General features: G+C 40.9%; 1 protein-coding gene across 2 annotated transcripts; it reads right to left on the reverse strand.

Moving 5' to 3' along the window:
- Nucleotides 1-34108: 34108 nt before the first annotated feature.
- Nucleotides 34109-87348, reverse strand: nsmfb (NMDA receptor synaptonuclear signaling and neuronal migration factor b). Of its 2 annotated transcripts, XM_068703799.1 has the most exons (14): nt 87131-87348; nt 71091-71152; nt 69667-70437; nt 69385-69457; nt 57350-57402; nt 55719-55808; nt 54548-54675; nt 54353-54436; nt 52034-52067; nt 51655-51725; nt 49849-49928; nt 49436-49538; nt 43759-43834; nt 34109-40598 (listed from the first exon to the last, which is right to left on the reverse strand). In XM_068703799.1, the coding sequence occupies exons 1-14, from the start codon at nt 87199-87201 to the stop codon at nt 40501-40503; spliced, it is 1794 nt and encodes a 597-aa protein (XP_068559900.1). In that variant the 5' UTR covers nt 87202-87348; the 3' UTR covers nt 34109-40500. The 2 variants fall into 2 exon arrangements, with proteins under 2 accessions (XP_068559900.1, XP_068559901.1); XM_068703800.1 differs by lacking the exon at nt 55719-55808.
- Nucleotides 87349-124150: the final 36802 nt, after the last annotated feature.

The following is a 124150-nucleotide window of genomic DNA, read 5'->3' on the forward strand; positions in this document are numbered from 1 at the left end:
AAAATGGCGTAGTAAAGATTTATAGTTTGACACAAAATATGTCAAAGTATGTTGTGAAGACATCTTTATAGCATGCAATACTTTGCCTTTTTAAAAAAAAAAACTATACTATGATTTCTTGATAACTTTTCACGGCATACTGTACTACAACTTTTTAATATCAAATATATTATGACTTTTTATGATCTACTTTATTAACGTATTTGAATGGAGTGCTAAACGATGCCTTTTTCAACATACTGTACTATGACCTTGTCTTAGACATACTATAATACAACTTTTTTATTGCATACTATACTATGACTATTTATGAACAAATTGCTTAGTTGCCTAAACATAGTAATAAAACAAAGCTGTTGTTTTAAGTTTTTGTTTTATTTAAATTTACAACATTAACTGATCAAATTGGAGACTGTAATCCAGGAGAAAATATGATTACCTTAAAACGTGATTGAGAATGCAGTTTAGTTGCGTCGATAGCAATATTCTGTAGGACACAGGGTTGGTTTTGTCACATGACACATGGCCATGTGTGTTAGATGCATCGCACACGCAAAGATGACAGGAGGCTGTTGGCCATGTTAATTACGTGTCTTTGAAGCAAAGCTTTTTTAGCATAATCAGTGTGGAAATATAAAGGAAACATTTCCAATGAATACACCAAAGTGAGGCGTCCCTTTGAGCCTTTATGAAACACCTAGATGTTCAGGTTTTCTCCTCCCTCCCTCATCGTGTCTGATCAAAAGATCATGAAAGATTCAGGAGCTCCTTTCAGGCTTTTTCACAACACGCTCCTTAATCTCTTCTCGTCTCCAACAACGGTCGAATACAAAGAATAGGCTTGATGAGGATGAATTATGCAGACGCCGATCTGTTCTTTGTGGTTGTGTTTGGTCCGATGGGCAGGATGATAGGCTGTGTCAGGTCAGACAGGGCAAGAAGAATGGAAGGTTTCAAAAGAGCCATTAGTCTCTGATGGGCTGCTCTTTATTTACAGTCCAATGAGCAACTTTTGATGTGAGATTGGAGTTCGAGTTTCACAAGTAGCCAGGTTACAAGCTAATTCAGAACTAATAAAAAGGACAATCATCGTCAGACGATACAGCTGGTGGGTTCCCGAGATTTAATTTTGTCCAATGGGTTCTACCTCTTTTGCTATCCACACAATGTTTACCTGCAATCAACCAAAGCCTGCTTTAACGGGATTGGTCAATACGACTACGAACGGAACCAGAAGGCTTCCCATACCAAATTATTGACCCGCTTTCTACAGATTCTGCATGTGAATGTAGAATTACAATCTAATTGCTTTCATTGATTTATTCAGAATTAGGGGCCAATTTTACTGTCAACTGAAAGTTGGCCTCAATAGCTTTAAAAACCAGGTGATGGTAAATGGATTGTACAATGCTGTTCTAGTCTTCTAGGTCCTTCTGCACTGCACATGATGCAAAGCGTTCTATTGATCTGAGCTTTTGTAGCGGGCCTTGTGAGAACCTGTGACCTGTGAGGAAACCTCACAGGAGCAGTAGAGAGGGGAGATGGGCCCTTCAGGGCCTTATTTTCCTCCCCGCTGACCGCCTTCAGACAGCAGTGATGCAGTGGAGCTCGTTGATTTACAGAGGATGTGGTGACTGTGGTGCACACACCAAAGGTTAAAGCATTTGACAAAATCCTTCATTCTCTCATCCATGTAATTCTCTACGTTTGTGTTGGGTTGCATTTGTGAAAGTAGAAATAGATTACAACATCTCTTTAGAGTAGTTTTTTACAATAAGTGCCTCTAGTGGATACAGAAGTTTACAAGAGAAATTTAAATTTCCATAATTACAAAACCCACAATGTTACAATCCAACTTTTCAAAATACAACAATTTGGTCCAAAAGGTCCCGTCTCCCTCTTTTGAATCCACGTCCCTGAATCGACCCTTTGACAAAGATTGTTGAGCTGTGCTTCACAACCTCCCACCTGGGGAAAACAGTGATGCCACCAGCTCACAGGTGTCACTCTAAATGGTTTCTGATTTTGTATTAGAATGATGTGCCAAGAAATGCAGTCCATATTACTAAACTCCGGCAGTCCTCACAGAATATAGTCCATTTGCCTCCTTCTGGTTGGAGGTTTACCTCCCCAGAGGTCTCCTGGCACCTTCTTTTCTTAAAACAGCTTATATTAACTGTGTGTGGTCTTCATGTCTTGTTTATTAGGTTTGTACATTACTCTGCTGCTCTGGGATGTTACCTCTTAAAGCCATCTCTACTATCAATACAGAATACACAGAACCGTCAGAGTGTGTGAAATGAAAATGAGTTTAACAACCATTAAGCTTCCAAAGGGGAAAAAGAAGAGGAGGTTAAATTCTACTCACATACTGTCCTCTCAGACACCGAGACGTTACACTGTCTGTCCACAGTGTGGAAGTGTTTGCTCAACCAACAATATGCCTCGTTGTGGCTGCTGGGACAGAAACGTCAGCGCAATGATAGTGTCAGCAGTACACAATCTCAATGATGACAACACATACTGGAAAGGGGGATTTTAATGGTTCCCTAATGCAGATTCAAATCACTGTCAAACTGTGGTAACAAATAAAAACACGGTCTAGATATCAGATAGTGCTTCTGAGCAGTGAAGGCCCCTGTTGCTGTCATTAAAGCCACATGTCCCATGTATCCAGAGGCTCTGAATATATCTGACCAGTTTTGGTCTGATGAGAAAGACATTTTGTAAGAGCACCTTACCTTTCTTGGAGCACGGTTTGTCTTTCTGCCCCGTGGCAGGACATCAGGTTTCCCACCAAAACCCAACCAAGTCCCACAATTCAAAACTCCCAGAGTGCCAAGCTTCCTGCTTGTTTGTGGTAACCAGACAAAGGTCTCCAAATGAGTGTAGCGGTATTGTTTTGGAGACACAAAAGACTCCAAAACTGAAAGAGTAGTTGGGGAAAGCTGCTAAATGTGTTCTGATACAGAATAAATAAAAGACATTAAATTACATCATACAACACTAAACTCAAACATTAAAGCAAAGGTTGGCACTGTTGAGAAACTAGCAGGAATATGCTAGTTTAAAAATAGTATCCAACCTAAAAACCCAGCCCAGTGTGCCCCAACAATTTTCTAGTGAAAGTAGCGAGCAGCATTAGCTCCAAAAGCTGCTAAATCTAGCAAGAAAGTCACAGATTCAGCAGCACTGACAGCCCACCCCTTTTAGGCCTCCTTCCAAAGCCACTCTCCCAAATTGACCATGACAAACATAAACAACGAACATGACTATTATTGGTACTCACAGCTGTTAAGCTAGCATCTTGTGGGTGCCTTGCAATGAGTGTGTGCAGGTAGACAGGCAGGTAGCCCGCCCAATCATTATATTAGGGCCGAATGAAATGATTTGTCTTGTTACAGTCCTGCAACAGCCACTATATTTTTTTCTTTTGCTCGAGCATGTGATTCACTAACTGCTGTAAGGATGTGAAGAGAATTTCAACAAAAATAACAAGAATGTTTTTGAAGAAGAAGCATTAAAGCTGCACTTACAACTAATCAACTTCCCCATATCAATTAAAGAATATTTTTCTGACGTTTTTATGTGTTCATCAATGATTCCTTTTAAAAAGTGAAATATTAAAACCCTTCAGTTGCCTTCACTTCACATTTGCTGTTTCTCAATACCAACCTTTTGCAAAGTCAAAAACTGTCTATGTTTAGCATGTGTGCGTGTGTGTCTGTGTGTGTGTGTGGGGGGGGGGGGGGGCCTCTAGAGCCCTCCACCACACAGTGAGAATCAGTATTCCTTGTTTATTGTTTGGTTTATATACTAAATAAAAATAAAAATTCTTCTTTACAGAATTATAATAAAAAAATGTATATAGCTAGTGTTCCATTACCAAAATGTAATTATTAAATGATGTGCAAATCATGTATTTTGGTCTTAAAAATTTAAGATTTTATTCATTGAATTTATCTCTGTTTTTAAATTCTGGGTGCATCTTCATTAAATTGGGAAGATGTCCATCTCTCAGGGTCTGGTATTTGGGGCATGAGGTGAGGAGATGCAGTTCTGTCTCTGAATGTAGAGTCTCTCCTTCTCTGGCAGCCAGCTGGTCTCTGCCAACCCTTCTCTACAGTACGTAGTCTCTTTTATGGAGACAGAGCAGTAATCAAACAATCACAGCCAGCATGTTTCCAGCTGGCGGTCTGAGTTACATCACAACCAGAAGCTTTCAACAAAGCACTTTTATTTTCTGTCAAAGCACTGTGTTTTTAAACTCGGCTATGAAGTTTATTAGAAATACAAATTTGAAGAATGTGTTTTATAAAATAAATAGATTATTCAAGATGACTCATAACATTATGAGTAAAACGTACGATGAGCACACAAGTTGCTTGCATTTCGTCTGAATCACGTTTTCACTCCGTGTTGCAGCTTCTCATTCAATTTAAATGTTTTAATTATGGATTCACAAACGTTCTTTGTTCCTCTGATCAAAGATGGATCATTGTTGGCACAGAAGCTAAAAAAACAGTCTCATTAACAATCACTGCAAAAAATGTTTCCTTATACACGATTTACACTTTAGTCTCCACTTACACCTCTATCTTTTAATATATCAGCTAGCTGACAGACAGATCCTGTGATGGATGAACAGCCTGGAAATGTTAGACCCCTGGAATGGAAAAAAGCAGACCAGAAGGATGCAGCGGAATCAGGTGCGGCTTCAGATCACTTGCCCACAGATTCACAATGAATAGCTAGCCCGCATGATTCGGTCAGATAGGGGTGCATGTGAAATAAAGCATGAAAGTGTGCTGAGAGAAAGTGTTTTCGATCAATAGTTGGAGGTAAAGAAAATATATTTATAATATATATTTTTGTCGTATGATCAATAAGCCAGTGGCTGATAAGAATGTCTTGTGATGTTGGTTTGGATGGCTACTTTGTGTTTATGTCCTTTTTCTGTACTTAAGCTTTTCATAAGCGTGTAAGTAAAAAAAAATTAAAGCTGCAAGCAGCGATGAACAGGCCCTCGCATCCTCCCCCATTTTTTTTTCGCTTTTTTTAATTTGCATTTAATTGAGTGAATCAGTGCTAACGTTAGCTACCTATTTGCCGCGGGCGTGCCGGTCTGTGAGCTTGTGACCTATGTTGTCACGTCACTAACCTAGCTAACAAAGAAAGCACAATTAAATACATTTTTCTTTATTTTTATATCAACTCTGGAAACACAGACCATGCGAGGCCCCCCCGCAGTGCGGGGGCTGCGGATGTAATCTCTACGGGTCTGCTTGTATAGCGACTACAAATGTGCACAAATCTATAAAAAAATTACACAAAAATCAAAATGGCCAACTCCCGGTATGGTTTAGAGCAGGTGTATTCAATTAAAATTCCAAAAGGTCCAGATTGAGAAAATCTCCTCGTGCAAAGGTCCGGAACATTATAATAATATCTAACTTGCACCATTTAGTGCCATATAGTAGCCTAGTAGTAGTAACAACGTCTCTGTGTAGTCAACAACTGTCAAATTTAAATAAAGACATCACACACATCAATTATATTTTAACAATTATTATTCTGTTTTCAAATTGAACTGGATGGATTATAAATAATACATAGAAATACATAAATAAATGTTCTTCTCTCATTTCAAGTAAAATAAAGGCTCCATCTAAAAATAAAATACACAAAAAATAACTTTTGAAAAACTTACATCTTATTAAAAAAAAGTGCTTGATTTTAGAAAAATGAATGAAAATTAAAGAGTGTGGCTGGAGTTAACTTTTTTTCTTCTCTTTTTGTTAACATCATAATGATCTGTCAACTTTATAATAAACAATCTCTTAACAATTGAACAGCTTTAACACCTCCTTTTCTCTTTCTTTCCCTCTTACATCCCACTCCATCTCTTTTTCTTGTTTAGTGAGAGAAGTGAGTTGTAGCTTGTCCTGCCAGGATTTTAAATCTGGGCTGGAATCGTGTCAGGGCTAGTCTCATGCACATATGAAGGTGCTCATTGGATATCCTGGAACGATATTTGTTTTTAATAATGTTCATAGTGGAAAAAGCTGCCTCGGTCGAAAGATTTGTGTTTGGTCTCATAGTGGCGTTTCACATTGGCGCTTAATGGCCACGGTCTCTGAACATATGAGACAGAGTGGTTTTGTAGTACCAGCAGGAAGAATGAACAAATACAAGTCCGTCCATTCTTTATTAAAAGCTCGGTTTTCGAGGTCCACTTTTCTCTTTTTACAGCACGCCATGTTAACTTGCTTCTCCGACTTACTTCTCCCACTGCTCTCTCTCACTGCTCTCCGTCTCTCTCACTGTTCTCCGTCTCTCTCACTGCTCTCCGTCTCTCTCACTGTTCTCCGTCTCTCTCACTGCTCTCCGTCTCTCCGTCTCTCTCACTGTTCATCGTCTCTCTCACTGTTCTCCGTCTCTCTCACTGCTCTCCGTCTCTCCGTCTCTCTCACTGTTCTCCGTCTCTCTCACTGCTCTCCGTCTCTCCGTCTCTCTCAATGCTCTCCGCCTCTCTCAATGGTGTCCGTCTCTCGCCTGTCTGCGTAATTTCATTCGACTCACGATGCATTTTGGAATAAACATTCGATTGGCTGAGTAGCGTCACGTGAGATTAAATTAATGCACGCAATTGGTCAGTGTGTTTCCTGAACTGCTGAATGAGTGCCGTAAAGGCCAAAAAAGATGCGCAGGTTAAAACATTAGCGCCCGCCAAAATGTATGATTCTCAATTATATGTCCGGGTCCGGATAGGACAGCGTCTGGGTCCGGATCCGGACCGCAGTCCGCCAATTACCGACCCCTGGTTTAGAGCATGGTCCCAAGAGACTTTATTTTAAGTCTTTATGTGTGCACCACATTTCATACATATAGGTACAACGTAGCGATGGGGCTGCTGTTTTGAACATTTTTAGGGGGCGCTATGGAGGCAATTCAAAACGGCTAAGCCAAAATCCCATATAAAATATGTCTTTCCATGACCCATGACACATGTACAAAGTTTCATGAGTTTTTGAGTGTCCCAAGCTACTGAACCATCAGCTTCTTTTTCATGGCGAATGATGCATTGCCTCGGCAACAGCGTTCAACTAAAACGATATTCACAATATGCATGATGAAGCATCTTCAAGGTCATAAGGCTTTCCTTACTACATTTGAGACTGATCTGGTCAACTGGCTAGGAGGAGTAAATAAAAATATAAAATCTGACATTTCCTTTTGCCAGTAGGTGGCTCTATGAGTTATTGAAAATGTTGGCATTGATATATGCTCAAACTTAAAGTAGCATCATACATATGTAATTTTTTGCAGATTGAATGATGTACCTTGGAGTTATAACAACTTTATTATTCATGCCGAATGAGGCAAAAATTGACAAAAATGACCGCCATGTCAAGGTTCTTCCATGAAAACTCACGAATTTGATACATTTTCATCACATTTGCATCACGACCAATTTTTTAGGTTGATCCCATTAATTCTGTAGGAGGAGTTTGTTAAAGTACAAAGGCTGAAAACTGCGAAAAGTGACAAAAAAACATAGTGGGTTTATTGTGGCACCCCCTTGTGGTTGAATGAAATGAAAATGGCAGGGTATGTTACAGGATACGATGTGCACATATGCTGCAAATTTGAAAATTTTAGGACAAACGGTTGAGAAGTTAGGAAAAAAGTTAGCAAAAATGTGTTTTTCACAAAATTCAAAATGGCGGAAATTCTAAGTAGGTGGAGTTTAGGGGTCTGAGAGTTTTTTGTAGAGCTAGGGGAGCTGGACATGTGTGTCGAATTTGAAGTAAATCGGACATACTGGCCGAGGGGTGTCGACGGTCCAACTTCTAGGGGGCGCTAGAAAGCAATTTAAACATAATATGCAACCTACATCAGATTGCTATATTCACCAGGCCTGACAAGTGTGCAAAATTTGGTGAGTTTTCGAGTATGGCAAGTCCCCCAAATATGCGCCTGATGTACTATGTGTATTCGAATTTCAATAGGGCCTTCGCGGCCCGACGTTGTCGGTTGTCGGGCCCTAATAAACACACAATAAACACAATAAACACACACCTTGCTCCCGTTCCAGCTAGGTGCTTAACCGTTAATTAGGAAACTCTTATTGCAGAAGAATTATATCTTATTACACCTTTCTTTTAGTCGGCACCGTCAATTATCATACTTTCCTAATGCAAAGTCAAGTTATAATACTCTGACAAGATTTGGATCTGCTTTCGGTTTTGCCAGAAGGACTTCAAAATAAAGGACCCAAAACATAGAAAGGCACTTACAAAATAAAAGCTAGCAAGAAGTGATTAACTTGGGTAACTAGCAAAGAAAACGTTTTGTAGGAAATGTTCACAGAACCTCCTTGCTCTCTGTAGCGCCATTTGTATCATATTTGCTACATGAGTTTCAGAGACCTCTATGTAATTAACATGAGCAATACTTTACTGAAAAACCTGTTGTATACAATCCTATACATGTCTGCTGCCATTTGGTGGATTTCCCATGCACTGCAGGCAGTAGCAGGCATTTAAATTCCAATTCCAAAATGGCAGCCGTCATGAGGTGACTCGTGAGGTGACTCGTTCGTTTTCAGCAGAGAAATCGTTGCTAATTTTGAAACAGTTACGGTAAGAATAAGATTTATAGTGTTACTAATATTTCAATATGAATATTTCTGTATTGAAGCAACCTATAATTAATTAATGTTTTGTTCCTTATTTTATAGTAAAATTGTGTTGAAAAAATAGGTACCAAATATGATACAGCAGGTTTATAAAGTAATAATTTACCTGTAAATCCTTGTATTGTATTTCATTATGCAATCTGGATTATTCCATATCACAATGCCAAATACACTGTTTTGATAATTTAATTAAACTAAAGGTTTAATAAAGGTAGAAATGTCATAGTATGATATATTGAGTGGAAATTAGTTTTTTATATATAATAACAAATCTTTGGCTATCATAATCTTTTGTTATATTGCTTAATTAAAAAAAAATTCAGAGTAAAAAATCAGTTGTTTTTTGTTTTTACTTTTAGATGACAAAAAGGTACAGTGTTGAAAATGTCATCAGCATGATTCTTGATGGCAATTCAAGTGACATGGAGCAGTTAGGGCAGGGGTCGGCAACCTTTACTATCCAAAAAGACATTTTGCCCTATTTACCACCAAATAAATTCCGTCTGGAGCCGCAAAAGCTATTTGATATTACAGCTTATAAAGTTTTAAATATAGTTATATTATACATAAAAACTATAGTTTGACAATTCTTTAATTTTTTTGCTATTTTACCTGTTATAACAATATCAAACTCTTATGAAGAGGAGAGTTTGCTGCAGCATTTGAGAAATCGCTATTTTTTGCTCATCTCCAGCGTGATACTTTTCAGCAAATGCGGTGTGCTTGTTCTGGAAGTGTCTTTCTACATTACATTCTTGCACATATAAAGCATACAGGTAAGCCGGCATCGTTGGCAGTGAAAGCAAATTAATACGTCCAAGCAGAATTAAACTCCCTATTTTCCTCGATGACTTTTCTTTTTTTGGATTTATCCATTGATAGTTTACCGAGGGGGGGGTCTGCAAATCTTTATTAGCCACCTTTAGGGAAAGGCGCTTGAAAGCGACGTAATAGGATGTCACATTTTAGTTGACAAAATATTAAAACATTTTTTATTTTCAGTGACACAGTAGACGTAGACACCCGCGTTCGCTACTTGATTGGTTCTTAGCAGTCACGAAGTGTCCTTCCCTGATTCGTCACACCCCTATCACGTGACCCTTACCCGGAATTTCACAAACAACAGCCTTGATTACCGATCGACTACCAAGTTAATTTAACATGGACAACTGATTACAGGCGTTGCTGACCTTGTTGTTTTTACCAGCAGCTGTTGTTCAGTTGAAGTCTGCATTTCTGCGGAGGAAACAGCTGTTATTGGAGCAATTAGTGAGCGGCGTGTCCAGCGGAGTTATCAGACCTATGGAGCGGCCGTCTGAATTCACGGTTAGCGGCTTTGAGCAACCAATCTACTTCCTGTTTAAACCGGCCCCACCCGCATACCCAGTGTACGTGAATAGTCACGTGATATTCGTTTTCAGGCGTTTTAGTGTGGATGGAGATTGTCTCGAAAACGATGCTGAAACGCTGTGTGGACGGAGATCGTTTTTGTTTGTTAAAACTTTTTTTTTTTTCATTAGTGTGGATGTAGACTCAGGAAGCCGCAACAGAGGGGCTGAAGAGCCGCATGTGGCTCTGGAGCCGCGGGTTGCTGACCCCTGAGTTAGGGGAAGATGATGATGATGATGAGGAAGAATGGACTCCTAATGCAGTGCTTACTGAGGGAAGCTCAGATAGTAGTGAGGAGGAAGACTTGCGAAATTAAAGTGTTGACCAGACAAGCGCAGAAGCAGAGGGCCCAGCTCTGCATAACGAAAGTGTCGAGCAAATGAGTACAGAGGCGAGCACAGAGAGGGCCCAACAACACAGGATACAACAACAAAACAGTCAGCAAAGGGTAAAGTGAAAAGGAAAGAATACAGGTGGAGAACAGTACAATATGAACCTCCAGCTGTTGAATTTGATGAATGTGTTGATGAAGCCACAGAAGACAGGTGTGCAAATTTCGTAGCAATCCGACTCAATGTGTAGGAGGAGTTTGCAAAAATGTGTTTTTCACAAAATTCAAAATGGCGGAAAATTCAAGTAGGCAGAGTTTAGGGGTCTGAGAGGCTTTTTGTAGAGCTAGCGGAGCTGGACATGTGTGTCGAATTTCAAGTAAATCGGACATACTGGCCGAGGGGCGTCGCCGGTCCAAATTCTAGGGGGCACTAGAGTGCATTTTATTTACACACAAATATGCAACCTACATCAGATTACTATATTCACCATGCCTGACAAGTGTGCACAATTTGGTGAGTTTTCGAGTATGGCAAGTGTCACAGCCCGGCTCATAGACTGAAACAAGAACAGGAAGACAACGAGCTGGCGGCCAAAAAGAAACAATTTATTTGTCTCGCCAAAAACAAGTAACTCAATGTTAACAGCACTTGACACAAAGACAGCCACAACTGTGGTAAGCCAGTCAACAAAGGTCTTCCTTCCGGAGAGAGCGGCTGCCAACTGGAGAGGGTATTTAAGGCAGAGGGTATCATCCTGCTGACGATCCTCCAATCAGCACCTGTAACAGATTAAACACAACCGGGCACCTAGTGTATGGTAGAAGGAGGGTCGTCACACAAGTCCCCCAAATATGCACCCGATGTACTATGTGCATTCAAATTTCAATAGGGCCTTCACGGCCCGACATTGTCGGTTGCTCGGGCCCTAAAAAGAAACAGGGGTTTTGTGGGTGTATGTGTGACTGAAGTAGACCAGGAGGAGACTCTGTGCTCTCCGGAGATGGGACCATCAAAGGTGACCTCATATCAAAGAATGAAGCACAAATTGAATTTGGAGGAGGGATTTCTTGGAAGGACATCTGTGTCGTGTCAGGTGATGAGGCGGCTCACTTGGCAGCACCGCACGCATTTCTGTGACCCTAAACCCAGCTGGACACGAAACCGGTTCGCCATGGGAGCCAACTCTCTATCCATTTAAATTGTGCCAAACACGGAGGCATGTTGTCCCACACCTCCAAACTCCTGTGCTTTTTTTTCCACAGGGATTTGAAATCTGATTGGAATCTATACCAACTGACTTCTAACAAGTATAAATTCCCAGAAATTCCTCCATTGGTTTTTAGAAACATCCTTTTTTTTATCTTCACCAATGACAAGCATTAACAATATCTATACAGAAATAGACAATCTTCCCGCTGATGGTCTTCTTTACTTAAGGCGGTCATATAGAGGCATCAGTATTAAACTGAGACTGTTTCATTACCAGTCAAAAGTTTGTCGTGGTAACTTTCAATAACTGCAATGTCATGTGACTTCTTTTCACAAAGACTGCTATTTAACACAAACAGCAGTCTCCTGGGTGAAAGTCCTGTGTTTTATCAAATGTTTTAAAGACTTTTAAAGCACACCTCCCCTGGATTTTTGAGAGCATAAGCTACAGAGAAAAGACATAAAAAAAAACAAAAAAATAAAACTCCACTAAAGAACACCTGCTATTTTGTGTTGTCTATGTTTGTCTGGGTGAGAAAGAGATGAGGGAAGCCACAAAGTGAGAAAAGCATTGACTGATAATGATCACAGCAGACGGTGTGTCTGTCATTACGAGTTTGATGCATTTGTAATGACGCAATTTCATAAACCGTCGAAGCAATATACAGTTGTGGTCAAAAGTTTACATACACTTGTAAAGAACATAATGTCATGGCTCTCTTGAGTTTCCAGTTATTTCTACAACTCTGATTTTTCTCTGATAGAGTGATTGGAACAGATACTTCTTTGTCACAAAAAACATTCATGAAGTTTGGTTCTTTCATGACTTTATTATGGGTTAACAGAAAAAGTGACAAAATCTGCTGGGTCAAAAATATACATACAGCAACATGAATTAGCAATTTTGGTGACTTAGAAAGTTGTGTCAATGAAATGAGCTTCATAGCATGGCCTCTTAACTTCTTGTGAGTGATTATGAGTGACTACAACTGGTGACTTCTCTGAGGCCATTTAAATAGGGCTCATTGGATACAAACGCCCACAAACGCTACAATGGGAAAGTCAAAGGAGCTCAGCATGGATCTGAAAAAGCCAATCATTGACTTGAACAAGTCAGGAAAGTCACTTGGAGCCATTTCAAAGCAGCTGCAGGTCCCAAGAGCAACAGTGCAAACAATTGTTTGCAAGTATAAAGTGCATGGCACTGTTTTGTCACTGCCACGATCAGGAAGAAAACGCAAGCTATCACCTGCTGCTGAGAGAAAATTGGTCAGGAGGGTGAAGAGTCAACCGAGAACCACCAAAAAGCAGATCTGCCAAGAATTAGAAGCTGCTGGAACACAGGTGTCAGTGTCCACAGTCAAGCGTGTTTTGCATCTCCACGGACTGTTGCCTTAAGGCTCAACTGAAGTTTGCTGCTGATCACATGGACAAAGATAAGACCTTCTGGAGGAAAGTTCTGTGGTCAGACGAAACAAAAATCGAGCTGTTTGGCCACAATGCCCAGCAATATGTTTGGAGGAGAAAAGGTGAGGCCTTTAACCCCAAGAACACCATGCCTACCGTCAAGCATGGTGGTGGTAGTATTATGCTGTGGGGCTGTTTTGCTGCCAATGGAACTGGTGCTTTACAGAGAGTAAATGGGATAATGAAGAAGGAGGATTACCTTCAAATTCTTCAAGATAACCTAAAATCATCAGCCCGAAGGTTGGGTCTTGGACGCAGTTGGGTGTTCCGACAGGACAATGACCCCAAACACACATCAAAAGTGGTAATGGAATGGCTAAATCAGGCTAGAATTAGGGTTTTAGAATGGCCTTCCCAAAGTCTTGACTTAAATCCCATTGAGAACATGTGGACAATGCTGAAGAAACAAGTCCATGTCAGAAAGCCATCAAATTTAACTGAACTGCACCAATTCTGTCAAGAGGAGTGGTCAAAGATTCAACGAGAAGCTTGCCAGAAGCTTGTGGATGGCTACCAAAAGCGCCTAATTGAAGTGAAAATGGCCAAGGGACATGTAACCAAATATTAGGACTGCTGTATGTATATCTTTGACCCAGCAGATTTGATCACTTTTTCTGTTAACCCATAATAAAGCCATGAAAGAACCAAACTTCATGAATGTTTTTTGTGACAAAGAAGTATCTGTTCCAATCACTCTATCAGAAAAAAATCAGAGTTGTAGAAATAACTGGAAACTCAAGAGAGCCATGACATTATGTTCTTTACAAGTGTATGTAAACTTCTGACCACAACTGTAGATACAATCCTCACAAGCCTTAAAAAAAACATAATGGTGTATGAGTGAATTGTAGTTGCAGCCCCACGATTGCTTACATATGTCCTAATTAGTTGGTTGGCAGATATTACATTTTGTTATAAAAGAGTACTGGTATCAGATCTGCACTCTGTATCTGCCAATACACCAACTTTGGGTCTTGGAATGTTGATCAGGAGAGAAAAAGTTGGATTAAAATCACATCAAAAAGTAATTCCAATTAACCAAATGCAGCCATCTGTAGAACTCATTTCAGCCACTCTGTAATCAGAAACTGTCCGCTTCTATTTATTTGCGTGAACTCCCTAAAGTATATGTTTGTCCAGGAACTGACCGACATGCTGGTGTTGAGCCCCTCAGCAGACCAGCTATTCAGCTAATGGCTCAGGAGCCTCGTGAGGGCCCGCGCATTTCATTTGTCTCCCCGGAAATGACTGACCCTCAGAGTGCTGAGCGAGCTAGAAGCCGAAGTGAACCAACTGAAGGCATGCCGTTAATGGAGATGTATAACAAAGTGCACAATAGGGCAAAGACGGAGTCCGGCCAATCCTGGAGGTTGTACAATACGGATGACACCCCCACCTCCCCCAACCCCTACCACAAGGGCTTTGTCTGTATTCTGGGAAAGCTCTCCTTCTGCTCTCAGTAGGCGTAAATGGGGTTTGTACATTACGGTTGTTTTCTGTAACTGAAGTGCGCCAGACTGAGGATTTACTGGCGCGCCAACAGCGGACGGCTGAAGATGGATCTGTGACAGAGCCATTTGTTACCCGCTGACCACTCGCCGAAGGTGGCTCGATTCCAGTGCGAGGACCTCAGCAGCGGAAATGTGAGCGAACAGTGATGAAGTGCAGGCGGGACAGATTTTAAAGAGGCTGCAGCAGGAAGAAGACGGTGGGGGGAATGAGAGCGATGGAGACGACCAAAAAGGTTGTTTGCAGGTTGTCAATCAGTTGTGGTTGGGGCTTGTGGATGCTCATAAAACTGCACATACAAACACCCGAAAATAGCACATAATGCTGCTGTCTTAAGGTGGTTTTATCTCTCTATACAATGAAGCATTTATCCTAATGATCTCTTTTAGGAAACAAATCGTCATCATCAAAATGTCCTCAACTTCAAAAAAAGATGTTCTTCAAATGCATAAAGTTGCCTGAAAACATCATCACTACCTCTGTACTGACCAATGAAGTGATTGCTGTCCAACAATTACATGTTACATTGTAATTAATAGTGAATACAGCTAATCTTGGTCTTTGCAGTGGGAAGAGAAGAAAATTGGATTAATTAATGCTACAGCTTTGAGAAAATGTGTCAAGTCGCCTCAAAGGAATGTCAGGGAGAGGATGTGGAAGAGAATTATTCTCCTGGGTGTACTCAGCACACCAATGGTGTGTGTTATGTTTCAGCATTAAAGTGGGTGATCTGGGCATCAATTTATGGTGGAAAAGTCTTCATTTATGCCTCATATCACACTTGCAGAAACATACAATGCCATGTGGTTAACATAAAGAAATATAATGCTGCCAAGTTTATGTTTTTGTCAACATATTAAGGAATGCAAATAAAACTAAATTGATCCATTTTTCATGTAAAAGTATGAGAGTTTCTTTTTTTAAACAAAACAAATTGTGGAATGTCAGTAAATTCTTGCAGTTCTCGACATGCCAGCATAATAAAAAACAGAAACAGAAACACTAATTAGATGAAGATTTATGTATTCCATGATATAAAGCATTTTACAATACAATCCTCATTGACCTAATTAGACATGTTCCTATAAGAACCCAGCAATAGTTACCTCACACAGTGCAGTGGAGACTCTGTGGTGGATCGATTGTTGGTGTGGTTAAAAGGTCAAATCGTCTACACATGAAATGATGCTACGTAACCTGCTTCTGAAATATCAATTGGGTCCTTGACTAAGCAAACACTTGACATATTATCTAACAGAGTATCCTATCCATGTGGTGCTTATATCCCTGGAACACTGACACCATCCATTCAAATGATTAGTTTTAATTAATAAAGAATGTCCTAGAACATGTATAACATACATGCACACCAATAACATGCACAGAATTTACTTTAAACAATATATGGCTTGCCTGGCTAACACTAAAAGCCTGTAAATAAAAGGAGCGGTGTAGCTACATTATAAACCACCTGTGTGTGGTACCAGCTTGTGGAGTTGAGGTCAAGTCTCAGCAAGAAATAATAAAAACCTGTCAAAAAAAACGCACCTCAATAGCCTGTTATGTAACCTTTCTGTCAAACGGCTCAGATACAGGTGAGTCGTTTCTTTGACAAATCTGCTCACACCTGGTGGCGCGGCAGTGGGAGAAGTCAGGGTAGGTCGTAGCAAATGATGATACAGTAGTGGGAAATAAAAAGATCCAAACAATAACCAATTAATAAAATGTAACACACTGCCTCGCCTCCAAGATGCATGACTGCCTCTCTGCCTGAGGAAAGAAGAGGAAATTCTAAAACTCTTGCAGGCTGATAGATTTTACATAATTACAATATAATTATACTATATATAAGAATTATATTATGTCCATGTTTAGTTGTGGTTACACAAGGTCTCCTGGGTGAACGTCCCATGTGGTCTGACCCGTTCATCACTGCTCCCATCTGCCCTCAGTGGACTTTCTCACTTGTTTTACTCGTCACTTTCAATAACAGTCCCTCCATTTGTCATTTGCTCTGACAGAATGCAAAAAACGTAGTCATTCAACGTATTCATGGTTTGCAGAAACGTACAATGCCAACTCCTCCTGGTGACAGGGCTTCATTATGATGACTGTATTTAGATGTGATTATAGAGCAGAAATAAGAGTCAGAGTGAGTCTTATGCCAAGGGTATGAGCAAGACCTGAGATGGAAATAATGTTGTCTAATGTGGTAAGTTCACCATGACAGTCTCTCGCAGTTATTATAAACTACAGAAGTACTTTAGAAAAAGATTTCAGACGGCACAGACTCTCTTAAACACTCCTATACTGATAATAATGACAGTGTAAAGTGTCAAAATACAAAAGTACACATTAATATTAAGATGAATATCATCCAACACAACATTGTCACAATAGTATATAATGTTGTGACAATATATAATTAGTATATAATAATGATACATACATGATATACAGTATTACAATTGAATTAAAACTAATAATTTGTGTGTGTGTGTGTGTGTGTGTGTGTGTGTGTGTGTGTGTGTGTGTGTGTGTGTGTGTGTGTGTGTGTGTTTTATGTGTCAAGATCATTCACCTCCCTTCAGGTTGTGGCATGTTAAAACATATTGCAGCATTGTGTCCTTCTCCAATGAGTATTTTTCATTTTGAGAGGTTGATAAACTCTTTGAAAACTGGGATTAGTTGAATTTGTCAAACTAAATGTTTCTTATTTTCATCATATTTTCATTTAGTGCATCTCTGTCTCAGCCTCAGTATAATGAATATATATATAATACAATATAATTGAATTCCATTTCTATTTGAAAAATATATCTCACATAAATGTCTTCCATTCATGGTGGGATTTATTCATACCAAAAAGGCCTTAAACTGATCTGATTTTACTTGCAACAGGATGTGTGGGAGTGAATGAGTGCTTTGTCTGAGGGCATGGAAAGCTTTCAGTCCTTTCTCCTGGCACTGTGAAAATCCCTGATCTCTCTGCTGCAGGGTGAACCGGGACCGGCCCCCAGGAGGACCTCCTCCCCCCTCCCCCCACACACACTGTGCATCCTCTCCCTGCCCTGCCGGCCGCCGTCACCTCCACCTCCCGTCACCTCCACCTCCCGCCAGCCTACCTGCCCCGCCGCAATAACAAGCAGCCTGATTAGACAAATGAGCAGTGCAATCAAGCGTGTGAATTAGCAACTGGACTCAGTTGGATGAGACACTGGAGAGGCTGCTTCTATTAAACCCCCTAAGGAGGACTTTATGCAGTCACTGAACACAGCTTGTAAGTCTAGGCTCTATATGCTTTAGGAGCAGTGGTGGCTCATTGATATTAATTTGGGAAATACAATTGTTTGACATTATAAACATCAATGTAACTGTACTAGTACATGACATCAACCTCAACATGGACACCAAGATCACCACAATCCTCAGTACAACCACCAAACTGGTCATCGGCATCAGGTCATCATTGTTATAATTACATAACAGTAACCACAAGAGGTACAGAGGACTTTCTGAGTCTCTCCAAAGAGTGCATTGTCATTGAATTTTGGATGATCTTCCTTTGCATAACACTCTTGAGTTTCCCACCCAATCTTTGTGTAAGTGCAGTTGTATTACCTAAAACACAATTATCCTAAATACGGGAGCTCTCACCTGTTTTGTTTCACCTACTGTATACTAATGAAATGCAAATTATGAATTCAACCTGCCAGTTATACCAATATGCTGATGATATGGTGCTGGTTGGTCTTACGCAGACATGGGACACAGTAAATCAGTCTAAGTAATTCCACTGTGAGCTTACCAAGTGGTGTGAAGCCCTTTTCATCAAAAAAAGTAAGAGAAAGGAGCTGGTGAGCCATCACAATGCCCGGCATTATTATCCACCTGTTTGACTAATGATCAGCCTGTTGAAGCAGTAGAGGAGTTGAAATAATGAGGAACCTTTTATGATCACACTTTAAGTTTTACAACCAATACAGAATACATTTTTGAACTAGAGACCATCTTTTGATGTGATCGCAACAGCCGCAATGCCAAATCTGGCCAGGCTCCTTCCCATAGACTGTATATAAGAAATGGATGTAGTCGATGTGACGTGACTCAGTGGTTTGTGTCGTTTTGAAACCCTGTGTTCGGCATTTTGACCATCGCCACATTGGATTACGGCCGTCGCCATCATTGCTTTTTGCAACCAGTGATAAAAAATGACCATATTTGGACTGCAGAGGAGTGACATAGAGAAACTCTGACTATTCTCTGCTTTATGGTCTATTTGACTCTAAATGGACAATAATTTACTAAATGCTGTATTGAAGAAGACTTGAAACTAGAGATTGAGACCATAAACTCATGTTTGAGAAGGAGAGTCATTTTCTCATAGACATACAACCTTACTTCTTTTTGCGACCAGAGGAGTCGCCCCCTGATGGTCATTAGAGAGAATGGAAGTTGAAGACAGTCGGGCAGTGGCTTCACTTTTCAGAAGCAAGTTTCCCCCTGCCCTTTCCCCACTTCCTATCCCCTTACTTCTGGCACCCTTGCTCCGACCACACCCGGCCTTTACTGATCTCAACGACACACATGGAAAGTTTTGTGATTGCATCTTACAGGATTGCGACACTATCATGAGAAAAAAGATGTCCACAGAAAGACAGACCTATAAATACCTGGCAAAGTACTCAAAACCTTTTTCTGTGGGAGTTCCCGCTACAGTAGGTGCCAGTAGGGCCACATTCTGCCATGATGACACAAACACAGACTCACAAGGTGGAAACAATCCTAGCCACTCTGTCACGGCCGGTAAAAAGCAATGCGGTTCTTGTACCTAATCAGGATATTAGATTAATATAATATAAGCAGTTTTAGAGAGTGTTCACTGAAGTTATGTTTTAACTTTTAACATGTGTACAAGTACGAGACCAGAAATAGACCATCCACAATTACAAACATGGCCAGTAAAAATGATTAAGAAAGAGCAGAAACAACTGGGTTGATATATAGAACTCAGGTGAAACAAAAAGCCAGACAAATTGCGTTTGATTGTGTTCATCCGCTTTTTAAATAAATCCTAAATCTGCCCCTACAGAGCAGCTAGAGAGCCACTGCAGCAACTAAATGAATGTTCTTAGTGTAAAGTGAATTTAAACACCATTCACACTGGAACAATGGTAATCACTGATGTCTCCTCTGTATATGTTGTGCTATTTATTGCATGTATTGTGATTGAATTTTATGTATTTTAACCAACCGGTGAAGCTGAATGCAGCTTTAAATGCTTAAAGTATAACTTGCTTCAGGGAGATGCTGAGGAGAATCAGGTTCTAAAGATTTAATTTATCACAGGAAAACCAAACACGCAAAAAATAAACCAATAAAAACGATGTACTCAGCAGAGAGGCGTAACAGACCAGCAGGTGTGCGAGTTCAGCTGATGTTTCTCTTCACACCATCTCCCTGTTTTCCCCTCTAGAGCCACGGACGCAGTGTTCTCAGCAGAGACAGTCCAGCAAAAAGAACAACAGTGTTGTTTTAAGCTGCAATGCAGTGCAAAAGACAGGAACGTCTAATGAGACAGCCTTATAGATGGTTTATAAATTGTAACCAATGTTTTTTAGCAACGGTTAATAAATGATTCACAACTAAATCAGGCCTTTACATTTAACATCCTTAAAGGTTTAGCAACTTTCTCGCTAGATTAAGTGAGAAATTGAACAACTTATTCAGACCATCAGGGAAAAAGTGAAAAATATATTAGGTATATTATATTGTAAATACTTCCCAAGCTTGCAGAGTGACGTGAGGAAAACATATAAAGATAATGATTGAAACGCATCAGAATGCATGATAACCAAATAAAACAAACATTAATGCTTGTGTTTTTTACTACTTATTTTTCCAGTCCAGGTGTTGTTTCCTTTTTCAGTTCAGGCTTTGTTGTCAATCCCGTATTTTATTTCTGGTGATAAATGTGACTGTTGTAGCTCCATACACACAGACAGCCAGCGAGAGAGAGGGAGAGTAGCTTCATAAGTAGCTGATTGCTAGAGGATTTATTTTGTAGGTGCTGAAATGTTTGTGACTGTCATTCACAATTTTGAGTTTGTGTGTTCGGCTGACGTTCTGTTCACTGACCAATAGACGGTTTGTCTGGTTAAATGCTACCTGTTAATTAGAGTAACTTAAAATTTTCCCATTTACGATCACTGTTTCCATTTTTTTCACATCAGTCCTTCCTGTGACATTAGGCTCATTGGAGATGAACTGCGCCGAGAGCAAGGGGTAGCAGCAGGGGGGCATTGACAAAAACCCGCGGTCAAGTCGGACAGTTTTCAGCCACCTTCAAAGAATAAACAGGAAGTCAAAGAAACGGGTACTTCCTGTTTGATCCGATCTGTAGCCTTAAGTATTACAATTACACAGAAAAATAGGATTTTCTACAAAACGTGGTGTTTGTTGTCAAATCTAGGAGCCAAACAGCTCTTTAATTTGGCAAAAGCCAGACGCTTCCCATCATGCCCTGGGTCATACAGTCGGGGGAGAGCAACTGTGAGGCCTGGCTCTAAAATTTGCGGCCACCTTGATCTCGTGAGGTTATTGTTGACCACGTGTTCATGACGTCAGTTCAAGTCAGACACAAATCTAACCAGCGTGCATTGTGCGCCGATCACCGATCATCAATTCTGCGCAGGACTGGCTCATCTCGAACAAGCTTATTGCAGTATGCAGTACATATCAGTTCCTTTCTAGGAAACTATTGGGGAACATTGGGACCCATAAAATAGAGTACATAGAATACCCTAAAATCTTAATAATAATTAGAAATTAGAATAATTATTTACTCACATACATAGAGACACATGGAACTGCATACTTTACATTTCTACCTGTACAGAAAGTTAAATACCAGCAGAGCAGGCCCACGGGACTGCAGTAATCCTTCATAGAAGCAGATCTAATTCAAAGCAGGATGCTGATACAGAGCTTATGAAAGCATCGCAACGTAAACTCACATTTATGGTGCTTTAATGACATCCTTGCAGACCACTCATGAAGACGCTGCAAAGAGAAACAGCCCAGGGGAAGTGGCATCTTGGTAAAAAATGCAATGTTCTTCCTTCACTTTGCAATCAAATAACCACAGAGCTCCTTTTTTGTGTTGCTCATCAGCATTAATCAGCATCCAGCACAGTGCAGCACCCACAGAGGGCACTTCTACTGGGTGGCCCTTGTTTCTATAACATTTTGACCAGGTGTTCTTCCTGGGCCTTCTACTCCAATTTACAGGCCTCATGTGGCACGATGGTCTTATTACCATCCAAATGATGAGTGCAGGCCTCATGTGGCATGATGGTCTTATTACCATCCTAATGATGAGTGCAATCCCCCCTCCAGCCCCCCCCCCCCCGTCACCACCTCGTCTAGTCCTGGCTAATCAAGATGGATGCCCGGCTGAGTTGCTGGGCGTGCCACTGAACACCCATCTTGGGGTGAGTAACCCTTACTTTTTGTTTGTGAAAATACTGAATACGTAATATATCACCAAACATTATGGGATATATGTTTATGTAAAATAGGTGACTTTTTTTCCAAAGAATCTTTGGGATCCTAACATGTTCATACAAATAGAGACTCGAATGTTTACATATCTCTGATGTATTTTTCAAATAGTTAGCCCTCTGTTTGCAACATCCTCACTCAGAAAAACTGTAATACACACACACACACACATCTCTGAACACATCATTCTCACAGCATAAGACATCCTTTTGCAATTGGTTACCAAAGATGTTCATTCGGCAGTTTTTAAGTTTACCAAACCACGAAAGCTGAGGGTCAGAAAAAACTTTGGATCACAGACTGTCTATAAGAAGTGAATGCAGTCACCATGACGTCGCCCATTAGTTTGTGAACTGCTGTTATGAAGCATCGAGTTCGGTGATTTCGGTGTTACCATCTTGGATTAAACAGAAGTTACCATATTTGGAATGCGGAGGAGTGATGTAGAGACGCCGTATACGGCTCTGGTAGCTGCAACAACCTGTCAATCACAAGATTGCCCCGCCCTAAAGCATACTGCAAGTTATGTTGTATTTTATTCTAAATGGAGCATAATTTACTAAATGAACATCATGCTGTATTTAAGAAGACTTGAAACTAGAGATTGAGACCATAAACTCATGTTTATAATGTTTACTGAGGTAATAAATCAAGAGAGAAGTAGAGTCATTTTCTCATAGACTTCTATACAACCAGACTTCAATCTACAATCATGGTGGATGATGGTGGAGTCAATATCAACCTCTCACAAAAACACTCTGGAACCCTGTCCACTCTCACTCACTCACTCACTCACTCACTCACTCACTCACTCACTCACTCACTCACTCACTCACTCACTCACTCACTCACTCACTCACTCACTCACACACACACACACACACGATGATGTAAAACCCCTCTGATTGATCTCAACTGTTTGATCTATATCTGGGGCTCAACCCAATTAACCTTCAAACTATGTCAAAGGTGGAGCTGAAGGAAAGCTACTGAGAGTAGATGGCTGACACGGTGAAGACCAGACAGCAGAAGCTCGGTGTGAGGACAACAAACAAGGCAAAGGTTAATCACACCGACAGCATTGATAGCTCTTCTCATTTTTCACACTCTCGACCTGCAGGGAAGTACTGCCCAGTTTGTGATTGGAACAGGGAGGCTCAGTTACACGTATTAATTACTGTATCTAAGGTATTGTGAGGAATTTAAAGTTTAAAAGCAATGTTAGTATGTTTAATAAGCACACCTAGTGGTGGATATAATGTTATAACATTATATTTGAAGAAGTGTTAACCCAAAGGTATAATTATTTTATAATACATCATAACATGTTTATTTGCAGAAGTGTTAAATCATAAAGGTATAATCATTATATGTATTAAACTAAAAGTATAGTTGCTGAATGTTTTGAGGGAAAGATAGGGACCTTTGAGACAGGCTTTTCAGATCCAAAAACGACTGTATGGTAATGAGATGACTTGGGAGAGGCCGGCTTCAGGAATGTGAGAAGGTGTGAACCTGCGGGGGATGGAAGCGTGCTGGCCGAAGGAAGATGACCTACCAGGACAAAGGTGTCAAAGGCCAGGAGGGGCTTATCGGATTACAGCCAATCATGGAGCTGATCGATAGGCTGAGAAATGTAACTTTGGGGGTACAAGAGAACTGTAAATCTGAGGAGAGAATCAGACCTTCTGCTGACCATGGAGTAGACATAGTGCCAGCTTTGGCCCTTTTCATTTTTGCCATATCTGGCCCAGATTTAGCTGTTACAGACACGGGCCTATTCTGGCTGAGACGTGGCAGCCCGGTTAATCGGCAGCCAGCACTGAAACAGGTTCTGGCCTGTTGATGGCCGCCAAATCTGGCATTTTAGACGCGGGCCTATTCTGGCTGAGATGTGGCAGCCGGGTTAATCGGCAGCCAGCACTGACACAGGTTCTGGCCCGTTGATGGGTACCAAATCAGGGCCCGATCTGGCATTATAGACGCGGGCCTATTCTGGCTGAGATGTGGCAGCCAGGTTTATTGGCAGCCAGCACTGAAACAGGTTCTGGCCCGTTGATGGCTGCCAAATCAGGGCCCAATCTGGCATTATAGACGCAGGCCTATTCTGGCTGAGATGTGGCAGTTTGGTTAATTTTGCAGCCAGCACTGAAACAGGTTGTGGCCTGTGGATGTGTAACGGGTGATGTATGGACCCAATTGCAGTAAAAAGGACTCAGAAGACAGAGGTAAAAAGTTCAACGTTTTACTTAGACTCCGACAGACAGGCAAACGGTTTAGAAACCGGCAAACAGGAATTAGGAGAGGAGAGGCAAAGTTCTTGGTCAGGGACGGAAGGCTAGGTCGAATAACCAGGAGGCAGATGAAGCAGGGAATCAGGGACAGGCGAGGTCGGTACCGGGAAGACAGGCAGGAGAACGCTGGAAAGACTCGCATGGCAAAGAACAATCTGGCAAAGGAGTGAGTGTGGAGCTGGTGACTATATGTTGGGCTGATTGCATGTGATGAGAGGCAGCTGTGTGCACAGGTGAGTGGAGTGAACTGACGAGGTGGGCGTGGCTGACAGGTTGAGTGGGGCAGAGGCAGGATCAATGGAAAATTGCTGATGGCTGGATGACTAAACTGTGACAGGATGGCTGCCAAATCTGGGTCCAATCTGGCATTATTGAAATGGGCCTTAATTGGCTGATTGATAAATTATTGTAATGTAGCCAAACAATCATTACATTACATTACAGTCATTTAGCAGACGCTTTTATCCAAAGCGACTTACAATATGTGCATTCAACATTAGTAATCAAAAGAACTACTCGTCACCAGAAGTCATAAGTACATTTCCTTTTCCAACCAAGCATCTAAGAGCATGAAGCAGAGCATAACTCAGAGCCAAAGTACAGTACAGGAACAAGAAAAGCAGTTAGTGCTATAAGTAATACGAATACAATAAGTGCAACAAGCTAGTATGAATACAATAAGTGCTAAGTGGAAGGCTCAGGGTAGCACTTCCTGAAGAGGTGGGTTTTCAGCCTGCACCGAAAGATGGGCAGCGACTCCGCTGTCCTGACGTCAGTGGGAAGTTCATTCCACCACTGTGGGGCCAGGACAGAAAACAGCCGTGACCGGGTCAATCGGCCGCCAGGACATCTGAGCGACGGGGCAACGAATCGCCCCGAGGCAGCAGAGCAAAGTAGTCGGGCGGGGGTGTAGGGCTTGACCATGGCCTGGAGATACGAAGGAGCTGTTCCTTTCACTGCCCTGTAGGCTAGCACCGGAGTCTTAAACTGGATGCAAGCTCTTACAGGTAGCCAGTGTAGAGAACGGAGAAAGGAAGTTGTGTGGGAGAACTTGGGGCGATTGAACACCAGGCGAGCTGCGGCTTTCTGGACAAGCTCCAGAGGTCTGATGGCGAGTAGAGAGTTATGTCCTCAAGTGTCTTCAAAGATTCCACTACATACGCCCCCCCAGAATTTACCAAGACTAGAGAAAACATAAAAAAATAACAAGAATCAATGTCTCAGGGCCCGAATCAATCGACCAGGAGCAGGAGCCAGGGTGGCCGTCAGAGGAAGCTTCCGGGCCTTGTAGCGGTGTGCTTGAAGGGTAGGAGGATGCATTTCATGTTATTTTATCCGTGTGTCTGTTTGAGCGAATTTCAACTTAAAATATTTAGATAACTTAGACGGCTAAAAACGCGTCGCCTGCAAAGCCATTGCATTCCTTTCATACGTCGTGCGCTCTAGGGGTGGGAATCACCAGAGGTCCCGTGATATGATATTATCACGATACTTAGGTCATGATACAATATTATCACGATACTGCAATATGCTGAGTATTGCGATAACATATATTGCGATATATGACCTTTTTTCTTAACCTTGAGTTATATAACTCGGTATAACTTGCGATGCGTGGACGTCAAGGGCAGAGAGCCAGTTATGCGCCGCTCTCTCCCCATGAGCCTGGCTACTGTTGGCAGATTTAACGCCCGTTGTGAGGCCAGATTGAGCGTGTGAGTGAACACTCACATCATCGTTTCCAAACGTATCCGTTTACGACCATCCACACGAATACGCAACCCTGAGTTTTCAAACATATCCGTCCTCAGGAGCATTTTCAAACTCCTCTGTTTTTGGTGCTCGGAAACGCCGGCGTAGTGTGGACGCTCAGTGTAAACGTAGCAAAACACAGGTCAAAGAATATTCCTTAATCCCTGGTCTTCATCCACTCAAATGAATTTCATTTCTTATTTGCTATTGCTTTTTTGTTTTTTTTCAGGGATCTGCTATTCATTTTGCACTGTGGAGATGATGGACTGAATAGTGATGGACTCACTAAGAGGCAAGGAGCCACAGACCACGTTGCTCAGTGAAGTCACATCAGTTCGTCCATGGAACAGGGTGAGCTCTCTTTGTATGTAAAGGGGAAACAGTATTATTAAGATGTTACTGTCATTGTTATAATTTTGAAATGGAACTGTACATATGCTTGGTCCAATTTCCATAAAATATACCAGTTGTTAAGTATGAACTGTACTGTATACTAATGTGTATAGTACATTGAGGTTTTCATGAAGATGTAATACTTTTTTGTGTGATATTTGTGTATTATATCTACCCAGAAGTAAATGCACAAAAGACTCAAAAGCTCTCAAAAAGAGATTTAATACTTAAAAGCTGCCTCTGTTTGAGAAATTTCTGAACATTACATATTAATATCCACCGTTTTGTGATTGCTAATATTGTAAATGTTTAGAGAGTACAGCTGCTTGTCAGTTATGCACATTTCAGAAGACATAGAAGATAATTGTCATTGGGTTATCAAAAGAAAACAAAATTCCTAGTGCATTATGTTTGTTGAAGCCATGGTATTACTCACAAGCACAGGAATAACGTTATCCTTGCTACTGTTCAACAACTAAGAATAAATTGATAAAAATGTATTGTTTGCTGTCTCCCCGCAGTTATTGTTGAAGCTTAAACGTGTGTATTTTAAAATACAGTGATTTTATTTTAACAGCAGAATACTGGTAATATGTAAATTACCAGCATGGCATTAAGATATTGTAACTGTAAAAATACAATATTCAATTTTATATTTTACAGCTAAAACAGTATTACCGTCAAAACAATTACACTACTTGGAGAGTAGTGTATTTGTGTTGAATTTCAAGTAAATCGGACATACTGGCTGAGGGGCGTTGCCGGTCCAAACTCTAGGGGCGCTAGAGAGCCATTTATTTACACACAATTATGCAACCTATATCAAATGGCTATATTCACCAGGCTTGACAAGTGTGCAAAATTTGGTGAGTTTTCGAGTATGGCAGGTCCCCCAAATATGTGCCCGATGTACTATGTGTCTTCAAATTTCAATAGGGCCTTCGCGGCCCGACATTGTCGGTTGCTCGAGCCCAAACAAAATATTTAAGCAAGGAATCTGTCTGTCTCCCTGTCTTTTTGTTCTTTGCACATCTCCAGAACCGCTCATCCGATCTGCTTCACACTTGGCGGGTGTATTGCTGGGGACCCCGTGGGGTGCTTTGTCGAATTTGGTGCAATTTGGACTCACGACATATTCAGTAACAGTAAACTTTGACTATTTAAGTCAAATTAAACAAGCACACGGTGCTCAGTGCAGCAGCGGGGGGCGGAGCTGGAAAACATTAAAACTGAATTTTTCTTCACTTCCCTGGAGTTAACGAGCATTGCAACTCAAATTGTGTAAGTTTTTGAAATACTAACTTTAAACGAAAAACATACCTTCACTCATTGAATCCATACTCTCTAACCGTGGCGGTTAAGTCAAAGCGAGCAACCAATACTCCAATTTGTAAAATTACCTCCAAGAAGTGCATTTCACCAATGTTTCTGTAACGCCAGTCTGTTTTTCAGGGGTGGCTTTAGTGATTTGGGGCCCCAGCCAAACATTGTCTCGGTTTACTTTAACCCTTTAACTGGAATGCTGGTATCGGCAGTGGTAGAAGAAGTACTCAAAAAGTTTCTAAAGTAAAACTATTGATTCTGCACAATAAAAGTGAAGAGTGAAAAAGAGGAATTATCAGCACAATGTACTTACATGTACTGAACGTCTGTTCAAGGTGGAGCTTTTAATTCTTGCTGTATCAATTGTTGTATTTTAGGTAACCAGTAATATTTCTCTGTTAGGTAGATCCTCTGAAGTAGAAGTACTCAGTAAGTAGTACACAGTTGAGTTGCATTCATTGTACTATATTTGGGGGCCATGTGTAAATTATTTTGGGTTACAATGAGTTAGAATGGTAACATCATTTTGTATTCTTTTGCAGGATGCCTACCTTACCCGTGAACCAGAGTATATTTCACAGGTTTTTGACTGTTAGTTGCCGTGACTTGGGTGTGTGACGCAACTATGTCATGCCAGGTGTAACACAGGTTTATATCAATTGACTTTGTATGTTTCTGTACATGACAGTTACATCTTTACATCTCTGTCTCCAGCATCTGTATAGGACACAACACAAATTTGTAAAACATTGTAAACTGTATGTTGTTATCAGTACCATATTTTACAGCCAAACATTCAAACCTACATAAATGTATATATAGAGAGGAATAGAGCATAAGAATCCTTTCACACCTGCCTGGCTGGGTCCAGACCTTAGGACTTTTCAGTTAGATCCAAATCAACATTACAGCCTTTATCTGAAACTATACCTGTGAAGCATTAATTGCATATTTGATTGTATTTATTAGAATTTGAGAAGCGGTGTAGGGCGAACAGCAGCAGGATTTAAAGCCTGTCATTGTAAATGCCTTTTCTGAACTCCATAAAATCCAGAGTTGTCAGTAAAGAGGAGGGGCTGACCTGGGGTTCGAAGGTCGGGGCTGCAGTTAATTTAAGTGTGTTGCACTTTGCATCAGTCCTTGACACCCTTCTGGAGCAGGGTGTCAACTCCTATAATCCATATCCTACTCATTTTCAATCCGAGATCTGCAGTCTTCGATACCAGAATCAGATTTATTGGCTTCATATATTTTGTCATTCGCTAGCTTAAGTCAATAAACACCCTCACTCTGAGAAATGGCTCGGCTACAAGGCCCCGTTAAGGGCTACAAGGCCCCATTAAGAACACCCATTGTGTGGTTGTCATATTCCAGAAAACAAGCTAGGTATATGTTTACGTGCTTGTTAGCAAACACTAAATCCCTATGGATATTTTAAAGTGTAAATTGATTTTAAAAACGCAACAATTTACAGTTGATGTACCAGACTTCCGTCACTCAGACAACTTAAGGATAATTAAATGTATTCAGAGAATGGATTTCACTAGCGATAGCTAATTACACATGGCTAGCTAGCTTACCTGAATCTGACAACCTACCAAAGACTGCTTATAAGAAGTGGACGTAGTCATCGTGACGTCACCCATTGGTTTGTGGACTGCTGTTTTGAAGCCTTGAGTTTGGCGATTTTGCCGTCACCATCTTGAATTAGGGCCGTCGCCATGTTGTTTTTTTGCAACCAATGAAAAGAAGTTACCATATTTAGAATGTGGAGGAGTGATGTAGAGACGCCGTATACATCTCTGATAGTGGCAGCGACCTTTCAATCAAAGTAAGGCCGCCCTAAAGCAATACTCCACTTTATGGTCTGTTTGAGTCTAAATGGACCATAATTTACTAAATGAACATCATGCTGTATTGAAGAAGACTTGAAACTAGAGATTGAGACCATAAACGCATGTTTACAATGTTTACTGAGGGAATAAATCAAGAGAGTAGAGTCATTTTCTCACATCCACACAATCAGACTTTTTTTTGCAACTGGAGGAGTCGCCCCCTGCTGGTCAGTAGAGAGAATGCAAGTTTTAAGACACTTTCGCATGGGCTTCACTGGGCAGAACTCGAGATTGCTGCCTGCAACCTACCGCAGTATCTGAGCCATTTCTCGGGGTGAAGGTGTTTGGTTTCCTGGCCATGAAATGATAAGAAGACATGCGTACTTGAATGGGTATTTCCAAGTTTAGCGCCTTCAATCATAGCCTCAAGTGCTCTTCATCTTTAGAAGGTGGATGCAGGTTGTAAAATGCACTTTGACCTCCTCACTTTATGTTTGTAACATTATAGTTGTAATAGTGCTCTCCTCTTTAATTATAACTGGACATATTTCAGCCTACATGATGCAGCAGCTTTTGTCTATGGGTAGCTAGCTTAAGTCTCACTTGCAATATTTTATTCCTATTGTGGCAAAGGCATGACCACCTTACTCTGCCTCTAATTGGCCCTATGCTGTCTCTGATTGGCTTACTCTGATATTCCTACCCTAACCCTAACCAATCTCACTCCTCATGCCTAAACTTAACCAATCCAACTAATGAAAGCCATCAGTACTAGCCAATCACAATCAGAGTAGGGCGGGTAATACCTTGGCCAGAGCAGGATTTGTTGTCCCTTTCTGCCGGAAGTGTGATGTCAAATCAAAAGCGATGGAGTCACCCCGAATGTCATGAAATATAAGGTGAATACTGGAATAAAACATCTTTCTACCAGGAAATTATTTGACTGTCAACCATCATCTCTGACTATGGAGATGACCCGCACCCTTATGCTGCCTACTCTACCTTGAAAGAACTTTTTTATCATTGAGCATTGTGTTTTATTACTGGGGGATTGATATCATGCCCAGTAGGCTGGTCCTCACTAGCAAAAAGAGCAAAACTACATTCTACCATTTATTTTTATAAAGGTAAATGGACTTGTACTTGTAGAGCGCTTTTCTAGTCTTCCGACCACTCAAAGCAATTTAGCACTACATGTCATTCACCCATTCATACACTGATGGCAGGGGCTACCATCAAGGTGCCACCTGCCCATAAGAACTAATTAACATTCACACCCATTCATAGACCGCAGGCACAGCCGACAATTTGGGGTTAAGTGTCTTGCCCAAGGGCACATCGACAAGGACAAGCGGAGCCGTGGATCAAACTTTTGAAATGGACTTGGCAGCAAATTAGGAATTATACAGCATTTTAAATCCAAGTAAATGTCATACTTATTAATAATATAGGGACCTACCACCATTAGTGTATGCTACCTGCGATTTTATAGAAGGCTTCTTTTACAGCAAATGTTGACAAATGGTCAAGGAATATTGAATCCCATAATTAACAAGGAACACCGATACCATTAACCCAGATTACTGACTTAGCTTTTTCCCCAGAGTCTTTGAGCTTTCTCGCCGCGTAGGTTTTTATGGATCATGGTTATATCTGGACCTTGGTCCTGCCTCCTGCCATGGTCCTGCCTGACACCCACTGCTACTATCATTATAATTAGTAGTCGCATTGCTATTCCCGATACCGATACTGCTTTTGTTATCATTATTATTCTACTATATCCACTTCTGCTGTTATTATCAGTAGTCGTCATTTTTCCATCAATATTCTGCTTACTACTCTCATTATATGAATCATATGTCATATGCATTAAATGTGTTGTAACTCTGTTGTTGTTCATTCTGTACACATGACATCCATCACACTTCTGTCCATCCTGATGAAGGATCCTCCTCTGTTGCTCTCTCTAAGGTCTCTTCCTCTTTCCTCCCTGTTAAAGGTTTTTCTTCCCGTTCCGATGTGAGGGTCAAGGACAGAAGATGTCACATTTGTACAGATTGTAAAGCCCTCTAAGGCAAATTTGTGATTTTGGGCTTTACAAAATAAATTCAGTAGCTCAGTGAGAGGAAAAACAACTTGCGTGGCATACCATACTCTCAGGTTCTCTGCATCACCCACTGACTAGGTTCCCATGGTGATGCATACAGTTTGCCCTAATGTTCTCGCACGGCTTCATTCGGTGGCATTACTAACATACGGCTCAACAAGTTTGTATATATGACGTTTTTTCCTCAGCTGAGAATCTGTATTAAACATATTGGTCTCTAAACAATTCTTGTTTATGGCTCTTTCTAAATGGGAGGAAACACAAATGGGATAAGAGTTGTGCATTATGCTCAAAAGAACATATCCATGATCAGATATTTTTTTGTTTGTCTGTGGCATAAGGAAAGGTTTTGGGGAGTATGGAACTTTGGGGCTGAACACAGAGATAAAAGATGGTCAGAATTTCCTCAAAAGTTTCCTCTGTTCTTGATTCTTCTCTCCTGCTCTCTTCCACACCGGTTCCACTCCTAACCCTCCTCTCTTGCTCTGTTACTCATCAAATGGTCCTCGATCACCCCTAAGCCTCCCCATCCCCGGTGGGTTGAGGACTCATTTTGTTCCTGCGCTGGTGTGGTCCGGTGTGCGTTCGATCCTCTCTTCGATTATTCATCACATGCTGCTGTCGGGCCCGGACTTCTGTGGTCTACTGTGGTCCTGTATTTCTGTGTGTGTGTGTGTGTGTGTGTGTGTGTGTGTGTGTGTGCTGTAGTACTGTATACAATTATGCAGTGAATTCACAATCAGCTTATACAGTCAAGTGTTTTTGTTTGGTTTGTACCTCTACCATTTTAGTATAGCAGCCAGTCATGAATTTCAGCAAGACTCTAATGAATCCTCCATATAGACATTTTCCCAGCTGAGAGATAACAATGCACTTCTGCAGCCTCGGCACATATGTTACGTCCATCTGTTTGGCTAATAATTAGAATTGTTTCTCACAGTGGGGCTACAACATGCAACAATATCTGCACTCCAGGACACATTCACATTATGCATAGCAAAAATCGCAATGTTCTCTATGTTATTGTCATTTCTGTGTGTCAGTTAATTCTTGATATACAATACATATTTACACTGCCTGGCCAAAAAAAAAGTCGCCACCTGGATCATCATGCCTAGTGCCTACTGTACAAGCCTGTGGGGGCAGTGCTATGATCTGAGGTTGCTGCAGTTGGTCAGGTCTAGGTTCAGCAACAGTATGTGCTCAAAGAATGAGGTCAGCTGACTACCTGAATATACTGAATGACCAGGTTATTACATCAATGGATTTTTTTTCCCTGATGGCACGGGCATATTCCAAGATGACAATGCCAGGATTCATCGGGCTCAAATTGTGAAAGAGTGGTTCATTTTCACACATGGATTGGCCACCACAGAGTCCAGACCTTAACCCCAGAATCTTTGGGATGTGCTGGAGAAGGCTTTGCGCAGCGGTCAGACTCTACCATCATCAATACAAGATCTTGGTGAGAAATGAATGCAACACTGGATGGAAATAAATCTTGTGACATTGCAGAAGCTTATCGAAACAATGCCACAGCGAATGCGTGCCGTAATCAAAGCTAAAGGCGGTCCAACGAAATATTAGAGTGTGTGACCTTTTTTTTGGTGGCGACTTTTTTTTTGGCCAGGCAGTGTATATGTCACTCAGAGTCAGAGTCTGCGCAGTAGTAAAAAAGACAGAAACCACCTTTGGGAAAAATGTATTTGACATGCACTTTGATTAAGTACTCTGGTCGATGTCCCATTCGCTAACATGGAGGGGGCGGGGTTTATGACCCATATCGCAGTCAGCCATAAGGGAGCGATCAATATATTTTCCCTTCACTTTTGGCGGGCTGTAATGTCGTCCATCAATATGTACAGTCTATGGCAAGTAGCTGTATTTAATGAGTATTCTAAATATTAATATTCAAGATTGAATTTTCATTGCAAGGATCTAAATTCTACATCAACCAATCAAATATAGTTTAATGTAATCCACTGCATGAATGGTCAGAGGGAAATTTCATGCAATTTGCACACAAAGTGAACATTAATAAGTTGGATAATGTATTACCTCTCATCCAACGCGCATTGAAGCATAATGTGACCATTCATATTTAGAAGTGTTACTGTAGTGTTTCTGCCTGCTATCCACTGAGCTACATTGAGCATAGAACCCTCACCCTTTTTACTGTGTTCATGTCATCACTCAATCAACAACACAATGAAACATGCTTTGTAGAGCTCAGGTTTAATGGAAAAAAATGCATTAAAAACAATAATTTTTCTCACAGGTTATTACCAATATTGTGCAATGCAACAACATTTCTTTGTTAGTAGTTCAGACACAATTAGTTTGGATTAAAGTTCCATCTATAATGTCTATTCTAAGGAAGAACCCAAAAGCTCAGGAAAGCTACCCAGATATATTCATAACTTTTTCTAGTATCAAAATCACAAAATACACTGTCATGTTAATTGCTATTATACCTTCTATAATGAACAAGACACATGGATGATCAAACCTGTTTTTGAGCCTTAGTGTAACATCTATCACTCCTAAAGTCAATGCTGCGTGTTAAGTCTAAGGAAGCTATTCCACAATGTAGCACTCAGTTAGATGACTTAGGAGTTGATCCAAAGTGAAACAGACGTTACATAAACACATTACTTTCTACTCTTCCCAAAATACAATCTCAGCACGACTGGAGGTGTCAGGGCAATCAAAAGCGGCATCAATCCATCATCCTCATCAAACTCAATCAAGCTCCCAACTGAGTCCTGGCAATCTTCATGGGAACCGGCAAGAGCAGCGGGGAGGACACAACAATGCTTATTAACAATTTGAACTGTGGGGGGGGGTGTCTTCTTTTCTCAACGGTGACACACAGCTTCATTTGGAAAATAACAGTGAAGGGTTGGCGTTCAAAGATCAATCTCTTGATTTGTGTAATTATGCTCTCAGGAAATGGAATCGAGGGCTTCAGTGAGCCAGCACGACGAGACAAACTCCGTGTGTTGCTCGCTCAACTACTTGTGCTAATATGAATTGTCATTGAAGAGTCTCTTGAATGGCTGAGGTTTGTCTGCTGTCCCAAAAAAAGATTGCCAAAACTGTCCTTCCTCTCTGCTCAACTCCTTAAATTTTACAAAAAAACCATTATGTTAGTTCTCCTGCTTTCTCCAATGCTCATAATGTATAGATAGTAAATTTAAAGCTGCAATTGTCGATATTTTTCATGTTAATAATGGATGGAATGACTATATCGTGAAGTCTCTCGTAGTGACGAACCCACAAAGAATTGTCATCCAACTCTGTGGTTCCTCTCATCTATATGGACGTTTTTTTTGCATATATTAGCTATTTGCTTTGGTTTTCTGGGGACACAAATTTAAATTCAAGTTGATGTTGGTGAAGACCAAAACAGCTAAAAGAAGTGAATATTGGACTTGTATTTGTCGGCTTGCCAAAACCTTCAAATTACTGCCAATGTTGCTCTCTAGTACGTAAATGCTGAGTCTTGTTCTGCTGCCCCCGAAAATAAGTCTTAAAACATCTACACAGAGTTCGCTTGCAGCTCGGGCCATCAGATTTTACCTGATGAAGAAGAAATATCAATTGAACCGTTACTGGAGTTGGTCAGAACTTGGCCACAAGTGTTAATGCACCACCTAGTCGCCAGAAAAGATGTCGGCATTGTACATTTCTGCAAACCACGGATACATTGAATGTTGACGTTTCTGAACCACAATTACTTTTCATATAAGCCTCAAAATCATGCTTGCAGAAACTTTATGCAACAAAAATACTTGGTTAAAGTTTAAAAAAAGGATCATGGTTTGTGTTCAAACACTCACGTAATAATGTATTGTAACAACATAATGTGACAACCGTGAATAAATAACAACTGCCCTATAGCGTTACGTAACAAGCATTAAGTCAATGTTTAGTTTTGGTTTGACACGGGACACAAACAGCGGTCTCCTGAGTGAAAGTCCCGTGTTTGTCCTTTTTGCAGCATGTCATCTGCTGTACTCATGGATATATAAAGAGATGTGGATACAGCGTTGAAGGCGAGTAATACAATTATCTGGATCCCTTGAAGATCTATCACATCTATAGGCACATAGAGCAAGTGCACAAGCTTTTCCTTTAACCCTGCCTCCCTGCCGTTCTGTCTTGGGTACGTTCACATGAATGGTAGCACGAAAGCAACCCTGGATTTGGTTATTAGAGCATTTTACAATTTTGAGGACCTAATGATTTAAATAAGGTAACCTAGATGTTATTATTCCATGGTTTGACTTTAAAGGGGGCTTGGCTTGTACTACTCCAGGTTAGTTTGTTAGTCCTAATTATACAGCTTGTAAGTTGCTGTCAAACATTTTAAACTGCCTGAGCTCACGCTTCATGTTTGCTAGTGATGCTTTGTGTTTCAGCACATCTCATGTCATCACAGCCTCAGCGCTTAGCTCTACAGCAAATAATGGATCTCCAGTATTGTAAGTAAGGTTTTTGTTTCCATTGTGTTGAGAAATTCATTAGGAATCCATTAAACTTCTGTCAATTTTTAGCGCAACTCAACTTGCAATTTAACCCAGTCCAGCAGTAGGATTAATTACATTGACTTGAGATGCAGTTACAACAATCGAGCAGGCATGTAATCAGGGTTTATTAAAAGTCACAGCAGAGGAGAAAGCAGAGGAGTCCTGAGCAGGATGAGTGGCGGACTGCAGTCCAACATAACACAAAGGAGCAGAGCAGTGAGCAGCCTCCACATACTTCTTACTTTGTTTCTCTCATCATCCACAGTGCTGCAAATCAATAGTCATTAAAATCCAGGTATTAGAGACAATACCTTGAACAACGTCCACTATCTTGTACATTTTACAGATCCAAATAACCATACAGCAATATTCATACACAGTATATTGCTACAGAAGAAAGGTTTTGAGAGTAGGTGATGTTTAAACAAGTACACATCAGCATGAAACAAACTCATGACTGTATAACAATTACAAAGGTGAGATCCTACTGCACCTTTAAGCAAAAGAGATAATTTCAGCACACAAGACAGCAAAAGCTACAAGGTCCACTCTCACATGGAACAAACAGTCAGAATAGAATGTTTGAGAAATGTATGCATGAGGGAAAAGAAAAAGATCTATGATTTAACATGAATGGACGTTACATTAATTTTGAGGTTGGTAAAAAATACTGCAAACAAGCAAGCAGCTTGGAGGTTTTTGATGTGACACTTCGGTGCAGGAAGTGTGGAGTTTCACTGATTGCAGCTTAACCCTACTAATTCAACAAACAAAGACTCTGAAGCCTCCGTCAATCAAAGAAAAGGGTATTCCTGTCAAGCAGAATGCAATGGAAATATCCTTAATTTACAAGTCAACAAGTGAGCAGAGAAAACAAAATTGAGTTTTGCATTAATAGCAAATAGCATCAACAACCAATTAGAACAGTAACACTTCTTAATAAATATGACAAATTACACTAAACACTAAACATGTTACTTATATGTTGGTTCTCTTTATAGCAAAAACCAGGAGGAGGGTGCGATTAAACCTGTGCTGCTATTGGGGTCTGTTAGTATATTGTTAGCAAACTATGTCAAATAAAATATTTAAATTCTTTGTATATCACTATTGTCTAACGATAATTATATAACATGATCGCAATTCATTTGACCGTGATATGCATGCTACTTTGTGTTATGATGAGTAGACTGCAGTGTGAACATTTAAGCAGTTTTATGCAAAACACTGGCACAGACCTAAATCATAATTTACAGTAATACAATAATTTATAGAAGAAAAACTGCTTAAAAAACTTTAACAAGAACCAGATAATTCAAAACAAAGTGGCTTAGTCCTTCATCCACTAGTCCAAAAACCTAATCAGTCATTTCAGATAAAGCAGTTCAACCTTTCATTTCAAACTCTTCCAAAGCAGTGATTATTGCTCTTTGTATAAAGCAGTTATACTATAAAACAGTGTTCTTAAGACGGTTACTAGGGGTGCACCGACAATCGTGTTGCACACAGCGAAGCATACAGCTTATTAATCAAACGATAGTGTTGGATTGGTACTCGGTATCAGCCAATATCTAAGGCCCAGATGTAGGGACTGAAAAATTGGATCGGTGCATCCCTAGCTGTTACTAACGTCAACCATATTTAACAGGATGGTTCACATCGTCACTGGCAATAAGATTTTCAAAATGCTTAAAAGGTCCCATTTTGGACCCAAAGCTTTCCTTATAGAGCCCCTACGTCCTCATGGGTGCATTAAGATGACTAGTGTTGGCACCAGAGTCCCCCATCCCGATTCCTCAAGCACTCCAGTGCAATAAACTCTTCCTCCAGCTCAGTTGACTTGCACGGTTCAGGAAGCAACAACAACAACACAAGACATGGATGTAGACATAAGCAGTGAAAGCGCTCAGCCCTCCGTGGTCATGACGCACACATTCACAGGAAGCTTGGGTATAAAGTTAGGAAGCATATGTGGATGAATGACACGTATTGTATAACTATGCTTGAAATTCCTCCCCTGAATCATACCATGTATGTGCAAGCTTGAGATGGAGCAGGACAAAGGTCACTCATCCTATCTGACGATACACTTAAATCGGTACTGATGACAGCAAGTATACTGTTCCAAATTTGACATGAGCTTTAAAACAACATTCTCCCCTGAAAACTTTCAACGTCATTTTAACGCAGCAGGTAGTTATTTTTCATTAGTGTGAATATTGTACAGCTGTACAATACAATGGGGTAAGGCCTTGCTTTGAAAAAATAGAACTACTTTTTAATAAATGCGGGTTAGACCAATAATGCAGCAACAGGCTAATACTGGCCTTTGTTGTAAAATGGGTTACAATGGTCCCAGTCTCATGTGATGGAGGATCAGCCTGGTAAAGTTTTAAAAGGGCACTCTACCAATTCAATCCAATTCACCATACATAAAGTTCAGTCCACGTTAAAAATCGAGAAAATGCCCCCGATGATGTCATAGTGTCCGATGATGTCATCTGGGTTTCTAAGCTCGGGCTTCAGACATGTTTTACAAAAAGCCTCTGCAATAAATGTTCAGAGTGTGAAAGACTAATAAAAGGGTAATAAAAAGATGCTATCCAGTTGCATTGTGGGAAATGTAGACGATGATCAAGTGTTTTTGAAATTTTACCCATAGATCACAACGTACTGGAAGTGCAGTACTAAATTGCTGGAGTGCACCTTTCAGTTTTTTCAAATGCTAAAATACACAAAATACACGTAATTTCAACTCTAGCAAAAGTATCCTGATGTTTTCAAATGGATATTAGAGATGAATTCTTCACTGAAATGCCACAACACGTTTTTTTTAAGAGTACATTCAAACTGAAACAACAATAAGGTGGTGAGGAGAAACAAAAAATAGCTCTAAGGAACGTATCACCTCTACCACTCCGTTGCTACTTTGTGAAATGAGAAATTCTAAATTACTCCAAAAATTGTGAATATACAGGATGTATGTCATCAGAATGTATTTGTATCTACTAAAGAGACACGGCCACGGTGTAAAAATCCTGCGACCTCTCGTACGCTGTGGACACACATGCAATACAATCACGCTCAAAAGGATCAGCGGCCAACGGCTCAAGAAAGAACCACTTGTGTCTGCTCCAGCAGTGTCAAGTGTAATGCTGAAAATGGCATGAAACATGCGTGGACACATCTCTCAGTTCGGCTACAGTTGACTCGAAAGACTATATGAAAATATAGAAGATATCACACACACACACACGCTAAAATACGACATCCCTGACAGTCCGCTGAGGATGACTCTGTGTGGCTATGAAGGCATTGGATTCTGCTCTACAGTATGTTGCCAACAGCGAGTACAATTCTTAGTATCAAACAAGAGATTTAACCTGAGTTAATACAACAGTCTGTACGAAATACTAATACATTTATTTGTTTAAAAAAAAAAAGCTGTGATAAATAGACAACTCTAAATTTGAGTAAGTCTAGATTTTCACATGATAGCATGGAGAGAGATGCTGGAAATCTATTCTCTAAGGCTCCAGTAAGCACTTGTTTATTTACATATAAGCTCTAATCCCCTTGTGAATAATTTCCACACCTGACAAAGAAATTACATCCATCCTCCAATAAGCCTCCATCTTAAAAGAGCAGATAGGTCGGCTGAAGGCAAAAAAAAACAAACAAGGAAAGGAAGAGTCTTTTCTGTTCTCAGTCGTCACTCCTTTATCTGACATCCTCTCTGAACTCAGGAATCTAACTCTAGTTAGCATCTTCTGACACATTTAGGCTAGGATGATGAGTCCCTCGCTTCCCGTCCTTTTTTCGCGTCCCCTTGTCTTTCTCTTTTCTCGGAGAGAAAGGCAGAAAGTGAAAATGGATAAGGGAGGAAAAGTACACGGCTGGCTGAATCTACGAAAGGCCACCCTGTCGCCTCAGAGTGGGGGGAAAAAAAGACCCAACCACGCTGCAAACCGCTCCAGCTCTGCCGCAGAGCCCAGTCCAGGACCCTCCAGGGATGGGCCCCTTCAACCAAATGCCCTGTCACCGTACAGTAGGCTGAGATAACCGCTTGAAAAGCCAACAGAACACGGGTCAGGTCACAAGAGGTCATCGTAGTCCAGCAGCTTGGAGTGCTGGCGGCTCTTCCACAGACGGAACAGACGGAAGTCAAAGTACATCTCGATCATCTCTTTGCCTACAGCCAGGGGAGACAACACAGAGAAAAGATTCAAGATTACACAACTTTACCCTACTGGGAGACCCTGAGCTCACCTAACACAACCCACTATAGCATTCTGTGATTATTATTGTCCTGGACACACTTCTGTCCATTAGTAGTTTGTTACTTTAACCATATCAGTGTTTTCACACTGGTCATTTAGGACGAAGCTCCAGACTCGGGCCCACCTCCTCCTTTGTACCCTTTACAGTCCCGAGTTGGAGAAGTAAGTGACGACTGAAATTGTGCACGCCAGAGATGATTATCAGGGCACAATAGACTGTTCATTAGTTTGAATAAGCCCCACGACATCCACCAATAACACCAAGCTAAACAATACAACCTAAATATTTGAATATAACTAACTTATATAGTTAGGTAGCATAACGTTAAGCAGGTCACGTTAGCTAACGTTAGCTAACGTTTGCTAATGTTGTTAGCACGCTAACATTGACGTTAATTGTCTCTCAATTTCAATTATGATTTTTGCTTCAAACTATTATGGAAACTAGATATAGAAGTGCCACGTTCCTTTTTGTAAGTATTCTCACGTTTTGTCTTTTCGCCCAGCTTGGCAGGTCATTCAACCAGCGTGTTTAGGGTTAAATTGTTTACTGGAGGACAAAGTTCTTCATAAATGTTGCTTCTTAATTTTGCTCTCAAAGTGCATCAGATTAAAAAGTAGGCTACAAAATTGTACAAAATAAATGCATGATGTTTATGGTATTAAATAATCCTGATCTCAATATTGACCAAAATAATTGTGACTATGATTTTTGCCATAATCGAGCAGCCTAAACTAAAATGATTTAATTTTTTTCTTTGCTGTTGTGTTAATATTGGCGTTGGCTTGCTAACGGCATTAGCACAGCTAGCTAATGTGAAGGATTTAAGTTTAGAAGCATGTTTAGTATGATTAAAAGCACACCTTGAAGAATGTATTGAATATTACAATGTATTAAAATGTCACAAGATATTGATTTATGCAATGTATTATATGTTTACAGTATATTTACTTGAAGAAGATAATATATATGTATCATATGTTTACCTATTGAATGTATTAAACTAAAGGTATAGTGTTGACCCGTGAGGGGAGAGATAGGAACCTTTGAGGTAGGCTTTACAGATTCGACCATGACCATATGGTGATGAGTTTGGAGAGGCCGGCTTCAGGAATGTGAGAAGGTGTGAACAGTGGGGAAAGGAGACGTGTTGTTCAAGCGGAGATGTTGGTGAATACAGCCCTATGGAACGAGGGGGGTTCGCTCCAGATGAGGAGGGGCAGACCAGGCCAAGGAGGTCAACCGAGAGTGGACACTGTCCGAAACCAGGAGGGAACAGTTCGATTTCAGCCAATCACAAAGCTGATAATGGACTTTTACAGTTTCAGACGGAGACTGTAAAGTATAAGACATTGTTACCGAGGATTTCTCTTGAGTTATCGACGCTGCCATTTTACAGTGAACTAAGGCGCCGGTCTGTTGGGTGGAGTGTGTGTTCCATGGAACATATTCTATCGATAGTGTACTTCAGTTTGTAATTGTTTAGCTTCTGTTAGTTATTAAATACTTTTTGATTGTAAACCGGACCCAGCTGGTTATTTGATACGACTCTGCTGACGAAAAGTACAGTAGAGAGAGTGACCTGCGGCTGTCCTTAGTGAGAGAGGTAAACCTCCAACACTAACGTCAGCAAACTCATAGTTCACGTCATTTGCTGCGTAGATGAGCCTGGACGCCATTGGATTTACCACAAATCATCTGTGCTGCTTATTATTAAGCAGTACGGATGTATTGAAGAAGAACTTCAATACAGCTCATGTTACAGGCATGAAATGTGCATCTAGCCCAGGAAACCATGTCTGCTGTGTGTTGTTCCAGTTAGACTTGTTTTCTATTTAGGTTATGATGGTATGTGAGATCAATACAAAGGTACTCAGTGACCATTAGATTATTGATGGGAATGTACGTGTCATAAATTTAGCTGACAATACTGTGATTGTGGCAGGTGAGAAATCTGGGTCACTGAGCTGGGGATGATTTTCTGTCATGGCGTCATCTGTCACACCATTGGATTTTTTCAAAATAAAGGACATGCTTGCTGATTTTAGGAGGTCATCCATTTGTCCAACATGAAACGGTACTGCTGCTATAACTATATTTTTTTGAAATTGCAACTTCTCTGGGAAAGTGAATGTTATGAATGAAAGTGTTATATTGTAGATTTCTTTTTTTTTAAATGATCATTAATATTTTTTTAAGAATTGCCGGTTGGTCCAGACTGAAATATTTCCACTACATGATGGATCGCCAGACATTCATGGTTCCCAGATGATGAATCCTACTGACTTTGGTGACCTTTCATCTATTGGCTGAATTGAATAAACTTTGATCCAATGATTCATTTTAAATTAAATTTAAAACACTTGCATGTCAGCCTTCAACCTCCCCTAGTCTGCCTTAAAATACTAAACTACACTTTTGTAATTCTTCATATATTGTGCTAATGCTGCTACTCTTTTTATTGTGTCTAATGTGTGTGTCTAATTTCCTGTTTGCAATGCTTTGTGTGTCGTTTATCTCACTTCTATATGTTGCTAATGTTCAAATGCTCATTGCTGGTTGTATTTAATGTACAGCCCTTTGAGGCTTTGTCATATTAATATTGAGCTATAGTAAAACTTTCACATCCAGCACAACGATATGAATGAAAAACAATACATGCTGATTGCTTCTTCACAGGTTGCACATGTGGAGAGAAACAGGAAAAATGGTGGCTCAACAGAGGATGGGAAAACACACGGAGGGCGATAATGACATTTTAATAGGAAAATAATTAGCATTGCATCGATAGATGTCGGGAAATTGAGCGATGAGGGATGCCGAGTTTACACCTGTATATTTGCTCATGTTCCCTAATGGGCTTTCTCCACGGCTGAGCGGCTCACTGCCATTGATTAATGGCAGCTATTAACATTCAGCGAGCGCACAGGTGAGGCTGCATGTATGTTTTGTGTGTGTGTTTGTGTGAGTGCAACCCCTTTGTGAGATGAACAGAACTATCTTAAGACAGCAGGGAATCTAGCATGCGTGAGTTTGCAAGTATTTTGCAGGTACGCGTGTTGTGCTCTCACCCTCTGCAGACAGCTCTAGTGGGGACTTGAAGTCGACCGAGGAGGGTCTCACCAGCCTCTTCAGAGTCTGAATCAGCTGCGGAGGAGGAAGAGGGAGAGACAGAGAGAAAGAGTTACTAAGAGAGGAATTGCTTCATTCCAAATGCCATCGGGCGTTCTGAAACGGAAAACAAAAACCAGCCGGTCCTGCAGCACTTTGATTCTGTCCATTAGGGCACTGCAACTGGAATGCACATAAAAAAAAAGGTCAACGTGCCACTTACACTGCATATAGCTGAGTTTAAGTGAAAGGCACTCATGGCAATGTTTTCTGTCCGTATAGAGGCATCCCTGAGAGTGGTTCTGTTAGGGCCCTGGCAGAGCAACTTCTCACACAGGCAGGTCAACAATTTACCTGTCCATATCAGCTTTCCACCTGTTCAAAAGATCTGCTGTCTTCTTTTTATAGGATCAGTTGTGCATGTCCATAATGACATCTCTGCAATTATGTCTTATGACTTCATTACTTAATGCTGACATTAATGCTTTTCTATAACCTATAAAAGAATGATCCATTTTCATGTTTGAGTTTGACCTCCTAATATTTTTTTGTCATATTTGATAACGTTGTTGTTATTTTTGTCAAATGTTTTGTCTTATTGTACTTGTATTGTATAATTTTCGTTGAGGACCCCCCCCCTGAAAATGAGATGGTACATCTCAAGGGGTTATTCCTAATAAAGCATTTCCATTCCAGTCTTTATATGGCAAAATGTGTTTTTAAGAAATTACCGCCTCACAGTTGTATTCCTCTGCCATCCAGTCAAATAGTAGTTTACATACATGTCAGTCCAAAATGTCATCACTTCATTATTTTATGATCATAGCTGGATCAGCTGCCAGTCGGCTTTTAAACAGCCGTAGAGACGTTTGATGGAGTTTGTGTGTGCACTGTACAAATACTAGTAAAGAATCACACAGCTATTACTGCCAGAGCAGCAGTGTGTTGTCCCCGTTACCTGTTTAACAAACAGCTGCACATGAATTTGCACACAATACATTCTGTATTTATTATTATATTTTCAACAAATAAAATGGGTTCAATCTCTGATCTGTCGTCACTCTGGTATGAATCTCCGGTGATGTTGTGATGTTTCAGATCTATCCTCATCAGCTGCAGTGTTCCAATCAAATAAGTGATATCCAATGAGGGGATGTGTCGTCCGTTAAAAGACTTCCGTGAAGGCTGCTCTTGTGTATCCCCCCTCCTCCGGCCAAAGCTGGTGCTGGCATGGAGGCGTAACAATGAAAATATATGGCGCATGTGCTGATCTGATTGTTATTGTGTTTGTGGACATTATGTGGACAGACATGAGAAAGTGTCTCTTTTTCTTTCTCACATGTACATTTATGTTGTTAACCTTTATTCTTTTGGATTTAGAGATTTAAAGTGACTCACTGCTCCCTCATCGTGTATAAGTGCCTTTCCTTTCCTTGCCCAAGCGCCAAATCACTGTGAGCAGTCCAAGAGCTTCAGTGATCAAAGAGGTTAAAGCTGCGTCACCTGTGTCAGCAATGAGACGGATGATTCACCGCAGCATCAGCAGCAGCTCTCGCTGGTTTTGGGACACTGACCGAGCTTCTCTAGTCTCCATTTCAGTGTTCATTTGAATTGATCCCCGGATCTCAAGCCTCACAGTGGATTCATGTGCTTTTACTTCTCATTTGTTCTTTGAGAGTTTTACCCAGCAAACACATTGACTGTATCCTTCCATTATGTGTTTATCTAGAGGCCTGTCAGACCTGATGACACCTCCTCCTCCTCCCTCTTGTTCCACCTCATCGCCCCTGTCCCTCCTCTCAGTCCCTGGGGTCCGGTCCACTGCCAGCTGTCGTGCCATCACACATGGAGCCCAGCGGCCAAACGGCATTTGGAGGTTTCATCTCCAGAAGGCTATGCATTACATCCGTCAAATTCAAAGTGGAATGATTTTGTTAATTGATCTTTTTTAATGCTTTTTGGTATTCTTCTTTTATTGAAAGGATTTCTCAGTTTCAACATAAACATGTCTACATTTATGGGCAGGGAAAGGACGCATTTGCAACCGAAAAGTAGCTACTTTCATAATTCATCGTCTCACTGTGTGAAGGATGCATTTGATCTTTTTCTACATGACAGAAAATGTTGAAAATGATTTGGTCGTATTTTGCAAAGAAATGTATCTTTTTGCTAAAACTTGCAACATTGAAGTTATTCCTTGAGAGAAACTGTGAGCTCATTTCTGAAGATTTCGAGGCCCACTTTCCTTTAATACTTGGGACATTTTCAGTTGCTGGGACATGTACACTTGTTTCAGTTGTCCTTTTTCATTCTATACAGTACAGTTTCTTTTTTTCAAGGTTTTGTTCTCTTTTTTGATAATCACTGTGTCATTCTGTGTCATTTTGTGTCAGAACTGAAGCTCAGTAAGAAGCTGGGGTCTGGGGTCAACGCCGCGAATGCTAACACGAAGAGGCGGGTAGCTTGTAAAAACGTTACAAGAGCAGTGAATCTGATCCTATTAACCCTTGTGCTATTGTTGAACTAAGTGAGGACCTACAGTGAAACCTACGGAGCCCATCTGGTGACATTTTGGGATTTCTTTTCAGCTTCGACTTCATGATATATATTTCTTTTCTAACAAATGTCCCCAGGCGGTCTCCGTAGAAACCAGTTGAGGTGTCGGAGGAAAGGAGGTGAGGGGTGTTAACAGGAATGTCATCATGTACCGAAATACCACGTTTGCCTTTAATTTGTTGTTCTGGTTATACTGTGAACGTAAGGCAGGGGTCCCTAACAGGCGGAGCGCGTTCCGGGTCCGGACCCAGACGCCGTTGCATTCAGACCTGCAACCCGCTGGAAAATTGAGAATTAATACATTTTGACAGAGCTTCTTTTGACACTTCTTTAGCGTTTCTAAACTTTAAGGCACTCGTTCAGCGGTCCAGGAAACACACTGACCAATTGCATGTGTCATTTGCATCACATGATGCTACTCAGCTAATCAAATATGTGCATTCCAAAAAGCATTGCGGCTTGAGTGAGATTTACACATATAGGAGAGGGAGGATGGGGAGAGAGACAGAGTAGTCTGAGAAGTTATTTTACATGGTGTTCTCCAAAAAGAGAAAAGTAGTCAGTGAGACCAGAGTCTTTAACCAAGAATGGACAGACTCTTATAAGTTAATTCTTCCAACGGACAATTCAAAACCAGCATGTCTCATATGTTCAGAGACCATGATGATTATTAAAAGCGGTAATGTGAAGCATCACTACGAGACAAAGCAGAACTCTTTTGAGCAAACGTCCCAAACTCAGAAAATAAACAATCTAAGAGTCCAATATGATCAGAATCCTAACACATGAATTCACTGTCCAACAATGATGTTAACAGAGAGGAATAGAGCTGAAACAAGTGGGTTTTTTTCATTTGATTTGACAAGCAGTTGATACAACTGCTAGGCTAAATCACTATGTATGGGATTAAATCATTATGCCAGTTCGACATCATTTTACGGAACCTTTGCTTGAGAAAATTCTCTCTAACTGGACCTTGTTGAATGAATTGAATACCCCGACTGTATGGGGTCTAAAGCTTTTACAATTGGAGTAACCACCATATAGTCGATATTAACGTCGCTCAAGAATAGTGTTAAATTTGTTAAGAAAAAACAAAATATACTTGTCTTTTTTTCATCCATGAAGAGAGCTCGGTTCGTCTCATACAGAGGTTTAAGGGTACATCGGTATCAGACACTGAAGGGCACTGGCCAAGTGGCGGTATTTTTTTAAAGAAAACACATTCCTACATGTACGTGTATGTATTTGTGTAGAGCTGTGAGGACTGATGCTGGGTGGAGCGGAGCGAGCATCATCTGAAGGTAGCTCAGTCAGTCAGTTTGTCTATTAATAGCGGCTCTCCAGCTGAGCTTGTGCAGCAGCGCAAACAGGCAGCAGCCTCCTTGCTCATCCCCTGTGTGACTTGTACTGAATCACTGTGGAGAAGATGCCAAATGTCACAGAGCGCTGCTGGGACTTCTTAAACAGGCACGAGGAAAAAATGGCTGTTGGAAATGTGCAACCCCGTTTGGAGGAAAAACTATTTTCTCTCGGGTAACGGTTGCAGTTCAAATACGCAGTTAACAATGTTAACTCAATATATATATATATATATATGCTTGGTTATGTTTAGGCAACAAAATGACTTGATTATGTTAAGTAAAATATCATGATCGGGGTTAAAGTTTAAGTTGTTTGTTACGTCCTAAGATAAGGGCGGAAATTAAAAGAATTTAATCTTGACTTCTGGTGTCACGCAGGACTTGAATCGTTGTGTCCTGGGTCAAAGTCCTGTGTTTGTTCGACCCTTTCCTCCACCCAGATTTCTTCTTCATGTGGACTTCCACGTACTAGGACTAGAAACATGTCTATGTTACTTTAAAAAAAAATGGTTCGAAGGGGGGAACCAGCTTTATCTGAAAGAGGCTTGAATCCTTGTTTTCAACATTATACTATTAACACAAACTCAATACGTCCTGTATGTGTTTCAAATTAAAAGCCCTGTAGTGTTAAACATATTAAATAATAAATATCAATCTAATTCTCTGTTACTAACACACGACAGGCTTTTAAAATCAGCTTTGTGTTGTTTTTTGTCTCTGAAAGTGTCCTGACCCCCCTTACAGCTTCACACTGCATGAAACACTTAATTTCTAAGCATTGAGGTCAAGAGGTACACAAGCATACAATATGCATGACATGGCCTTTACCCTGCACCTTTCTCTGATATCTCACGACTATTTTCAAATTCAGGCGCTTTTGTAACGCTCCACATTTTGACCACCCGAGTGCAGAACAAGGGTCAGTACAGCAGCAAGCAATCACAGGAAGCAGAGGTACAAGTAGTTTAAGACTACGGCTGAATGAGAAAGAATGAATATTTCAGTGTGTGTGGACACGTTCCTGCGCATACGCTGTATGCGAGTGTGGCTGCATATAGCAAGAGTGTATCAGTGTCAGTGGGGGTGGAAGGGGGTTGTGGCAGGGCAGGAGGCACGAGTGTGTTGCCAAACATGTGAGCCTGTAATTGCAGCGAGGGCGAGTGGCTTTAGCCTAATTGAGTGGGTGTCAAGGAGTCTATTCTCCCTGTCATTCCAAAATGCTGTGTGTTTGTGTGTGTGTGTGTGTGTGTGTGTGTGTGTCCTCCCTCTTACCTGCGCTCGACAGCAGGATCAGAGCTGCAGCCAGGCAGCAGAAGGTCGTGGTTGAGGAATAACTCATGCACTTGTTCCAATGATTAATGAAAAAAACATCTTTATCTTTCGCATGCACAACAAAGTGCTCCCTCTTTTGTAATTTTACTGCGCATTTGCAAAAAGGGCGCCCAGCTTTAGACTTGAAGCAAACAGATTGTATAAATGATTTATCTGCAAGGTTCTATACACAGCATATGCCTTTAAGTGTGTGTGTGTGTGTGTGTGTGTGTGTGTGTGTGTGTGTGTGTGTGTGTGTGTGTGTGTGTGTGTGTGTGTGTGTGTGTGCATATTTTAGATTTTATGCTGCATGTAGACATTTAAGTGAACTTTCGCACTAACTAGAGGAGTGTGGGAGTCTCTGTTTGTTCTCCCGGCTTGTCACGACAACAAAAAGGACGACTACCTTTTCTCCATTAGCGCTCCCCAGCACATAGCAGCCCATGATGTGGATGAGGTTGGGCTTCGGGTTCAGCTTGCTCATCAGCCTGCCGAGCCGCCGCCAGAACCTGGGAGAGAACGAGAGGTTACGGAAAACAACAACTAATGGGCGAGTTGGTAAGAAGGTTAGGGTCAAAATGGAATGATTAGATGAGAGTAAGCACCCGATGGTCACACTTCTAGTTAAAGATTTCCATCAAATGCTTTTACACCACCTGCAATCATTCAAATGTAAAATCTATACGTGAAAAGGTAAAAGGAAAAGCAGATTTTTGTTAATCCTGCATGTTAACGCTATAAGTCTCTGTATCATAATGAAAGAGTTATAAAAACAAATCCCCGCAGATCTCTGGGTACATCCACAGAATGAAGTCTTACTGGATCATGTCATCTTCCTTCTCCACCTTTGCAAAAGTGGCCACTTTGTTCTTCAGCAGGTACAGATGGCCTGGACCTCCCTGTGGAAAAGGTGCTTGTGTTACTATGGGTTGAGTTAGGTATGAAAGTCACTCCATTCCTTCATGTGCAGTAGAATTAAAATAGTCTGAAGAACTGACTGTTGTGGTTGAAATTGTGTGGAGTTCCAAAACACTTTTGAGTTTTAAAAAAATGACACCAGAAAATCAAAACTTTAACGTAGAAAGAAACAAGAAAGAGCTGTTATGCCTTCTCAGCAACTGACATCATGAACCCCAAGTGTGTGAGTAACATATCAGTTCATGGCTGAGATCCATCAGCAATTTTGCTTCCATGTGCATAAGAATGAGCTGGTACTGATTCCCCAGATTCCAGCTGATCTGGATGATGCAACCACATAATACAGAAATATTTACTTGGATAAAGGAATCTCACAATGAAAAAAATGCCTCCTTAATATAAATTGTTAGTGGATGGGACATGGGCCAAACTAAGTGCATGTTGAATACATTTTTCCCAAAGATGGTTTCTGTCATTTTAGGTAGCTCTGATGTCTTGTCATTTTTCTGACAAGTTTGTTTAATTAGTTATGTGATGCTATAAAAAAAAGAATAGACAGCTGGTCTGAGTGACGGAGCCAGAGGGATATTGTATGACAGAGGAGATGCAACTTCAACTCTCTAACAACTCTGTTTAATATAATACAAGTCACTTTGATCATAAATATATTTTAGAGATGTTGAGTTGTTTGTGTCTTTCTAGCCAAACAGCTTCGGTGGTGCTAAAGTAGCAGCTAGGTGCTCGACTCATGAATTGCCCGGGCCGGCGTGATACCCACATGTACAAGCACTGAAAAGGGAGTATTAGCTTAGTTTAAGACAAGAGCGGACCAGAATGGTCAAAAATGAGCTAACAAAGAACAAACAACGAAGCCTTAAAGAGCCTAAGGACCAACGTTTCTGGCTGGATCTGCTAAAACAAGCTCTACATTACATTGAGGAAGGATCAGATTGTCCTGGGTGTACAATTCCCCCACCTCTCCTTAGCCTTAGAAGAAAAGCGACGTCACACCCTGATTGGCCTAGAGGGGAAATGCACCGAGCTGCTGTCAATTCTTAATGAGCAGCCAGTCCCCACGCCCTGCACAACAGCTGATCTAAAAAATCTTCCAATCAACTCAGAATAACAAAATGAATTGAGAAATAGGGAAATGACAGTATCAACAAATAAGGGACCGTTGCATTTGATATCAATTATGCCTAATATATTTCATCAAGGCAGCAGGAGACGTGCTACTTTATTCATCAGGACACATCAACAAAAAAATGATTACAACTCAGCTCATTATGATGAAATGTTATTTCATATTTCTTATTTTTACAATAACTGTTTTATAATTCATTTTGATTTCACAAGAAGCATTTTTACTTCAAAAAAATTCCCTTTGTCAGAAGTCTGTTTTATTTCATAATAACATTTTTAGTAATGAAATAATAATAATATTTTGTTATGTTATATGTTGGCCTGTAGATCTATTAAAAGCTAAAGCTAATGGATTTGTTTCTTATTTAAGCTGCCAAATGCAAATATTTGTCACAAATTAATACATAAAACATATGGGTATCTTTAGCAGCTGATATGAGTCCATCCCTCAATCCATAAGTACTAGTTAGACAGAAGTAATCTGACTCATTGAGAGCCAAGTTTAATTTATATAACAACGTGTCAATGATGTCATAATATTGCCCCGCCTCTGCTGTCACTCACCTGACAGAAAATGAGCATGTTCCAGATTTTACAGCCTTTCCTGTAGGCAGTCAGCTTCTTCTCGATCTCCTCTGGGCGAGGGACAAGCAAAGAGAAAGAGAGAGAGAAAGGTGTCACTTTTCCCACTCAGCCGTAATGATGAGACACATAAATTGGCTGTCTATCCAGACAGACACACACACACACACACACACACACACACACACACACACACACACACACACACACACACACACAAGTTCAAAAACAATGAGTCATCTCTGCCCTCCAGCAAGCTGAAACTTATTCCACCCTCATCATTTCGACTTTTACACTGGGAGAGTCATTTTCACTTGAGAGCTAATAATAAAAAGAAAAAAACCACAGATGTCACACTCACCGAGGATGTCGTCAAACGTGGCATGTTCATGGTCCTTTAAAGGGAAGATTAAAACAGACTTATTATTTCATAAACCCTACTGACCAGAAACTGAATCAAATTGAATACAACTGTTTGTTTTCTACACAGGTTTGTTCATTTACAGCCATTAATCAGAAATAATTTAGACATTATTCTACGAGTTCTGATTTTACTCTTTCACAATTACGGTGAAGAGTGACTGCAACAACAGCAGAATTAACTTATTTTCCTCAATCGTCAACATTACATCCCTATTTCCTAGAACAGTGGTTCCTAACGTCCAATCACACCCTGACCCACTTCCACACCGCTTTGTACGGTTTCATGGAGGGTCCGCCATATAACGTGCCATCCCAAACCAATAAGAAGGGAGTGGCAGTGGGTAACAAAACCCTCCAACAGCGAGGCTACATTGGTACTGACACAGCCAGCTGACCGTTTGGTTGCATTAAATATTGTTTAATACATTTAATACTGTATATAATACTGTACAACATTAAAGGTTGCTGCACTTAACTCAAATATATCCTGAACTTCAGAAACTCTAGAAAACAGTAGATGTGTTCATTTGAAAAGTATTCATATACAACATATGTTTATTATTTTTTACCCTTGTCGACAGCTACAATCCTATAAATTATATCTTGTGCAATATTGACTTACAGTACAATCATTTTGTGTAATAATTCAACTGGTCAATACCTTGGTTTACTCTGTAATTAACACATTATTTACACTTTACAAATAAACTAATATTCTTATGTTTTCCTAGTATTCTTTCAGGGATAGGAAGTTGCCCTGAGAGTCTAAAGCCATGCTAGTGACTGTGTGATGCTGAACTTAGTCACATTTTTGCTTTGACCTAAATGCTAACATGCAGATGTTTAGCAGGTTTAATGTTTACCGTGTTCATGGTCTTATTTTAAGTGAATTATTTTATGTTTGTAAACATACTAGCATTTGCTTATTTGTTCTTAGTACAGCTGAGGCTGATGGGATTGTGATTAGTTTTGGAGGTATTTGATCATAAACCAAAGTATTGGTATCTGGCGACCATGAATTTCTCTACCAAATTTGATGGCAAACCAAGAGACCGACATTACCATCTTTAGCATGGCTAGAAACGTTGGTACACCACTGCCCTAGAATGATAATGACATAATAACTTTATTATGAGTTCAGCAATGCTCGAGAGGATTTTGCATCTCACTAAAAAATGCCAAGTGCTCTGTTCTCTTTCTTGGAGAAAAACACCAGCAACAGATTGTCTTTATATTTCCATCTGAACGGACAAAGAACAGGGTGCCACTTAGCAGACCATCAAAGCCAATGAGTCTGTATATCTGTTCAGACAGACACCATCTCACGAGAGTGACTTGACACTCAGACGAAAATGAACCCTGCCTTCTTGACTGAATGAATGTATCACTCACTGGGCTAAAGTTGGTCTTTGCTTATTATTGTCAAACTGGAAAATAACAATGCTGTCTCTTCTTGCAATTTGTATCCACTTTCACCTCAGCTATTCAGTGAAATGCCATTTAAACGCCGTTTAACTCATAGTTTGATGATTGCAACAGATAAATCGTACGGATGTCAATCATGGCTTGTGTGACGGCTTCGCCAGTGGTCTTCTTGATTCTTCGCAGTTCATTTTGTTAGTACGCCCTCTGGTGTTTCGGAAAATAATGCAAAGAATGCTGAGTAGCGTCACGTGAGAGGATTTACCAACTCAATTTAAAGCTGCAGGGCATGGACAATACAGTTCAATTCATTTTTCAAAAGCTTTTAGTTATGTATTTTATTTTTAAATGTAAAAATGAGAGAGGAAAATGTATTTATTATCAGAGTATGTATTATCTGAAATTAGCCCAGATCAATTTGAAAACTGACAAACACTTTCTTTATTTGATTGGACAGTTGTTGACAACATACAGACGTTGAAACAACTGCTAGGCTACTTCAATTATATGGGACTAAATCATAATGTCAGTTAGACATTATTGGGATGTACTGGACCTTCGCGTTAGGAAGTTCTCTCTAACTGGACCTCGTTGAATTTTAATTGAATACACCTGGTCTAAAGGGTGTGGCTAGGTAACAACCTATTCCCTGGCACCACTATGAGGCCAAGCTGGTCCCTCATGGTTAAGGATGTAAGAATGTCACGTAGTATTTTCATTTTTCCTCCATCTAAAAATATTGCTTTTGGTTTTTTTTTGCAACCAATGAAGGACTAGATGAATCAATACAGCAGCAAATGCCTTAAACCTAGACAAAGGGGTGGCTGCTACTCACATAAAGAATGGGGATGATGGAGGGGTCGTCCCTACGAATGATGTTCGGGACATATTCAGCCTTTGGGACCTTGGAGGATACCAGCTGTGGAAAATAGGACACACAGAAACAAACCTTCATACCCCTGGCTGCATGACGGATATATTTTGGTTGACTTCAAAATCAAATGTGTAAATTGATTGCGGAGATCCGCACCATGATTTTAGGTGGGATGAAGTCCTCTCCTTCACAGGCCGTCCTCTCCACCTCCCTTTCCTCCTCCCAGTCTGCGTCCTCGTCCGGCCCTTCATCTAGAGTCCCTGAGGAGCTCTGAAGCTCGCCACCTGGCTCACACACACACACACACACACACACACACACACACACACACACACACACACACACACACACACACACACACACACACAGGAACAAAGGGCGAGATGAAAGGATAACACACAAACAAGATTAGAGAGGAGCGTGCTCCATTTTAAAAGCGCTGCACCTGTTATTTCATTTTTTCCAGCAAAGAGAGGAGAGTTCTAATCAGACGGCAGACGAGACAAAACGACACAATAACGCTCTCCTGATGCATCCAGACGGCTACGACACACGGCAACAGGCAGATGGACAACCGGGTTGAAAGATGAGGATGGCTGAGTGGATGGATGGCAAAAAGATAAGAGTGGAGACATTCAGACAAACTGTAGACACACAGTGACAGTCAAAAACTACAATAACAGATGTTCGTTCAGAGGGTTCCTAACTGACTGAAATGATGTATCAAGTGTCAGATGCCTTAAATGAAAGGCACTTGGAAAGGTGCTTCATTGCTTCCTTTCCTATCTCCTTTTTGCATAATTAGGTGACTAAGCAATTACAAAATTGACAGAATATTTTTGACATTTTATTCATTATGGTGTGATCAAGCCAGTAAAGGAGATGATGATATCCCACAATTCCTTGAGGCAGCAATGTTTAAAGCAAAGTACCATTTGGCCGTCAATGACGTCCTCCGTCGCGGTTTAATTTTATGGATGAACTGAAAACATCCTTCTTAGGAGGTGAGGTTCTATTTTGGACAGGAATCCTTATTTGAATTGTATAGTATTGAAAGTGCCTTTGTCCGCCTGTCTGTGTCTGTATTTTGTCTGTAACAGTCATTTGATCGTGTTCTGTATATGTAGTTGTATAATCTGTGATGTGTTTCTATGTGCATTTAAGTTAATACATGTGCAAAAAAAATGCATCCAAAGTCATGTGCTTATGTGTTTATAAGTATGTGCATAAAAGCGTGTATATTCTATGTCGAGTAAGTATTATATTTGATATATTCTACGGTATTTTGTTTGTGTGTGCGTGAGTGATTGAGAGAGCGTCCACTCACTGTCTCTGGAGTCATGCAGTGAGTCAGGCTTGACAGGTGTCGGGTCACTCCATGAGCGGCTGAAACTCTTGGCTCGGCGGTCGGCAAAGGCTGATGGAGTTAGGGGGGAAGAGTGTCACGCTACCACACACACACACTCTCTCAAAATGATTATCAACCCCAGAAATCACGGGTTCCATCTTGTTGACCCGGTGTGTGTAACAGCCCCTGTTAACTGGCCTTAGTGGTTTATGTTTACATTAAGGTAAATCAATAATATTTTATTGATTTTCATTGAAAATATATTGTGCTGGAATAACAATACTGTTTTGTCATTTCAATCAAAATTTGTTGTCCAAATAATTGATTAAAAGTCCCACCTTGTTGCAGTGATGTAGAGGTGTACTGCAGGGTGTGTCAGTACACTGTATCACTGTTGGGTGTGGTTACAGGTGCAACAGGGCACACTCCTGATTAGAACTGCAACTTGTGATTATTTTCTCGGTTTATCAATCAAAAGTTGGCGAGAAAGTATAAATTGAAATATGCCCATCACAATTCCACAAAGCTTAAGGAGGACGAGGACTTTAAATAGCTTGATTAACAACAAGCTATTTAGTGTGCAACAGTTCAAAACCCCAAAATATTGTATTTACTATGACAGAAGACTAATAAAAGCAACAAATTTTCATAATTAAAAATGTTGAACCACCGGCTGTTTGGCATTTTTGATTGGAAAAATATTTAAATGACTAAGCAATTACAAAATTGACAGAACATTTTATTTATTATGGTGTGATCAAGCCAATCCGAGTGAAAACCTAATCTTATCTTCCAGGCTGGAGTCATAGTGGTTTCCATAGACTAGAACTAGTGAGGCTATCTTTATTTTGCGAGGCTAGGATTTCCATAGTTTATTTTGATATCTAACATTTTATTTAACTGAATCCTAAACTATATTTACTTAAAAAACATGTGTTTTTTTTCCTTGTCAAAAAAGAGTTGATGCGCTAAATGACATATGGAAATGCTTTTCCCAAATCATTTCTGATGCAGTGAACATTTAACTCACATGACTGATCAGCTGTTTCGCTGTCAGCGTCTTTCTGGTCGTATATTGATATCCTCTCCGTTCGTTACTGACAGATTGCAGTCTAGCCTTTTTTCACTGGAAGCCTAATTTGCATTTCTTTTTTGCAACTTTTCAAAAGTTTAAATAGAGACACGGCTAGAAATAAAGAAAACAAACACATGTGCAGATGTTTTCTGGCACTCAAATTCATCACTGTTATATAAAATGGCCTTTGAACTTTCCAGCACACAATCAATATCATGAAAAATACACAATTCTTTTTCTAAAGCAAATGTGGCAGACACACACTGACATACACACAACAGTGTAAACACTTCAGTGAAGACTGACCAAATCACCATCGACGTGGATTTTAAAGAGTAATGTTTCGATGGCATGTCTGATTCATAAACATACTCTGACACAATATTCTTATAAACATGCACAGCACTGCTGCTCCATGCATAAAGCACAAATAAATTCCAATGTTATGGTTCAAACTGTTAAGCATGAATGCATGAAAATGCACTGACATCAGCATACTGTACATACATGCACACTGACCGACTGGAAGACTTACTCTGGACCTTCATCCTGCGGCTGCCCACCATCCTGAGCTGCTTGCGGAAATTTCTACCATTTTAGGGAAGAGAAGAAGAAGACTGAGACATCAGGAATGAGGAACAGAACAGAACTGGAAAGTCTAGACAGAGCAGTGACAAGAAGATTGGCACCAGTATCACATGTTGTTAATGTGTTAGAATACATTAAGCTAAAGTGTATCTATTTTTTCTAAAATAAATAATGCTTTGCAATACTCTAATCATTTGCCAGAGCAAAAGTATTTCATCTGCTGCACAATTAAAAGTTGTTTTACCCTTTCACCTTTTCTATTTCCTGATTCAAACAATGATGTTAGCTGGAAATGAGATATATCTTGCTTCATTTATATAATGTGAACCTTAACAGTTTTATCATCAGTTATATTTGTCTACATGAATGTAACTTCCTATTACTTTTTACAGGAAAAAGTAAAATGAATAAAATAACACATTCGTATTTTACCTTTCCGATTACAAACAAGCAATGACATTTCCAGCTACCTGGATATAAAACAGGATGCAACTTGAGAAACCGATTAAAAATATTTTTTATTGGCCAGCAGGTGGAATGACATTTTTCATCTACATGGGCTTAAATTTTCTATTTTTCCTTAACCTTTCAAAAACGAACCTATTTTTTAGGCCTTCGCTCGAAATTTGCATACCCAAATGAGTATATTTCTGCAACTACAAGGTCTATTTTAATAGTTTTGGTGTTATAATAAAGGGAACACTTGTGAGATTTGTTCAGATGTGTAAATATCAGTATATATGTTACTGGTTAAGAGTAAATGAAGATGGCACACAGCACAAATTGAAAATGTTCAGCTTCGCCTACAAAAAAAGAAGCACTTTCAGGATATTTATTTCTTAGGAATGATGTAGCTTGAAGGTTTAAACCTCTCCCAGATCATAGCACAATATGTGAACAGTCTCTGTGCAAAGTCTGACTTTGATAAAGTGAAGCACAACAAAATTAGAGAGGTTTTAGTACAGAAATTTCAGGCGAGGTCTCCAGAATTGAAACATTTACACATTTTGCACAATGTGTGCTATTTAAATTTTTTCATGTACCAAACTATATATTTCACTTGTATATATCACTAATGGTGTTCAATACATCCAAATATAGCAGTTATGGCTTTATTTGAAGGCCAGGATCCTTTCTGAGTCTCTGTGTTCATTAAAGTTTTTTTCAGATCCAGCCCTCCTCCTCTGTCCATGGCTGTAAATCAGCCCCCCTTTGCCCGATTTTGGTCATTGACACCTCATTCGACGCGTTAGAGCCAATATAATTGATTTAACCCACAAGGGCTAAGATTGACAGCACTGTTAGCCAATCAGAATCAAAAAAGTGCCGGCCATTGTGAAACGTAAAATCCAATTTGCTGAAAGTTAAAAAAAAGTTAAAGTTAAAATTAAAACCCTCCCGACGTCCCGAAATGTGATGAAGAGAGACGAGATATCTCGAGCCAGACACAGGATACCCAGTAAACACATGCAACGGCAAAAATGAGCGGAAATATTTCTCTTTTCACTGCAAAACGACAAAAGTAAGGTGCAGTTTATGATCATAATCGATATTGGGGTTTGTGTTGCTGGTATTGTTTTGCTCATAACTCAGTTTAACAGGTTTTAATCCCAATAACTAATGACAATAACTAGTGATGAGAATTGTGTTAATGTCTTGACCTTGTCTTTTCACCTTGCATTAAAATGTGTTTGGATTGCAATTGGAAAGTAGTTCTTAGACCACCAGCAGACCACGTGAAAGTACGGGTCTATTGTGATTCGTTTGCCGGAACCATCTCTGGAGGAGGTCGGCACGCCTTTTGACTACATTGAGTACTTTAACTGATAGTGAGGTGGTTTTGGTGCCAATCCTTTGATTATACACCAGGTTGGACTCTCAAGAAGCCAGTATAGTGCTTTATGAAGTGTTTGAAATTACTCAGACAAGTCATATCAAACTTCTTCAAAACCCCTACAAGGGACAAGCAGTTTTTAGACTCATTAAAAAGGCTATAAACAGTGGAACAATGTGCGGCTTAAAAGACAGCTTTTCATTTTTTTATCCATCATTGTCTGACTGTGATGGTTCAGGGCAGTGCAAGTGGGCCTCGCACTCACTTAAATTGTGGTCATTTATCCCTGAATATATATTCCACTATGTATATCTGCATATTTTAAATATCTGTTTATTGATATTTTATATTTTCACTCTTTCCTTCGTACTGCCACTGCGGCACAACAATACATACAATTATATCTTGTTATGTTAAATTTGTCACTCTTTAAGTGAAGCTACAGTATGAAAGCAAGAGCTTCTTGTAGCAAAAAGAACGATTATTTGTATTATTTCAATAATAAATAACTCTAAAATAAATCTATGTTTATATTTATAACATTTTGCTTTACAAAGTTCAAAAAGCTGTGTTTCAGTCCAGCCTCATATTTTTAAAACGAATGCCATTCACTTCTGTAAAGTGAGGTATACAGCTTACTTATTAAACACTGGTATCGGATCGGTACTCGGTATCAGCCTATACCCAAAGCCCAAGTATTGGTATCGGAACCGAAACAGTCAGATCTGTACATCCCTACCATGCAAGGCTCTATAAAGTATTTAAAAACAAAAACCTTAAGGGGAAAGTTCACCCCAAAATCAAGAATGCATATTTCTTTTGACATGTAGTGATATTTAACAATCTAGATTGAACGATTTTAGTTGACTAGTTTTAGAGATATCTGCCATTGAGATGTGTCAGGGACAACTTGCTTAGGAAGGTGAAGGAAATTGCAGTAGTCCAACTGGGATGACATATAAGCCTGATATAAAAAACATTTAACTTTACTAATTATATGAGCTAGGGAAGCAAATTCAAAGCAAATGACATGGGACCCAAGACAGAACCCTGAGGCACCACCACAGGAAAGAGCAGCAGTTTTAGACCAAGTGATGCAGAAAAACTCCTATCCCAGAGGCACTCACCCACTGCCTGAGCTCTTCAGTCAGGATGCTGTGATCTACCGTATCAAAGGCTGCGCTAAGGTCCAACAGCCTCAAAACAGAGCATTCACCCACATCAGAAGACATCATTATGTCTTTGGGAGACTCTGAGAAGAGCAGTTTCAGTGGAATGCTTCAAGCGGAAACCAGATTGGAATTTATCTCAAATGTTTTGTGCAGTCAAGACAGCAGAGAGCTGTTTGGCAACAACTCTCTCTGAAACGTAGAGTTAAGATGCAGCTTAGATATGTAGATCCTGTAGGTTATGGAAAGAGTTGGATCAAGGTTTGTGTTTGTTTGTGTTTTTTTGTTTTCAGAAGAGGCTGAACAACAGCATGTTTAATATAAGCTGGGACACTACCAGATTGCAAGGAGATTTTTATTAAAAGGTACCAGGCATGGACCGAATGACCCAAGTACATTTTAAGCATTTCAGGAAGCTAATTGTTTTGAAATACTCGGTGGAAGTCAAACACAAACAGCAAGAACAGTGCTGTAAGTGATATTAAACTATTCAACTGAATTTTGGTGCTCTTTTAGTTGAAACATCTGGTACTGACAGCGCACACCTGTGTGGGAAAACCTGTACTTTTTGAATATGCAAATGATGATTGAAAGTGGTGAAACTGTATTACAAATAGTATTACATTTAAATCATGTTTTAGTCTTCTTGCATTTTCAGTGGGTTTATCCTATTAGACATTTGTGTGAAAATGTCAACATGAGCAGATGAATCCTTGAGTTATGGCCAGGTCTTTGAACACCATATTTCAATTCAGTTCATCCTTGAGTCCAGGTGTATATTTAGCCAACTTCACGAGAATGGAGAAGAAGACAGCAGGATAACCAGAATAAATAATGCCAGGGTGTTAATGGACAAAGAAACAAACAATGACCTATTTTGCTAATCCCAGAAAACATTCATCAGGCCAAACTACAAGACGTTTGAACTGCTTCTCTGATGTTGTAGGAGACATTTTCCTTGTTATGAATATCGGACCCAATTAAACAGGCGTTGTTGAGTTTACAGGCTAAGGGAGCTCTGAGGTGAGCTATATAATATGTAGTGATGTAAAACAAAGCTGTGAGAAACTGTGATGAGGTTCGTGACAACAGATATGGCTGGTCCACAAACCCCACAGCTCATTATTTTTAATAGGACCCACCTGTAGTCAGTTATTACTAGCTTTTCCCATGCAGTCACTGATGTTTTTGCCACTCCAACGGACAACATCACTGAGTCTCATCACCAAAAAGCCGATATCAACCTGATGATATCGGTGAAATCCTAACCAAACAGGAGCCAGGTCCATCGTGCGTTTTCCCCAGCTATCAGTTCAGTTTGGAGGCATTCTACAAAACAGCGTTGACATGTCAGTGTGGATTGCAGGAGTCGTGAGGGCAGAGCCTAAAATAGCGGGATGACTCAGAGGAGAGGGGGATCCATCAGCCAGCCAGCGTTGTATTTTCGCACCGTGACAACATCTTTTAAAATCACTAACACCCGCGCATCAAGGCAACCGGGTCAAATTTAAGCCGTTGTGTGTGTGCATGATAATGCAAGTGTGTCTGCAACTATCTCACCCAACCCTCTCAACTCGGCTGTGACCTTTCCAAAAAACAAACAAAAAAACCCCAGAATGTCTTGCTTATTTGAACATGCATAATTCGATTTAGGGAAACTGAGATGTACCTTTCTATTAAAAGCCTTGCATTCTGTGACACAGCCCTGAACACACACACAAATAAATAAAGAAATAAAATGCTTCTTAAAGAACTTTCAACACACACGCTCAAACATCGAATGGCTTGTCTCCGCCTCGGTGGATGTGAGGTTGTTTGCCAAATATTGATTAATTTGTTCACTTGGAGTTCTCAAGGAGCAGTGAGCTACGCTACAGCCCCGTATTGACAGACCCCATTTTGACACTTCAATGTTCAGTGAAGAACACTGGTTAGACCGGCAACCAGCACACACACACACACACACACACACACACACACACACACACACACACACACACACACAAAATACTGCAAGGGGAATTGTGATGTCCCTCAACAGAAGTTGAGAACAAGAGTGCATGACTGTTTTTTTTCCTGCGTATAAGCATAGAAACTATTCACCAACATGTAGCAGTGGAACAGGGTACAAACTATGAAGGCAAATCACTGTCAAAATCCGAGAGCGCAAATTAGATTCACGCGCGCGCACAAATCAAACAGCCGCACGTGTATTTTACTTTGACGAGCGCTTTTACATCACTCCGCGAGCAAAATTCCCTCTCCCTCTGAATGGACGGTAAAACAAACACAGGACCTTCACCCATGAAAACGCTGTTCTTGTCCCGTGCGATACCAAAAGTCTGGTGATTTATTTTACCATACTTTTGTTACCTTACGTACTTAACAGACACCAAGTTACGTAACAAGTGTACTTATTCCAACCCAAACAACAAACGTTTCTTAGACCTAACCAAGTAGTTCTGTTGTTTCAATTACCAACTTTAAGTTTCACTTTCACAGTGTGGTAGGGGCAGTTTGGCCTGTAAGAAGCGTTTTTATGAATCCCACTGCTTTTTTTGGCAAGACCCGCCCTGTGCAAACACTAGGATTGGCCAGGCGTCCATGCCGCCGAGATACTGGTCACCTGATTTGAACGGATTCTATTCCCTGACCAACACGCTATACTGATCCAGCTACAGAGGGCGGGTCTCGCCAGTCTGAAGCATTAGAATGGTAGCAATAACCACTGATAACGCCTATTCAATCGGCTGATAACATTGAAAGTGGGTGCAATGAACTTCAAAGAATTAATAATTTGTTATTGTCCCATTTTTACAAATATATACTGCTGGGAAGCACTGAAAAACACAAACAATAGTAATAACTAAATGTGCTCCATCCTCTCATGGCTTCCCATCATACTCTCATACATTCGATGGCTGGTTTGACCATCAAACAGGTATTATATTTCATAAAAAAAAGGTCAGATGGGTTTAGCTCAGTTGTCATGGTGATGGCTCAGTGAGATGTGATTGAGATTATTTTGTCAAGAATTACCTATATACTGTAGCAAATTGGGTAAATTCAACATAATGTGCACTTCTACAGCACTAATTCCATCAGTACAACAACAACGTCACATTACCACCAAGGAAACTCAATACTCGCTGCGGGAGTTTCAAATTAAAAGCTCACCAGCAGCGGGAGGTGACGATAAGCCGCTGTAACGTCTCAGCTGGAAGTGTTGACTTTCACTGACAGTAGTTTAAGAGGGATAGAACATGAAGCAGGTAGAAAACCTGGTTCTATACGTAAAGATGAGGTTAAATATCTGCCAAGGGGGCTATTGAGAAAAAAGAGATTTTTAGATCTGATCTGAGTCTTGTCAAGAGGTGTATTGCTTTTTGCTGTGTCATATAGAGGGAACTGTCACAGGGACGGTTTAGCACCACACAGGACGGGACAGGACAGCCAGGACACGGTACCTCTCCATCATGGTGGCTGCCTCCTGCTCTCTTTTCCGCCTTTTTCTCTCAGCAATGCCTCGGAAAGCCCTGCCAAGACGTCAAAGCGTTAAGTGGATTTCGTGGGGAAGTGAAATTCTACGTTCTTTTTTAGCTGCGCCAAAGAATTTTGTCAGAACCCAAACTGACCCAAGGGGTAAAAACTCTTTTTAGAGAACTGATTTAGCTAAGATATTATTCATCCTGTAGTCCAAACACTTTTGGTTTGGAGCTACAGTTGTTTTTTTTTGGGGGGGGGGGTTTGCAATGAAGTTGAGAAAAATTTACCAGATTTAAGCCCTTTGGGTCCAGTTGGGTTCGGGCATGAATATAAGGTTCCAGTTAGGTGGGGCTGGGGCAACAATAGAGGGGTTCAAATGTGAGGTTTGAGTCCATTAGGGTTAGTGGGGGGTTTAGAGTGGTTAGAGTTAGCAGCACAGGGACGTTGTGTCCACCAGAGGACGAGGACATGTGGATATTCTCAAGAAGTACACACACACACATATACACACACACACACACACACACACACACACACACACACACACACACACACACACACACACACACACACACACACACACACACACTAGGACCACAATGCAAGATAGGGATCCACAGGAAAAGACACTGAGGAGTAACCAAGAAACCCACCCTGCCGATCCAACATGAGCTCACTAAATTATGAATTGAATAGCCAACCAATCCCATACAATACTTAAACCCTTGTTTTATACATGTGCCCCGTCCTGGTGTCTCGTTACTTCTCATTCTGTCAGGCTGTAAGTTGGTTGGCCTTGGCGTGCCTTTCCCAGAGGGGCCGGGAATGGCTCTGACAGGATGTCACACATAATGAGAGTCATCCGCGACAACGTATGTCAGAACTGAAGTCCCGTCGTGCAGCCCGCTTGTGACTGACAACAGACAGACAGCTGATGAGCTGTTGGGACGAGAAAACAATGGGCCCAAGTCACTGGAGTCTGTGCAGCGCTTATTATCCTCTAGCTCTAGAGCCTGCACTGCTGTTACAGGTTGTTGTTTTTCTCCACTCGTGAGCTCCGTCACTTTCCGTCCCCTTTCCCTGAAGAAGAGGAACATGTTGAAAGTGACTCTTCCTTCAGCCTGTCGCTACTTCCACCATCTGCCATCATCAGAGACTGTTAAAAGCTGAGAGCTTTCCAAATTAAACCAAGTGGTTAGGAAAAAGAATAAAAGACATTGCAGTGAAGGCTGGTTAAGCTTTCGTCAACACCCCTGTTTTGTTTGTGGCCATTATATGTCTCGTGGGGATGTATTTGTGAAGTTCACTGATAATAAACAGCAACAAGTTGCCCCTATTGAAACACTAGCTGAGTTTAGCTCACATTTACTAAAATATTAAGATACTGCATAGTGGTATATTACGTTACTGAGGGTTGAATATAAGACACAAGATATAACTGTCATTATATATATTAATACCTCTACACAGTTAGCAGTAATTGCTTATAATTAAAAATGTTCTCACAGTGCAAAAGTTGTGATATCTGAGTAACTGCTGTCCAATGTTTGCTTTACATACTGTGTGCATAAGTGTGCCATCTGCAAGGTTGTTTGTTAGAGATGTTACATTGTTTTCCTTCCTGACAACAATTCTGATACCTTCAGGCAGTGTGTGTGTGTGTATATATATATATACACACACACACACACACACACAGTATATATGAAAACATCTATTACTTGTTGAAGTAGTTTCTTGCCACAAACTAAATTTTACAAGATTACATTCGAACACATCATGCTGTTAATTAGAATCGCTCAGTACTAGTATTTACTTAATAGTGCTTGAACACATCCTAATGTAACTCAATGCAACCTCATTTTAATCTGTATAAGAGGCTTTTCTTTTCTAACACTGGAACTGGTATCAGAACAACTCCATTCTTTATGTAAAGTGAGACTGACCACTCTGTTGTTCTCTTTGAGCTACAAAACCATGAAGTCCACTTTCAACCTTTTCAAGATTTTAAATAAAACAGAGTGGTGCTTCTTTTCTTTTTTTATATTTTGAAGAAACCATCTTTGGCTTATCATAATTAGTGCAGACATCAACATGCGGAGAACTCATCAACCAGAAAACAGCGAGCAGTTTTACCTCAGAGAATTTGTTAATTGCTACAACTTAATACATTTGATGGTGACGGCACACTAAACACTCCTAGCAGCTAAAACGTTCACCTATGCACCTATCCGTTGCAGACATATCTACTGAAATGAGCGTGCTAACTAGGTAGCCTCGGCATGTCTTGTAATACCAGAAGCGTCCGGTCTGTCCTCAGTCCATGAGAGGACGAAGCAGTAGAGCTGCCCCCGACGGCTTGTCCGTCACGCTGAAGCTACAGGGTCTGTGTACAGTTTGTTGTTTATTTGTCGGATTAAATCCAAAGCGGCAAGAAACGACCTCCTTACCTCCCCCACCACCAGGAGACTACTTTACCGGTAGGGGAGCTGACACGGCAGATCCGCAGTCAGCAGTTAGCTTGAGACGAAGGTGCTTTTTGTCTGCCACTTTAAATTTAGTCCAATAAACAAACTATATAAGAGTAAAAAACACAGATGGCCAAACTACAGGCTGACTCTATAGTGAAGATTCTAAAAGATTATACAGCATTGTTACTTTCACCGGCTGTAAATTTAGATTGTGTGGACCCAGTAGTAGAGGTGGAATCCTGACCCCCTATTTGTCAGAAGCGTGTGGCCAGATCTTACACATCGCACCTTTAATCAACTGTCACCATTCGAAGGAGCTACACCAACACATCGGTACTTTAACTTGATCACTTATTTGTCATCAGTGTATTGCTGATTTCATTCCTACGGTGCGCTACCTTCCCTGCTCTTGGGTTGACTGTTGACTGACTCTATAACTTCAAGCACCCAGTCCAGCAGGCACCGAGGTTGGGGAGTGGTGAGGTGGGGGGTTAAGGACACAGCAGACTGAATAGCACAAAGTCACATAAGGAAAAAGGGTTGAAGATACCCAACAGACAGCATAAAGGGAAAGAAAAGGAAGAGCGACGAGGAAGAACAGTGGGTGGCAGTTGAAAGAGTTACTCACGATATTCTATGGTCGTGGTTTGGAAAGCCGTCACGCAGAGAGGAGAGAAAGAAGAAGAGAGGACGAAATGAAAGAGAAGTCAGCAACAGGGCACGTCAGGTATTCCACTCACACACATATCAGAGGCCGCATTATTTGCAGTTCTCACTTTCACAGAGGATCCAATGAGCAAAATAAAAAACTAATCTCCGACAGAAAAAAGTCTTGGCTATCAACTCAAATAATCAGCAAGCAAGGACAGAACGACTGCCAGTCTAATTAGAACGCAAACATTGGATATCAATGGTGGGAAGAAGTGAGGAACAGTACAAGACGGATGATGACCATGCACATACCTACCTGATCAAAATGTGGGACTGACAAATAGTTTGATCAATGTGTAATTAATCAAACTGCCTCACACCCATCATATCAGAGGGGAGAGACACTGGTTTTAATCAAAAGCTAGTGTCGGGCCCATGTATCAGTCTGACCCCAATGAGGACAGATGGAAACAGATGGAAAAAGGGAGGAGAGAGTCGCTGACATGTGGGGGAGAGAAGAGGGAGCGTGGGAGAGACGAGGGCGAAAGATCACAAGGAGGGGGATGAGCTTTGTCTGTTTGAAGGCCATAATTATAATATCTGGGTGATAGGTGATAATTAGCTAGTCACGAGGAGCGGAGGGTATGTGTGTCTGTGTGTGAGTGTGTGTGTTGGTGTATGCGTGACCAACACACATTCTCTACTTTTTAAATCTGGTCGATTCCAAGATTTTGGACAGAAATCGACACCTCGTTTGTTTTCGTTGGATCTTTAAATGGTCAAAAGTAAAGAACTGGTCACAGCAACGTTTGATACGGCACGATGTTGAGAAGAATGAAGACATTTTCTCTCACAATTTAATGTATTGGTGTTATAAACATCTTATGAACATAATCTCAGTTCCATTTATTTATTTTGTATATACGGACGGCTGTGTGACGAGGTTGATCAAACGTTGGAAAGTGAAGAGATGTGGTTGCTTGTCAAAAAAGTTTATTTTTCATAAATTGGTGATATTAATCCAAGAGATTAATTGACCCCTTTAATCTCAGAAAATATCCGTTAAAAAAAAAAAAATATATATATATATATATATATATATATATATATATATATATATATATATAAATATATTTACGACTTTAACAGGAAAACACTGTTAGCTCTGTCAGCACTGTGGGGGTCTTTTGCGCTGTTAGCTCTGTTAGCTTCGTTCAATTGGCACCACGTTGAGAGCTGTTGAGAGGTTATTGAAATGCTTTTTCTATTTTAAGTTTGGCGCCTCTAATTTTCGAAATGTAGAGTTTTTTCTTTGTAATATTGCCCCTGTCCCCCGGCTCTGTATTTACTATTTTAACCTATATTGATCCTAATGCGGCGTCATAATAAACAGCTCCACAAAAAAGCAATAGTTAGCATGGAGTAAGAGCCTCTACAACCAAATATTTAATTAAGAGGAGTGGATGAATTTCGCTGCACCGCTATCTGACGTGACCAGGCCTTTAAGGTTCGAAAAGCCAGTGAAACAACAGTCATGCCGTCATCTGAAAACCTTCAGTAGAATCCACAGAGTAAAATTAATTTTAAGTGGTTCAGTAAATCATCTCATTGCTCTGTCTCATGTGTAGAGTAATGCTGTGCATTCATTTGTGCTAGATGTTTCAGTATCCTGAGTGGCTACCCACTGATAAATCTAATAGTGTGATCTAATGTGGTATCTGCAAGGGAGAGAAGGTTTTGTTCAGGGTCAAACACACTGGCATTTTCAGGTATGGAAGTCTGTGGCTGTCATTAAATAGGAATAACAAAAACATTTTTTTTACTGTACCACACGGATAACATCACTATAATAAAAAAGTAACTGTATTAAAAATTTTATTTAATTTTCAAATTGGCACTTTAGCATTTGATTTTAATGTTTTGTGTTATGTTATGTTTTCATGAAAGGGGATTTCTCCCAAACCCCTTTTGAGAAGTCTTCCAAAGTCCTCCATTACGAAATTGACCATTATAAAAATGACTATGAAAAGAGCCATTTCCATGCAATTTCAAACATGAAAATCAGCATTATTCTTATTAAATTATTGAATAATATATTATACTTAATCTAATGAAAACTATCATTTCCAGCAGCCAATGACTTCCATCACTCAGAGATGAAAATAAAAGGGGAATAACAGGAGTGGAATGATAACAAGTTGTAAAGGCTTCATGAACGCTCATTAAAATGTTTGTCGTGGAAGACTACATTTTTTGCTGCCAGTCTTGGAAGGAAAAGGCCGAGCCATATCCTACCAACATGGTGGTGGTGCAATAAGACACTGTGATGTGCAAGAGTGGGAGTGAAGGCGGTATTCCACGTCATACTCACGCCTGCATGGTGGTGGTGGCTGTCTGAAAGCTGAACATATTCTCTTTGGGGAACCAGCTATTAGGATTGTCCTCTGCAAACACAGAACACAAAAGCAAGGCGTGGTATCAGCGAGCAGAGCGTTACAATTAGTGGATGAGGCTCTGTGAGGTGAAACATCTGAAGGTGAATGGGCCCAAAAAAAACATCGTTTGACTGTTGTTTTTTTTCTTGTAATATTTAGCGTAGGTATCGGTTTTCACACCTCTTACTTTACAAAATGTATGTATCGTCTTTCTTTACCCCTGTCATCAGCAGACGCTCTGTCCTCGCTGTACATCCTCTCCAGTTTCTTGCGGGGCTTCCCTCCATCCTGCGGTGAGGTGTCCAGGTCCAGGGAGCGCTGGCTTTGACATGGAGCCCGAATGCAGGCCACGCAGTCTGGGGTATAGTCCTCCCGCGACCCCCCTCTCCTCATCCCCCAGTCCCGAATGTTGCTGGCGCTCCCCGAGCTCTGCAGCGGCTGCGACGCCGGCGGCGGGCCCCCGTGATGTTGGTGGGCGTGGTGATGGTTGCTGCGGTGATGGCTGCTACGGTGATGGCTGCCGCGGGTGGCTGTTGCGGACGGCTGGCTGGTGCAAGACGGCTCGTGGTTGGCTGAGGCCGGGGCCTGGGACGGAGGCTGCTCCCTAGAGCCCTTCAGTACCTCCAGCTCCAGGCTCTCCTCGCTGCCTCGGCCCCCCAGGGTCATCCCTCCTTCCCTGGAGATGGTGTACACCCTGGCCGGCTTCACCACCGCGCTCTCCTCTGGGCCTCGGGCCCCCGGCGGGTCCTCCGTGGAGAGGCTGCGCCCGGCAGAGAGTCGACGTTTGGAGGGGCACAAAGGTGCTTGAGCCTGGAAGATTTTTCCTTGAGGCTGAGACTGTGGATGAGCACTGGGCTTGGACTGGCTGGACTGGTTGGGTTTAGCTATGGGTAAGCAGTGGATCTGTGGTGTCAGATTGTTGTTATGCAAGCGGCTGACACCTGGGGAGTCGCAGTCCTGGCTTGGGAAGGTGTCAGACAATAGGTGATCTGGAGATAGAAAGAAGAAAAAGTTAGAAGATGGACATAAATGACGGTGTCTGTAATTTATACGGATAAACACCTCAAATATAAAGGAACAGAGAGATTGTTTGTTTGGGATTCATAGCTTTGGCAGGAGAGCGGTAAACATTAGCGAGCCAGCAAAGCTTTCGGGCGGATGAGAAAGGAAAGAGAGGTGGCTGAGTGATAATAAAAAGCAGGTGAGGACTGATGAAAGATTTGGAAATGGATGAGCTGAAAAAAACAACTCCGGCCCGTAGTGGTCATTGAGGATGGATGCTCCTTCTCAGAGAATGAGCAGCTGCAATGCTGCAGGCAGTGTTTTTTTTCATGCTCTCTGTGCTGTGGATAAACACAAGAGTGGCACAGCAAAGTTCATTCGTGCATCCCCAGGCTTTGTAACGTAATGATAACTGGCGGGGCTAGTTGGTGAACTACTGCAGCAGGAAAGCTTGTTTCCTCGCGCTACGTCACCTGATCTCACAAAATACACATGGAACAACAACAACTTCTAACCAGCGCATTACATGGTGGAGGCACGTAATGGGTTCAAATGAAGTGGAGAAATGGGCAGACATTTGCTGCTACAATGTGGCTGTACTGGCTGGTGGTTTCAGTGTGGATTTCAGTGGATCACCTACCTGCTCCGTTGCGGTTCTCTGGATTGGTACTGGACAGGTATTCTCCAAAAGCTCGGGCTGCTCTGTAGAGACAAAACAAGTGCAGCAGTTAACCATTGAGCCCCACGTAACCAGTGGTCCCAGCTTTTTTAACTGCGAGGCCGCTTCGTGGGTGGCCATCATATGTTACCAGTCAAGAAGATTACACCACCTGAACCCAGACTTTGTACCGGCGTGTTCTGGAGCACTTGGGAGGCAGCTTGGAAGCTACAGCTTGCCTCCCTTGCACAGCTGATGGGCCCCATGGGGGACTGGGACTCTGCATGTGCCAGCCATAAAGCCAGGAAATAAACGCAAGCACCTATATATACATGTGATGAAAAGCACACATATTGGCAGGAACGGCAGAGAATCTATGTGGCAGACTGTCTCTAGATTATAAAACATCATGAGATGACTCTTCAGGGTAATGCTACACAGGTACTTCTGTCAGCACTGCTGCTGTCAGGCTTTAGCAAAATGACCCTTTTTTGAGTAAAACACAAGAGGTTTAATGGGTGTTTTGTCCAAAGCGACTTGTATTTTCAGATTCCATAACAGGAAGTTACATAAACAAAGAGGGTACAGCAGTACAATGTGCCACCTAAGAAAGGAGGAACAGCTGTGATTAGCCTTCTAAAGCCACAAGGACAACATATTGTCCCAGAAATAATTGCGATGAACAATATTATAATAATTTTAAGAACCTTTAATGCCACTGATATAATGAAAATATGACAGCAAAAGAATACACCCTTTCAAAGAGAAATGAACATTTAATTCTTAAAAATATTCAGACATTGGAATGTGACAAAATATGAAATATCCTAAATAAATAAAAGAGAAATAAAATAAAACCACACAACTGGCTCATTCATGTTAATGGGCTCTCCTCTCTCATTCGGCTTCAGGACAAAATGTTCCCACACCGTAGCTGTGGGACTCGTTCTGGACTCGTTCTTAAAGAAGACAGTAAAACATGTCTCAGCATGGTTTTGTCTCTTCATTCTGTGCTGTGAAAAAAAACCATTCACTGCGCCAAATCGTACAATGTTAAGGAAAGCCCTGCTGTTTATTCTGGCATCGTGTTGACTTTCTTATGTAGACAAACGCGCATATAAACACAACGGGCAATATCGAGGTCAGCAGAAAGGATGCAGGTCATATCCATGTATCGTACAATAAGCCGAAATGATCGAGGTCATGTCCGTCTCTCGTATGATAAACTGTATGATGGTCATAAATCTTATAATAAGTAAAAAAATAAACCTAAAATGATCATGATCAAATTTATATATGGCACAATAAGTAAATGAGGTAAAAAAAGATCTAAGTCATATCCATATCGTCCTTCTTTATCAGTGATTCTCAAAAACCTCAGTGTGTTTTGTGCAGCGAGGTTCTGGAACAAGAAAGCATGAAGCCGTCAAAACTGAAGCGGCATTTGTTGGATCAATCCGCAGCGGATAAACTGAAAACTATACCTCTGTCAAATGACACTATGAGTAGGAGTACTGAAGACATGTCGGGTGATATCAAACAACAGACCACAGCTCGAATTAATGCAAGTGGCCATTTTGCATTACAAATGGTCGACTCTACAGACATAACAAACAAATCAGTTTTACTTGTTTACGTGAAACATGTGGGACGAGGACTGACAGGAACAATTCCTCTGCTATGACTGCAGAGGACATTTTCAGCTCAGGTTCAGACTGCACCATCTTTTCATTAAATACATTTAAGAAGTTAAACATTTGGGTCACAGCTTGTCATTAAGGGGTCATGGTGGGTCCCGCAGCCAAACCAGTTGAGAACCACTGTTCTAAATGAAGCTCTAGCGTAATTTCAGTCCGATATACTATACTTGCATTATGACAAAGCCCGTAGTTTACTTCTCTTACGTCGCTCCTCACGCTGCTCACTCATTATATGTCATTGCTTGGGACTGTCAATCATGGTATCAGCTGTCTAGATCAGCTGGTCTCTCTATCCAATAGCACAATGACGCAATGACATCATTAGCCTATCCTTTTGCTGCTGTCTCATGTTGCTGTTACACACACCTCCACCTCCACATCTCCGCCCAGTCTTCATCATCTTCATCAACTCATCATTCTATCAGCCTCCTCACCCAGCACCAACACATTACATTACATTACATTACATTACAGTCATTTAGCAGACGCTTTTATCCAAAGCGACACCACCACCAATGTCTGGACTCTCCCTGTAGAGTCCAAGCTCCAAAGACTCTGTCAAGACTTTATCACACGTATCATCTGTTGATAATAAACAATGATCTTTTCTTTATCTGACTTTTGTCTCTACTGATTGAAATGCTGAATGTTGTTGTAAAGAGATGTCTTGACTGACTGATTAGCAGGGGTCTGTTTTACCTTCCTTTGTAAAGTGGAAAATGTCTCACAATAGCTGCACTATCATTATACTGTACTTTATATTTTCTTGGACAAAAACTAAGGAGCACTCGAATTTCAGTCCAGCTAATCTTTGAATAGTGATATCCAGACTCTTCATTGTTCACTGTAGCTGGCATGAGATCCAGTCCAATCAGCTGTCAGACTATAGTGTGTAAGGCTTTGTATCATAGTGAGATACAGATTTATCCTGTTGAAACACCCACACACTTGTTGTAGTAAACGTCATGAAAGATATAGGCCACACACACACACACACACACCTATGGAGAAAGAGTAAGGCCTGTAATCACTTTCCTCCCACTCACTCCGACCTGGCATTCCTACCATCTGCACACGCGGATACATGGACAGACTCCCACAATGCTCAGAGTGTGCATGTGGAGCAGCGTGCACAGAACAAGAAAAAGGAAATGGGCTGCAAAGACGTACATTGCGCTTTTCTCCATGCACACAGGGCTGAATCTCGGGGGGAAGTGAAATGTAAGTGCTGTGTTGCTGCTGTAGCCTACATGCCCGCCTGCTACGACACTTTAAGTAATTAAATATTAGGCGGCACGTGCGGTGCTCCCAGTATAAAATGTCCTCTCCTAGCCTAGATGATGGAGGAGATGAAGAGGAGGAGGTTGGGGAGGAAGGCACATGGAAGAAGCAGCAATCATCTCCCATCTATCGGCTTCAATAAATATTCCATACGCTAAACTGGGAGTAAGAGCCGTGTCAAAACACGACGTCACTGTTTGCAGAGACGGACTGAAAAAATGGCATCAAGACTGCAATTTCACTGCACTGCTGCTTTAAACTGTGCTTTACATGAGACCAAACTTTTGTTAATGTATAGAATAATTATTAAAACCAGGTTTTGCAAGAAACTTGCTGAGAGTCACTGAATATGAAAATATGATGTTAAATAGTTTTACATTTTACATGTTAATATAGAATTAATTAATTCCATCAATAATTAATTAGTATGAAGTATTGTAGGTAAAGTCCAGGGGGCGACCATCAGCCCTGAAAAGTGAATAGAGAAGTTCCTGTAAGGTGCAAGATCCGAGACCGGAAGCATTTGGATTGCCTCTCAACGGCTCTCAACATGTCGAAGGCAAGCCCCATGTGGTTTTGTTCCATTTAGAGCTACTGCAAGGGACTTTTTTTCCCCCTGTGGATGAAAGTGGCAGTGTTTCCAGGCACCAGGGTCTAACAGTCTGCTCCATGCAGTCCTGGTTCTGGTTCACCCGTGCCTCCCTTCCCTCCACCGGGCCTAGCAATTCGGCCTGGGCCTCTAGCACCATTGGTGTCAGTTTAGGCTCCCAGCGGAGCAGCTATAGGCCAAACTCTGCTCCTGGCCGGCAGCAAGCCGGATCTGGTTCTGTCCTGGGTGCCTGGTCTGGTAGAGGCCCTCTGATCTCTCGCAAAATCCAACCCGGTAGCACCGACGACCAGCACTAAGAATAACTTTATAGAAATAGCAAATCTTCTTGCTGATTGTCTCGTTTACTTATGTAGGTCATAAAGAGGCGCCAGTATTAATAGTTTCATATGCCAGTGCACAAGACCAGGACCCTGAAACTGGGCCAGTGCACAAGACCAGGACCCTGAAACTGGAGCAGCTATTTGGAACAAAGCCATCTTTTATGTTCTTCATAACACCTGTGCTTTTCCAGCTATGATCTGTCAAGATGTTTGCTGCAACAAAGAAGTGGTTGCTACAAAAAAAATGGTAATATAGAGCGCCTTTCTAGTCTTCCATCTGCTCAAAGCGCTGTGCATACATGTCAACATTCACACACACACACACACACTCATACACCGGAGGCTGCAGTGCAAGGTGCCACCTGCCCATCAGGATCTAAACTAATGCTCGCTCCCACACAGCGAGGGCTCCACATGCTCATCGGGCCATCGCGATTATCGGATGAGCTTTATCGCCGCGGTCGCCTCAGTTTTTAAACACATTTACTTAGAAGACTTCCAAAACTCGAAACTTGCGTCCCGGAGAGTTTTTTACCACGTGAATTATACAGTACATCACAGTTGGACTCCGTCCGGCTTTTGCCTCGTCTCGCCGTGGCAGTTTAATCCCGCTGTATTGTTTCACACATGTGACATGAAGGGGGGAGGGAGGAGAAGAAACCCGGTGACATGAGGAAGATGTGTTCACAAAGACCAAAATAGAAAGTATGGGGGGAGTGGGAAGTGGGATGAAGAAGGGAGGCATAATAAGTAAAGGAAAGAGTATTAAATAAGCCATGTGGGGGGCAGAGAGAGAAGACATATGGTCTAGAAACTAGATGATGAATGTATATGTGAGGCCCACAGGGACGATGCTGGGTGAAGACACCTGGGGACACATTCACGTCTCACTGCACACTGGTGGAGCTGGAGGAGCAAACTGAAGGTACAGATATAACAATAAAGGCGTCTTCCGCTAGTTTGACTGAGTGGTTTTACTTTTGTCCGTGTGTCCCCGTGTGTTTTCTGTGTGTAGGCTTTAGTGCGTGCATTATATGCCAAGTACACCGTGAGTACATGGTTGCCTCAAGCATGTGTGTATCCGGGTAGTTTGGTTGGCATTTTGGAGCTGGGAACGCAGGTAAATAAGTGGTTGTGCAACATCTACACTGCAAAGACCTTTCTAGTTAAAGCCCTGCAGCAACATATTATGCGTATGTTACTGATGTAGAGTTCCCCATGAATTATTTAATGGAATTCTTTACTCATTCCATTAATGAGTAAAATCATTAAAATCATCCCCCATTTACTGAAGAGGCATGCAAGAAAATCAAAGTTTTCCACATGAATTGAAGGTAAGACGCAGTTAGTACATACACAGCGTATACAAAAAGGTGAAGTATGCGTTTAGTTTTAAGGCCTGGCCCCAAAAGCATATTCAAGTCATGCCAATGCAATCACTGCACTTAGTGGGTTTGATCCACTTGTGGCTGCTCAGGTGCATGACACCGCACTAAACCAAAGTAAAACATGTTGGTGGCAGATAGTTGGCAGGAGGATAGTTAGTTAGCATTAGCTGCTGGCAGTCGAATAGCAGCTAACATCAACGGAGGTTGCATTGAGTTACACAATGATGAGTTCAAGCTCGACATGGCTCATCAACAATCAAACAAGAAGTGTGACCAGGGCATCTCTGGTGCACTGTAACTTAACCTAGCTATGTGTGATGTACTAAAACCTTCAAATATACAATGACTTAAAAAAAACCCTCTTATTCAGCAGGTGAATATGCTACCAAAATGTGTAAAAGGTTTTCTAGACAGTTTCTTTTTTTAGTAGCTGCATGCAGAAACCAATCATACCAGAAGTCGATGACACCAATGGTCTGATATTCAATAAAAAGACAACATCAGCCCAAATGTATCGTGAAAGCAATATACTGTAACTGATACAGCAGCTATTTTTCTTTAAAACAATGCTGTGTCATCATGTAGACTGTGGGTGTATTGCCTCACTGTGACAGGCTCTGAGATGAGTGCAGCCTGCACAAGCAGCTCCATTTGTTTCGACCCCGCTGTGCCCTCCATGTTCCATCCGCTCACTGGGTGCTGATCAGTGATACAGACCATAATTTGTCAGATCAATGAGGGCACTACACGGCCATCTTACTGCTCACCTCCCTGCTTCGTTAACAGGGAATCATGATAGCCTACATAGTTATGTTATTAAGGAAAACTGACTTTGGCCTATGGAGGAAAAGAGAAATCAGTAAAGTGAAGAGGGAGAGGAGAAGGAAAGAAATGGCTGAACAGAAGGTAAAATTAAGTATTAAAATATCACTTAACATCTCGCTTCTCTTGAAGCTATATAGATCTTATGTTGCATTATTGAAAAACTATTCTTTTCTATTGGCCATTGAGGTTGTCAGACAAAAAAAATAATCAGAGCTGCTTGAACATGGAGAAGAATAAAGGGAGTCTCATTTTCTTTTATACTACAAAGAGAGGGGCAGCGTGTAGCATTTAATGTAATATAACATTCATAACTATGTTGTCGTTAGTGTATAATCTCCTAAAGGTAAGAATTGTTGTGTTTTCATGAGCTTAAAATGATCCCCTCATATCTACATAGAGAGCAAGCCCTCTTCACGGAGTCTGCCATATTGCACCGCCATGTATCTACGGTAGCCCAGAATGGACAAACCAAACACTTACTCTAAAGAGAGCCTTTTGCGTTTTTTACCAGGGGGCAATATCTGGTTCTGAAGACTGCAGCCAATGCAGAAGTGCCTTAAACTTGCATTTTCTTTCATGGCCATCAGGGGGCGACTCCTCTGGTTGTATAGAAGTCTATGAGAAAATGACTCTACTTCTCTCTTGATTTATTACCTCAGTAAACATTGTAAACATGGGTTTCAAGTCTTCTTCAATACAGCATGATGTTCATTTAGTAAATTATGGTCCATTTAGAGTCAAACAGACCATAAAGCAGAGTATGATTTAGGGAGTTGTTACCTTGTGATTGACAGGTCACAACCAGAACCGTATATGGTGTTTTTACATAACTCCTCCTCAGTCCAAAATTAGTCACTTCTGTTCACTGGTTCACTTGCAAAAAACAAGGGCGACGGAAAAAAGTCAAAGATGGCGACGCCCACAAATGCCAAACTCCAGGCTATAAAATCGCACTACTTACATACAGTCTATGGCTCTCATGTTATCCGACACGGGCCTGAGTGAGTTTTTCACTCAACTGCTCACGTTACTACAGCAAGGGAGGAGTGAGCGGAGGGGTATACAGTTAGTTGCAATCTGCAACCACCCAACTAGTTACCACCAAATCATACACACTGTCCCTTTAAGAGTTTTATTTACATGAAATGACTCAACAAAAACCTTAAATACTGATAAAAAGGTTGCTCAGTTTAAATGCATTTAAGTTTGCTATTTTTGTCTCAAAAACCCACAAGACAAGGGACAACTAATGACATTTCAATCACTTACACTGCTGACATACCACCGCTTTAACTATTTACAGTGCACATAGTGAAATATAACCTGCATTCATTACTGGGTTCATTTCTTGTTCTTTAACTGACATTTCAACTGCTTTTACCTCAGTCCTCAACTAACAATTCAACTAAGTGAATATCTAAATCTTCGTCAGTTCAGTGGTTATATGTCAATTTACATTCCTTATCTGACTGGAGGGCAAGTAATGTTTTCTTGCTGTTTTAAGACGAATGTTACCACTGCGTATGTTTTGACTTGTCGGCTGTATTTATCGGCTATAATTTCATAATCTGAATAATAAATCAAGTCAATTTCCCATCAACAATTTACTGGATGGATATACTGTATATTGTGAAACCATACTACTTATGAATTTATACAGCACCAGTCTGGCTTGTGCCCGTTGTTATCCGTCTGTGTCGCCGTCCACACCATCACTGCCTTTCTCTCAGCACACTGTGAAAGGCTGACGACTTCAGTAAGGGACACTTGCTCCGCCACACTCCACCGACAACAAAAGGCCATGAGTTAGGCAGTTACTCATATCTCCCAAGAGGCTATAAGTGGATTCATCAAAAGGTGCTGGAGTGAGACAAACATATGTAAAGTGTAAAAAGACAGGAGGCAGGACTCGGGTTCAGACAGGGTGAGACCCATTTGTGGGCTGAAGTTGGCTTTTATCTAAGGGGCACGGAGGAGCTTTGTTGCCCTTTGGCAATAAATGACCATAATATATTTCTCTGGATGCTGGACAGGTTATGAGTTTCATGATGCTCCCAAATTGCCTGAACTGACGAAAATCGAAGAAACCGAATCATCTTCTCAGTAGACATTTTTGTTTGACCTCTGCTCTATTTAACTAGATTACTCCTCTCATGAGAATGTCAATAACAGGTAAGGATCCATTAGCACAGGAGGACGGCGTGGGCACGCTTCATTGGTAAGGCAATTCCTTCTGGTCATCACCGAAGGTCAGCAGATTTCTTATTGACCCTTTACCAGTGGCGGGCCTTGCATTTTATACCTGGGCCTTCAGTGCTGTCCTACTACAGTTGAACCACCTCATATAAGCTCATTATGACGTCACAGCTACAGATATTATTTGTTTCTAGGGCTGTAACAATACACGTATTCGTATTAAACCGTTCGGTACGAGGCTTAAGAAACGAACAATACGTTTGAATAATACTAGTGCGTTTGGAAAATGCAGAAGCTTGAATTGTGGGAAACATAATGTTTTCGGTGGACTGCGCTCCAGAGGAGACAATGGGCTGTGTGACCTCTGAAACCAGAACAATAACAAAACAAAACAGAACACCGCTGACGCACCGCACGTGTGTTCTGGGCTAAGCTAAACTAGCTTAGCAGGAAATCCAACACGCTACGAACTCTCCCCGCAGCGTTTAGCTGTTCCCTACTGATTCAAACAGGGCTAAAGAAATCGCCACACAATAGACCATAATTCTTGCTTTGTTAAAGAAAACAGCCCAAACAGATTCAATTGTCCGGACAATAACTCCGTGCATGACGGTATGCTTCGTAATTAACGGACAATGCATATAGTCAAAATCAATATAATTACTGCAATAACAACAACAAACTCACAAGAACCAGTCACATATATTCATATGACAACAAAACATGACAAATCAATCCAGCAGACCTGCAGCGGAACACGCATTCTGCTACACACTCGAGGGTAAAATAACAAACACAGTTCACTTACCAAACGCTGATCACTTAAAGACAAACTCCATCCTCCTTTCTTTGATTACAAAGAGTTTAATCTCACGGTTGTACAGTACATTGTTTCAGTTCGGCCCAAACCTGCTTTTCAAAAGCAACTCACAAATCCATTTCTCCTCCTTCAGCCATTGAGTGTTAAAAAAACAAAGCTAGGTAAAAAAATTAAAAAAATCTACACCAAGCAAAATGCTAAAAATGTCATAATTTCTTCCATATCTTTCAATTTGAACTCTTACTACTGCCAGCTATCTTAAGGTTCACAATAGTCACGTGCTCGCCCACTGACCAATCACAGCGCATGCTGCACCTTGCTGCAGAGCACGTTACTGCTGACATACTGGTAGGCCAGCTAGAAGGCTCTGATAGGTCAAAGAATACGCCCAACATGTCAAACTAAAGATCTGATTGGTTGAAGACGATGACAATCAACAATATCCTCCCCATTTACTTTAACTGCAAAGGCTTCCTAGCAGGCCTCGGGCCTCTCTTCTTACCTAGAGACATAGAGGTGAAATCTGATTGGATAAAAGCTCTACTTAAAACAAGCTGTGCTGGAAGCAGAACAACTGAGGAAGACAGTAGCTGTGCAATGAGAAAATAAGCTAATGGGGAAAATATTTTTATAAATTATAATACATGTAGTGTATTTATGAAAAATTATTACATTATAAAATAGCTATAACTTTGTCATTCTGTTTAGGCCAGCAGAGAAGGCTTTGCTGGCCCTGACGGCCCACCACTGCCCTTTACTAAGCATCTCTGATATCTTGGAGGTGTTTCCTTCAAAGTGCACATGTTGTATTAATATTCAATGTCAGATGTATTTTCAGGAAAGTTATTCCAGTGTTTTAATGGTCAGTCTGGAAAATAATGAAATAAAAGCTAAATACCTCACCTAAAACAGCTGTTAATCTTGTTACAGTGGGGGCGTTATGAAGGTTTCCCCCCCCTCATTTCCTGTCGGCTGTTGTATGAAGGAATGAATCAACCATAAAAGTTGTTGTGCGACTTGAACATTATGCTACACTAAACACACCAGAGAAAAAATAAAGGAGGCAGACAATGCTGAGAATACTGTGCTTACCTACTGCCAAGAATGGTGGTGGTAGTACCGTGTTCTGAGGCTGTTTTGCTGTGGTGCATTTCTGAAAGTGGACAGAGTGATGAAGAAGGAAGATAACCTCAGAGTTCTTTGGGAAAACAAGAAACCATCAGCTGAATACTTAAATATCGGATGCCTTTAGGCGTTCCAACAGGACGATAATACTAAACACACAAGGGGATTTAGGATGGGTGAATAAATACAAATTTTGCTTTAACAGTCTTTCCAAGTCCAAATCTTAATGCCATTAATGATATGTGGATTGCCAACCCGTTCTCACTTTCCCAACCCGTCAACTACCACCACTTGGTCCGTGGTCCGTGGCCCTCGGCGTCTTGATATCGATGAACCGAGGCACCCTATCGCGTCTGTATCAGACACACCAGGCTATATATAGTCATAATGACCTGGATGGGTTTACATATAGTAGAAAGTGTGAGAAGTCAGTGTAGGTTAGATTGGTCAAACAAATTTTCACCCAGGTGACCGCAGTTTGTGTCCCAAATGAAACCAAGTCAATATTAGTTTTGTTACGTAACTTTTCTTAATTACATAACACTTATTTTACCCAAACCACAATCTTTTTTAAAGCCAAACTAAGTATTTTTGTTGCAAAACCTGACAAAGTATTATGTTGCTCAAGTAAACATAAAAACCAAGTGAACCTACATTGGAGGTTTAGTTTAAAAAGATACTATGCATGTAACGAGCAGAAACTGACCCGTGCCACGTCCAAAACTGACTCCTCAACCGTCATAGTTTCAGTCAATCAATCAATCAAGTTCAATATATATAGCACCTTTCAAACAAATCCAATGCAATTCAAAGTGCTTTCCAAATGAGTGACAATACGCAAACAAGACGAAAATGGAGAGACAGTAAGTAAAATTAGAGTGACATAAAATAAGAAATAAAATATGTATAAATACTAAAACCATCGCATGAAAACACATAAGACACTAAAAAATCAGATGCAATAATAAGGAAAAATTATTTTAAAAAACTTAAAGTGATTAACACCCTTACAAATTATTAAGCCAGACTGAATAGATCAGTTTTTAGTTCTTTCCATACCCTTCCTTCTGCACCCATGGGTTCAGTGTGAGAACTTTGGCCTCTCTCTCTCTCTCATCTTTTAGGTTTCTCTTCACTGCATCAAATAATGAAGACGTGCTGTAATAAAGCCAACACGCCATAACATCATTATGGGCACCAAATATCCATCAGCAATGCCGGGTTTAAAAATCGTATTTAAGTCTCAGTTATGGTTTTCCATTATTGTGATTGTGACAGGTTTATGTTCTGGAGAGCGGACCCAGATGTTTTATAGCTAACAGCCACACTGGACCGTGGCTGGAGCTAATCTGTGCAGTGATGGGGACGGGGTCGTTGCTGGTCACACGGTCTTGTGGGAAAGAGGCCATGAAATCACATTTTCACCGAAGTGGAATCTATTAATGCCCGAAAACTGTTGGCAGTGCAATTCCTTTCTAAAGTGACGCAAACATTCTTCAAATATTAAATGCGACTATAGCTCTGAAGTGTTGTAATCTTTCCTATCATGTGGTTATTGTCTTTGCTTGTACTACAAAGATTTGTCAGAAACTGCACAGGGAGGAGGTTTGGGCCATCACTAAGTGCTTCAGGCACAGTGCATAAAAGAAAACTCATGTTCCCCCAACTTCCCTTAAAACAGAGACATTAAGCACATACAATCAAGTGCACAGTAAAAGGCTTTGATCAACTTTTTAAACTTTGCACAATCCTCTTAGTGTATTAAAACAGAACCAGTGTCGAGGCTGTTCAAAGCATTATAATGGACCACATCTGGGCCAATGTAGGTAAGAGTACTAAATCTACAAATAAAAAAACTTGGATATTTTCTGAGATTAAAGTGGCGAATTTATGAGAAAAAAAACTTCAACATTCCAGAAAATTTGTACTGAAATCCTCTGAGATTAAACTCACAAATTAACGAAAAATAAACTTGGAAAGTTTGTGAACTTTCACTGTGCAAGGTTCGATCAACCTCAGCAAACCACAGACGCTAACGTCTGTGGTTACACTGCTAGTGTAATGTGAGACACCGATCGCTACATATATTTTATTGTAGAGGACCCCAGGGACATCCGTCCGTCTGTCCATCCATCCATCCATCCACCCATCCGTCCGTCCGTCCGTCCATCCATTCTTTCATCCATCCATCCACCATCTATCTGTCCATCCTTCCATCCATCTGTCCAGATACCCATCTATCCATCCATCCATCCATCCTGCCATAATTCCATCTATCCATCCATACACCCACCCATCCATCCATTCATCCATCCATCTGTCCATTCGTCCTGCCATAATTCCATCTATCCATCCATACACCCATCCATCCATTCACCCATTCATCCATCCACCCACCCATCCATTCACCCATCCACCCATCTGTCCATCCATCATTCCATCTATCCATCCTTACATTCTCCCCGGCAGACTCTAAGGAAATAGTTCAACTCAAGCGTTTATGCTATGTGCCTTCACAGATACAGTTGGACATTGTCTCTGTCAGTCTGTAACTATGGAAACGCAGTGTGTTCGGAGTAACGTCCTCTCAAAGGCTGACGTTTTTTGTCTCTGTTTTCCTGTAACACGGGACACAAAGAGAACATGAAAGAACAAGCGTATGAATGTTTCAGGACCTCCGCCTCGCTCAGACCATAATAACACCACTTTAGGAGCGACCAAATTCAGACAGCTGCTGGCGTTTTGCACACATTAATGGAAAATAGCTGGATGTCCTGACTGCACTGAAACCAATGAATTCCTTGTTTAATTTTGGTTTGACGACAATATTCAACCAGAGAGAGGGTTGGCCTGCTTCACAAAATGTTAACACAACATCACAAGTTGTCAACAGCCCAAGGTATTTGTTTTTGAAAAATCCAAACCTGATTATCTTGATGAGTCCCCTGAAATCCTGCAGCAGTGTTAGCCAGCGAACTCTGTGCAGCACGCTCCTGTTTGCCGACTTGGCTGGTGCGTGATTCAGTCTACCGCATGAGAAGCAATGGAACAAGGCTTCCACACAGCGTTCTCCAGACAGAGGACTCCCTGCTGTCAAGGAGACTGTTCGAATTAAAATTTGTATTCTCTACCAGTGACAACACTGACGCCAAGTTTTCATCTGAACGGACAAGATTAAAGAGTGGCATGTACGTTGGATTTCGTTCTGAGTTTATATTTTAGGTGTCCTGGAAATTGTGTTTCAAAAAGTAAATATATGATTTATTGTGTTTAACAAGCCAAGATTCAGAGTGTTTTGAGCAAAAAACAGGAAAGGAAGTCCAATAACGTCACATAGGGGAGTGAGTCTGGACAGTTTCATGTGTTCATCATTACTGTCTATTTACTACTCTGTGCCCACCAGTCTCCCTGCAGTACAACACCACAGTATTACATTTATATAGCCAAATATATCCAAAATTGGTCCGTTGGCCACTGGTTCTCCTCTCCCCCCAGCTCCAGCTCTCACCGCTGGCTGTGATGTCTCCTCATTCTCGCCTGTTCCCAGAGGACTCATCATTTTCTACCTCTTCAGTGTCAAAAGTAGCACCGGGATCCATTTTTCTAGTTTGATCTGGCTTGGTTGCTCTCCCTGTTGTCACCTCATGTACATAAGAACTATCTTCTGGAGTCTGGATGTCACACAAATATAGATATATATTTCCAAATACCCAATTCACTTTGGATGCAGACCTAAAACATGCTTTTCAGAGGTGCTTTTAAAAAAGCGCTCGTCAGAGTGCTCAATCAAACCTGCATCCAGCCGACCTGAAGCTATATCTTTGCAGTATTATGAAGATTTAAGGGACAGCTGCTAAGGTAGGCTTCAGGTCAAAAGGAGAAGATTCTGTTAAACACCCTCCACTGCATTTCTGCTCACACTCAAACACAAGATGTGAGATTGGATCAGTTAGAGAGGTGAAACAAATCATTCACCGCACACCAGATGAACTCAGATCATCCGGCAGGTTCAGGACATCGCTATGCTCGGACTGGATTCAGGAGAGCAGCCATTTGTTCGCCGTTAAACTCCTTTGATCGGCCAATAGAGCGGGATACACAAGCGTGCAGGTCGCCCTGGCAGCGGTCCACTGCCGACTGCGACCAGCCATATTTATGCAGAGCTGAACGCGTGGTGTGACAAAAAGAGAGCAAAGCAAAGCGGGAGGTGATAAACAGCACAATGGGAAGACAGAGACGAATGGAGTTGTGTGCGCAAAGGGGAGCACGGTGACGACGACTGTGTAAGCAGCCCGGAGGCGTCATTCGGTGTGCGCTAGAGCGTATTTCACTGCAGAGTGGCTGTGCACAGGACCAGGAAGTAGGTGTGTGCACATATGACTGACGGTGGACGTGCTTCAGTCGTCTGCGTTGTGGCCTCTGAGGTCAGCGAGCGGGGGCGACGCAGACGAGAGAACATTAGTCACCCCGCGGCCTTCGGATGGACGACACGCTGATCCCTACAGCCGGGACACGGAGACCTTTCATGACATGACTCATAAACGTCATTAGAATTAGTCAAAGTCCGGTGAGTCTAGATGAAAGTGTGCAGAGTAGATGGATGTGTAAAGTAAAAGGGATTGTACACTCTCTGGCTGCAGATACACCACATGCAACAACAGCACAAAGTTGTTCCTCAGGTCATCATTATGCACGTCGCAGTGAACATCTTCAATGTGTAGTTTTTATGTAGAGGGACATACAGAGCAACAGAGCTATATTCAATCCATTCCATTATCCGTAATCTGTCCGGGGGGGCGGACAGGTCACCAGACTATAACAGTGCTGACACAGAGAGACAGACAACCACTCACGCTCACATCCACACCAACGGGCAATTTAGAGTCATCTAAGCTGCATGTCTTTGGACCATTGGAGGAAGCTGAAGTAAACCCACACTCACAAAGGGAGAATGTGCACACTATACAGAGCAGAGCCGTGCAGCCCGGTAATGGAACTCCGGTCCCTCTTGCTGAGAGGTGACAATGCTAACCACCTGCAATCGAGATATGATAAAATGCAATATTTTACACAAGATTATTGTGTGTAGTCTAAAACTAATGTCTTGTGTAAAGCATATATTTATTTAATCATGTTTTGCAAACTACTCGTGACTATTTACACTATTGATTCATCTGCAGATAACTGAACAAATAGGTTAGAAAGAAATGTCAGAAAATATCTATGGAATTTTCAAAGTGCCACATCCAAAAGTCTTGTTTTGTCACATATTAATTTATTTGATCTCCAAATAAAGATTTTCCTGATATTATAACTAATATGACACAGGGGCATATTAATTAATCACAAAAAGAGGCAATAAATAGACAAATGACTTGTGTGTGAAACCAGCTTCAACGTCAGGAGGATGTCTTGTACTTTCAGGGAAGATGAATTCATTATATTTATCGTTTACTTGAAAAAATCCAGGGATATACACAAGAAACCAGAAGCAAAGTGAAAACTGTGGCACCAGGACTCCGTGTACAGATGGAGGAGTTTTATGTGGGAATACTATCACAATGCATATTTTATAAAGTAGAAGCTATTAGTAATAGTGTAATGTGTAATTTCTCTAAAATCGTTTTAAAGTGTGGACTCTGGTAGTTTGGACTCAGCAGTGCACCTCTCTGAACTCTGCCCTCAGGAGCGGCTCCAGAACGCGTTTGACCCCCCCCCGCTCCCCGAGTGGTGCCGCGGCCATCAACCCACACTCACCTGACTTTTGCGGCCACGGAAGATATCGCATCGCTCCTCAGGTTCTTCCTTTTGGACACCGCAGTACCCATGCTGAAGTGGAAACGAACACGGAAAGAAAAACGCGGACCATTCCACAGACTGATCGGCGAGGAAAGAAAGATGAAAAACTAGAGAGAATAAAGAACACCACCCCCTGGGGGGATACAAATCCTCCGTATCCAACGAGAGAGGCGACCCTGATTATTTCATAATGATCATCATCGTTTCTGCGGAGAAAGGAGCTGGATGTTCCCAGCAGACAGCTGCGGGCTGAGCGTGGAGCGCAGCGGCTGCTGGAGGACGGAGCGCGGAGCGTGATGTGCTGCGCTCGGCTCTTCGCTCTGCGCTCCTCATCCGACGGAGGCTTCCAGGGAGGAAACAGAGACCATAAAAGGGAAGGCAAGTCCGCCCGCCTCCTGCGCGGCGCCCGGGCTCATTATATGGGTGTATATGCTGTACGCGAGGAGGTGTGGACACTTGAGTCCACAAGTAATCTTGCAGTTTGTCATCAGCTATCAAGCTGAAAACAACGCTGCGTCATTCACGTGGGCGCTGTAGGATGGATTAAAAAAATAAATAACGGTTGTATTTTACTTTAAAGATGTTCATGATTGGTTCAGTTTAATAGAGTAAATGGAGATCACGGAAGTCATTAGGATTCATCCTCTGGGGACCACAAATGTCTCTTTATAATGAATATGTCAATTAATCAAATAGTCGTTGAAAAATGTCTGTCAATGGTAGTGAACCGACTGACCGGCATCGCCATCCACACAGCCAGGCCTCTGGCACAGCAGCGCCTATGTATAATTGTACCCGCGCGGTGTACAGGTGACTTATTGCACCGTGACTTGGTTTCTCCCTTCAGGCTGGTCTCAATTCAATTTATTTTTTATAGCCCAACATCACAAATTTGCCTCAGAGTGCTTTACAATCTGTACAGCATACAACATCCTCTGTCCCAGGATCCTTGCATACAGGAAAAAAATCCCCCCCCAAAAAATCCCCCATCCAGCTTTCGTAACTATACCTGCGAAAAATAATGCACCATAATTTGTAGATATCCAAGGAAATGTTTCCGTATGTTATCCATGTAATCAACAATGAAAAGCTCACGCAGGGAAAGTGGGAGTGGAGGGCGATGGGTCCGACAACTAGCGATCTTACAGTCACCCGTGAAACGCAAAGTCAGTGTTATTCATTCGTCACGTAACTTTCGTACTTCAGTAACAGCAGAGGATCTTTTCCTAAACCTAACTATTTGTGTTGCCTAAACCTAACTAAACTTAACTGATTTCCTGTGAAGACAGAAGTGTATTTTGAAAAGGCCGTATGCATAACGAGCTGAAATTGACACGTGTTGCTGGCTTTTAAATAGGAAAAATGCACAAAGAATGACTTTCCATAAGATATCATACAAACGGTGGTATGGGGATACGTTGCTACGTACATTTTTGTCCTCTCTGCTCTTCTACAGACATGAAAAAGCGGCATGCCTCTCATGGACACATCAATTCTGTTAAACTGGTGACATGAAGTCGCGGTGGCCGCCAACGTGTTTTTTTCCTGTGGCCAGTGTGTTAATTATTTGCAACGGAAGACCCGTGAATCTACCATGGACTCTATGAGAAAAGTGGAAGCATTCATCGTGATGTCACCCATTGGCATGTGGATAGCGATCTAATCAGACAAAAAGACACAGGTGTGTAAACAAAATAAAAAGATTGTGACACCATGTCAGGATTCCACATCAGCTCATGTCCGTGCCACACGATGTTCAACTTTGGGTGAGGCTTCTGCTTCCACATTGTCAATTTGTACCCAGCCGTCCAATCACAGTGGAGGAGGGGCAGGACAAATAGCCTTGCTCCCACAAAGACATGATCAAATGTGTGTCGTGGTCTTATTGTGTATGTTGTGCTATTGGTTTTATTGTTTTATAGGATGTGTATGGTGTCCTCATGTCCGGGGCACACTTCTCTGTGTGAGATAATAAAGTTGATCTGAATCTGAACAAAACGATGGTACTCGCCGAGATGTTTCATCGTCCACAACGTCTCATCAGCCACATGTCCATCCTCTCGTGCTTCATCCAGAGCAGTAGTACTCTACCATGTGCCACCATTTTAACCCTTTGCAAATATTCCGTATCATAGCAACCAGACACAACCAAAGCTCAGCTGCGCCTCCAAAGCGCTCCCAGCTGGGCTTTTTCAGAAAGAGCCTGCTGTTTTCTGCTGGGGACACGACCCCTTCAGCTAGGGATGTTGTTTGTTTTGTTTTTCCGGGCAGATGCTGCTGCAGATGTTGCTGCAGATGTTGCTGCAGATGTTGCTGCAGATGTGCAAACGATTTTCACTTGCAGTGAAATGGAAAAATCTTTGTGTCAAAATTTACAATAACACAAACTCCAAAAAGAGTTAAATGCCGATAAACAAAGTGAACATTCATTGCATTTTTACACCTTGTTGATGGACTATTACTCCTGACCTGTAACCAATCAGATAGCGCTGTGCACAGGACTTTGAGCAAAACTACAGAGTGGTGACTGACGACAGACAGAGAGAGGCAGCAGCATTAGATCTATTTCTTTATATATTTGAATCAGCAATTGTTACATTAATTTTGAATTAGATGCATTTACAGGTAGAACAAAAAATCTAAAGATCCGTGGCCCCTTGAAGCAGCACTGAGAGGCAAGAAATCCTGCACCATCTGTGAATTAACAGGAGTTTTATTGACTGAGATGTCTATGAAATGGCAATATAGACATTACTATTCTCATTTCATCAGACAAGCACCAGACATCTCTGGTTTAGTATGCCAGTAACTGAACCTACCCCAGAATATTTAATCCACTGGCACCCTCTCATAACAGATGACATCAGCACCTCAGACTTTGCCACTACTGATGATTTAGTGGTGTTCATTTGAATAAAGGAACAACAGACTTCCTAATAGAATGCATTGATCAGAATCAGAATCAGAACCATTTATTGCCAAGAAAGAAAGACCCATAAAGTTCTAGAGCAAGAATGGTATCTGAAAACCACTGCTATGGTCTTTTTGTTCAGTTTATTTCCTGTTTTATTTTGAAGTTCCTTGCTTGTGTCCAGTGTTTTGGGCTTACTTTCTGTCGTCTTTTTCCCACCTGTTTTACACTACACCTGTGTGTCTTTGATTACCTTGTGTATTCAGTGTGTCCCTGTGTCAGTGCCAGCTTGTCCTTCCCTGTTTGGTGATTGATGTCCACTGTCCTGCGTTTGTCCCTCGTGGTCGTTGTTGGCTTTCCTGCCCCCTTACTGGTTTGTCTTCAGTTTAGTTGTCATTTGCGCATATTTCTTTCCGTTGCCTGGTCCCTCGGTTTTGCCAGTTTTTGTTATCAAAGCTCACTTTCCCTTCAATTCAACCCGCCTGCCTCGAGTCCTGCATTTGGGTCCTCCTCTGATCTGACATACGGGACAACTAGGGTGAGGTGGGGCGGGGTCACATCTGGAAACCTTACCTCCAAAATATTGATGAGCAGGGTCCAACTCCTAAAAACCTCTAGTGATTTCAACAGCAGCAAGCTACAAAGACTGTATGATCTGTCATCACAAATAAGATCTGTCAGAGGCTTTATGCCTGCTCACATACAGGGGATGTGGGTGGAAGGTGAGGAAGAGTTCTGTTCATACTGTACGCTCTCAACGGCTCACAGACTGCAGTACTTTGACTTCATATCCAAACTGCAGATGGTGAAAATTAAATCCAGTTCATTCACTTCAGTTTTGTCTTCAACTATTTCCATTAAGACTCACATAAGTACGCATATCCAACATGTCTTCCAGACTAAATTACAAACTAGGCTGTTTCTTGGTGCAATAAGAGCTTTTTTTTTAAGGTTGGATCAGTGTGTTAGGTTAAGGAAAGAAAAAAATCAGTAGCTATGGGTTGAAATAACATAACTTATAATTTAAAATAAGTCAACGTTCACTTTTGGTTTCACACAGAACACAAACACTGGTCTCCTAGGTGAAAGTCCCATGTTTACCTCTTTCTGTTAAACCTTAGAACTTCTGTGTCCTCCACTACAATGGATCCTGATCAAAAATATGATATATGAAATGGACATAGTTGTCGCAACATCACCCATTGGTTTGTACACTGCCATGCCATTTTAAAAAAAGCTACTTGGTTCAAATTTGGATACCTTGAGGTTGAAAAACATATTTTCTTGACTAGCTAAAAACCTAGCTCTACCTCCTTTAGAGACACTGCATCAGATTTCTTTTGTTGGTTAAGATAAACTTTCAACCCCTCCCTATCCGGTCAGTCCATCTATCCCACAATGCTTTGAGAGGTGATTTACTCATGTCTTATACGTAGAAAATTAATAGGGCCCAAATTTCATTACTTCATTCAGTGGGTCTTCACAGTTTTTTTTTATGGGGCAAACAATGTAACAAAATCACCTTCATTTCATCTTCTCTTTTAAGTCACAAAAGTCATATTTAACACAGCGACAAGAGGTCCTTGTCAGATTAATGTAATGTAATGTATATACTTGGTTTAGGCAGTTGAAAAAAAGAAAACAACCATTGCCCTTGTCTCCTCATGAGGATGGTCTCATGAGGAGACACACATCTAAAAATCTGGATGACAACGAATAAAAGTTCAATTAAAGCTGTACACGTACTCTGAAAACATTCTCTTTCATTGGTGTCAAGGGTTTGGACCACCTTCACAGGCTGCTGCATACAAATGTAACAGCCATGTTTTATTTCAGTAATAAATCACTTAAGTGCAGGCATTTGAGCTTTCTTCCTCTTATTCAACACTGCTAGCAGAAAGAAAACAAAATATATTTCCAGACCCCAAAGCCACAAAGTCAGAGGGGAGCGAGGATCTGCACCCATATAAACGTGCACATGCTGCCTGATGAGCACACAACATATACCCATTTGTGGCTGGACTTTGAAGTGATGGTGTTCTCTGTGAAGGTATGACTCAAATAGTACTGTTTTCATTGTAGCAAACAGAACCAGCCAGGGAGGGCGAACGTGGTCGACCTGACCTCCATGACACAGGGTCACCTCAACTCCTCCCAGCCTGGATGTATGCATGTACCCTCAATCCCCCCATCCCCCACTCACTCTCCCTGCCCTCCCCCATTGCTATCTCTCGGTCTTCCTCCCCTCTGCTCTTCCCTCGCTCCTCCTCCTCTGTCCTCCAGCACGCGAGGCCGGTCGAACATCGGGGAGTGGAGCACGTCGACAAATCGACTGCATGAATATTTGAGCAGCCATCTGTTTTTTTCAGGGTTGTTTTTACTGCTTGTGTGCGGCTCCCACGCTTGTCCACGGTAACAGTTCTACGCCACCCGGGCGAACACAATCACACACAGGGATTTGCACACATGCTTCCACACACACAGACTCCACTATGCTGCTAAAAGGCGTGAGCATCGTGCAGAAGAAACTCCGTAGAGACGGGTGAAGGATTCACAGCTGAAATCCTCCACACTCTGCAGAAACTGTTGCAGCACGTTTATATGCTGACAAAAACCATCTCTTACGCATGTCCAAATTGACAAGGACACTGTGATCTTTTCAAATCTCTATTAAAAGGTGGGGATGGTTGTTTTTGTCTGGGAGGATGCTAATGAGTGCCAATCATGATTTAGCAGTGGAGTGCACTTTTTAAAGGATGATAGATGGTAGCAGAAAACTGCTGATCAGCTGTTACTTAAGTATTCCAGACCACCCACGCTCAGGTAGAGTAATAAGGAGAGGGAACTGAAGCAGACAGACCGGGCACAGCAGACAACTTACATAGAGCAACACAGGTGACCGGAGATGGAGAGGAGCGAAATAAGCACCAGAAGCACTCCGTTTGCCCGAGGTTGTGCCTACCAGGAAAGCTGTGTACTTTCAACCTCGACTGGCAGACGCTCATCCAAACCCTAAGCTGCTGTACAACCAAGAGTATCTGAATGGGAGAGGTTGCTGTGGGCGGTAAACAGTGAGTCCTGGGTGGGCTGCAGCGTAGCTCGAAGCCAGATTTCATCAAGGTCCTCATATGGCCTCTCTCTGTCGAACACATCTCTGCTATGAACCTCGAGCTCCCAGCAAGAGTGCCGTGCTGTGATGCAGATTTTACATGTGGAATTACAACTTTCGTGTCTGTTACTTGATGCCATTGACTTTTGGAAAGAGAGGCCTGTAAATGTGCAGATACTTGTTTTATTTTTTACTTTCTAACGGATGCTGTTAGTCAAAAAGTATTAAATGAACTACCATGCATTAGAAAAATCTATACTCTTAATGTAGAGTTCGATATTCACTGCCTGCTGAGCTGGTTTACTCCAAGTGTGGCAATGACATATGAGCTGCTGCATTTGAAACCAATAGTCTGCTTGCTTTGAAATGCAATTTTACACAGCAATTCATTTACAAATTAAGCATTTTACAAAAATTTAGAATGCATTTCTATTTGGCCCTATAGTTTAAACAGAAACTAAATATGTTTTTATTTGTTAAAAAAATGCTTAGTAACCTCTGACGTCCAATATGAATCATTATGTATAATGCTAAGTGTAATTTATTCATACATACAAAAGGTTCAAATCCATGCATGGACGCTAGAGGTTTACAATCAATCACAGGGCTATGCACTCTATACTTTATTGTCACTACTGATTCCCAGGATTTCAGCTGATTGGGAAGAAGCCTGAGAGACATTTTCTTACCACATAATACAGAAATATTTACTTGGAGAAATCAATCTCACATGCGCCTTTACAAATCAAAAAATGCCTACTTAATAACAATAAACATTTGCCTCTTCAAATATAAGGAAAAGTGTATGAAGAGGGTTTTAATGATCACCACAATCTCAAAATCATCTCATTGAGAAAAGTTTAGACAGCAAAGAATTCTCAAAATGCGTCCAGAGTTTTTTGTCTGAATCTGCTAAAATTAGCTTTACATTAAGTCGGGGAAGAACCAGAATAATTGAACGAGTAGACAGTTCCCCACCTCCCTTAAAGGTGCATGATCCGAAATTGGGAGCATTTCGAATTGCCTCTCAACGGCTCTCAATATGTCGACGGGGAGCTGGCGGCTCATAGCTAAAGCACGGACAGAGCAAACTATGGCAGAAGTACTGACAGAGCTAACAGGGGGAACAGGAAGGTGGGTGCAACGCTTCCGCAGCAACGCTGTCGGTCGGGATGGCGTAATCAGCTGTAACCACTGAATGAGTAGTAGTAGTAGAGCCGTAGTAGTAGAAAGCCAGCCATTACCAAGCTGGGAGGAACCTGAAATGTACACTGAAATGCCAACAGCAGCATAGAATGACAGTTCATGTTGCATTCATTCGTTGGGTTGATGTTATGGGTCATATCAGTTCTAGTACCAACCTGCAAACACCTGGTATCCAGGCCAGTACCAACCTGCAGACACCTGGTCCCGGGCTAGTACCAACCAGCAAACACCTGGTCCCGGGCTAGTACCAACCAGCAAACACCTGGTATCCACAAAATGTACTTTAGCCGTAAGCTAGCTGGCCCGTGTCTGTGTGCTTGTGTTTAGCAATTAGCACCATTTCGGTCATCTTTTCATTAACTTTGTAAGCAACCGACGCCTCTCAAATTTACTTTGCCTACTGTGTGAACACACAATAAAGCATGAACAATCACGAGTCGGAATAACAGGAGATTTTCCTGTTCTTTCCATTCTGCCCACGTTGCATGAACAAATTACGACATCAGCATGGGAAACGACTTCTTCTAAAATCCCATACAGGCAATAACAACATGGATTAACCAGGGCAAAATAATGATATACATGGAAATGTGTGTGTGTAACACAGGGTAGTAAGCAATGGCATGCTTGTACTCTGTGGCTACAAACAACTCTCCCATGATAAAACAAGTTTATGGCTGTAATATACCAAGCTGCTATGGAAGGTACATGGGGCTGTAAAATGCAATGTTCTCGTGGGAGAGGACAGTAATGGAAAGCGCCTGTGAATGTAGAGGCTGTGTGTACATTGGAAATCAGGGCGGAACATACTGGAATAAGATTGGGGATCCGTCCTGCAAAAATATGGCATGTAGTCATTTTATCAATGATTGGGGTAAATCCATCTGTTTCTGATGTAGATCAACTAGTTTTAAGGGCAACATGAACACATTTTATTAAGTGTAGCAATTAATATTCCCTTCTCATCTTTCGCTTTAGGTACTGACATTAGTTTCTGATTATTTTGAATTTTTCTCAATATGCAAAATACACATACAAGAATAAAAGAACCAAAACCCTAAGCCCCTCCACCCAAACTAGGCCATAATATATGAAGCACATTACCATGATGTAATGCAAGATGAAACGGAACAGTCACCAAGACGAACTGGCAATAAAAGAAGAGAGAAACAGCTCAAGTCTGTTAGCAGTAGATAGATGGAGCAAGTGTGTATTACTCAATGTTCAGCAGGACATAAACAAAATCATTTCATCGAGCCATATTTTTACACTAGGAGGTGATGAATATTTCCATTCCCTCAAAATCACCCTCCTGGCTACAGCCATGCCAAACATGAAGGCCCGTTGAACAAGACTTGAGAAGAAGTCCCATCCTCCAACTCACATTTGTCACTTTTAGGAGAAACTAGGGGTAGATTTTACTAAGCTTGACCTTTGAATAGTGTATACGGTGCATAGCTTTAAATTGTATGAGCTAAAGTCTTACTTTAAAAGAACCATCCTAAATTCTACTTAGCCCTTTTCCCCAAAGCTCAAGAGGTATTTCAGTGCCAATTTTCTTGCCCCGTGCATCACACAGATATTCAGACTAGATATTCTACTTTAAGATAATGACCAACTGTGTTTGGAGGTGGGATCTAGAGACACATCGGTGAGATGACAAAGTGGGCTATACCCTGGCTTAAAAAATGTCTCGCCTGTAGAAAAGAAAAAGAAAAAATGACTATGAGTGAGACTGAATTATCATTGAACTGGCTAAAAGAGGCAAGAGGATTGTCAACATAAAAATATTCAATTGTTCAGTGGCCCTTCTCTGCTTACCTATGGAAAACAACATTGGATTGATTAGGCATTAAATTATGATAATTGCAAAACCACGTGTAACACAGAATCTGTGACATCCAGCACCCTCTTGATTTGTCTGAGAATCTTATTCAGGACTAAATTATTTACCATTTTAATTACCAGGAGGGCGACTGTGGCCAGGGTCGTCCTTCAATGTTTGATCCCCTCCTCTGCTGGTCGCATGTCGATGTGTCCTTGGGCAAGACACTTAACCCACAAATTGCTCCCGTAGCTGTGCCTACAGTGTGTGGATGTCAGTTAGTCCTGATGGTATGGTAGCCCCTGCCATCAGTGTATGAATGGGTGAATAATGACAAGTAGTGTGAAAGCGCTTTGAATACAAGTACAAGTACATTTACCATCCATCCATTTACCATATATTTTGGGGCCAAGGTAGGTTTTTAAACAGGCTTGTTTGGGCCTCAATCACTAGCCCCTTCAGGGATACAGCACTAGCATCTACTTTGAACGAGAAGCAAAGTTTCCCAAAAAATCTCGCAGCTCTTACGTTGCAAGCCAAATAACAATGACAAAATACTTGGAGTCCCAGGCATTAACAGGCATTGAACATTTGAACTAACTGAACTAACTCAAAGGCCTGTAGGAGGCTGGATCGGATTGATTAGATAGATATATTCGCCTCATATAGGGAGTGGGGTAACATTCTTGACACAAACTGGGGCTTTCACAATATCAGACATTCACTACACGATTCTTGCAGCCAAAATAATTCAGGTTAACAATGTCATCGCAATAAATACAGAAAATTTGAAAAAGAACATAATGATGTTATCAGATCAATTCATCTTTAACTTTGTTTATTGTGCCCTATCTGAGTTGAGAACAAAGAAATATCTGGCTGAGTCCTTCCCAAGTCATGTCTTGGAGACAATCCCAGTGTCACCATCACTTATGTTGGAGTGCGACCCGTGTACAGTGTGGGCCAAAAGGTCCGAGCTGAAGTCTGAACCATGGGCTTGCAGCAGGTACTGCCGGAGAGGCTGTGCATAGCCCCAAAACAGGAGCCATTTTTGGGGAGAGAGCGTGAGAAACGTGACTTTGAGGTACGTGTACACTCGCACAGACAGAGCGATGAAGAGCAGAGGCGTGAGCGCGGAGAGAGGCGTGTGCACCGTCCATACGAGGTGTAAAAACAGCATGAGTCCACCCCCCTCAGTTGAGCTGAGGCCGCACTAGAAATGTCTCAACCTGATTTGACTTTTATCTGGTATGCTTACTGTTTTACATGTTACCTGTATGATACTCCAGCTGAGTGTCTTAAACATTATACAGCCCTGCGTCTTAATAATCTAGAACCATACCAATTAACTGGGCTGATTTATCTGTCGTCCCGATGTAACACTGTCTCTGCTAACGTGCATTCACTGTCATTCTGAATTTGGTAATGTAATCTATATGGGCTTGTCGTACTGGAGTACTGAGGGCACTGCAAGCCCCAAGCAAACAGAACGCTATAGAAATGTCTGTCACACAGATATCTGTTATCTACCATTAAGGCGACACAGCAACACTCAGTGTTGCTACCAAAAAATAAAAAGTTTGTGCCCAAAATGAAAGGCACCAGCACAAATGGCCAACATTCAAGTGGCAGGTCTTGGACACAAGTGAACATGTGAAAACACACAATAAAATATAGTGCACAGACAAACAGATAACAGTACTTTAAACAAGTATAATGTAAGTGTGATGTAAAGTGTCGAGTGTATTTAAATATAGAAACATAGAAGGGATGTGCAGGGGAGTGTACTGGTAGGAAATTGTCCTGGGGATGACAGGCAGTGGGGGTCCCGGGCTTAGTTGATGAACCCAACTGCAGATGGGAAGAAACTGTTTAGTGGTGTGAGGTCTTGGTCCTGATGGACCGCAGCCTCCTGCCAGATGGAAGGGGCACGAACAGTTCATGTCCAGGGTGAAATTATTATCTTGATACGGATACTGAAACAACACCACGGCAAAAAACCTAAAACATCAGTGAAAGTAATGAAATAATAGATGACAGAACATAAAACTGAAACATATATATTTATTATTTTTTAATATTTTTATTTATAATATTCTATGCAGTAATCTAATGTCTCTACAGTTGAGTTTATGTGATATATTATGATGCTCAATTTTACATTTACAACCAGATATCACTTGAGGTACTGCAGGAGACAGGAGACAGTGGGAGGAAAAATGATAATAAATTCAGATGAAGTTGTGGGAGAAGTTTAGGAGGGAAAAGCTGCTAAAATCAGGAAGACACCACAGTTACTGTAGAAAGAGCTTTGTGAAGATAATGTCACTTTCGCCAGACTACTTTTAGTTGCTTGTGTTGAGAAACACAGTAAAATAATACTCATTACATTACATTAAATTACAGTCATTTAGCAGACACTTTTATCCAAAGCAACTTACAATAAGTGCATTCAACATAGGTATTCAAGAGTACTAGTCACCAGAAGTCATAAGTAAATTTCCTTTTCCAAACAAGCATCTAAGAGCATGAAGTAGAGCATAACTCAGAGCCAAAGTACAGTGCAGAAACAACCAAAAACAGTAAGTGCAAAAAAAAAAAGTAATACGAATACAATAAGTGCAACAAGCTAGTATGAATACTATAAGTGCTAAGTGGAAGGCTCAGGGTAGCACTTCCTGAAGAGGTGAGTTTTCAGCCTGCGCTGAAAGAGTACATACTCAACATATGTTCTTTGGTATATTATGTGTTTGCCGAATTACAGGAGATACTTCAACAGAATTTAATTGGTAATTAATGATTAATCGCATTGTTAAGCGCAAAGTTCAATAATTAATTAAAAAGTAGTGTATTGCGCACTTTTATTTTAAAAGTACTACTACATGAACAAACGTGCAATAACATTTGGTTTGCAAACACTTTAAACAAATCAGGTTATTTTTAACAGCAGTATTCCTTTACACAGTAGCAGTTATAGTTCTTCACTATCTGTGCTCAGTGTGCTGACTTTATTTGAAACGTTCCACTGCTGTGCAACATAAATAAAATGTTCCACGCATGATTCAGCAAAATGTGTGTCTTCTGTTTTCATGACAGTCAGAGCATGTGAATGCAGCTCCCACTGTTCATCAATAAAATGCACTGTAACTCTGAGGTGATGATGGTTACCCAGCGATGTCCAGTAGAGCAACAGTTAGTGCACATTGTAATGCCGTAGCTGTTGTAGTCCTCTCCTTTTCGTACAACTCGTGTATTCTTCTTGTGATGGTGCGTCTTGAGGGAGGCTCATACGTGTCGTCATTCGTTGTGATCCTAAGAACGTTCCTCAGACCGACATCTTCCACAATACTAATCGTTCTGCAGTTTGTATCTGTCCACTTCTCTGTGGCATTTGTTAGCTTGTCTTGCTTTTGTTTATCTATACTTCTCCCACACGCTGCATCAACGTAGTCTGATGACGACTCCACCGTTGCCAGTGAGCAACGGACTTTCAAAATAATAATAAAAAAAAATAATAACACGTTAACTTGCCCAGCCCTAATTTAAACACTAACATTGGCCAGGCGGCCATGTAGCATTCAAGTGCTAGCATTGGCCAGGTGTCTATGTAGCATTTAAACACTAGCATTGGCAAGGCGGACATGTCACATTCAAGCACTAACATTGGTCAGGTGTCTATGTAGCATTTAAACACTAGCATTGGCCAGGCGGACATGTAGCATTCAATCTTTAGCATTAGCCAGGTGTCCATGTAGCATTCAAGTGCTAGCATCGGTCAGGTGTCTATGTAGCATTTAAACACTAGAATCGGCCAGGTGTCCATGTAGCATTCAAGCAAACAAACACAGGACTCACTCAGGACCACTGTTCATTGCCCACCTACTTTGACTTTACGTTTCCGACGTAACATGTTATTTGTAACTAACCTTTCGTTCATAAGCAAATTTATTCCTTTTTAGATGTGCCTTTTTCAGCAGTCTAGTTCCCTTACGTTTTTGTGGGGTTTTAATCATTTGTCTCATTATTTCATTAATTTAATTTAATCTTGATTGTTTAGATTTTTATTAACAGTTTTAATAGACGTGAATCATTTATGTATTTTCATTGTTGCTTACTTGTGTCTAATATTTTATCGTAACACCAGGGGCGTTTCTAGGATTCAAAGAAAGGGGGGGGGGGGGGGGGGGGGCTTAGCCCTAAGGGGAGAGGCATGTTTGGCAATTTTTTTTGGGGGGGGGCCCATTTGGGGCCATACATATCCATTGTTTCACAGTTCATAGATTGGTTCAATCAGAAAGAGTGTGATTTTGCTCTGTAGTTTTGCTTGCATTCAGTATATGATAACTTTCAGGGTCATAGTGAAATTTTACACAAATATGAACTTTTCTCAAATAAAGAGAGAGAAATAATTTCCTGCTTGTAAAAGAAAGATGGATAAACTAGCTTTCATATCCGCATCACTCCTAAATCCAAATTCTTAAAAGGACCGCACACAATGGATGGAGAATGGACCTGACAGTGTCAACTTTTGAGTTGTTTACTTGTTTTATTATGAGCAGAAGGGAATACGATTTTGATCAACATTTACATTTGAGATAAAGATGAACTAGTTCAGTGTCAAATATACCATTAACTGATTATAAACAACAACATTATATAGGGACTGATATTATTGTTTCAAAATACTAGAGAGATATATTAATGCAAATAATAGAGAGACGTCGATTGTTATTTCATGTATTTTGAATTTGCTCGTTCACACTCTTGCTCACTGGAGACAGTTTCTAACAAAAATAGCTAGCTAGCTAGCTTAGTGTTAACATAGCCCACTACAATATTCCCTTTCATTTGCCTCAAGTAAACCTAAATTTAAGCAGGTAACAATCGTTAACAACTACAGATAGCCACATTCTGTAACTACCTGTACTTACACTTTCACTCCGTGCATCATTTACTTTGAGCTAACGTTAAACTCTTTGGCTATACTCCTGGCTGTCGTTGAGAGAGACGTTATTTGGCAGAGTGAGAAAGCCAGCAGCCTCCCCAAGGTCCTAGTGCCCGTTATTTATATGTTAAGTATGATGATAGGCTATTGGATTGTAATTTGAAGAGAAAACATACAAACCAGAACGCACGCACATATGTAGCATGTTAGAGTTATAATAACTTGTCCATGTGAGAAACAATAGTTTAATTTAATGACATCACCAAAATAAAAATTAAAAAAAAGATTTATTTATTTTTTAAATCCAATAATGCCAAATTATTTGGGGGGGCTGAAGAATATTTTAGGGGGGCTTCAGGGCCTAACGACGCCCCTGCTTAACACTATCAACAGTGTTTGTGGCTCCAACTTCGGTGGTTCCTCACCTGTTATGCAGCTCGTTGTGCTTCTACTTTGAATGAACTGTGCTGTATAAATAAAGTTTGCTGTGCTTTGCTTTCTCCATGCCAACTGCACACCTATGTGCTAAATATAAAACACTACCATCGAGACTATCGTAAGACTTTCATTTGTATCATGCTGTAAATATAGACTATGAACAGAAATGCAATGTGCTTATCTTCAATACTCAGACACAGACCATCACCTGACCTGTTCAAATATGATTTAAGGATGTTCAAGGCAAAGTGTCCTACCTTGAAAAGAACTACCTGGCCCTTTCCTGGATCTGTTCAATTCAACCTCCAGCTTTATTTCATCCCCCAATGACAAGGTCACATTCAGCATGTCTCTCTACAGGTCTCGTAACTCGTCATTAAACACGTCATTCAAAGCTAAAAAGCCTGTGCATGTTGTGTGCTAAATACATTGAAATGCCACACTTAACTATCAATCACCAGAAAACCTGTAACCAATTACATATCTTAGAGATCAGAGCTTGAACACTATACATAGGATTCAGGTTAGGAACTGTTTTTTTTCTGCGTCTACTATTCATCCCTGCTGTAGAAGCGGACTTGTTTTATTGAGGAATAACCGCTAACAAAGTTCCACTAATTCGGTGACAAACACGTTAAATTATTCCCAATTAAAGTCCTCCGTCATTTTGTTATTTCCAGTAAAAGCTTTTCTTATGAAGCAGCTAAATCAGGAGGTATTGGGGTTTTCACCAGCAGTAACTTACCCAGACTCCTTTACAGCTGAAAGCCTAACAGTAAAATACAAAGTACAAACAGGGACGCAGGAGAGAAACTAAACTTCAAACTACAGAGATCCGGTCAGAAGCTACACAAGTACTGAAGGTTGAACACACACACACGTTCTGTCTTTCTGTCTGTTCTCCCGCACAGACACGAGTCTCACAACACACGCTCGAATGGGAGTTGTCACGGGTCGGCCATCGACCAAAAGTGTCAATGGAAAAGCTCAACATGTATCAGATTTGTGATTGCCTGACGACCTGTACCCCCCGGGATTGCCACCTGTAACCCTGTAAAGGATAAGCGATTACGGATACCGGATTACAGATGGATCATTTTACTTTCTACTATCTATTAATTTCATTACTGTGTTTTAATATTTATCATCCATTCTTACTGTGAAATAAGAATATCAATGTGAGAAATGCTATTATAATCATTTAAGAAGGTCTGTTGAGTGAACTATCTTGTACTACATTTTTCTATCCAGTGGTTGGACTCAAAGTGGAGACCTTGCGGTCACAAATGATTACTCATTAGTTCCAACACCCAGGGTTTTCTCAGGCCACACCATTTATCTGGAAAAAAAGAAGAAGAAAGTGTCTCCACGTCACGCTGAAGGATCCATGTTTCCACCGCCCTGCCGTCTTTTCATCTGCACATTAAAGCTACTTTTATATTTGGGCTCATTACTATTCCGACTTTCTTCAAGGACAACACAGTCCAATCCAATCTCCATAACTCAGCTGCTTGGGACTGAACATTATGAGCATCCCTTTAAATACAACTTCCCTCCCCATCCCCTTCCTTGTCAAGCCCCTCCCCCTTCTCATCCACCACCACCAAGGAGCCTCCCGGTGATGGATTGGGCCCCTCTGACTATCCCGACGCTCCCAACACCCACAGTTTGTTGCCCTTTAACGGCCACGGCGAGCAATGTGATTGGAGGGCGGGGCGGCGAGACTGCGAGTGGACCAAGGAGGACGGCTGGGGGATGGGGAGGTTGGGGGGAGATCATGAGTGTGCTGAAGAACAACACATGCACAGACTGATAGAAACTGAGATGCAGGATGCTACCAGTGGGTGCTGATGGTGTTCAGTGTAGTCTGGATAATTGGAAAAGCCTTCTGGCAGGCCCGGAAGTAAGTGAGCCATCAATGTCAACGCATCAATCACTCTTTTTTTTTTTTCCTTATCATGTTAACTTTATCGCTGGAAAAGGATATTGTTTCCCCTCGGGGGATCAATAAAGCTTTATCTTATATTATCGTACTCAATAGTGATCATTTCGGGCTCCAGATAACATAAATTAAACTGCAACTTTTTATATACACACACACACACGATATTATTCATTTTGCAATGTATCTTTTATTAAAACTCTTGGATCGCGAATAGCATTTATAATAAAACTGTAGGACATTCCACTTTTCCTTTAGTTTAAACAACCCAGTTCACTCTCAAGATGTTTAGTGTTAGAAAAAGCATAATACACATGGTTGGATTGGATCTTTTAAAGTTTTACATAAACGCAACCCACAAAAGGCCCATCACGGAGACATGAGCAAATTTAGCAATTGTGCCACCTTTGGCAACACCAAGTGTATATATACTGTATATTTATATATGGGTTATAGAGTTAAGGTTTGCAGACAAATACACTCACCAGTCACTTTAGTACACTTTAGTTTCAGTACACTTTATTAGGTTCCAATGCGAGGGTCCAAGGACAGAGGATGTCACATGTACAGATTGTAAAGCCCTCTGAGGCAAATTTGAGATTTTTAATATTGGGCTGTACAAAATAAAATTGTATCAAATTTAAATGACTTTGAACATTTTGCACGTTTTTTGGTGCCAGACCGACTGGTTTGAGGTAATACAGAAATGGCTGATCTACTGGGATTTTACAGGTTAAATTCAATTACTTTTTACTGTGCTGTATCAAACAGTTTAATGTCAACAAAATACATTTTTATTATACACACACACACACACACACACACACACACATATAAATATATATATATATATATAGTTCAAAAAGTAGAAACAAAATCTACATCATAAAAATCTATGCTTGGTTTTCAGGTACTATGTTGTTGGGGTCTCAGCCAGCCGGTTTCATGCTATTCTGCTGATCAACAGTTGGTGGCGGTAAAGCACAAAGAAGTGTAGCAATGCACCAACGAAGGCAGTGAAGGAGAAGCCTATGAGTCAGAAAACTTGTCAACAATACGTGACTAAAGATTATTCAAAAAGATAAACAAAGCCTGCTGAGAAACAGGAAATGTAAGCATAACTTGTATTAGTCTACAGGAAAACTTTGCAGTGCACCTTTGGGTAGTACCTTTGGGGAACTTTTGCTTCTGCTAAATGGTGGAGACTGGGAGGTAATGAGGGTGGAGGGAGAGGGGGAATCATATACAACTCTTCCAACAAGTCACCATGACCACCCAGAGCCCTTGTTGTGACATTAGCAAACAGACAAATGTCGTTACTAAAACAGACCATAAGAAGTAGACAAAGTCATCGTGACGTCACCCATTGGTTTGTGGACTGCAGTTTTGAAGGCTTGAGTTTGGCGTTCGGGCCGTCGCCATCTTGTTTTTTTTTGCAACCGGTGAACGGAAGTGACTGTATTTGGAATGCGGAAGAGTGACGTAGAGACACTGTATACGGTAGCGCAGTGACTTTTCAATCACAAGGTAGCCCCACCCTAAAACATACTCTGATTTACAGTCTGTTTGACTCATAATCTACTAAATGAACATCATGCTGTATTGAAGAAGACTTGAAACTAGAGATTGAGACCATAAACTCATGTTTACAATGTTCACTGAGGTAATAAATCAAGAGAGAAGTAGAGTCCTTTTCTCATAGACTTCTATACAACCAGAGGAGTCGACCCCTGATGGACATTAGAGAGAATGCAGGTTTAAGACACTTCCACGTCGGCTTCACTTTTGAGAACCAGAGGTTTTTTGCCTGCAATACACATATTGTGTTGGTTGTGGTGAACAAAATGCTCATGTTTCCTCTATAAGACACAACAATTTTCCAACAGTATTTATTTGGCAGAGTGATCTTCTCCTTTCAGTTAAACTGGACACTCATAGTGAGTCACAATGCTTAAAACTGCTTAGTTGAACCACTCAACTTCCTCGGTTATGAATTCATCCACACTCAGAACACAAGCATACACTGACTAATAGTGATTGGGAATACTTTGGGAATAATGTGATCGGTTTTTGTACTTTTGGGTGCAAAGAACTGCTCTACAAATGACAACCCATCTGAAGGAATTCACATACCAAACTTACTGAGATGATTTAAATTAGGTCCGTTAGAGAGTCATCTGTTTGATAAATGTTTAGTTAATTGGCCGTTCTACTTCTGAGTCTTGAAAAATGCTGTTTCTCTAATTTTAGTGCAATATGACTAATAATTCTACAGTGAACTTTCGGACTTGTTGCGGCTATTTCTTGCAGTGTCCCTGACGTCTCCGTCAATCTCCCCGTTTGACTGATGTTTGCCAAGAAAATTAGGCAGGCCTCCAATTAGCAAGTGTCGAGTCTCCTCCTGCTTGTCTCTCAAGAAACACCAACTAGATCATGTTGGCCTAAATATCCAGGCATACTGTATAGCTGCCAGCAAACATAGCCAAAAGAACAGTTGCATGTCCCGTTTGGGTTATATCAAGAAACTTGAGATGAGATTTGTACTGCTCAGAATCAAATCTTGGGGTTTTGACAGGTGAAAACAGGGTCAGAGGGAGTAGTGAAGAACCTATTATGTCATTGATAACCATAAAGGATTTGGTACTGGTCTCTAGAGCTGCACATGAAGCCAAAATATGCAATTTAAGTTTGTGCTAATCACTCCCAGCTCGTCAAATACTAACGCTTTGACAGTGCCTCTCAGCATCTGATACTGGCGCACTGAAGCAGCCTTTAGGAAGTCACCATATTTGGAATGTGGAGAAGTGACATAGTGACGCCATAAACATCTCTGGTAATAGCAACGACCTGTCAATCACAGTAAGCCCGCTCTAAAGCATACCCTGCTTTATGGTCTAATTGACTCTAAATTGACCATAAACTCGACGAGACGAGACCATAAACTCATGTTTACAATGTTTACTGATGTAATGAATCAAGTGAGAAGCAGAGGGTCATTTTCTCAGGGAGATCCATACAATCAGACTTCATTATGCAAATGGTCCCTGATGGTCAGTGGAGAGAATGCAAGTTTTAAGACTCTTCCGCATTGGCTTCACTCGGCAGAACCAGAGTTTGCCGCCTGTTTCAAACGTCCTGACAAAGCCAGCTATGAAACAACCATAATTATTTTATGTAACAAACATACTTGAATCCAAACAACGATCTAAAAGAGTACTTTTGTTGCCTTAACCTAACCAAGTAAACCCAAGAACTAAGTAAACCTACGGAAGTGGAAGTGCCCCAGTATTAGGCTGAAGTACAAATACTCAATATGTAATATACAAGATTTCATGTTTGCAAGCCAAGGCAACTAAGCTGTACACACTTTGCACACACATCTCTGAAGTTAATATCATTAACATTAAGGCCTCTCACACAACTACACAACAACTACGCCCTGCAGCAGAATACACACAGTGCACTCGACTCTGTCTTTAACCGGACTCGTGTTCCCTCTCGAACCCGATAACTTGACTCGGTTTCTTCTCGTTGCCGTCTTGGTATCTGTGAAGAATTTAAAGTTAAAAAGCAATGTTAATGTGTTTAATAATCACTCCTAGTGGTGGATATAATGTTATAACATGTTTGTTTGGAAAAGTGTTAAATCATAAAAGTATAATCATTCTATGTATCAAACTATAAAATACAGTTACTGAATGTTTTGAGGGAAAGAGAGAGACCTTTGAGACAGGCTTTTCAGATCTGAAAACAACTGTATGATAATGTGATGAGTTTGGTGAGCTGACTTCAGGAATGTGGGGTGTTAACAGTGGGGGAAGGAGATGTATTGATCAAACAGAGATGTAGATGAAGACAGCCCTAAGAAAACATGGGGGTCGGGTAAACGCAGTTTTATGAGGAGGAGGACAGGTCGGACCAGAGGACACTATTCAGACATTATGCGGATCACTTAGACCAATGGAGAGCATTGTCCGAGGACAGGAGGAGACAATCAGATTCCAGCCAATCACAAAGCTGATAATGGACTTTTGAAAGTAAACTACTGACTTTTGGGTATAAAAACATTGTTCAGAGAGATGTTGTTCAGTTCTTGGCGATCCTCTTTACTGTAAACTGGCGTTTGTAGGCCGGTAGGGGGGGAGAGTCTTTGAACTCGGTTTCGCGATTCCTTACTGTCGACAGTGTAATTCAGTTTGTAATTGTCTTTTTAGCATTTGTGAATTATAAATACTTTTTCATTGTAAGCCGGATACAGCTGATTTTTCTTAGCATGACTTCGTTGCTCAAACAACAACGAAAGAGCGAGAGGTCCGCGGCCTCCTGCGAGCAGAGGTCTCACTCCATTACATATCCAAAAAGAGGAGAGATGATGTTCTGCTTTAAACCAGGTTCTCCAAAAAGGGCACTGGATCAGATTTGTCCAATGGGGGTCCATTTAGGTCCACGACCAAACGTGAAGGCAGACTGTTGCGGCTCTGGTTGGCCATGTCATTTACGGAGGAAAATCGACTCTCGCACTCACTATTCATATTTGTGAATACATTTTTAGCAGTTTGAACAATGAAAAAGTGATGGGCATTAGCAAGCTTTTCAAAGAGATGAGACAGATATTATCTTATGAATTTAGAGACCCCACTTCTTACATAAAGTCTGTGGTTCGGCTTCCAAACACCCTGATTTAAGTAAATGAACTGGTGGTTGTAGTGTTACACAGTGTTAAATGAATAAGTGCCGATTCGTTCTGTGTATCACTGGAGACTTCTGAAATTGGAGATAAACCAGAGTGCTTTTTAACTGTTGCTTGGCGTTCAGTCTTTCGATAATGGTAATTTTAGTGATTAAGCGCCTGAAATCTGTTTGCCCTTCATTGATTTAAAAGGAATATTCCAACCTTGGATTCTCTCGTACTAATGCGTGTATATATCATCGACGTGTGATGTTGAATGAATGCCAGGAATAATGTTGGGATTAAGTGTAATTTATCTTTTAATGGTGTATGCTTGAGCAGGTGTCTACATTTCTCGGTGACTTTAAACAACCTCCAAACAGCTGCAGTGAAGTTGTTTGTTGTCTGTGACTAGAATAAAGCTTAATTAATACTGGATAGCCTTTAACGGAAGTTCCTCATACTTACAGACAAAACAGGCCAGGCCAGGACTAAGAGTCTAACTCCTGGACCAGGACCTGGACCTGGACTCATCACAAAGACACCAAGACACAGACTTCTTCTCTACTACTTCTTCTACTACATCCCTGTGAACATTCAGTTCATTAATTTGCAGTCACTGTCTTCTAGAAATGTACACATTTGTATTATTAATTTTTATAGTGTATGTATGTTTTATATATAAATAACTTCTGCACTATTTTATTTCTTAGATTTGTCTTTGTTGAAGGAGATCTAAGATTTTTATTGCCAACGACTACTTCCCTCTGAATAAAATGAATATGACAATAAACGACTTGAAACACAGCGCTTTGAGCTATATGCTAACATGCTCACGGTGATGATTTTAATATGATCTTTAAGCAGGAGGTATCATTTTGTTTTAGCAGATTTCATGTCTTAACAGTTGTTAAGCTGGTACTAAAAACATGAATGTCAATGGGAGACACTGTGTGGCTACCATTACAGTAACCACCTCGCTCATATTTAATCCTTGAAAATGCAAGAACGACTTTTAATTTTTTTGAGCTCTAATAGAAAAAATGTGACCTTTTTAAAAAAGATTTTACTCTTTATCATGACACAATAGTTTTTTTTTCCATGTTTAAATTTCCGTTTACTACTAAAATGTGCGTTACTTTATTTAGATTCAGCAGGTACTTTATCATGTGTTTTTAAATACATTTAACCCCGTTTAAAGTGACAGTGAATACCTTTAACTGATTATGAAACAGTCTATATAGTTATTCCTAATACTTGCCACCGGGTCGGATTCTGGAGAAATCAGATGAAATTATGCAGGTTCCTTGTAGTAACTTTGAAGAAAAAACCCGCCAATAACCTGTCTAACAGCGCTGGTTTGAGTGCACCACAGCACTACAAGACTATACAAATATCACACACCAAACGCTCAGCTCGTTCCTCTACACTGCTGTACTTACTCCGTTTACCTCTGATGAAGATGTTACCATTTGGTTAATAAATGTATTCGCTTGTCAAGTAAACCAGTGTTATCGGAAAGATACAAAAGTACTAATCATTCCTAATAAAAGCCAACATAAAGTGTCTTTTTAAACAATAACATACAGTAATATTTTACCATCAGGGGTGCAGCGTCAACCCTAAAATTCACATGAACTCTCAGTCTCTTGTCTCTGTCAACACTGCAACCTTTAGGTAAAAAAAAGTCGGTCAGAAAATAGAAATCTTTGTTCGTAAAAACAACATGGTGACGTCATGGTTCTACAGCAAATAACAAGCGGGTGGGGAAGTGAGCCCAATTTCTATTTGCTCTGTCTGCAAAGGGTTAAAAACTGATGAGAGTGTGAAGCCTCTGCTTCTCCACAATGAGAGAGAAGAGATGGGCGATGAGTAGAGGCAGATAAAGTGAGTAATATGTAACGTCTGTATGCTTGTCACATGATCTAAAAACATTGATTGGAACTTTACTGAATAAATTGTCTTTCTCACTTGTAAAAATGAAGAAGTTACTGTTAATCCTCACTTCTGACTTCTGGTGTCACATGGGACACAAACCGGGTGAAAGTCCGGTGTTTTTGGACTCACCCATCCACCTGGACACCCTTCCTACATCCAGTGTGTCGCTTTATACTTCCAGCATAGTTCACAATTATGTCGATTACATAAATATTGGTTTTGTGGAATATACTGTATATACGAATTACATGACTTTATGTAGGTATTGCTACAAGCTGTGTGAGAGAAGCCTAAAGTGTTACATGCCTGTCAAATCATGCCTGTGAAGGGCCACAATTATGTTTCCAAGATGTTTAATTAAGCCCCTCAAAGTATTTCTCAAGAGAATGAAACGATCGTGAAAAAAAGGCACTAATCAAAGTTAAAAACATCTTCAGGTATATTTCTAAGCGTTAAAGAGTCATAAACTCAGCTATCGTGCTTCATCAGGACTGTGGGGGGGGGGGGGGGGGGTCGAATTTGATTAACAGTCGCCTGGCAACATGAGCGAATATACCTTAAAATCAAAAAAGTTCCTGAGATCACCTTTTTTGCCCAACTGAGCCAAAAGCACAAGTCTGCCATATGAAATATCCGAAGGTGTGTGTTCATGCAGGAACCCATCGCTGACCCGGATCACAGGTGTTCAGGGCAGACGGCCTCAGACTCACTGAACCCAAAGCTTCCAAGTTCAATGTCAAGATAAATGGAGCATTTTATAATCAATACGAGTTATGGGTTGTGTACAACATCCCAGTTGGGAGGAGCACAGTTTACACTGCTGAGCATCTTGAATCAAAACTTGAATTCATCACAAGCGCTGCCTGCGCTCATTTGTTACACCTCTCACCATCCTGAGGGTAAGCTGGCAGTAACATGTGAGCGGAGGTGTTCCATCGTGGCTGACTGCTGCGGGAGTCAGTTCACGTGCTCGCAAGTTGCTGTTTTTAAACATTTGACGAGACGGTGACGCACATCAAGAGCCCGCCCCCCGCCCCCACACACACACACACACACACACACACACACACACACTCCTCAACTCGCCCTGCAAGCATCGCTGACCTAAAATAGACTCAGATCTGTGCTGCTGTGTGTCAATAACTAATTCAGACGTTTGTCTTTGTTGACAGCAATAGAGGGACAACAGAAGTTTTACATGCAGACAGTTAATTAAAGCAACATTTTACCCACTCATTTGTTCTGTCTTCGGTTGGAATATAGCCGAAATATGATTGAAATCATCATGGGACAATGAATACACTCACCAGTAAAATAAGTTAAGATGTATCAAAAAAAAAAATGTTTTTATCTAGATTCTCTTGTCAGCTGTAATGCCTCCCAAGACAAAAGGAAAGCCCAAGCACAGACAAACCAAAATAAAACTAATAAAAACAATAAAACTACAAATATAGTAATAATGTAATAATCAGAAAATCCAAGGCAATATGAACTACTTTTAATTATTCTACATTTTTCTTCTGTGCATGGAGAAGCCACTCAAATCTTAACACCCCATCGACTCAACTTCTTACAATCGAGGCTATTTACAGAATATGTACTCTTATATACGAGGTACAGCACACGCCAGCATTAGATTATCCATAACTCATCTGTTTGTAGTTGTCACGTCATTACTCCCACTGGATATAATATGTAGGGCCCTGTTCCAAATATGGTCAGACTCCAAAGACTCTCATCATTGGATGCGATCCAGCTCCACGACCTTGATCACCAGGGACTCGACTGTTTACTCGTCTTCCATCTACCTGTCAATCAAGTGATAATTTGGTTAAACCGCCTCTGGGGTCTAGAGAGGGAGAGTTGGCCCGTTACTATGTAAATCCTGCCAAATTACCATACGTTCCCATCAGCGCTGTGTAGCTGGAGACTGCACCAATCACAGGCCTTCATATTCCACCGCTGCCTGCAGTTTATTAATTCATTCCTTTTTTAATATGTTTTAGCTTCATGGCTGAACTGAATGCTTCCAAGGGATTTGTACAGAGTTCTCATGACTCTGTTGCTGCTGTACATCAGACTTTACCATCAGAGGATTTGTACACTATTCTAAATTGGAGTATTATTGAATACAACTGGCATGAGTGAATATCTTGAGTTCATAATTAAACTGGCCTTAAACAAGCCAATGTTTCAGTAAAAATTTAACATTATGGGAAATATGCCTTTCTGCTGAGAGGATGTACACCACTCTGATGACGGTGTGCTAAATATGAAGCTTAAACCATCTTATTTCAGCATTAGGACTGGAATCAGGTAAACACTTCGCAAAGGTTACACAGAAATGACTACCAGCATAACATAAAAATGTATTAATTAAAAGAAATTGTGAAAGTGTAAAAAGGTCTTGAGAATTGATTAAAATGACCAAAAATCCCTCCAAAATACCACATTGAGACACCTAGACCACACAGGTTCCCTGTGCTCCAGGTCCAGCCCTTCTCCTCACACTTTGCCTGCTTCTGCTAGCTTGTGAAGCATCGTCTCACGTATTTCTCTTTTGTGTTGTTTTTGAGCCCCTTCTCTCCTGCCATTCTATCTCACTCACCTAATCAGCTCATTCAGTGCACCAGTTAGTCACACCCACCTCATCAGCTCAATCACTCTCACCAGCTCACTCTGCTGCATGCCTGAGGTGAGAGGTCAAGGGGCCCCTCTGACAATCAACATGCCAATTTTCCCTTGCCAAAATTTAGCTTAACTTTAAAGCGTTATTCAGCCCCTTCCCAACAAACCAGCCTGGTCCTCAGGTCTTTTTAGTTTCACACGGTATGACACTGATAAAGCCAGAGTGAAGTTTTTCTTCTTTTTTTTTTTTCCCGCTTTGAGTAAAAATGTTCTAAATGTTATTTCTGTACATAATGATCGAAAGATGTACATTAATATGTGCGTATAGACATCAGGGAAATGTATTGTTTGACGCTAAATGCGCTGATGGTGAATTATTTGGTCCGATGGTTACAGATGTTATATCAACATGTGCTGAGCGTTCAGGAGAGAGCTACGAGGCTAATAACTATTAGCATGTTAAAACCATCCTACATGCATTCTGTTATCCTTCATGTTCAAGAACATTTAATGTGTGTACTGTACTGAAGATGTATATTTTCGTTTGTGTAGTGCTGTATGGGATTGGTGTGCGTGGCCGCCATATGTGCATTTGAACTAGCACAAAGATAAGATGTTGTGAGTATATTGAGATGTACTGCATGATTTCTCTTTATTAATGGACCACATGTTTCATGTTTTAATTTCAGAGTTACCTGTGTGGTATTGTTTGTTTTCTTTTTGTACTAACAGAAGAGTTTCCACTACAGTTATTTATGCATTGTCAGCATGCACTAGATTGATGCACTGTATAGGTTAGTGACCAGGAGTTGTAAGATGTTTTGAAGGGAGAATTTGTGTTTACAGCGTAACTTTAAATGCACAGGGAAATCGTTGTTAAATCTTAAAATGTAACATCCCAAATTACTTTAATACTACTCTCTTTTAAGAGTAGTTGAGAAATAAAGATCCCTGTCATATCAAATTTCACCTGCCTACAATTGAATAAAGGCAGGACGTGATGGTGTTGGAGAAAGAACGGGTCACTTGGCACATTGATCCGGTTTCCTGTTGAAGGAACGTGCACACGTCTGCACATGTCTGAAGTCTCAAAGGAGCCTAGCACACAGCCACGTGGACTCGCGAAGTTCAGCCGTGCAATGTCCTACTTACCTGTGACCCGCTTTACTTCACATTACAAATGGGTGACAGCGAAAGCCCTGAGAAACCTGGAGAGAGGAATGCTGAGATGGAGATGAGCAACGCCAGATGAAATATAATTTGTATGTCCCTATTACAAATTAAATTGATGATTTCTCCAGGTGTATGTGCAACCCTAAGTATCTCTCTGGCTTTCATCTGTCTTCATTTACAGTTAACAGTAAATTATTTTCACTGGTTTGAGTCGTGTTTAAACTTTGATATCTTGCTATGTCGATTATGGAGATATCGGCCTGAAAAAGGTCCATCTTCTCTCCAAAAAGATGGAATTAGATGGATTTAGATTTCCAGAAATCACCACCCGGTTACTCAAGATAATCCAAAGACCTTGTGAGCAGTTTCATGTCGGAACTATTTTCTTTTCTGCAGAACTACACCCGCTAATCGTATCAGCGTGCAGAAGGAAGTGTGCATCTTTTGGTGGACGAGAGGCTCGTGTTTATAGTTTACAGCTAGCCTTGGCGAACTTAGGGCTTAGCCGAAGAGGACGTCGTTATTATTTTCATCTCATTAGAGATATCTAACATTGCAATGGGCCATTTCTCCAAAACCAGGCACCTCACAGCAAAACTATCCAGGTTGATAAATAGCACTACAGGTAAGAGGAAAAATATGTATTTTTGAATTTGGGGTGAACTGTCTCTTTAAGACTTGATTAACTATGGTTACATTGAGAATATACCCTCAGGCAGGCAAAAAAGCAAAACTTGAAATGTATCTCACTTACTTAGATATATAGATTTTGCAATGTATATTAGTGTAAAATGAAAAGCCACTGTGTGTTTTCAACATGCCTTTTCCACATGCCTGTTCATCTCCTTCCACTTCACAGCCTCTCTCCTGGCAACACCTAGTCTCTACAGAAGAGAGTCACATCACCGAGTCACATCGTGCCCCAGATCCACACTGATAACTGAGGCACACACTGCAAAAAGTGTCTGTTAACCAGCCTCAAAACATTATTTCTCTAAAGCAGGGGTATTCAATTAACATTCCAAAAGGTCCAGATTGAGAAAATCTCCTCGGGCAAAGGTCCGGAACATTACAATAATAATATCTAACTTGCGTTATTTAGTGCCATATATATATTTATATATATATATATATATATATATATATATATATATATATATATATATATATATATATATATATATATATACATACATATTCAAGAATATGAATATATTATAGTCATATTCATGAATACATATATATATATATATATATATACATACATACATACATACATACATATTCAAGAAGCCTAGTAGTAGTAGTAACAACGTCTCTGTGTAGCCAACAACTGTCAAATCAAATAAAGAAAGTACACATCAATTATATTTTAACAATTATTATTCTCAGTTTTCACATTTAACTTGATGGATTATAAATAATACATAGGAATACATAAATGAATGTTCTTCTCATTTCAAGCAAAATAAGGGCTGGAATAAAGAATAACTGACATAACAGAAAGCTTTTGAAAAATGTGCATCTTAAAATAAAGTACTTCATTTTAGAAAAATGTATTTCACTGAATCGCCCTGCAGCTTTAAATTCAGTTCATTCAGGTGTGAAGTGATCACAAAAGCCACAATATTATATTTTTCTCATCTTCTAACAAGATAAATCTGTGTGCAGCAACTTTATCTGTGGTTATTAAACCTCTTGTTTCAGCTCTATTCTCTCTGTTAACATCATTGTTGGTCATGAATTATTGTGTTAAGATTCTGATCATATTGAGCTCTTAGGTTTATTTTCTGTGACTTCATTTCAGATGTGAGTGGGTACGTTTGCTCAAAAGAGTTGAGCTTTGTCTCGTAGTGGCACTTCACATTACCGCTTTTAATAATCGTCAAGGTCTCTGAACATATGAGACACACTGATGTTAAACTGTCCATGTGAAGAATGAACCAATAAGAGTCTGTTCATTGTTGTTTAAAGACTCTGGTCTCTTTGGTCTCTCTGGCCACTTTTCTCTCTTTGGAGAACGTCATGTGAAATAACTTCTCTGACTCACGTAATAATTCTCCTACTCCTCGTTCTCTTTCCTCGTCTCCCCTGTGTGTCTACATCTCACTCGAGTCAGGAATTTTGTCAGAATACACACATTTGATTGGCTGAGCTGCATCACGTGATGTGATTTACGCCGCTGAACAAGTGCCGTAAAGGCTGAAAAAGCTGCGCCGGTTAAAATACAAGCGCTCCGTCAAAATGTAATAATTCTCAATTATCTATCGGTTTTAGGTCCTGGGTCCGGATACAAAGGCGTCTGGGTCCGGATCCGGACCGCGGTCCGCTTAGTAGTGACCCCTGCTCTAAAGTATGATATGATAAAAGAGAGTCATGTTTCTGTGTTTAGGCCACTGTTAACTTTCAACACTATGTTTCCCAGGCTTACAGGAGTTGCTGCTGTCAGTATTTTTCACATTTTTTTAACAACCTAAACCTTGTTTTCACCCTCCACATTTCAACATAATGAGTTGGAAGCAAGAAAACAAAAAAAAAATCTTCATATGTATCTCATATGTATTGTGTTTCATCTTGTTCCAGGCCGCTCTTCATTAAAGTCAGTACTGTATTTTCCATCATAAGGTCATGGAGACCCTTGAATCAACTGAAATCTTGGCAGTGGGATGCCTTATTTTCCTTATCTTTAACACATTAAAACCAATAAACAAGTGAAGTGTGTCAGTGGCACATTTTTTCTATTTCTATGTTTCTTCAACATTCCCTGCTACAACTTGTTGACCTGACCCAGTTCTACTTCAGCCCTTCATCAGGTGACTGTAGCATGGGTCAGCATGCCGTGTTGCTCTGGGAGAGTTTTTAGAAATCAAGTCATGTCTAACCATGCCAATCGATCACTGTTATAAAAAGGGAACTCTGTAATAAGAAATGCATGTAACCAATACTAAACGGTCTTGTCTTGTGTACAGTTTATATGCAGATCTTTGACACACGTGTGTCTCAAATCTTTGTGTTGGTGACAGTTGAGTTCTGCAAATTCTGTCGAGAAAACTGAGCCGAAGCACTGAACTACTGTAACGCTTAATCTACTGTACAACAGGTCTGCTTCTCCATCTGTTCAGCATATACATATATATATATATATATATATATATATATATATATATATATATATATATATATATATACATATACATACACATGTGTACATGGCTCGCTCCATCACAGTCCAGCTGGGAGCGAGTCCAGTTAGATCAACCTGGCTTTATTAGCAACACAATGCTACTACCTAGTGGTTCAACATCTGCTCTGCAGGTTTAAGTTCTCACCAAAGGTCGTCTTTGTGCCTTGCTTACAGTTTATTGTGATACATATCGACTGTAAAACCCTAAATAACTCATTGATTTCAGTTTGATTGAATTCACTTCAACATCAAAAAGAAATGTGTCTCTCTTCAAGGAAAGTACTGTTATAGTTATTCAGTCTACAATATAGCGTAGAAAATGAATTCCAGAATCTCTCTTTCATCATCACCACTTAGATCAGTGAACAGAAGCAGAGACGTCCTGCTGCGCTCTCGTTTATTTCATTAGCCGTACAGTTCCCCGCTGTGTTCTCTGCGTCTCTACTGCTTCCTCGTGGCCTTCGAGGACTTCTCCTGCTCCGACTCGATCAGCCTGCTGCTGCAGCGCTTCATCTCCTCGCGGGACGGAGAACACTCCTCCTCTTCTTCGTCGCTGGGCTGGGGAGTGTCTGTAAGGCGGAGACACTCGGTGAAGACGTCTGAACAAAATGACCAGTGACGTGCGGTGAGGTTCGTGGCTGGTGAGGCACTGATACTAGATTTACAAATATATGAACCCAATAGAGTAGCTTAAATCACCATTCAATTGGCAGCTTGCACATTGACTACTGGTTGTTTTTCATATCAGCATTATTTACACAAACATAGGTAAGGTACATATTTGATTCCATCAGAAGCGTTTCAGAAGCAGAGCGCTCGCGGGCGCCACCTGCGAAAATCGTGAGATTCCGTGATAATCTGTGTAACAACCAGGATGTATAAAGAGAACAACAAACACATGAAAGGTTACTTTACCTGTCCGATGTTGAATTACTGTTGATTTGTTCATATGTCCTTGTTTTTTGAGACATTTTTAAGCTTGGATATAGAATCTTACATTTTTGTGGTCAAAGCAAAATAAAAGAAGAAGAAGAGAAGTGTAGAAGAAGAGCAACGACAGAACAAGCATCAACCCGACCCGTGGGCTCTCACACGCCCTCTTCTTTGAGGCAGAGGTAGTGTTTGCCCCTCTGTGCTTTTTCACTGCGGTTTAATGTCAGATCAGCAACACTAAATATGTTCTACACAGACGTGAAATACAGTACATGTTCTATGTAAAGAAAGGACATATAATAAAAGTGTCTACAAATATTACAGTGGTGACAAACAATGAGAAAGCAAAAGGCACGCGCTCAACCCAGTTAGTGAGGGATTGCGCAATCTGAGGTGAGGCACAGCTCGTCGCTGCCTCACCTCAAGTGTCTCCTCTGTTTGAACAGGACATGCGCTAATTCAGCGATTTTGATTATAAAAATGACTGGAATCATACAGAAATTACATTTATAGCACAGATCAGTGGAGAAATATTAATAGTTATTTTATTTTAGTATTTGTTTTTTACTTGTTATGATGACAGGTGAGGCTCTGCCTCCCCTGACCGCACGCCCCTGAAAATGACAGATGGCCTTAGAAATTGAAGCGTTGAATTGAAACGTTGAATGAATATATATATATATATATATATATATTCCCCCAGGTCAAATCTAAGTAATAAAGGCAGTGGTAGGCACACAGACTGCGGCCATCTACATGTGCACATTCTATACGGGTCCATGTGTGATTATTTAATAATCACATCAGTCACATCACTGGTGTCTCATACATGAATGTCTGAGTAAATGTGTCACGTGGAAGAGCAATTCAGCACTTTTAAGCGTAGAAAAGAGAAAACACATGGGACAGAACTCAAACCAGAAATGTAAATTGAATCAGAATAATAGTCGTCAAAATCGTCTTCGTTGGTCTTTCCACTGTTCCAATATCACCAACACTGGTTTGATTTTAAATGAACTCCTCATTCACAGAGTCAGATAAATTAAATAAACAGCTGTTATATGCTCGCCGATCATTGTGAAACACACTTCATTCAAACTGTTCCAACAATCACCAATTCCAGTTTGAGAGTTTGAAAGAGAGACTGAATAAGTCACAGATATAAAAGAGGAGTATTCACCGTTTACTAAATTAGTTTACTAACCCTGTTTTCCAGAGAAAAAAGTAAAACTTGTCTACCGGCAATGGAAAAGGAGTCTATTGCATATTTTTAGCGGGTTTTCCTGGGTTTTAAAAAACAGCACATATGTGCTCTTTTGGGTGGGTAAAGGGTATTTGTTGCAACTCACGTATAGGGGTGGTCGGTCTCTTGACGTTCCTGGACTCCATCCTGTTGAGCTCTTCGTGCAAACTGTAAACCTGAGGAAGACAAAGACGCAGAGGCAAAGATTGGGGGGGGGGGGGGGGTGTGTGTTAACAGATTAAGCAGAAAACAGGCTTATGGTCAGACCTATCAAAAACGTTTACGCAAAAGAGCAACAACATACATTACTTGAAGAAAATGGGTTTATAAAAAGGTGAGTCTGTGCAAAATCTGGGTATCTTAGTGTTAACCTTTTACAAACGAGGCCTATTTGCAGGCCTCAGCTAGAATAAAGATAAGAAATACCTAATTAAGTGTATAATTAAATTAAAAAAAATAAAAAAAATTATATATTTTTGAGATGAGAAAAATGATGGAACTATCAGAATACATGTTACAGGTTCACATAAGCTAAGGATGGAACACAGCACAACTTGGAAAACTCAAAAGCTCGCCCTGGAAAAACAGCAGTTTTAGGATATTGTTTTTTGGAAAGTATGGAAATCCAAGACTTTAAATATGCTGAGCTCTTAGAACAACTGATATAGGTTCTATATACACAGCTATACATAGATACAGTGAAACATTTATAAAATATAGAGCATATAAAATTAGAAAACTGGTCAAATATTCCAATATTTGAATAAAAAAGTATTTTTTAAATTCAAAAACACTCTATATCACTTCTATGTATCACTCCTGATGTTCAATGAATCAAAAGACAGAAGATTGGACCTTTGTTGAGTGTTTTAAGCTCTTTCTAAGCCCTTTTTAGTTGTTTAGTTTAAGGTCAAATACTGCTTCAGATTCAGCCCTTCTCTCTGTTCAGGGCTGTATCTCAGCCCCCCCTTCTCCGATTTTCACCATTGAGACATCCTTCGAACCGTAGGAGCCAATAGAATTGCCTGGAATTGAAAGCTAGATGATTGACAGCACTATTAGCCAATAAAGCTCAAAAACGTCCCATCTGAGAGCAGATCTGAAATCTAATTTGCTGAGCTTCCAACCCTCCCCAAGAAGCCGAGGAGTGTCGGAGAGACACGAATCGAACGGATTCACACGGAGCACATGCAGCTGGACATAACAAACATTGGAAGTACGGAGATATTTCATTTTTTCGCTGAGATTCGACCAAAAGTGAGTACAATATTTGATGAAAGCTGTGTGACTTTTTGTGTTCGAAGCTGAATATCTCTGCGATGGTTTACCGGAGAGAGAAATGGAAACTATGTCCGTAATCTCCGTCAAGCGGACGTGCTTTTTCATGCTGCATGTTCGTAGGTAGCACGTTGTTAACGGAGTGTAGCAGCTGTTTTCTCCGGTCTGTCCCAGTCATATCGAGTATGATTTATGATATTTTGTTATTTGTTTGCTTGGCTGATGGGAGATGTGTTTGTCTCATGTAGAAGTGACCTAGTTCATGTTGTTCCCAGGACGCTGAGGTTTCTGCAGAACTATAACATCATTATATTCGTTCTTCGTGGGTTCTCTGCCAGTTACTTTTAACACAAAACTCTCTAAATTTTTATCTACTCTGCGTCCAAATGGGGGACCCTCGGGTGCATCTGGTCCAAGTTGTGAAAAAACATAATAATTACATCAGCACAAAATATCATACACAACAAGGTACCCTGCCCCGTCCTTTAAAGGTTTAGGTCAGACCTAAATGGAAAGTATGTGAGAGGTATCAGAGAACTGCAGCACCATCTCTGGGTCCAGGCCGCTGATCTCAGGTGTCTGCTCCGACGCTCTCTGCAGTAGTGTTGGCACACGGGCTCTGACGTCCCTCAGCTGGTCTGTGCTGTCAGAACTGGAAGCACTGGACAACCCCTGGAGGAGCGTGAAGCAGATCTGTGAACAACAAGCCAACGAACCAGAGTGCTCCGACGCTGACAAGAGCTGACGAGAAGCCGGCGAGTACCGGGCTTTGGTGAACATTATACCTGCTATAGGCATCAGTGTGTTGTCATTGTGAACATGTTAGCATTTAGCTCATTTCACTGCCGCTAGCTCGGCTGTAGACAGCGTGTCCCAAATCCACGCGACACGGGCATCTTAAGCATTGCTTCATGACTAGAGCATACGCCATGTGAGCATTGTTTTAGCAGAGAACCATCTGAATCCATCCTTTAAAAGACAGTAGTAAACAAAGAGACATCCTAAAACAGGACAATGACGGGTTGAGTTTTGGTCCAGACCTCCACAGGGACACAGCTCATCCTGAAGTAGAAGTTGCTGACCCCCCGCTCCACAGCGTCCAACAGGTCCTGAGACCGCTTCAGCTCGGCCTGCAGTCGCTCAACACGAACCACGTCCTGATTCAGCTTAGCCTGCATTTTTCCCTTCAGCTTGTCAAACCTTAACAAACCAAAAACAAATAGGTGGAGGTCTTTAAGGCAGCAGGCCCCTCACAATAGCAAAAAACCTGGCAGTAAAATGTCTCACTGTGCAGTATATGATACAACTTTTTAATGAAGGCGATGCTGTCCTCACTCTGTGTAAACTGTTCCTGTCACAGCTGTTTAAGAAGATTAAGTGATACGCGCAAACAAGCGGATCAGATATTGAATATGTTCAAAATATGCTGAATATGTCAACAGCAGGCGTTGAGAATGGCCCGAGGTGAAGGGGAGAGGAGATCGTGACAGCATCTCAGGAGAAATCCACAGACACATCCATCACACCCGATCAGAGAGGAAGAGGAAGTATTTAACAGAGATTTCTCTCAGGAGATAAGCTCCCACATTAAATAGGGAAAAATGCAAACATGACACTATCATCAGGGACTGTACCTTGTAGCTGCAGGTTTGGCACTGAACTTGAGTTCGGCGTACTGGAGCTCCAAATCAGCCAGGGCTTTGGCCTCCTGCCTGGCCCCGTCCTCGGCCAGGCTTACCTCAGCGAGGAGCTGCTCCTTGACGGCTCGCTGCGACACCGCTTTGTCAACTAGTTTCTATTAAAGCAGACGTGTGTAGAAATCAGTAGCACGTGAGCTTGCAGATTGCATCCGACTGAAAAGCCCCTGCGCTCACACCGCCCTTTCACAAGTGTGTCGGAGAACTACGGTGGCCTTCAGGAAACGTTAAAAAAAGAGTCAGTGTTTGGTTTTTGTGCATTCTGGGCTACCGTAGAAACATGGCGGTGCAACATGGCCGACTTTGTGAAAAGGATTATGTAGATAAAAAGGACTCATTCTAAACAAACACAACAATTCTTCATTTCAGCTCATTATACATAAATGAAGACATAATACTATATATTTCATTTGTGCCAATAAATCTCCTTAAATCCTACACATTGTTGCAATAGTAATGAGCTTGGCTTGCTGGCAAGAATTTTTCAGGTATGTTTTTTTTGTGTATGTGAATGCAACATGTGTCTTAATAAATCAACAAAGTGGTACAAAAACAAAAGCACACAATGAACGCATCTCAAAATGATATGATGTACCACTTAAAGAAATAGTCCAACAATTTGGTGAATGTGCTTTCTTACTTAGATGAGGAGATCAATACCACTCTAACGTCTGTGGGCTATATAGGACAACCAGCTCAGCAGCCCTTTGCTTGGACTGGAAACATTTGAAACAGGTAGCCTGGCTTCTGTCCAAGATTCAGTTCCCTTATTTTTTTAGGGCTGGGCACAGTGCTTTTCTGGTACCTTCATTTGATGCCTGGCAACTTCACAGTGACTCTGGCAAAACCAAACCAAGAAATAGTTTCCTAGTAACCCATAAAACTGTAACCTGGTATTATTACACACAAACGATACACAACGTTTTAAAGGGACAGTGTTCAGTGTACAGCACTTTGACTGCAAAACCTGCTTCATTAATAACACATGTGAATGTGACTTGAGTTGAATTGTCTACCTGCACTTCAGCGTCGCCCAGAGCTTCTCCCAGAGCCTCCATATCCTCCATCAGCTTCACATCAGACTGGGAAGCACCACAGACGTCATAACACTGATGATCTGTGGAGGCACAGAGAGCACACGTCAACACTTTAGCTACTCGATTACATTACTTATTTATGCTCACAGTATTGTGAGACACAGAGGCTCACATCACTCCATTACAATGATGGACAAGTGTTGGAGAAGAAAGATCAGTTCTTATTGTTTAACGTACAAGGCTCCGTGAAGTCTGTGGCTCCTGTGTGAACTCTCTTCACACTTGTTATCTTCAGATGTTCCTCGTTTTGGAGTCACTATGACCTTCTGTAAGGGACGATTGTATATCTTACTAAACGTCAAGATGACGTTTGCTTGTGCGAAAGGGGAGAAGAACGAGTTCAAGACATGCCACGTAGCTTTATGCAAATGATTCTGTGCAAACGCACTTGTATAAGTATAAATATCAGAGACTCAGAGACAGACCTCTGAGCAGCCTTGATGCATGACTTGTATGTGTTTCAACTCTGTCTCCTTCTTGCAAGAATAAATACCCTGTGATGATTACTTTTACATCAGCTTTGAGTGAATTTCTCTAACAACAAGTATTAGTGTTGACAATGTATTCTTTTCAGGCAGCAACCTCCGGTTCTGCCGAGTGAAGCCGATGCAAACTTACATTCTCTCTACTGACCATCAGGGGGCGACTCCTCTGGTTGTATAGAAGTCTATGAGAAAATGACTCTACTTCTCTCTTGATTTATTACCTCAGTAAACATTGTAAACATAAGTTTATGGTCTCAATCTCTAGTTTCAAGTCTTC

Source organism: Cebidichthys violaceus, unplaced genomic scaffold, assembly GCF_023349555.1.
Source record: "Cebidichthys violaceus isolate CVI_PGR_0920_01 unplaced genomic scaffold, fCebVio1.0.p SCAF_9, whole genome shotgun sequence".
In the NCBI taxonomy this organism is placed as follows: domain Eukaryota; kingdom Metazoa; phylum Chordata; class Actinopteri; order Perciformes; family Stichaeidae; genus Cebidichthys; species Cebidichthys violaceus.

Excerpts from the sequence above, each read along its gene's own strand:
- nsmfb (XM_068703799.1), bottom strand. The coding sequence starts at position 87,201 with ATGGGTACTGCGGTGTCCAAAAGGAAGAACCTGAGGAGCGATGCGATA. Across the intron at positions 57,403-69,384 it reads GCCACCACCACCATGCAGGC|AAATTTCCGCAAGCAGCTCA; the intron begins GTGAGTATGACG and ends CTAAAATGGTAG. Across the intron at positions 54,437-54,547 it reads TCATCCCACCTAAAATCATG|CTGGTATCCTCCAAGGTCCC; the intron begins GTGCGGATCTCC and ends TATTTTCCACAG.